Source organism: Carassius gibelio, chromosome B12, assembly GCF_023724105.1.
Source record: "Carassius gibelio isolate Cgi1373 ecotype wild population from Czech Republic chromosome B12, carGib1.2-hapl.c, whole genome shotgun sequence".
NCBI classification, from domain to species: Eukaryota; Metazoa; Chordata; class Actinopteri; order Cypriniformes; family Cyprinidae; genus Carassius; species Carassius gibelio.
In genome coordinates this window covers 22853827-22998005 of record NC_068407.1, presented here as the reverse complement: position 1 = coordinate 22998005, position 144179 = coordinate 22853827, and the positions used below count along the sequence as shown (strand labels likewise).

Genomic DNA, 144179 nt, shown 5'->3' with positions numbered 1-144179 from the left:
TCTTATAACAACCATTCCCTGGGACTACCTGCAGTGTTTCGGCGCTGTGCCCCCTAGTGGTCAGGAGATATGAAAATGCATGTTTTTGCTCATAACTTCTGAACGGTTTTGCCAAAAATCACAAAAGTGGTGTCTTTAGATTCAGTGCATCATTCCGAGTCGAATGATACCAAATTTTCCCAATTCGGCCATTTTGGGCGTCGGCCATTTTGGATTTAGTTGTAAATTGCTGTATCTTAAGAATGAAGTTCCCTATCGTTTCGCAAATAATTACAAAAATGTCCGGCTCCATGCCCTGAATGTACACAAAAAAATTGGGGGCAGCGCCACCTTGTGGTCAATAGTTATAACGATTTTTTCGAAAAATGCTAATAACTTTTGCATACATTAGCCTATTGTAACAAAGCTGATGTTGATAGATTCCTTGGGTCGTGCCGAGAACACCGATACCCCATTTGTCAATTTTGGCAAAATTTCCTGTCCGCCATTTTGATTCATGTTGAAAACCTACTTTTTCGAACTCCTCCTAGACCGTTGCTCAGATTTTCACCAAATTTGATTTGGATCATCTTCAGACCATGCTGGCAAAAAGTTATGGAATTTGTGTCGATACACGTAACTGTTTTCAATTAGCGTACCAACGAATTTGCTGGAAAGATGCCAAACTGCATCTGAGGCTGTATCTCTGCAAAGGTTGGAGATATTTACACAAAACTTAATATGTGACATTGTCACATCACATTGACCACGCCACATCATTTTGGTCACAGCGCCACCTATTGGTCAAGAGTAATAAACCAATCAATAACCGCTAATTATTACATTTCCAATAATGCTAATAACTTTTGATTGCATTAGCCTATTATCATGAAACATGTCTCAAAATGTTCCTTGGGACATGCCGACAACATACATACCAATTATGTCATATTAAGCAAAACTTCCTGTCCGCCATTTTGATTCATGTTGAAAACCTTTTTTTTTAAACTCATCCTCAACCGTCTGTCTGATTTACACCAAAATTGAATCAGATCATCTTCAGACCGTGCTGACAAAAAGTTATGGATTTCGTGTCAATAGACGAAACCGTTTTTGTACAGCGCTGCTTCAGATGTCAGGCATCTTCACAAAATGAGTCTGAGGCTATATCTCTGCAAAGCCCATTAGTGGTCTTCCAGTGACATCTAGTGGTCGTAAATGCAATTTATCATACAACACTGTCTCTTTAACCTTTATAACTGTTATATGTTGTCTTAATTACATTCCAAAGAAGCATACGCAATTTATGTATAATTTCACAGTCTAGATAATAGTACTGCACTGATTTTAAATAACCTAGATATGGCTGACAGTAAAAGAAGAGAACAGAATTACAGACACACACAAACATGAAATGTTTAAACTACTATATTAATACTCAATAAGCATGCTTAAACCCACACACAGATGCACACGTTTTGTTATAGATAATTAAAATAAATGATGGGTGATAAAACCTATTGCAAGTCTTCTGTTTTTATGGGCTTCTATGTCATTTTTCAGGTTTCATTGCAATCATAATCTGGCATAATTATAAACATTAGATATATCTGTATGAATAAATTGGTAAACTTTGACTCAATGTGATCTGAAATGCTTGAACAGTAATATTAAATAATAGTAATATAAATTTTTTCTAGATGAATCCCTCAACAAGCCCATAAACTGTAATGTTTTAGTCTTTAGTGAGCTCATTAGTGGTCTTCCGGTGACATCTAGTGGTTATAATTGCAATTTTTTATTCAACACTGGGTTTTGAAGCTTTATAAATATTACAGTGTTCTTTTTTACCTAATATCTGTTAAATTTTGCATGATTGTTTAGAAAAAATACAGATCAAATGCATGTGTGATTATATTACCCCTTTTTTTTTTTGCACTTTAATGCCATTCACAACAGAAATCTTTAGTTTTTTAGGCCATTTTAACTGTTATAGCACCAGCTATTTTCTGATCTTAATGAAACTTTGCATGCTTGGTGGGTCATCTTTCACATGTTATAACCAAGTTTCATAAAGTTTTGAGTTTTTGTTTCAGTTTTATAGGCTTTAGGTTACATGTGGCCACGGCCCTTTCCTAAATGACCTCTTATAGCTAACCAAAGGACAAAATGCAACATATTTTTGAAAATTATTGATCTAGAGAGTCCAGAGAATATTATTGCAGTGGTTTGATCAAGACTGAACAAAAAACCAGGTGACCCAAAACATTCAAATTCGTGGACCAATTTTACGAAAAAGGCTATAACTCGGGAACAAAATGAGATTTCTTCACCAAACTCAGAACTCATATGCATGAACAAAAACTTTAGTCAAATTATTTTTTTTTCCATATCTGCCACTTGGTGGCGCTACAGGATGAAAAAAAATCAAATGGCTATAACTAAGCAACCGTTGATCCAATCAACTTGAAAATTGATATGGCCCAATGTGGCACAAGTGCTCTATGAGGAATTTCACTTATCTTAAAAAACATGGCCGCCATTGGCCAAACAACTTTAAGCACCTATTTGACAAGGTTAATGGAAGTCGATCGGAACGAAACTCGGTGGGCATGTTCGACTCATTGCCCTAAAGGTCTGTAAGTACTTTGAAAGAAATTGCCCACAACATTGTCACCTCCCACAGAACACAACAAAGCGATTTGATTACAGCGCCACCTATTTTCCAAAAAATGATAATGCATCATTTTACTGGAGTTTTACTGGCTGTTTCAATTACACTCTTCCAATAATTGCTTTTCTTACTCGTTGCATTTGGTATGATGCTCCATGCCATGCTTAGCTCCTCGCTGTGGAACTTTTATTAACGATTTTCAGCCATTTCAAGTACAATCATGCAATTATTAATTTCATTATTCATTGTTGCATTTGGTCTGATGCTACATATGCTTAGCTCCTGATGTTGCCGCTGGAATGCTTGGCCCCGTGATTGCTGCTTGCAGCTATATTTATTCTTCCTCTTCTTCCACCCCAAGTCTATGGTAGCCCATAGAACCGATTGCGGGAAAGTTGTATAATTTGGCACACTAATAGAGGACTGTCTGAACATTAACCGTAGCAAATTTGAAGTCTCTAACTCAAACTCTCTAGCGCCACCAATTGTCTAAACTTTCAAAAACTTGATGCTAATAACTCTTGAACCGTAAGCCACAAAATGAAAATTCTTTTTTCCTGTGATTCCTTGGCTCATGCCGAGTCGAATGGACACCGAAATTCAAAAATCGCAAGGCTTAGTTTTTTCGCTATCGTCAATTGTTCGTAAAACCTACTTTTTCGAACTCGTCCTAGGCCGTTGCACCGATTGTCACGAAAATTGAATCAGATAATCTTCAGACCATGCTGGCAAAAAGTTATGGAATTCAAGTTGATTTCTCAAACCGTTTCCGAATAGCTCATGAACGAATTCTTCGAAAAGCACGCAAACGTGAACGTGAGGCTATATCTCCGCAACGGTTTGGCCTATTGAGACCAATCTTGGTGGGTCTTATAACAACCATTCCCTGGGACGACCTGCAGTGTTTCGGCGCTGTGCCCCCTAGTGGTCAGGAGATATGAAAAATGCATGTTTTTGCTCATAACTTCTGAACGGTTTTGCCAAAAATCACAAAAGTGGTGTCTTTAGATTCAGTGCATCATTCCGAGTCGAATGATACCGAATTTTCCCAATTCGGCCATTTTGGGCGTCGGCCATTTTGGATTTAGTTGTAAATTGCTGTATCTTAAGAATGAAGTTCCGTATCGTTTCGCAAATAATTACAAAAATGTCCGGCTCCATGCCCTGAATGTACACAAAAAAATTGGGGGCAGCGCCACCTTGTGGTCAATAGTTATAACGATTTTTTCGAAAAATGCTAATAACTTTTGCATACATTAGCCTATTGTAACAAAGCTGATGTTGATAGATTCCTTGGGTCATGCCGAGAACACCGATACCCCATTTGTCAATTTTGGCAAAATTTCCTGTCCGCCATTTTGATTCATGTTGAAAACCTACTTTTTCGAACTCCTCCTAGACCGTTGCTCAGATTTTCGCCAAATTTGATTTGGATCATCTTCAGACCATGCTGGCAAAAAGTTATGGAATTTGTGTCGATACACGTAACCGTTTTCAATTAGCGTACCAACGAATTTGCTGGAAAGATGCCAAACTGCATCTGAGGCTGTATCTCTGCAAAGGTTGGAGATATTTACACAAAACTTAATATGTGACATTGTCACATCACATTGACCACGCCACATCATTTTGGTCACAGCGCCACCTATTGGTCAAGAGTAATAAACCAATCAATAACCGCTAATTATTACATTTCCAATAATGCTAATAACTTTTGATTGCATTAGGCTATTATCATGAAACATGTCTCAAAATGTTCCTTGGGACATGCCGACAACATGCATACCAATTATGTCATATTAAGCAAAACTTCCTGTCCGCCATTTTGATTCATGTTGAAAACCTTTTTTTTTAAACTCATCCTCAACCGTTTGTCCGATTTTCACCAAAATTGAATCAGATCATCTTCAGACCGTGCTGACAAAAGTTATGGATTTCGTGTCAATAGACGAAACCGTTTTTGTACAGCGCTGCTTCAGATGTCAGGCATCTTCACAAAATGAGTCTGAGGCTATATCTCTGCAAAGCTTTGTTGTAATTAAGCCAAACTTGTGTGTGCCATTGTCTAACATGGAGAATAGGCTCACAGACACTCACACACAGAAATAAAATGGTTCAACTATTATATGAATAATCAATAAGCATGATTACACACACACACACACACACACACACACACACAGAGAGAGAAGTACATGCCCACACATTTTGTTGTATGTAGATATTTGAAATAAATTATAGGTGACAAACAACTCACAGAAAGACTTCTTTTCTTACATTTCTATGTCAGGTTTCATTGCATTCATATTCTGACATAATAGTAAACATTTGATATACATGTATGAATAAATTGTTGAACTTTCACTCAATGTGATCTTAAATGCTTGAATAGTAATATTAAATAATAGTAATATATATTTTTCTAGATGAATCAATCATCGAGACAATGAACTGTAATGTTTTAGTCTTTAGTGAGCCCATTAGTGGTCTTCCAGTGACATCTAGTGGTCGTAAATGCAATTTATCATACAACACTGTCTCTTTAATCTTTATAACTGTTATATGTTGTCTTAATTTCATTCCAAAGAAGCATACGCAATTTATGTATAATTTCACAGTCTAGATAATAGTACTGCACTGATTTTAAATAACCTAGATATGGCTGACAGTAAAAGAATAGAACAGAATTACAGACACACACAAACATGAAATGTTTAAACTACTATATTAATACTCAATAAGCATGCTTAAACCCACACACAGATGCACACATTTTGTTATATATATATAGATAATTAAAATAAATGATGGGTGATAAAACCTATTGCAAGTCTTCTGTTTTTATGGGCTTCTATGTCATTTTTCAGGTTTCATTGCAATCATAATCTGGCATAATTATAAACATTAGATATATCTGTATGAATAAATTGATAAACTTTGACTCAATGTGATCTGAAATGCTTGAACAGTAATATTAAATAATAGTAAAATACATTTTTTCTAGATGAATCCCTCAACAAGCCCATAAACTGTAATGTTTTAGTCTTTAGTGAGCTCATTAGTGGTCTTCCGTTGACATCTAGTGGTTATAATTGCAATTTTTTATTCAACACTGGGTTTTGAAGCTTTATAAATATTACAGTGTTCTTTTTTACCTAATCTCTGTTAAATTTTGCATGATTGTTTAGAAAAAATACAGATCTAATGCATGTGTGATTATATTACCCCTTTTTTTTGCAGTTTAATGCCATTCACAACAGAAATCTTTTGTTTTTTTAGGCCATTTTAACTGTTATAGCACCAGCTATTTTCTGATCTTAATGAAACTTCGCATGCTTGGTGGGTCATCTTTCACATGTTATAACCAAGTTTCATAAAGTTTTGAGTTTTTGTTTCAGTTTTATAGGCTTTAGGTTACATGTGGCCACGGCCCTTTCCTAAATGACCTCTTATAGCTAACCAAAGGACAAAATGCAACATATTTCTGAAAATTATTGATCTAGAGAGTCCAGAGAATATTATTGCAGTGGTTTGATCAAGACTGAACAAAAAACCAGGTGACCCAAAACATTCAAATTCGTGGACCAATTTTACGAAAAAGGCTATAACTCGGGAACAAAATGAGATATCTTCACCAAACTCAGAACTCATATGCATGAACAAAAACTTTAGTGAAATTATAATTTTTTTTTTCCATATCTGCCACTTGGTGGCGCTACAGGATGAAAAAAATATCAAATGGCTATAACTAAGCAACCGTTGATCCAATCAACTTGAAAATTGATATGGCCCAATGTGGCACAAGTGCTCTATGAGGAATTTCACTTATCTTAAAAAACATGGCCGCCATTGGCCAAACAACTTTAAGCACCTATTTGACAAGGTTAATGGAAGTCGATCGGAACGAAACTCGGTGGGCATGTTCGACTCATTGCCCTAAAGGTCTGTAAGTATTTTGAAAGAAATTGCCCACAACATTGTCACCTCCCACAGAACACAACAAAGCGATTTGATTACAGCGCCACCTATTTTCCAAAAATGATAATGCATCATTTTACTGGAGTTTTACTGGCTGTTTCAATTACACTCTTCCAATAATTGCTTTTCTTACTCGTTGCATTTGGTCTGATGCTCCATGCCATGCTTAGCTCCTCGCTGTGGAACTTTTATTAACGATTTTCAGCCATTTCAATTACAATCATGCAATTATTAATTTCATTATTCATTGTTGCATTTGGTCTGATGCTACATATGCTTAGCTCCTGATGTTGCCGCTGGAATGCTTGGCCCCGTGATTGCTGCTTGCAGCTATATTTATTCTTCCTCTTCTTCCACCCCAAGTCTATGGTAGCCCATAGAACCGATTGCGGGAAAGTTGAATAATTTGGCACACTAATAGAGGACTGTCTGAACATTAACCGTAGCAAATTTGAAGTCTCTAACTCAAACTCTCTAGCGCCACCAATTGTCTAAACTTTCAAAAACTTGATGCTAATAACTCTTGAACCGTAAGCCACAAAATGAAAATTCTTTTTTCCTGTGATTCCTTGGCTCATGCCGAGTCGAATGGACACCAAAATTCAAAAATCGCAAGGCTTAGTTTTTTCGCTATCGTCAATTGTTCGTAAAACCTACTTTTTCGAACTCGTCCTAGGCCGTTGCGTTGCACCGATTGTCACGAAAATTGAATCAGATAATCTTCAGACCATGCTGGCAAAAAGTTATGGAATTCAAGTTGATTTCTCAAACCGTTTCCGAATAGCTCATGAACGAATTCTTCGAAAAGCACGCAAACGTGAACGTGAGGCTATATCTCCGCAACGGTTTGGCCTACTGAGACCAATCTTGGTGGGTCTTATAAGAACCATTCCCTGGGACTACCTGCAGTGTTTAGGCACTGTGCCCCCTAGTGGTCAGGAGATATGAAAAATGCATGTTTTTGCTCATAACTTCTGAACGGTTTTGCCAAAAATCAAAAAAGTGGTGTTTTTAGATTCAGTGCATCATTCCGAGTCGAATGATACCGAATTTTCCCAATTCGGCCATTTTGGGCGTCGGCCATTTTGAATTTAGTTGTAAATTGCTGTATCTTAAGAATGAAGTTCCGTATCGTTTCGCAAATAATTACAAAAATGTCCGGCTCCATGCCCTGAATGTACACAAAAAAATTGGGGGCAGCGCCACCTTGTGGTCAATAGTTATAACGATTTTTCGAAAAATGCTAATAACTTTTGCATACATTAGCCTATTGTAACAAAACTGATGTTGATAGATTCCTTGGGTCATGCCGAGAACACCGATACCCCATTTGTCAATTTTGGCAAAATTTCCTGTCCGCCATTTTGATTCATGTTGAAAACCTACTTTTTCGAACTCCTCCTAGACCGTTGCTCAGATTTTCACCAAATTTGATTTGGATCATCTTCAGACCATGCTGGCAAAAAGTTATGGAAATTGTGTCGATACACGTAACCGTTTTCAATTAGCGTACCAACGAATTTGCTGGAAAGATGCCAAACTGCATCTGAGGCTGTATCTCTGCAAAGGTTGGAGATATTTACACAAAACTTAATATGTGACATTGTCACATCACATTGACCACGCCACATCATTTTGGTCACAGCGCCACCTATTGGTCAAGAGTAATAAACCAATCAATAACCGCTAATTATTACATTTCCAATAATGCTAATAACTTTTGATTGCATTAGCCTATTATCATGAAACATGTCTCAAAATGTTCCTTGGGACATGCCGACAACATACATACCAATTATGTCATATTAAGCAAAACTTCCTGTCCGCCATTTTGATTCATGTTGAAAACCTTTTTTTTTAAACTCATCCTCAACCGTTTGTCTGATTTTCACCAAAATTGAATCAGATCATCTTCAGACCGTGCTGACAAAAAGTTATGGATTTCGTGTCAATAGACGAAACCGTTTTTGTACAGCGCTGCTTCAGATGTCAGGCATCTTCACAAAATGAGTCTGAGGCTATATCTCTGCAAACCTTTGTTGTAATTAAGCCAAACTTGTGTGTGCCATTGTCTAACATGGAGAATAGGCTCACAGACACTCACACACAGAAATGAAATGGTTCAACTATTATATGAATAATCAATAAGCATGATTACACACACACACACACACGCACACACACACACACACACACACAGAGAAGTACATGCCCACACATTTTGTTGTATGTAGATATTTGAAATAAATTATAGGTGACACACAACTCACAGAAAGACTTCTTTTCTTACATTTCTATGTCAGGTTTCATTACATTCATATTCTGACATAATAGTAAACATTTGATATACATGTATGAATAAATTGTTGAACTTTCACTCAATGTGATCTTAAATGCTTGAACAGTAATATTAAATAATAGTAATATATATTTTTCTAGATGAATCAATCATCGAGACAATGAACTGTAATGTTTTAGTCTTTAGTGAGCCCATTAGTGGTCTTCCAGTGACATCTAGTGGTCGTAAATGCAATTTACCATACAACACTGTCTCTTTAACCTTTATAACTGTTATATGTTGTCTTAATTTCATTCCAAAGAAGCATACGCAATTTATGTATAATTTCACAGTCTAGATAATAGTACTGCACTGATTTTAAATAACCTAGATATGGCTGACGGTAAAAGAATAGAACAGAATTACAGACACACACAAACATGAAATGTTTAAACTAGTATATTAATACTCAATAAGCATGCTTAAACCCACACACAGATGCACACATTTTGCTATATATATAGATAATTAAAATAAATGATGGGTGATAAAACCTATTGCAAGTCTTCTGTTTTTATGGGCTTCTATGTCATTTTTCAGGTTTCATTGCAATCATAATCTGGCATAATTATAAACATTAGATATATCTGTATGAATAAATTGGTAAACTTTGACTCAATGTGATCTGAAATGCTTGAACAGTAATATTAAATAATAGTAATATACATTTTTTCTAGATGAATCCCTCAACAAGCCCATAAACTGTAATGTTTTAGTCTTTAGTGAGCTCATTAGTGGTCTTCCGGTGACATCTAGTGGTTATAATTGCAATTTTTTATTCAACACTGGGTTTTGAAGCTTTATAAATATTACAGTGTTCTTTTTTACCTAATCTCTGTTAAATTTTGCATGATTGTTTAGAAAAAATACAGATCTAATGCATGTGTGATTATATTACCCCTTTTTTTTTTGCAGTTTAATGCCATTCACAACAGAAATCTTTTGTTTTTTAGGCCTGTTTAACTGTTATAGCACCAGCTATTTTCTGATCTTAATGAAACTTTGCATGCTTGGTGGGTCATCTTTCACATGTTATAACCAAGTTTCATAAAGTTTTGAGTTTTTGTTTCAGTTTTATAGGCTTTAGGTTACATGTGGCCACGGCCCTTTCCTAAATGACCTCTTATAGCTAACCAAAGGACAAAATGCAACATATTTTTGAAAATTATTGATCTAGAGAGTCCAGAGAATATTATTGCAGTGGTTTGATCAAGACTGAACAAAAAACCAGGTGACCCAAAACATTCAAATTCGTGGACCAATTTTACGAAAAAGGCTATAACTCGGGAACAAAATGAGATATCTTCACCAAACTCAGAACTCATATGCATGAACAAAAACTTTAGTCAAATTATTTTTTTTTTCCATATCTGCCACTTGGTGGCGCTACAGGATGAAAAAAAATCAAATGGCTATAACTAAGCAACCGTTGATCCAATCAACTTGAAAATTGATATGGCCCAATGTGGCACAAGTGCTCTATGAGGAATTTCACTTATCTTAAAAAACATGGCCGCCATTGGCCAAACAACTTTAAGCACCTATTTGACAAGGTTAATGGAAGTCGATCGGAACGAAACTCGGTGGGCATGTTCGACTCATTGCCCTAAAGGTCTGTAAGTATTTTGAAAGAAATTGCCCACAACATTGTCACCTCCCACAGAACACAACAAAGCGATTTGATTACAGCGCCACCTATTTTCCAAAAATGATAATGCATCATTTTACTGGAGTTTTACTGGCTGTTTCAATTACACTCTTCCAATAATTGCTTTTCTTACTCGTTGCATTTGGTCTGATGCTCCATGCCATGCTTAGCTCCTCGCTGTGGAACTTTTATTAACGATTTTCAGCCATTTCAATTACAATCATGCAATTATTAATTTCATTATTCATTGTTGCATTTGGTCTGCTTAGCTCCTGATGTTGCCGCTGGAATGCTTGGCCCCGTGATTGCTGCTTGCAGCTATATTTCTTCTTCTTCTTCTTCTTCTTCTTCTTCTTCTTCCGCCGCAAGTCTATGGCAGCCCATAGAACCGATTGCGGGAAAGTTGTATAATTTGGCACACTGATAGAGGGCAGTCCCAACATTAACTATAGCAAATTTGAAGTCTCTATCTCCTACTCTCTAGCGCCACCACTTGTCCAAACTTTCAATGTTTGTATGCTAATAACTTTTGAACCGTAAGCCAGAAAATGGAAATTCTTTTTTCCTCTGAATCCTTGGCTCATGCCAAGTCGAATGAACCCCAAAATTCAAAAATCGCAAGGTTATGGAAGTTATGGAATTCAAGTTGATTCGTCCAACTGTTGTCGAATGACACGTAAACAAATTTGACGAAAAGCACGCAAACATGCACGTGAGGCTATATCCGGGCAACGGTTTGTCATATTGAGACCAAACTTGGCGTGTGTTATAACAAGCATGAACTGAGACTACCTGCAGTGTTTCGACACAGCGCCACCTAGTGGTCAGGAGATATGAAAAATGCATATTTTGGCTTATAACTACTGAATGGTTTGGCCAAAAATCACACAACTGGTCTCTTTAGATTCAGTGAGTCATGTCGAGTCAAATGATATCCAATTTTCCTGTGTCGGCCATTTTAGGCGTCGGCCATTTTGAATTATGGTTTAAAATGCTGTATTTTTTGAACGCAGCATCGTATCGTTTCGCAAATAATTACAAAAATATTCGGCTCCATGCCCTGAAGGTACTCAAAAAGTTTGGTGGCAGCGCCACCTTGTGGCCAATAGTTATAATGAAATATCACATAAATGCTAATAACTTTTGAATAAATTAGTCTATTAAAATTAAAATGGTCTCGCTATATTCTGTGGGTCATGCCGAGAGTATTGATACCAATAATGTGAAAATTGGCCTTACTTCCTGTCCGCCATTTTGCTTAATGTTGAAAACCTACTTTTTCGAACTCCTCCTAGACCGTTAGCCCAATTTTCACCAAATTTGACGTGAATCATCTTCAGACCATGCTGGCAAAAAGTTATGGATTTTGTGTCGATATACGAAACGGTTCTCATTTAGCGCATCAACGAATTTGCTGGAAGGGTGCCAAAATGCATTTGAGGCTGTATCTCTGCAACACTTTGACATATTTGCACCAAACTTTGTATGTGTCATCGCCACCTCACACTGACCATGCCACATAAATTTGGTAACAGCGCCACCTATTGGTCAAGAGTAATAAACCATTCATTAACCATGAGTAATTACACTTTTTAAAATGCTAATAACTTTTTAATGCATTAGCCTATTTGAAGGAAACTGGGCTCAAAATATTCCCTGGCTTATGCCGATAACATAGATACCAAATATGCCAGTGTTTACTGAAGTTCCGGTCCACCATTTTGATTTATGTGGAAAACCTACTTTTTCGAACTCCTCATGAACCGTAGGTCCAATTTTCACCAAATTCGAATCAGATGATCTTCAGACTATGTTGACACAAAGTTATGGATTTTGTGTCGATAGACAAAACCGTTTTCGCATACCAAAGTGACGAAGTTGAAACACAATGACAAAATGACACTTGAGGCTGCATCTCTGGAATGCTGTGGCATATTAACACCAAACTTTGTGTGTGTCATTGAAAAGTCAAACAGAGTACACCAAATTGATTTCATAACAGTGCCACCTATTGGTCAAACTTTATAAGCCAAGTAATCATGCTACTAGAGGTGGTATTATGATTTTTTTTTTTTACCATTTCAATTACAATAATTCCAAAATTACTGTTATTGCTCATTAATGTATTTGGTGTGATGCTTCATGCCATGCTTAGCTCCTACATTTGCCGTTGGAGTGCTTGGCCCCGTGATTGCTTTTTAACCACAAGGCCAATCAACAAAATTATTTTTTCCTCTGATTTCTGAGCTCATGCCAATTCGATTGCACCCTATGACGTCATTTTCCATCACAGAAATATGGCCGCCATTTTGAATTTTTTGATAAACCTACTTTTTCGAACTCGTCCTAGACGGTTTGTCCAATTCACACGAAAATTGAACCAGATCATCTTCAGGCAGTGCTGACCAAAAGTTATGCAAATCAATATGATCCGTCAAACCGTTTTCGATAAACGCTCAAACAAATTTCATGTAACGCTTCCAAAAACAGTCGTAAGGCTGTATCTCTGCAACGACTTATCCTATTCAGACCAAACTTGGTACATGTCATAACAAGCATAACCTGAGGCTACTTTGCTGTGTTTCGGTGCAGCGCCACCTACTGGTCCGGAGATATGAAAAATTGCTATTTTTGCTTATAACTTCTAAACAGTTTGTCCAAAAATCATAAGGGTAAGGGGTAGTAATATTCAGTCAAAGTCAAGAGTCAGTCGTTTTTTACTTGCTTTTTCATATAAATGTCTATAACTCTGAAGTGAATTGAGATATTTTCACCAAAATTGACACACATATGTATGGGCTCACTCTGAGCACACATAAAAAAAATGTTGGGACTGAGCCTCTTGGTGGCGCTATAATAGAACGAAACATGAAATTCTCATTGACTTCAATACAGTTTTGTGAAATAAAATGCTATACTAAACAAATGCATTGGTGTAATATTACGAAACTCAGAATGTGCCAACAACACCATCCCCTGAAGGTACTCAAAATATTTTGAAAGTTATAAATCAATTTACATAAAGGCTAATAACTTTTCAATAAATCTGGCTATTGACATCATGCTGGTCTTTTTAGATTCCTTGGGTCAAGTCGAGAACATAGATACAAAGTTTTCCTTATTTAGCTGAACTTCCTTTCCGCCATTTTGATTAATGTTGAAAACCTACTTTTTTGAACTCCTCCTAGACCGTTAGTCAGATTTCACCAAATTTGACGTGGATCATCTTCAGACCATGCTGGCAAAATGTTATGGATTTCGTGTTGATATACGAAACGGTTCTCATTTAGGGCATCAACGAAACTGCTGGAAGGGTGCCAAAATGCATTTGAGGCTGTATCTCTGCAAAGCTTTGACATATTTGCACCAAACTTTGTATGTGTCATCGTCACCTCACACTGACCATTCCAAACTAATTTGGTAACAGCACCATCTATTGGTTACACGTGATAAGCTAATAAATCCTATTACTAGTTGTTGTGTTTATTGTTTTCAAGCCATTTTGCCTAAAATAATCTTAAAACTGTCTTAATTACTCATTCCTGCCGTTTGTCTGAAGCTTGCTTCTGTAGTGCTTGGCCCCGTTATTGCTGCTTGCAGCTATATTATATTCTTATAATTGTTTTGTGCCGTTTCGCTGCAGTGTTTTAATGTGACAGGCTGTAAATTATCTTCAAGTGTTCAGAGAAATACATCGCGAGCTCGCGGGCAGTTGCGCTGCCGCGAATATATCATTTTATTACTTTAAACAGTTCAGAAACATCTGAATTTAGCTCTTGGTGTGTTCTAACGTGTGGATTGCGTGCAATCGCCATTTTAAAAGGTCTTAAATAAGAATGAATTCGCTCGTTGTGAGCTCCGTGGAGACAGCCTGAGCTGATCAGCAGTGATTCTTCTCTCATCTTTCTTACTGCTCTCTGCAGAGAAATCAATTATTAATGAGCCCTGACCCCTGTAATAATCAGATATGTTGGTTTAGCTTGTCAGTTTGAGGGAAATTGTATTATTTACTTGGCATTTTTAACCGGTTTAAAAGTGAAACGAAACCCGACTCCTCCCTTTAATCTCGGGTATTGCAACTAGGGGCGCAATTTTTCTCAAATAATGTAAGTCTATGGGTAATGTATTTTGACATTTAAAAATTAATAAAAAAAAAAAACTTTAAGTCTGATCAGTCTGAAAAGATATAGCACACACCACCGCTCTATCCCGCAGGTTTCTGCCAAGTTTGGGGCTTGTGGCTTTAAAGCCCTAGGAGGAGTAGCGTTCAGAATTTCTGTCAGAAAAATAACTAGAATTTAAAGTTAGTGAACTAACTTTGATGTTGGCTTGGCCATCTTGGCCATGGAGCAAAAGAGCCAAAGTACTTGTGTGCCCAACATTGAGTTGCCCCGCTGCAAAATTAATACACATAATAATGCCATAAAAAAATACACCTGCAACAGTCTTTTTCCATGCTCCCTTGCTGTTTTCTTTTTTTTAATAAAAAGCCTGGGCTATGATAACAGCTATGACAGGGTTGTCTAGCTGGATGTGAAATAAGTCATGCCTATTTTTCTCATGTATGTATTTCACAGTCCTGCCACCGTTGCGTTGTGGGCAACGACACACAAGATTACTGAAACAATGCATTTTAAATCAAGGAGATCATAAGGGGTCCAAGCACAATGGTTTGTATAGATGATGCAGTTACACACTGTTTAAAATTGTTTAATTTGTACTGTATGTTCATTCTATTTATTTATTTGTGCTATTTACATAATGTTTACTTTTTTTAAGTTTGTTTTTGTTAATGTAAAATAGCACTGCATAGTCTTCACTGTAAGATAAAATACACAATCAAACCAAAATGTATTCAGACACCTTCAACATTTCTCACATAATCACAGTTTATTTGCTGTAGTTTAGAAACTGGTAATAATATATGACAATAACTCAGAACAAATTCATCTTGATAATTTCGGATAACTTTGATAAAAAGATATGTAATGGAATCAACCAAAACTTCAGACTGTCAGTATGACAATATTTACACAACTATCAATACTTTGTTGAACAGTTACCAAGCAAGAAATGCTTAATTTGGTTCAGTCTGTGGTGTGAAAAGGTTGCATTAACAATTAAAGAAAGAAACACTTAAGCAAAACATGGGCAGGTCCTTAATTATTATTTTTTTAAATCAATTTCACTGGTAGCCTACTGTATGAAGAATTAGTGGGTATAATATTTCACAGATCACTATTTTGCCATACTCACTTACATAAATGAACTAGTGGCCTGCACCCACTAGTAAAACAATTCTATCTTATTTTTGGATTGACTTTGGATAAATTCTTGTACTACAAGGTAATTCAGTCAAGAGCAGTGAGTGATTTACTTTCATTTTCATACATTAAAGACTCTGACAGCAGAGCTAGTAAATTAGGCGCGGTCCCTTTAAGAGACAAACGCATCCATTATGATGATACACATCCGATTTTTTTTTTGCAAATCTTTACTTTCACTTAAGACATAACCACATACTTATTCGAACACACTTTCCAACACGGGTATTTCGACATATTTTGTATGTATTTGTTGTCGGTACAAAAGCAAGAAGACTTTGAGACGCGTCTCTGCTTGCTCCCTGAACAACACAGCGCTGCTGAATTGAGCTCTTTTGCTTTTCGCTCTTTTTTCTGTTTATTTAAACTGCGATTTGAATTTGTTCGTTCAGGTCCAGGAGGAAGTGAACGTCCTGAACGACAGCTCTGTTCAGTGTTGCTGTCCCTGTCCGCGATACGCGCGGCTCTCTCTCGTGCACACGCGCCATCAGCTGCTCAGTTCAGTTTCCCGCAGCGCGGGGCTGAAGCCAACTTGATGTGTTGAATGCTCGGAGCACGTTATAAAACGTATTCTTAAAATACACATTTCTGTTTTAATAAATGGTCATATTAAATCATAGCATAACACATAAGTAGGTACAAAAATAATCAGTGATGCATGCGACCCTTTTGGTCTCAGTGTAGCTCCCTGCTTTACCATGTTATGCAACGCTGAGCAATTGCTGCGACGTTAAGCCTGACAGAGAAATCTCACAAGCACATATAAACACTCATTTTCATATGTGTAATATATTCTTCTAATTGTTTTGTGCCGTTTCGCTGCAGTGTTTTAATGTGAAAGGCTGTAAATGTGTACTTCAAGTGTTCAGTCGCGAGCTCATCTGTGACGTTCAGCATGATGATTCAGTTAGAAACCAGCTAAGACCAGCGTGACAGTGGCCAAAACTACTTTAAAACCATATAATATATTATTCTAATTGTTTTGTGCCGTTTCGCTGCAGTGTTTTAATGTGAAAGGCTGTAAATGTGTACTTCAAGTGTTCAGTCGCGAGCTCATCTGTGACGTTCAGCATGATGATTCAGTTAGAAACCAGCTAAGACCAGCGTGACAGTGGCCAAAACTACTTTAAAACCATATAATATATTATTCTAATTGTTTTGTGCCGTTTCGCTGCAGTGTTTTAATGCGAAAGGCTGTAAATTCTCTGTGGACTTCAAGTGTTCAGAGAAATACATCGCCAGCTCGCGGACATTTGGCTGCCGCGAATATATCATGTTATTACTTTAAACAGTTCAGAAACATCTGAATTTAGCTCTTGGTGTGTTCTAACGTGTGGATTGCGTGCAATCGCCGTTTTAAAAGGTCTTAAATTAGAATGAATTCGCTCGTTGTGAGCTCCGTGGAGACAGACTGAGCTGAGCAGCAGTGATTCTTCTCTCATCTTTCTGACTGCTCTCTGCCCAGAAATAAATTATTAATGAGCCCTGACCCCTGTAATAATCAGATATGTTGGTTTAGCTTGTCAGTTTGAGGGAAATTGTATTATTTACTTGGTATTTTTAACCGGTTTAAAAGTGAAACGAAACCCGACTCCTCCCTTTAATCTCGGTTATTGCAACTAGGGGCGCAATTTTTCTCAGATAATGTAAGTCTATGGGTAATGTATTTTGACATTTAAAAATTAATAAAAAAAAAACTTTAAGTCTGATCAGTCTGAAAAGATATAGCACACACCACCGCTCTATCCCGCAGGTTTCTGCCGAGTTTGGGGCTTGTGGCTTTAAAGCCCTAGGAGGAGATGCGTTCAGAATTTCTGTCAGAAAAATAATAAGAAGAAAAAGAAGAAGTTTAAATAGCATAACAGTATGTTGGCTTGTTGCCAAGCCAACATAATAAAAATAAAAATAAGTTTAAATAGCATAACAGTATGTTGGCTTGTTGCCAAGCCAACATAATAATAAGAAAAAGAAGAAGTTTAAATAGCATAACAGTATGTTGGCTTGTTGCCAAGCCAACATAATAACAGGAAAAAAAGGAAAAACTTTTCAGATTCATCAGATTCTGTTCCATCCTCTTTGGCTCAGACAGTGTAGCTACATACACTGCAGAACTGCAGAAACAATCAGAAGCTGAAGAATTTCATGTTCTTGTATACACTGATAAATCTTATATTGTTTTCTAAAACTATTGCTTTAAATTTTTAACAGATGGGCTAAAAAGGTACAGAAGAATAAAATATTACCTGAAAATATTTGAAACAAGATATTTTACAGTTGATGAGTTTTTTTTTTTATATATATACTCACTCTAGCAGGTGTCCTTAAGTATGTGTATTTTTTGTGTACATCCTCTTCAGACATTCCTTCTATGCTTTCTCAGCGTCTCCAGGAGAATGTTCCTGTCGTGTGGTCTTAGACAGTCTATGTGTCTGGATGTGTTTTCTGATACTCACTTTATAACACATTCACATGATTCTCAACAGACATTGAATCCTCCCCAACACAAGCTTCCTTCATCAGAACAACAGAAACAGATCATGCTTAGACCGTGACAGATATGAAAAACATCTAAATACTTATTGAACAAAGTGCTTTAGATATAAAAAATAATAAAAACATTGAACTGCATAAACATTAAGATGATGGTCAGGCAGTGAAGAAGTGGAGTACATACAAAAATGATTTAAATATCTGTAGTACAGTATCTTCCTTACATTAACCTGCACTAAGTGAAAATGTAAAATTGATTAACAGTGAAAAAATAAATTATGCATATGGCAGTGTGCTTACATATTCTACAATAACCTGCAAGTGCAGCACGTTCTGCTTTACATTTCAGGTTTAGGAATGTGTCAGATGTGCTTAAAAACACAAACTTGACTGATTGTCATTTTCCAGCAAATAAAGATTACAACACATTGTTACTACAATATTGTGTTATTATGTTGATAGAGATAAATCAATGGTTTAAAAACAATTTAACTTACACAGTCATTTCTTTCTATATTTCTCTGGAAAGGGTTCTTCACAACCAGTGTGTTGGCAGCTTGAATATACTCTGCATTAGTTGGACACCTGGCAGAAAGGTAGAAACAAACTCTAAATTAGAGGGTTTTTATTTTGTCTAATCGTCTTCAGATTGTGAATTGATCATAGTACAGTTGCAATAGAGGTGGTAATAATTTTTATACTTACATGATGTATTCTGTACTCTATTGTACAAAAAGGACGCAGATATAAACAATAATCTCTGAAGGATTCGCCGTCGATGCGGTCATCGTTTTGTCTCACTGTATGTCTGTCAACAACAATATACTAATTACTAAAGCTGCAAGATATAACGCAAAGGAAAAATTATGATCGTATTGTAACAAACTTATCTTAATATACATATTTGTGGTATATAAAGTATAGATAAACGTATGAATGATGAATAATTACCTCACGTCTTATCGCCGCCACCTTGTCTAAGGAAATTACGTAAATGTATATTTACTGCTGATTGGCCAGCACAGTAAACTCCTTTCACCAATGAGAAACCTTTTGACATGCCCCTACCTTTTGGCACGCCCCTACCTTTCAGCGTGCCCATTGCTCCAGGCTGCAGCTACCCGTCTCAGAACAGATGGCTTTTATGACCCTTATATATATGACCCTATATATACACACACATTATATATATATATATATATATATATATATATATATATATATATATATATATATATATATATATATATATATATATACACACACATGTAATGACTGTTTTGAATTTTGTGTCTAGAGTTTTGAAAAATGACATCAAGGTTCTGAAATTGGTGACAAAATGATGTAATGTAACTGTAATGTTCCCTGTGCGCATGCAGAAGAAATAATGTGCTGCACACACACACACACACAATTATTTGGGACAGCCATCTTGTTTCAATTCTAGTAAAAGCAAAAGAATTGAAATGCTCGGGCAAACTAATATAGAGTTCACATCACTATAGAGAACCGATGTGTGCCACTGCGCCAAATCAATTGGTTGTGGCTAGAAGGGATAATGTTATAGCTACTGAAATAAGTATATATTGAAAGTATTAGAGACTTATTTATTTTATTTTATATAGACGTAACCTACGCACACTTTCACCCTCCCTGCTATCTGCAATGGTTTCATCTTCACTTCCTTACCCTAAACTGTTAGCATCTTTGGATGCTAACAGTGCTACTGATACTTTCTGCTCCAGTCTTACATCTTGTTTAGACACTGTTTGCCCCTTATCTTCCAGGCCAGCCCGTAACACCCCTTCTGCCCCTTGGTTATCTGATGTTCTACGAGAACACCGTTCTAGGCTTAGAGCTGCTGAAAGGGTGTGGCGCAAATCCAAAAATACTACTCACCTTAATGTGTATCAGCCACTCCTATCTTCCTTCTCTGCTAATGTTTCCACTGTTAAAATGACATACTACCATAACAAAATTAATAATTCGTCTAACTCTCGCATGCTTTTTAACATATTTTCCTCACTTCTTTGTCCTCCTCCTCCCCCTCCTGTTTCATCTCTAATAGATGACGACTTTGCCAAATTTTTCATTATTAAAATTAAACACATCAGTCCACAATTTTACACACCACAATCAGTTAAGCTCATATCACCAGCAGACATACACTAATTTACATCTTTCTCTTCACTCTTTGAGGCAGAAGGCTCAAAACTCATTCTTTCTAATCACCCCACTAATTGCCCGCTTGATCCTATTCCATCTCATCTCCTTCAAGCCATTTCTCATGCAGTTGTACCTGCACTCACTCACATTATAAACACATCCCTCGACACTGGTGTTTTTCCCTTATCATTTAGACAGGCTGGTATAACTCCACTACTTAAGAAACCCAAAAACTTTACCCATCTCTTTTAGAGAACTACAGACCAGATTCCCTTCTTCCTTTCATTGCAAAAACACTTGAACAAGCTGTGTTCAACCAAGTCTCTACATTTCTCACACACAACAACCTCCTTGACAGCAACCAATCTGGTTTCAGAAGTGGACATTCAACTGAGACTGCCTTGCTCTGTTGTTGAAGCTCTAGGACTGGCAAGAGCGGAATCCAAATCTTCAGTACAATTTCACCATCAAGTTAGGCACATCAACCATAACTCCTTTCAAAACAGCTAGAAGCCTTGTATGATTGATGATCAGCTGACTTTCTCAGACCACATTGCTAAAACTGTCCGATCCTGCAGATTTGTTTTATTCAACATCAAGAAGATCAAGCCCTTTCTTTCGGAACATGCTGCATAACTCCTTGTTCAAGCGCTTGTTCTGTCCAGGCTGGACTATTGCAATGCCCTCTTGGCAGGTCTTCCAGCCAGTTCTATCAAACCTTTACAATTAATCCAGAACGTGGCAGCAAAATTAATTTTTAATGAGCCAAAAAGAACACGTCACACCTCTGTTTATCAATTTGCACTGTCTTCCAATAACTTTTTTCTTTGATTCTTTGATTAATAAAAAGTTGATAAGTAATAAAAATAAGAGCATTTATTAAAAATATAAATCTTTTAACAATATGTCTTTACTATCACTGTTTGAATAAACACTGTTCTTTTTAACTTTTTATTTATCTGAAAGTCCAGAAAACATATCTTAGGTCCCAAATATAGCAGCACAACTATTTACAACACTGATTATAAATTAGCATATTAGAATGATTTCTGAAGGGTCATGTGACAGGAGACAGGAGTAATAATGCTTTACAGGAATAAATTGTTTTTGAAAGTATATTCCAACTGAAAAATTGTATCGCAGTAATATTTCACAATATTATTTTGTGAAATAATATTCAGTATTTTTTTTATCAAATAGATACAGCTTAGATGAGCATAAGAAAATAAAAAAAACTTTACTGATTTTTGAACTTTGAACGGCAATGCATTATATACTGTATACTGTAAAAATGTTTTCTTAGTAACCTAAAATGTACACCATTTAGTTACATCAAGGGTCAAATGACATAAAAATAGCACATTCAATTTAAAAGTTACACACTTGTTTTTGCTGAATGTTTTTGCTCAGTTGGACGAAATATCCGCCCAATAGAGAAGGTTTTGCTCAGCAAGAAAGAAAACAATTGACGGATCATTGCTTGATATGTCATCTTACTTAGTATTACCCTCTCTCCCACTTTGCAAATATGTCTCAGATGGAAGAACATGTCTCAGATACATTTCTTGGGACACAAGGAAAGAAATATTTTGTATTTGATATTGCATTCTATTTTCTGACAGTTCACAAATAAATTCTATAACTTAAACATAACAAGATTTATCACAGATTGTTTTTTTTTTTTTTTTTTGATTTGTTTTTTTAATCACATTTTTTTATTACAGTCAAGCTTTTCTCGTAAATGTTTGTGAAATGAGCTCTACCACAATCACCAATGTGACCTCATTACCTTTAGAACCATGTGGCAAACAAAATAATCTGTTCTATAACATTGGTTACTTTCACTTTCATTTTAGCGTGATTTCTGGGTGGAGTGTGTCAATTAACGGCCGAAGGGAATTGTATTTAAAGGGAGCGTGTCATACCTGAATCAGAAGCGTCATCCGTCATGCCTTCAATACCTGCAAACGTGGTCAGTACCTTTGCGCCTCCATTTCACACACTGCAACACACGCACGCACCCACCCATTCACATAGCTTTCATATTCGCACATTCTGTGTGCTTAGTGTTTTGTTTATAATTATTGTGGCCCGATAAAATTATTGACGCTGTTGATTTAATGTGTGTGATTTAATGAAACTGAATGAGATGTTCATCCAGTGTTTTCTTTGTTCTCTCTTTTTCTCTATTTTTTTTTTTATGGACATTTTTGTGAATGAATGTGGACACGAATCTGCAAACGTGGATTAGCGTGACGCGGTCGGTTTCTGGCACGGGCACGGATTCCGGAGAGAGACCGCTAGCGGGAACGTGTGGTCATTTCTTATTTTGTTTTATTATTTTTTTTGTCCATTTTGTTTTTCTGTGTTATGATTTTGAACATATGAAAGAAATAAATATCCTGATGACCTTTAGTCTGGGATTATTATTATTTGTTGTGTAACAGGTGGTTATTTTTCTGCTATCCTGGGTAAAGATAATTTTTGACAGGTTTAATCCTGTCTGGCACCCGAAGGTTTTTTTTTTCCCCCCTTTAAAATGGTTATTTTACTTTGGGGGCGGCGACCACCGTTATAGAGTGGCGCCCAAACAGGGACTTGAATTGAAACCTACTTGAAACTTGAGCTTTTGATTTTGACAATCCCTGTGAACTATTGAACACTTTTGAGGAAAAAAAAAAAAATGCACACCTCTGAAACATTGTGATTTGAAAACTTGATATATATATATATTTTTTTTTTTTTTTGGAAAATTAGTGAAACAATGAAATTGTCTGAATTAATCTTGAAAATTGTTTTTTTTTTGTGTATACTGTGAACGCTAAATGAACAATTAGAGGTGTTCTCTCTAAGGTGTCACAGTAATTGATAATTGTTTGAATAGTGGAAAATAGTGAAAGCGACTTACTTTGAATACTTATTGTTTTTGATTTACTTGGTGTTTGTGAGATAATACTGATTGAACAGTTGTGAAATGTTGTATTTTGTTGTTTAGTATAAATATTTCAGGGACAAACAAACTGAAACACATCTCATTTACTGATATTTATTGGTTTTCACAGTCAACATTCTTGCACTCAATCACCGCAATCATGGCACATACCCCTCCCTCCCAATCTACTTTTGTGGAAATTGAGCCTCCACCAGACAACTCAACTCCAGTATGGCCGCCTGCACTGCGACCGGGGATGCCTCTGGAACCACCTCCATGTGCTCCGGTGTTCTACCATACCCCCACTCCACTCAGCCCTGTTCATCCTGGAACCCATGTGCACATGTCCTCTCCTGCTCTGGCTGGGAGCACTCCAGTACAAACTCTCACCTGGGCAACACAAGGGGATAACATGCAACTTTGCACCTCTTCTGAAGGTGGAACTCATTCATCAGTGGCACAACATGAACTGCCCAACATTCTACCAACTCCTGGAAGGCAAATACAAGAAGTCACTGCTCGGGTACAAGGGAACTGGGATACCTTGTTTGACTTAATGGCAAGACAAGAAACAAGAGTGAATGAACTTACCCAGGAAGTGAAAGATACCTCTTCTCAGCACCAGAGCCAGATTGCTGATCTTGCTGCAAAAGTGGAGGATAACAAAAATCAAGTTTTAACCCTGTTTACTACCACTAAGCAACATGAGGAGACTGAAGCAGATAACCTGACTAAAGCGATGAAGTTAATGATCACGGAAGAACTCCAGAAGGTGGAATCTACCTTGGTTTCTGAACTACGATTCATGGTTGATCAACTCCAAGCAGAGGTTCAGCAGGACATCAAAGCTGTTCAAAACACTTTCCAAACAAGCCATAATAAGATAACTTCACAACTCCAACAATGTGTTACTCAAACTGATCAATGTCTCACCGGTTTCAAAGGGTTGAAAAGTGAAGTGGAGAAAGGATTTCAAAGTGTTAAAAAAAGTGCCGATCAACAAAAGTTAAGCGTCTTGACGCCACCAGGTCCCAGCACTATCAGTATTTCATCCCAGACATCTCCTTCTGCTCCAGTGACTCCTTCAACTTCTTCAACCCCTCCGTTAACATCTGTGGTTAAAAGTGACCATATTAAATTAACCTTCCCCACATTTGGAAGGCCTTCAGATGATGCAGACCCCCTATTGTACCTAACCAAATGTCAGGATTTTTTGGCTATACATCCCCTGACAAATGCAGACATCCTGGCTACCTTCCGTACTGTCTTGTACGGAACAGCACGAGACTGGTGGGAAGTCAGACGGTCCACCATAACCACCTGGAATGAGTTTGAGACTGCATTTTTATCTGCTTTCCTTTCTGAGGATTATGAGGATGAACTGGCTGAACGTGTCCGTACTAGGATTCAAAGAGACACAGAATCCATTAGAGACTTCGCGTTTTCTTACAGAGCTCTCTGTAAAAGATGGAAGGCAGATTTTACAGAGGGTGAGATTGTGAAGATGATACTTAAGAATATTAAGCCATACCTTGCCAGTCAATTGCGTAGCAGAGTAAATACTGTGGAAGAGCTGGTAAAATTAGGACATCAACTGGAAAGAGATTATGAGCAACAGCTTCGTTATGATTGTGGTCGAATGGGCCCTAAGCATCAAGCCACATCACAAAGACCCTACTCAAACCAACCTACTGAGAAAATCCCAGTTCAGTGCTGGAGATGTAGAGGACAGCATCCACCAGGAAAATGTCCACATTATACCTCTCCCCAGTCACCTCAGACGTCTGGTCCACAGTATTCCACCAGCGGCAAACAACCTTATCACCCCAAGTCAGGTGGTCATCCGTCCAACAACTCTGTTGCTGCAACAAGAAGTCATAAGTCACAATCAGCAACCAAGAAAACCTCCTCCTCACTTACAAGCTCTAATGAACGTGTAGCGGTACCTCAACAACTAGTTGTTCCCCTTTGTATCGATGCCTGGTCAGGTAAAGCCATTGTGGACACTGGTGCAAGCTACACACTCATCCATGAGAATCTCATGAGGCAGCTTACATCCCCCGACCAGCTGCAACCGTGGTGCCATGGTCCTCTTCATCTGGCGAATGGAAAAGCAGAGATTCCGTTAGGATGGCTGAATACCACCATTAATTTACATGGCCAAGCATTTACCTTACCTACTGCTGTACTTTCATCCCAAGCTCTAGCCTATGCTGTAGTCTTGGGGTTGGACTTTATTTTCTTCAGTGGGCTGCAACTCAATGTCATTGATAAAAAATATTCCTTCAAGTTGGATCCTTCAAAAGAGTACCCCTTTCAACCAGGAAATCCAAGTGTGTCAAATGTAAGTCCCCAAAAAGATATATGTCAATTTAAGGAAGCCACACAAAACCTTTCCTTATTAACTTCTGTGCCCCCTCCATCATCACCATTGCAAATTCAACACCCGGACGGTATTGATGAAAAGACATTGATAAAAAATGCTGTGGACGCTGCTCATTTACCCTTTGATGAAAAGCTACAGTTACTCCAAATCCTGAACGAAAGCCCTCAGGTGTGTACTCTCCGTACTGGACGTACTGTGGTTCTCCAACACAGCATCTATTCCACCAGCCAAGTCCCCATTAAACAACGGCCATACCGTTTGTCCCCCCTCAATCAAATTGCCCTGGAGGAGCAACTTGATGAGATGTTGATGCAAGGAATAGTTGAACCATCCCACTCTGCTTGGGCATCACCGGTGGTCTTAGTACCCAAAAAAGACGGCAAATTTAGATTCTGTGTGGATTACAGAAAGGTTAATTCTGTAACAGAAAGTGACGCTTACCCTCTTCCCAACATCACAGAAATTCTGGAATCCCTCTCTGGGACAGCCATCTTCTCTACAATCGATCTAAACAGTGGATATTGGCAGGTGACCATGGACCCCAACAGCAAAACCAAGACAGCCTTTATCACTCCTGCAGGTCTCTATCAATTTAATGTTATGCCGTTTGGTCTCAAAAATGCGCCCGCAACTTTTCAGAGGCTCATGGAGACAGTTCTGGGAGAACTTAGGAGAAAAATATGCTTTGTGTACATCGATGACATCATTGTGTACTCACCTTCAATAACTCAGCATTTCCACGACCTCCAGACTGTCCTCCATAGACTAGGAACTGCTGGTCTCACCATAAACTTAAAGAAAAGTAAATTCTGTCTTCAAGAACTCTCCTTCCTAAGACATGTTGTAAGTGTCAAAGGCATTTCAGCAGACCCGTGTAAGACTGAAGCCATTCATACCTATCCTGTGCCTACGAACTTGAAGGAAGTTCAGTGGTTCCTCGGGTTAGCAGGGTGGTATCACCGTTTCGTTCCAAATTTTTCAAAAATTACTGAACCCCTCAACGCACTGAAAAAGAAGGGACATAGTTTTCAATGGTCAATTCAGTGTCAGCAAGCTTTTGAACAGCTAAAGTCTTGTCTCACCTCACCTCCCATTCTGGGCCATCCCGATCTTCAGCGGCCATTCATTGTTTACACCGATGCCAGTGACATCGGCCTGGGTGCCATATTAGCACAACGGAGGGATGTAGGCAGAGAGGAGGTTATAGCCTATGCAAGTCGAACATTAACTGGGGCCGAACTCAATTATACTGCAACGGAGAAGGAATGCCTTGCAGTCATTTGGGCCCTGGAAAAGTGGCAACATTACTTGGAGCACAAGCTTTTTACAGTTGTTACCGACCATGCTGCACTGCAATGGGTCATGAACTCCACGAAAACCACCAGCCGCCTCATTCGTTGGGTCCTGCGATTGCAGAAATTCGATTTTGTTATTGAGTACCGAAAAGGGAAGCTAAATGTAGCTCCGGATGCTCTATCCAGATCTTCGGTTACCCCAGGATGTAACTTGTACACCAGCAGAAAAGACCTAGCCCTGCCTGTATCAGATGTTGTCCTGTGGGTCGAACAGCACAAAGACCCCGAAGTTACAAAATTATTGCAAGCGGTTGCAGATAATTGTGCCAGTCTGAATGACCAGTACGAAATAATTGAGGACAAATTGTATCACAAAGCATACCTGACAAATAACCAACTGCATTACAGAATCTACATTCCCAGCAGTCTCCGATCCACCCTTCTCCAGTAATATCACTCCACTCCCATCTGTGGCCATGGAGGAATCTACAAGACCTATAAGCGACTTCAGGAAGTAGCATTTTGGCCAGGCATGTGGTCAGCGGTGAAACAGCATGTGAGGACCTGTGTTAAATGTCAAACTCTGAAAAGTGATAACAGGAAGCCTGCTGGAAAACTACAGCAAATCACAACAAGCCGCCCAAACCAAATGCTAGGAGTCGACCTCATGGGTCCGTTGCCACGTAGCACAACTCAAAATGAATACCTGCTGGTCTTTGTTGATTATTATTCTCGATGGGTGGAGTTTTTCCCTATTCGGAGTTCCACAGCAAAGAATGTTGCCTCCATCTTCAGAAAAGACATCCTGACACGTTGGGGCTTACCAGACTACGTTCTCTCAGACAAAGGCACTCAGTTTGTTTCATCTGTTTTCAGAGAATTATGTGAGAACTGGAGTGTTATTCCCAAATTAACTACCGCCTATCATCCCCAAACCAACATGACAGAAAGAGTTAATCGAAATCTCAAGAGCATGATGGCAGCCTATGTGGACGACAACCATCAGAGGTGGGACCAGTTCTTACCAGAATTCAGATTCGCCCTTAATTCAGCCATTCAAGAGACCACTGGACTAACCCCAGCCGAACTCCAGCTGGGTAGGAAACTCCAAAGTCCAATGGACAAAATACTCTCTGGCCCTAATCTAACCCCAGATGCTGCCTCTTATGATGTAGTTCATCATCTTCATCATCTGCAAACTCAAGCGAAAGAAAACAGCAAGAGAGCAAAAATGAGACAATTGAGGAACTATAACAAAAATAGGAGAGATGTAACATTCAAAAGCAAGGATCGAGTATGGTTGCGTAACTTTCCCCAGTCTAATGCACAGCGTAAATTTAGCGCAAAACTAGCCCAAAAATGGAGAGGTCCTTACCGCATTATCAAGCAGCTGGGTCCGTTGAACTATCAAATAGCCCTGGAAGACACTGGAGAAGACGTACGTACAGCACATGTTTGCAACATAAAAATGTGTTATCCAACAGCGGCAGAACTGGAGATACAAGAAAAGAAAAAACTCCTGGATATATTTCAAGAATCCTCAGATGACGAAGATTTTCTAGGATTTTCTCTCTCCTAAACAACCATAGGTTGTTTTCTACTAGGGTGGGAGAGTGTGGCAAACAAAATAATCTGTTCTATAACATTGGTTACTTTCACTTTCATTTTAGCGTGATTTCTGGGTGGAGTGTGTCAATTAACGGCCGAAGGGAATTGTATTTAAAGGGAGCGTGTCATACCTGAATCAGAAGCGTCATCCGTTTGTTTGCACATGAGGGTAGCCCGTATGAGTGATAGTTTACAGTGGAAAGACGGCTGTGTGTCAATCAGCTGTTTCATGGGTATGATGTCTGGTGCGTGACTGAAGCATTGCACTTCCAGACCAACTTCCATGGGCAGTGCTGAAGACAAGAAAAAAACTGCTTATCCACCTATCTTGGTGTCTGGTGACCCGCGATACTCATTGGTGCCTTCAATACCTGCAAACGTGGTCAGTACCTTTGCGCCGCCATTTCACACACTGCAACACACGCACGCACCCATTCACATAGCTTTCATATTCACACATTCTGTGTGCTTAGTGTTTTGTTTATAATTATTGTGGCCCGATAAAATTATTGACGCTGTTGATTTAATGTGTGTGATTTAATGAAACTGAATGAGATGTTCATCCAGTGTTTTCTTTGTTCTCTCTTTTTCTCTATTTTTTTTTTTTATGGACATTTTTGTGAATGAATGTGGACACGAATCTGCAAACGTGGATTAGCGTGACGCGGTCGGTTTCTGGCACGGGCACGGATTCCGGAGAGAGACCGCTAGCGGGAACGTGTGGTCATTTCTTATTTTGTTTTATTTTTTTTTTGTCCATTTTGTTTTTCTGTGTTATGATTTTGAACATATGAAAGAAATAAATATCCTGATGACCTTTAGTCTGGGATTATTATTATTTGTTGTGTAACAGGTGGTTATTTTTCTGCTATCCTGGGTAAAGATAATTTTTGACAGGTTTAAACCTGTCTGGCGCCCGAAGGTTTCTTTTTTCCCCCCTTTAAAATGGTTATTTTACTTTGGGGGCGGCGACCACCGTTATAACCACAAAACCATTTATCTCCCAAAGAGAAAAGAATCACATTCAACTATGTAAAGAAATTCGTACAGATATAATTTGAGTTAATATTATCTTTAGCCATCTTATCTTTTATTTTGCTCTGCACAAGATAACATACAAATTATATAGTCAAAAAGAAAATATCTGGTAAAACATCTCTGCAATATATTCATAACACAGTATGGTGGGAAAATTAAATTTGGTCCAAATTTGTGTGCTGAAAAATTGGTCCAAAATAATTTTAAATATACATATTTTAATACACTATAGGCCTAGCCATATTACAATAACAGTAGAGAAACAAAATGTAACAAACCAAAAGTATTATTATAAAGACACATTTTTTAAACAATTATGAAAAATTTGTGAATCCCAAAAATGTGCACCCCAAAAGTCGTCAAGTCAAGTCACCTTTATTTGTAAAGTGCTTTTAACAATACAGATTGTGTCAAAGCACTTTACAGTATTAAATAGGAAAATAGTGTGTCAATAATGCATAATGACAATAGTAAACAATACATTTTCAGTCAAAGGCAGTTCATCTTTGAATTCAGTGATGTCATCATCTAGCTCAGTTCAGTTTAAAGAATATCTGTGCATTCAAGTCGACGATGTCGCTGGATATTAAATGTCATAAATGACTGACATAAATGAGATGTTTCATAATCAGTTTCAAGAAAGAAAGAAAGAAAGAAAGAAAAAGAGCCTGACACTGAACATAAAATGCTTTCACTAATTCTGAAACATTTCATTTATGTCAGTCAATACACTCTATTTGTCATGATTCTGCCCTCGTGTCCTTGATTTTTCCTAGTCTTGAGGCAGGATCATGGCAGACCCGTGTTTTGTGTTCAAGCACATGGCCTTGTCTTTGGGCCATGTGCTTGTGTTGTCTCGTTCCCTTGCCCCGCCCCCCTTGTTATCCTAGTCTTTTTGTGATTGTCCTATCTGTGTCACCTGTCGTGTCTTAATTGTTCCCCCTATTTAGATCTCCTAGTGTGCTCTGTCTTGCGTCGGTTCATTGTGACTGTTCAACTTATGTGTTCCTACCTGTCAGCCTCCTGAGAGATCTTGTCCTTGAAACCCCTCTTAAGAAGTCTTTTGTCTTGCAGTGAGTGTTTGTTAGTAGTTAGTGTTCAGAGTCTTTGTTTACCTTGTTTATTGTGTTTTGTAGAACTATTTAGTGTCTACCCTAGCCCTTGTTTTCCCCCTCGTGGGTTTTGTTTTTCCCCTTTTTGTATATAATAAATCCTCTGTGTAACCCGATACCTGCCTGCACTTGAGTTCCTCCCTTGCCAACCCTAACAGAATGAACCGACCAAATAGGAACTCAGCAGACAGGATGTCCTCCACTCCTCAATCCCAGTTGGAGTTTCGTCGTCAATGTTGGATGTCATCCCCCACCGACAGGAAGGGGGTCACCCTCCCATACTCGCCCGAGGGGGAATGGATCCTCCACAATTATGCCCGGCTGTGGGAGAAGTTCTCCCAGGAGGAGCCACAGGCCTCCCCCCAGAGGTCCCCACCATAGACCCAGCTGCCAGTGATCCCAGAGGGTCATCTCCTGGCAGTTACTACACTGGGGGAACAGGCAGATCCCTCCCAGAGTCCTGAGGCGCCTTCCACAGCCATCAGTCTCCCCAGGAAGCGTGGGAGACGATTGTCGTGGGAGTCAGCTTCAGAGTCTTCGGTGACCGAGTCTGCCCTGCCCGAGACCAAACTCCCCCAACCCGCCTCCGACCCAGCTGTGGCCTCTGCACCGCGGCCAAGGAGGAAGAGGAAGAAGAAGGGGCCTGCCGGTCCTGTGACCCTGTCTCCTCCTGAGTCGGCGAGGTCTCCTGAGCCAGCAGCGGAGAGCGCTGGCGTGCCCGTGCCAGCAGCGGAGAGCGCTGGCGTGCCCGAGCCAGCAGCGGAGAGCGCTGGCGTGCCCGAGCCAGCAGCGGAGAGCGCTGGCGTGCCCGAGCCAGCAGCGGAGAGCGCTGGCGTGCCTGAGCCAGTGAATAAGAGAACAGTTTAAGTCTGCTGTCGTGAGGGCGGAGGAGAGAGCCGCGGCCGACTCTGCAGCAGAAACTTTGATACAGTCCGTCTCATCTCGTAAGGAGATGCCGGTTATTATAGCCGCCAAAGCCTTGTCTGATTATTTGTCCCGTCTTGTCCAGATCCTGGAAATCCCCACCAGTCCTGTCTTGTCCCCAGAAATCCCGAGTGTCCAGCCGTCGTCTCCCCGTGTCCCGTGAGTGTTGCCCCGTGTCCTGTTGATGTAGCCCTGTGTCCAGTGAATGTTGCCCCGTGTCCTGTTGTCTCCCCGTGTCCAGTAGATGTTGTTCCCCCGTGTCCAGTAGATGTTGTTCCCCCGTGTCCAGCTGTCGTCTCCCCGTGTCCCGTAAGTGTTGCCCCGCGTCCCGTGTCTGCTCCTGTCATGTCCTCTGTCAGTTGTCCCGAGACCCCTCCCCACCCCTCACCACCCAGACCTGCCCGTACCCCCCGTCGTCAGCCTTCGTCCTGTCCTCCTAAGATCCCTACCCCTCCCACCCACCCTGGTCTGTACCCCATGAACTTTGTGCTCCCGCCTCCTCCCCTTCCCTGTTTGTTTTTTTTGATTTGCCACCCTAACCCTGCCATTGTGTATTCATGTTTGCCGTTGTTATTATTTGTCATGTCTTGTTGGTTTGTGTCTGTGTCCCAGTCTGTCATGTCAGTCATGTCCCGTGTTTGATGTTCCCTTGAGGAGCGTCTGGAAGCCGCTCCTTAAGGGAGGGGTTCTGACATGATTCTGCCCTCGTGTCCTTGATTTTTCCTAGTCTTGAGGCAGGATCATGGCATACCCGTGTTTTGTGTTCAAGCACATGGCCTTGTCTTTGGGCCATGTGCTTGTGTTGTCTCGTTCCCTTGCCCCGACCCCCTTGTTATCCTAGTCTTTTTGTGATTGTCCTATCTGTGTCACCTGTCGTGTCTTAATTGTTCCCCCTATTTAGATCTCCTAGTGTGCTCTGTCTTGCGTCGGTTCATTGTGACTGTTCAACTTATGTGTTCCTACCTGTCAGCCTCCTGAGATATCTTGTCCTTGAAACCCCTCTTAAGAAGTCTTTTGTCTTGCAGTGAGTGTTTGTTAGTAGTTAGTGTTCAGAGTCTTTGTTTACCTTGTTTATTGTGTTTTGTAGAACTATTTAGTGTCTACCCTAGCCCTTGTTTTCCCCCTCGTGGGTTTTGTTTTTCCCCTTTTTGTATATAATAAATCCTCTGTGTAACGCGATACCTGCCTGCACTTGAGTTCCTCCCTTGCCAACCCTGACACTATTGGCTATTTTTCTAAAGGAGTTGCAAAATCTTACCAATAAACATAAAAAAGGCTTGTCCTCCTGTTATACAAATCATTACATTAAAGGTTTTTGCTGATGCTGACAAGTTTAACTGGAAAAAAGTTAATATTAGATTAAAGTCATACAGAGTCAGGGTCATAAAGGGCTGTAACTTTGTCTGTTTCATCCAGTCCCTGCTTATTGTAAGAGAGGAGCCCATCAAATACATTTTTGGTCTGGAGACAAACTCACCATGGATGGATACTGAGACAGTTATGGAACTAGAAGAATAGAGTCGTTCTCATTCTGTAGCCTACTATCTTCAACTTTGCAAACTTTTTGACAAATAAAACCATAATGGACAGATCAGGCCTTTTTGTTTTAGCACTGTTATGTCTAATCCATGGACCCTGCATCGTGCAAGGTATGTTTTAATAAAATAATGAAATGATCAATTATTTTAATATTTGCATTATTAATATATAGTACAATATTCACACTTGAAAATATGATTGCATTTAGATTTTTTTTCTTCTTTTTTTTTAAAGTATGGTTTTGATGATTATTAAACAAACAATACACTCAGAAATAAAGGTTCAAAAGCTGTAACTGGGGCAGTACACTCTTGAAAATAAAGGTGCTTCAAAAGGTTCTTCACAGGGATACCATAAAACAGTGGTTCTCAATCCTGGTTCTGTAGAACCCGCCACACTGCACATTTTAGATGTGTCCCTATTCAAACACACCTGACTGAACTCATCACCTCATAAGTGAAGACTCCAAGACCTCAAATGTGTGCATCAGATTAGAGAGACACCAAAAATGTGCAGGATTGTGAACCACTGCCATAGAGGAACCATTTCTGATTCCACAAAGAACCATTCAGTCAAATGTTCTTTAAAGAACCACCTCTTTCCTACCTTTTTGTAATCTGAAAAACCTTTAGCCACAAATAACATTTGTGAAACAGAAAGGTTCTTCAAGATGTTAAAGGTTCTTTATGGAACCATTCTATGGCATCAAGAAGCACCTTTATTTTTAAGAGTGTATCTTTTTAAAATGTAAATTAGTCTCTAAAAGATACAAAAGTGTACCTTTTGAAAATGTATAGCCTTAATGACAGCTTTTGACTAAATGAACCTTGTCACTTGTATACTGTTGTTGTTCTCTCGTTGGTCTGATTGCTTCTATTGTTCTCATTTTGTAACTTGCTTTCGGCAGAAGCATCTGCTAAATCAGTGTGCTATTCTGCAACGTTGCTGACCCCAACCAGACTAAAATAGTCTGAATATAAACACTTATTATAGGTGTACCGTAGTGATTCGGATAAGACAAAAACACGGTTTGGAAAATGGATTCATGATGTATTCGCTCATTATATATATTTTTTACAATTTCAAAACAAAAACAACACTGTGGCACAGCCCTGCGCTGACTGGACCAGCAGAGCCGTGAGCGGTGGATTTTTATAAAACAAATAACAGAGGTGGAGGTAGAAGTGCGCTGAGCCATAACGATCTTTTATTTTGATATTTTATTGTTATTTATGTTATGTTGTTGGCACGATGTTACGACAAAGCTGCTAATAAAGTTTTATACGAATACACAGTGGATTCATGTTTGTTATTATATTTACAATATACCAAAGTTTTTATGCCAGTCGTATCATTTTATTTTGTATTTATCCATCACACCTTAAAGCCCGGTCCGTGAAAATTTTGTCTGACATTAAACCGGTGCTTGGTGCTATATATATATATATATATATATATATATATATATATATATATATTTGTATTTATTTTTTTTCTATCCAATGATGCATTTAGAAATCAAAGTTATTTGCTGACACAAAACAATGAAGCAATGAAAAAAAAAAAAATGCAACTTCAGTTACCTCTGCAAAAGTGAGTTCAATATTGCTGATTTCATGAGGTATCACATGAAGTAGAGTTTAAGGTATTCTACACAGTAGCTCCTAAACCCATAAACAGAGTTACTCATTGCCAAGTTATTCCTTGCAAAACCGTGATTTTTTTCCTCCTAAATTATCTAATAAACCTAAGTCCTCAGAACCATTAAGATTTACTTTTACATCAGCCTTCAGGTTCTGACACTTTTCTAGATTATTTTCCTTTGTTAACATCTAATGAACTGGTGAAGCCTACATTTTCAGAAAAAAAAAAAAAAACATTATTTTCTGAGCAGGTCAGTGTACCAGTGGTCAGTTCCAGTGTAGTAATGGTCAGTGCATAAATCAAGACTGGAGGTGTGATGGAACAAAGGATTGCACAGATGACTCTGATGAGCAGAACTGTCGTAAGTATCTCTAGCTGAACAATGGCTTGTTGGATTGACCCCTTATCAAGGGTCATGGATTTTCTCATTCTCTGTATTGTATTTTCAGCTTTACCAACCTGTAGCTCTCAGCAGTTCAAGTGCTTGACAGGAGAGGAGTGTATCCCTTTAGCGTTTGTTTGTGATGGTGAATCAGACTGCACCGATGGTTCTGATGAGCAAAGAGTCTGTGGTATGATTATGTGCCTTAAATGACAGAAAGAATACAGTTATTCAGTATTGTTTCAATATTGTTTGTTTTCTAAGGTGTGCAGACATGTAGCTCAGACCACTTCACCTGTCGAGAAGGGCAGTGCATTCCCAAACAATATAGATGTGACCATGTATCAGACTGTGTGGATAACTCTGATGAGAACAACTGCAGTGAGAATGTCTCTTTCTTCCATACACTAAAAAGAAATGGGGCACTTACTAGCAACAACACAAACTCCTATTTATCAGTATGCATTACTTAAAACAAAACAAAATAAACATAATGATATATTGTCAGTAATATTTTAATTACAATTAATTATTTATTTATTTTATTTCATTTTGTATATAATTAATTCCTACTATTTTAACCTTGAATTGAATAAAAATATCTGTTACTCATTTGTTTGTGACAATTTAGTATCTCTGTCAAAGAGTACAAAGAGTACCTCAGTGCAAAAGTACAGCCTAGGCCTGTAAAACACTGAAATAAATATAGTCACAGTACTACCAGTACAGTTTTCTTTATTGGTCAATATAGTAATAAAAAATAAATAATTGTCAGACATTCAGAAAATTCTAAATATAATTTGAATAAAGAATTATATTATTTGTTAACAGATGTAACACATCTAACACAAGTACACACACATTATTTGTAGTTGTTACACATTATTTGTAGTTGTTGATATTCTTCGAACCTGAATTTAAACTTCAAAAACTAAAATGAATTGCAAACAGGCCTATAATGAATGTCACAAAGGTCCTTTGCAATGTTATCTTTATGAGACAAAAAGCATATGACTCTTTTAAAGCATCCAATACACATAAAAATCTCAAGATGAATCAGTTACCAAAGAATTGTCAGATTTTGTTTCCATCATCAGGTTTTAAAATTCCAATAACATGCAACAAATTTCCTAATTACTGAATCCAGATTACCCAACCTGCACAGAGAAGACATGTGCTAACGATGCTTGCTACAACAATACTCAGCACTGCGATGGGATACTAGACTGTCGAGATGGATCAGATGAATCCAACTGCAGTGAGTGAAAGTGTAGTGACCAATCAGATCAGTCAGTGAAGCTTGTTGAGATGAATATTCAACATTTGACCATGTATATCACGGTCATTTCTTTTCATATTCTTTGTTTTTCATTTCTCAAACAGCAAGGCATTGTCAGTCACATCAGTTTGAATGTACCAGTGGATACTGCATCCCAATGCCCTTTGTCTGTGATCACTGGGATGACTGTGGAGACAACAGTGATGAGCAAAACTGTGGTGGGTTCCACAATACATGTCGATCATTCTACCAAAGATGCATGGGTTACAAAAGATAACCTTCTATGAAGTAAATGTGGGTGGTCAAAGTATACATCAGGTCACCGATAAAAGTACCGTGTACTTCTGAGTACCATGCAAATACAATAGTGGATAGTTTACTTGTAGTTGTTTCTGATATTATAAAGCACTACTATGTTTTCTTCTTCCAGAGTATAGAACCTGTAGTGGGTCAGAGTTCACCTGCAGTAACGGACGCTGTATGCCTCAGCAGTGGGTGTGTGATGGCATCAATGACTGTGGGGATTTTAGTGATGAGAATGGATGTGGTGAGATTCAAACCTACCTCCTTTCTCCTATGGATATGCAACACATTAAATTAGTATATCATATGGTAAATTAGTTAACCCTAAATGCTCATACTTTCAGACCCAGGTATCAGAGACTGTTACCCTGGCAAATGGCCCTGTCCAGGCTCTTCAGTGTGTGTTCCCATAAACAAAGTGTGCGATGAACATCCTGACTGCCCTGGTGGAACAGATGAGAGCAATAGTACAGCACATCTGACCTGTGGTAAATTAAATTAAATCTTAAAAATTTTGTGTTGATCAGCATGTTACTAACAGTACTCATAAACTTTTATGTAATGATGATGTGTTGTCAAACATTTAACAATAGCATGTCCCCTAACAAGCCTAACAGCCTATCACAAAGTAATTACTAGATGCCAGTGCATTTCTAATGAATATGCATAACATCAGCGAAACCCTCAGTATAACTGGACAATAATGGGTCAAGAATTAACATTAACAATTTCCCTAACAAGCCTAACAGCCTATCACAAAGTAATTACTAGATGTCAGTGCATTTCTAATGAATATGCATAAACTCAACGAAACCCTCAGTATTAAAGCACAATTTAAAGTAGTGTATTTTGTTGAATTATCTCAAATGCCCAAGATACTTAGAGTAACTACCTACAAAAACTGTATCTCTTGTAGATTTGCACCAGTGTTCTTCTCTGAGCTGTGAGTACCGCTGTCATCCTAGCCCGCAGGGTGGAGCATGCTACTGCCCCGATGGCTTCACTGTGGCCAATGACAGTCGCACTTGTGTGGGTAAGTGCCACGAGACCCCTTTATTATCTGATTACAGATCAGGGCCCGTATTCACAAAACATTTTACCTTACCACTAAGAGTTCTCCTAAATAGCAGTAAAGGTTTTTAACAACAGTTTTCCCTTAAAACCTATTTACAAATCAGCAGAGACAAACATTTACTAAGGAATCTTCTGAGACGGACAATACACACACAGTGCATTAACATTCAGACATTTGTCTGCACATGAGGGAAAATGTGGGAAAAACACCTCTCTCACCTGTGCGTTAGTTCCTTTTCATCCCCTTCTTTCCCTTTTCCCTTCCACGCACCCATCCTTCCCTTCACCCAGCTCACTCAAAATTGTCAACAGCATAATATAATGTTCTACATGAATGCAAACGATATTTACAGTGATGTGTGGTGTCCATTGAATGGTCCCAGGGCGGCTGGTACAATGGTCTCGATTTTACAAGAAGTAGACTGAAAGGTGACAAAGATCCAAAGAGTTAAGAGAAATTTTGCTCACTGTAGAGAGTGTGCCATTTCCCAATGTCTTTCATGCAAAATGCCTTTTGTCTCAAGAGGTGATAACTCTACATGATCAATGCTAATTCCAGTTGTTATTTCCTATCTCTCGGGGGATGTTTGTTTTGGTATGAGGTACTTTAGGAAATGTTGCAAGAGGATCAGGGCCTTCTGTAGCCAGAATGATCCTATGGCATGAAGTGTCTTCATACACTTCATACTATGAATTTTACTAAAAGTCAGCACCGGCGGCGCCAGGGGGGGTCTTGGGGGGTCTCAAGACCCTGCAAAAAATGCTCTGACCCCCCATTTGACCCCCCATCCTCTTCCTGATTAAAAAATATATAGCCTATCTGGGACAAAGATTCAATTTTTTTTCTCTTCAAACTACGCAGAACAATAATAAATAATTATTATTTAGACATTTATTCGTACACTGAACGAAGAACCGTTTCTGTCAGACGTGTCTGATTCGAGAACCGAGGAGCTGATGATACTGCGCATGTGTGATTCAGTGTGAAGCAGACCGACACACAGCTCGTCTGAACCGAACTGATTCTTTTGGTGATGATTCTGAACTGATTCTGTGCTTAGGTTATAAGCGCGGGTAAACTGATGGCTTGAATGAAGGCAAAGTCCTTTTCAAAGTCCTTTTTTTATAAACTGTCTCTGATGAAGGGCAGTCATCACTAATGACATTACATCGAGCGCAAAGAACCGGTGAACCAGTTTTTTTTCCAACTGGTTTATTTGATCGAATTGTCCGAAAGAACCGGTTCACTTGAGCACCTGCTCCTTTGCCCCATAAGTGCCCTTTTGTCAAAGCAAAATTTCCTATAATTTTTTTTTTGCAATAACATACCCTTTTGTGAATGCCTGCCCACGCCCAATCATAATATTAGTAAAATGTATTAATAATAATTTAGCCGTAAATAAAATGACCAACATGATGACCTTTCAACTGACCGGAACAATTCCTCACGCCGCACGCGCATTTTTTAACTGCTAAAGGATGTTTTCAACACCGTGGCAGCTGGTAAGTGGTGTTTCATTCTCAGCGAAGTGATTTTGATGTTTATTTACTTATTATTATTTTACAAGAACAATGTGATGTGAGAACATGCAGATATGTTGCTGTGTGTAGCCTGTAGTGTAGAAGTAACACTAGTGTGCTGTTTGAGGGAGAAAAGTTTCACAGGCATCGAGGGGTCTGGTCTTTTTATGTTATTTGACTAAACTTTTATTATATTACAGTACTTATTTATTTTTTAACACGTTGAGTGCCTTAAAAGTAATTATCACAACACTGGTAAGGCTTATTCAGATTTTCTCATTCTCTGAATTATCATTATAAAAATAAAGACAATTCAGAAATTAATTATATAATTATATTTTAAATGTGACGCAATTTTTTTTTTTCCTACAATAGCAACATTGTTTACAACAGCAAAACCACTTTAGCCTGTAAACTCAATAATATCTCTCTGGAAATAAATGTACAAATATCAATGTCAAAAAAACAAAAAATGCATAATATACCTGACATCAAAGTGCAGTGTGAAGGATATGAATAACAAATGTAGCTTGTCATTTGTTTGCATTGCAAAGGTGTTCAATTTTAGACAATAACAACTACAGCAGTAATAATAATAATATTAATCACTAAATTCCAGTGTATAAGTTTTTTAATGTTTTGTATCAATATTTAAGGTGGACTTATTGATTAGGTGCAAGAGTAGTAGTGATGGTTAAAATAATAGATTAATGCTGAAATAGTAAATTGAGCCTTGTTCCTAGATGAACAGAGAGTATAAAGTAATAGATCAAATGAGGAGATGGAGATAGAGGAAGAAAAAGAGGGAAATGCAGAGGCACAAGTGACAGAAAGAGAGCAGGGAACAGCAAGCCAGGAGACAGAGGCTGGTGAGAAAGAGGAAAATGTAGAGGCACAAGTGTTTTCTATAGTTTTTACTATAACCGCTGTTCTTAATTATTCTGTAGAACAGAGAAGAAAAAGTCATCAGTTTGGGACAATTTAAGACATTTCAGTTTCTAATCCCAGAGCTATTATTTTAAACTTAAAATTGTCTTCTCTATTGTTTCTTTTTCAAAACTGCATCAAAGCATTTGCTGCTGTATCAATACATAACCATCCATATCGATACGTGAATCAGCAAGGAATTTATCACAATATATTGCTTTACTGATATTTTGAACAGCGCCATTTAAAGCCTTGATCCATGTGCCCCTTTTATACTTTGAGCACCTGCCCCTCCAAAGGTCTCTGTTACGAGGGATTGTAAGCCACGTTAAAAAAGTTAACCGCTTAAGTTATTTGTGGATTAATGCTTATTGGATATGCAAACAATTTCAAACAATTCAGTTCGATTTGGTGAACTGGTTCAAGAAGATCCAGTTACATCGAATGATTCGTTCGTGAACCGAATATCACTACACTTCAGTGTTTTGAAATCTCACACAACAGACACTGAAGAGAAGACAATGCTGAATAAAGTCATAGTTTTTGCTATTTTTGGACCAAAATGTATTTTCGATGCAGTAATATTCAGTTATTAGCCGTGCCCAATGTGTTTTTTTTTTGGTTTTCATGAGACCCCCCTTGAAATGACCAGGACCCCCCCATTGCTCCCCCAATCAAAATTGTATGGAGCCGCCACTGAAAGTCAGATATGCATCTTACTCTTAGATTCATCTTTGAAAAATTTATGTTTTGTATTGAGTTGATATATCTTAATTGGCTATGTAATTGGCATAATACAGTGGTTCCCAACCTTTTTAAACTTGCGGCCCACACAACCAAACACATATGTTTGCGCAGCCCACTGCAAAAAAATTAACTGACCCCACTACTGTTGGATTAATAAATTAGTACTCAGAAGCTAGATTGTTAACTGTATTTACTGAATGAACTATGGCTGTGCGATATGGACAAAAAAAAAAAAAACTAAAAAAAAAACAACTATCGCGATTTCTTTGATAAATTTTGAGATTTCGATTTTAATCACAATTTTGACACACGGATATGCTTTACAGTCATAAATGCATTCAGAATGATTTTTCATATAACATATTTCCAAAAGAAAACCAATTAGAGCTTTATCAAAAAGTTTTAACATCTGTGGAACAGACATAAGTCAAAATAATCACAGTAGTAAAGGTGTAACAAAATGTATAGACTTATGGCAAAAAAATATAAATAAATAAATCCAGATCCAGTGTCCAAGGACTTTTATTCTTTTTTGCCATGCATTGTTCATAGAGCTCATTAATTGCAGCGGTGCCTCAGGTGTTGAAATATATTTTTATTATACATTATACAGGTTCACACGTAGCCTACTCCGTTTGCAGTATGTGTCTGCGGTGCAGAAGCAGCAGCAAGAGCACGTTATTATAACGTGAAAGCACATTCAAATAATGCACGAGCGCGAATCTCTCTGTTCGCACGCAGATTTCCTTTGTGGCGCATATTAAAACATATAAAAATTATTTTGAACACTTGCTTTGTCATGTCCAACGAAGAAGGAATTTAGCTGTTGCTGTGTGGTTCAGTTAACTCCACATCTTAGCCGCTGTCATCGGAATCCTGCGTGTTGCCCAGGCCTGGCGCTAGCCATTTGGGTGCCCTAAGCACAAATGCTTGGCGGTGCCCCTCCCCCCTCCCCTCCCCAACCAACCACCCACCCACCAACCAACCAAAGAAATAACTACCATTCAGAATTTCTTAGTTAGGTTCTCTTTACTTCCAAAATAACTGCTGCAAATGAATAATTGGAACTGAACAATGTAAACACAAAGTTAAAAGTTAAAATTTAGTGCAAATAACTGTATAAGTGTATGAATTTTATGAAGTATGAATTTTAAAGTGCACATTTTAAACTGCAAATAACCTTGCATAACTGCACAGTAGAAGTTACTCAACAGAGGGACTACATCTCTATAAAGAGACCATTCTGCTATTCTATAGAACTATATGAAACATTTTCACTACCATCAGTTGTCAGAGGCACTACAGAGGCACACGCCTACATTTCCTAGCTGCAAATTCAGCTATCAGCAGTGTTGGGGACGTTACTTTAAAAAAGTAATTAGTTATAGTTACTCACTACTTGTTCCAAAAAGTAAGTTAGTAACTGAATTACTCTTTAATAAAAGTAACTCGTTACCAGGGAAAGTAACTATTTGCATTACTGTAAAAAGAAAAAAAGGAAAAAAAAGTAGCTACATGTCAGAGAGTTTTTTTTTTTTTTTTTTGCAGTTTTCACAAGTCAGTTGAAATGAGTAGAACAGACAGGTACATAACTTTCAATATTTATTGCACGTCAACAGACAGCAAGAGTTTTATTCTGCACTTCAGGTGTTTTTGGCCACTAGCTTTGTAGATTCGTGTCACACATTGCATGTACACATTACATGCACGTTCTTGCCTTTGACCACAATGAATTTGAAGTAGTGCTTATATCTTCACCTTGAAAATGCCAACTTTTCATCGGATTGCTCCTGACTCGACATCTCTGCTGCGAATCTCTGTGTAGCTGTTGCGTGTGTGTGTGTGTGTGTGTGCGTTTGGCGCCGCTGGCGAAGCCGCGTGTGCCGGCATGTCTGATTGGCTACCATGAAACACATGAATCTGCCTTAGGGTGTACTCACACTAGGCACGGTTGCCATGAACCGGACCCGAGTACGATTGTCCCCCCTCCCCACTCCCCCTCTGGCCTGCACTCACATATAGGGTTTCAGCATTCGTGCCGGAGCACGCTTACGTCATTATGGTGCGACGGTTTCGGGATAAACAGGAAGAGCGGCGCTCTCTGAACACAATGGAGTGCATCGCTCTGTTTTCTTTGTGGATAATTTTGTGTCGCTTGGTCCACAGCCCTCTCACAGCCTGTTGTTAAACAGATGTGTCGCCTTAGTGGCGCGAAAATTTTCACGGAATCGTGCTGCTCGTATGAGGATGTTTGCAAGGTACGAGCTGAAGTGCAGCAAGGACTTTGCAGTTTTTAGTTTTTATGCGTTTTGCACCTCTGCCGTAGACCAAAGCGACCCCTTCCCTGCCATGTTGGTTTTGGAGCATCGCAAAACCGTGACGCAACGCGTCCTTTTCCGTGCTCCAGCACGGTTAGCGCTCACACTGCATGCGAACCGCACCCAAGTTCAACTGAACCGTGCCCTGGCCCACCTCTTCCAAGTGGGCCAGGGCCGGCTAATTGAGCCGTGCCCGGGCACAGTTCGGAGCACTCACACTAGTCAAACGAACCGCACTTTGGTGGTCAAATGCACTCGGGCATGGTTCAAACTGGATAGTGTGAGTACACCCTTAGCCAATCACAACCGCTTATCTCGTCATTAACCCACCTGCTCACTCGCTGTGTGAGCCAGGGGTCCATTCGGATTGCATAGTTTATTAAATCAATGCATAGTAACGCACCGCATTTAACGTTCATTAACGTTAACGGCGTTGTAACGATGGGAAAAGTAATTAGTTAGATTACCGCGTTACTGAAAAAATAACGTTGTTACCTAACGCCGTTCTTTTAAAACTAACATTTTTATTTAAAACATTGTCTTACCTGCAAGCGACGCGCGAGCATCATCCCGCTGTCTCTTCTTTTTTCCACCCCTGACTCTTAGTGCCTTTTCGAGGCCATGTCTGAGGTCGGTGTCTGCCAAATTTGACATTGATTGAGGCATAATCGAACAGACCACTGGGAGGTGGGGAAGGGGGGGCACCAGAGGGAGACTGGCACAGAGATTCACCTTTTTCTCGACTAATGTGGTTTAGGCCTATATTACTTTTGTATTGCTTTTGTATATTAACATGCTTTTAGAAATATTTTATTTGTTATTTATAATAGTAGCCTATTGTGATGATTTTTTTTCACGACCCAGATTTTTTTAGAGTTGGGTCCGAGTCCACCTTTGTCGAGTACGAGTCAAGACCAAATCCACAAACATCGAGTTCAAGTCCGAGTCCGAGTCCAAAAGGGGCCGAGTTGGACTCAAGTCCGAGTTCTTAAAGGCAGAGTCCGAGTCGAGTCCGCCCGAGTCCAGAAAGTAATTAATTTAAAAAAGATTATGAATTGGAATTGTACATTTTTACATTATATTAATATTTTAACCTTTCAACCCATTAAACCAATGGCAATATAAAAATGTAATAAAAAAATACCACTGTTACATCTAGTCATTGCCATTGAACATTTTTATTTTATGTCAACAGAACTAATTTCCTATCAAAAAAGTTTTCAAAGGTTTTATTGTATTACAAGTGCATGGAAATACAAATGAACCTATTTTATTATTGTATCACACTATACTGTCCTCCAGTTAAAGATGACATTTCAGTTATTTAATGCCTCTCCCCCACATTTGACAGAGGTAAAGTGCAGCCAATGAGGAGATCCTTAATGATGACATTATGAATTTCTTGTTGTCTTGGAGAACTTGCATCATAAAGTTGCATTGCTTGTTTGGTCAGTTCTGGTCTTGCAAATCCTGCAATGCTGAGCTGTGCAGCATCCGTTGATTGCTGCTGCTGTCACCAGTAAACTGAACCGAAAACCGTTTCTTTCGGAGGCGTCCGATTTGAGAACCGATGAACTGATGATACTGCGCATGCGTGTAATTTTTCAAGTATTTTGTTAAACATCGGAAAGTGTGATAAACTATAAAAAAAAATATGTATATATATATATATATATATATATATATATATATATATATATATATATATGTTTTTTTTTTTTTTTTTAAGATAGGGGCTTCATGTTTCTAATCTGTATATTGTAGATTATGTATGGGCCAAAGGGGTTTTCAGGGAAGTTGGACAATAATTAAGACTCTAAAGACTCCATGTTTAATATGAATAAGGGATGATTTATGAAATATCTGTACTGTATTTATAGTTAATGATGACAGATTCACAAACTGTGAGTTTGTAGTAAACAGAACACGAGTAGAGCAGCTGATGATACTGAACTGCAGCATGTGCCGGTGTCCTGACATTTTATCCTACCCTGTCAGATTTTCCTACCCGGGTTTTGAGCGATTCTCGTTCTCGAGTCAAGAACCGGTTGTATCAGTTTTCAGATCATCAATAAACTGAACCGAAAACCGTTTCTTTCGGACGCGTCCGATTCGAGAACCGAGGAGCTGATGAAACTGCGCATGCGTGATTCAGCATGAAGCCGAATGACTCACAGCGCGTCTGAACCGAACTGATTCTTTTGGTGATTGATTCTGAACTGATTTTGTGCTAATGTAATGAGTGCGGGTAAACCGAGGGCTTGAATGAAGGGCAATCTGACGAAACGTAAGTTCATTTAATAACAAATACATCGCAATGGATTATGTATCCGGTGAACTGTTTTTTTTTTCAACCGGTTTATTGAATCAAACCGTCCGGAAAAGAATCGAACTTCCCATCACTAATCCACACTGATATCCAGTGAGTGGTGCGTGTGTTTCGTCTGCAAGCAGGAGACTTCTGCCTGCCGGTGTGGTGCAGTAAAATGACAGAAGGGGAGACATTCATTAATTTATCATTTCAATTTTATGCTGGTTTTATTGTTACACATGACGTGGACTCGACTGTACTCGGAATATTTTCCGAGTCCAAAATGTTCAAGTCCATGTCAAGTCCGAGTACAAATTCACCCGAGTGCGTGACAAGTCCGAGTTCATTCAAAATTGGACTCGAGTCCGGACTCGAGTCCGAGTCCAAGTTCGAGTACCCCAACTCTAGATTTTTTGGTGCCCCCCCAGGCACTTGGTGCCCCACGCGCAGTGCGTGATGTGCGTGTGCGGAGCGCCGGCCCTGGTGTTGCCAGATGTTGAAGGGGTTATTGCTGTCATGGACCGCAACAGTGCTCATTGGCTTTAAAGCAGGACACTCTCCTGCATTCTTAACACACCCTCAGGTGCACACGAACGCATTTAGAGTGTCTGTAATGAGTCGATTTTGTGTATGAGAAAAGAAGCCCTATGACTTCAACTACCATCATTTACATTTTCATTAAATTCTGAAATTATCGTACATTACGGGATTTTTTTTCATTATTGATCATAAAGAGGTACAAATTATTGTAATAATTATCGTACGTCTGACAACACTGGTGAACAGTCTGATCCGTTAACATGGGCTCGGAAAAAAGGTGCATACTGCGGGAGGTCAGGGCCGCGGAAAATCGTGCTATAAAGCCATTTAGAAATCGTGCACGCTCAAATCGTGATGATCGTTTACGATGATTTCTATTAATCGCACAGCCCTAGAATGAACAGGCAATGAACAGAAAATAACTCGGGCTGACACTGCTCAGCAAAATCAGATCCAGGCAGAGCTTGGCAGCGGGTAGACAGTCAGCGGAGCAAGCAGTCAGGAGGGAACATGTTGACAGCATTTATGCATGTTTGAATTTGTTGTTTTGTAGCATATGCAGCAAAAATATAAATTGGTGGTTTATTCCTAGTTACAGTTTAATATTTATTTTTTGTTATTTAATTACAATATATTTAAAATTGTGTTATTATGTTATGACACTTTTACATATATTAACAATATTATTATTTATTTTAATAGTAATTGGTGGCCCATCTGCAATACCACCGTGACCCGCTAGGGGCCGCAGACCACAGGTTGAAAACCACTGGCATAATACATATTTACCTGACTGATAATAAATTGTTACATTTGATTTATTCTGACTTATTCTTGAAATGCTCATGTAGATTAACTGAATGCGTATGTTTTGGCAAATCTGTGTCCAGGGTTAAGTGCATACTAGATCTCAGGTTAGATGGAGCATGGGTACATCAGTTGAGATTCTAAATTTCTGACTAACTACTTGACTTTAGTTAAGTTGTACTTAGTTGTGTTAACTTTGGGGGGCTAGTCATAGTACTGGGCATAACTGCTAGTTATTGTCTCATCTTTAATTAAGTTGTACGTAGTTATATTAACTATTGGAGGCTAGAAAAATAGTACTAGCATAACCACTGACTATTGTTTGAGCTTTATTCAAGTTGTATCTAGTTAATTTAACTATCGGGGGCTAGATAAAATTACAATCAAAATATATAATTAGCATAACTGCAGATTTTTGTCTTAACTTTAGTTAAGTTTTATGTACTTATATAACTGTTGGGGGCTAGACAAATAATTATAGCATAACCGCTGATTATTGTTTTGAGCTTTAACTAAGTTGCACATGGGTACCGTCTCAGTTATATATGCAACCCTTGTTCCCTGATGGGGAACGGCAGTGAAAATTGGCTAGTGGATTTAACATAGCTGAGCCACTCCCCGTCCCAACAGATATAAAGTGCGACAGGTGCATCCACTCAGTAGGTTTTAGCCTGAGGAGCCGAGAATGTGTCCCGGCAACAGCGAACGGTTCAAGGTTGTGGCATGGGGACATAACGTCTCCGTTCCCTCCATCAGGGAACGAGGGTTACATATGTAACCAATACATTCCCTTTCTGTCGGTCACTACGAGTTATGTCGAATGACATATGGGGTCCTATGGAAAACGCCACAACCTGAACACGTCACAACCCTGTGGCACTGAAATTGTCGGCAAGCTGTGGCATGCCCCAAAAGCTACACTTAAGGTCGTAACCTCCCCAAGGCCCAGCGCAAATTCACTGACCTTGGTACCAAGGGGCCAAAGGGTGAGTACATCGCTGCTCGAGAAGGCAACGCTGTTGTTCCGCCCACACAAAGTCAGTGGAAGGGATTTCAACCTTCGGTGAAAGATTGCTTCAAATCTTCCCTATTTGTTCTTTCAGCTTGGGAAGACAATAGGGAAGCGAGCCTAGGAACAGGCCGCTACGGAGACCACATCCTACCTGTAGGGAGGTGACATGTGGAGATACTGATATGGACTGACCAGGGGGCAGTACTACATATGGAAAGGGTCTCTGAGGAAGGTCCTACCTTAGAGTAGGGATGGAACAGCTGCCAGAAGAGACTGACAGAACAGGTCTGTCAAGGGAAGACACGCGTTTGCCAAGAGGGAAACCTTACCGTGAAAGAAGACACATATGGGATTACCTGTAGGGAATCAAGCCATATGGACACCTAGCCCAGTACAGAACCTGACCGGAGCTCTGGGCATGCTAACACCAGTACTGGGCCTGGCGACAAACTGCTCCGGCAAGTTTGACCGCCGTGCTGGAGGATGCTCAACCAGGATACCCCAACTGGGGAACTCTACTGGGAGAAGTTAGGGGTAATGGCGCAGCAAGCGTGACACCCAGCCAGCCCTTCCTGCCAATTACCTGTTACCCAACACACGGGAAGAAACTGGCTCTACAGAAAGGTTGTAGAACTTCGCGAAGGTGTTCAGTGTTGCCCAGCCGCGACAAATGTCTGCCAGAGAGGCACCATGAGCCAGTGCATAGGAGGAGGCCACACTCCATACGGTTGACTTGGGAACGGTACTCCAAGGTGATGGCATCCACTATCCATTGGGCCAACCTCTTCTTGGAGACAGCCTTCCCCTTCTGCTGACCTGCAAAGCAGACCAGGAGCTGCTCAGAGCTTCTGAAGCTCTGGGTGGGTTCCAAGTATATGCAAAGCGCTCTTACGGGACACAGCAATGCCAATGCTGGACCTGCTTCCTCTGTGGGCCAGCGCTTGCAGGTGCACCACCTTGTCTCAGAAGGGAGTGGTGGGAACCTTGGGCATGTATCCAGGCCGGGGTCTCAGGACAACGTGAGAGTAGGCCAGCCTGAACACAAGGCACTCTTCACTTACGGAAAATGCTTGGAGGTCCCCGACCCTCTGATGGAAGTGAGCGCGACCAGGAGTGCTGTCTTGAGAGACAGGAATTTAAGCTCGACTGAATCCAGTGGCTCAAAGGAACCCCTCTGAAGTCCCGCCAGAACAATAGAGAGGTCCCAGGAGGGAACCAGGGATGTACTAGGAGGATTTAACCTTCTGGCACCCCTCAGGAACCTAACAATCAGATCATGCCTCCCCAGGGACCGTCACATACACTACCAGGGTGGAGGGTGACAGCCTACACTCCAACCTTTCTTGCAGGAAGAAGCACAACTCTGACCGAGCATTTCTGGGGGTCTTCTCGGTGTGAAGAACACCAATTTGTGAACAGACTCCACTTCAGAGCATAGGCCTGCCTCGTAGAGGAGGCTCTAGCCTGATTGATAGTGTCTACCACCGCCGGTGGCAGATAACTTAGGTCTGCCACGTCCCTTACAGAAGCCACACGTGGAGGATCCAAAGATCTGGACGCGGGTGCCAAATGGTGCCCAACCCCTAAGAGAGGAGATGCTTAGTCATCTTTCTAGAGAACTTTGCATTCAGAAGTGACATGGGGGGCGCCGCTCTCTTGCGTGGGGCGTGACGTGCCGGCCTTGAAGAACTCTAAGCATGGGACGGAGCTGGTGTGGAGGATGCAGGGGGGCACCCACGGCGACAAGCAGGCTGAGACACTGCCCACGATGGAATGGTGGCAACCGGAGGATCACATCGTGGCAAGATGTGCTGTATTGCCTCAGTCTGATGTTGTTCTGTCAGGAACTGCTGGGCACAGCCCCTGACAGCGTCACCACACAGGACAGCCTGGGAGAAGGGAGTGTCGAAAAGTGCACTTTGTCAACGTCTCTCATACCGACCAGGCTGAACCAGAAACGGCACTACTGGACTCCAGAGTGGACATCGCCTTCCCGAGGGACTGCGTCGTGAATTCTGTCACCCAGAAGGGTGAGGTCAGTCGCTGTGCGCAGCTCCTGCATCAATCTCGTGTTGGTTCTACCCTCATGCATTTGTTAAAGCCTTGGCTTGGTGAGTTTGCAGGATAGCCATCACATGCAGGGCAGAGGCAGCTTGGCCCGCAACACTGTAAGCCTTGGCGGCGAGAGTGGACAACAACTTACAGGCCTTGGGGGAGAGACACAGACTATTCCTCCCAGTGGCGGCGTTTTGCGGACACAAGTGCACCGCAATCACACTCTCCTGCTGGGGAATGTTGACGCACCCCTAGCTTCCCTGTCATAGAGGGAAGTGAGGACGGAGGAACGCAACGAGCTGCTTCTGGCAGTAAAAACGGGCTATCCATGACTACATCTCTTCCCCATGCACATCCGAGAAGAAAGGAACCAGAGCAAAACGCGGTTGTGAGCTGCGCTCTACACAGAGAACCAATCAAACAGCCATGAGCACTCAGGGCTGGGCGGTGCATTCACCTCCATCCTGATGCTCACAGCACCCGAGGGGGGCATCCCCACCGAATCTTCATCCACAGAGGTCATTAGCCCATCCCGATGCTGCAGTCGACATCTGATCCCCGGCGGCAAACTGAATGACCCGTTGGGACTGCCATAACACAGCCAAGCAAAATCACCCAGCAGCTGCACAGGACAAACAATGCGGAAGGGGTAAGAGGTCCGTAGGGCGTGGCCCGGCGGAGAAGCTCTCACTGTCACCTTCAAATCTCCCAGAGCACTAGCCGGCAGTCCTCTGCCTGTGGCAGAGAAACCGTAACGGGTAGTGACAGAGGGGTCTGCTCCTTTCCCTTTAAGAAAGGAGAGACGCGATTGCATCGTTGCCATGGTCACACACACCATGCATTTATGACCTTAAGGTTAGATTACTGTAATGCTTTATTGGGTGGTTGTTCTGCACGCTTAGTAAACAAACTACAGCTAGTCCAAAATGCAGCAGCAAGGGTTCTTACTAGAACCAGGAATTATGACCATAATAGCCTGGTCCTGTCAACACTGCACTGGCTCCCTATCAAACATCGTATAGATTTTAAAATATTGCTTATTACTTATAAAGCCCTGAATGGTTTAGCACCTCAGTATTTGAATGAGCTCCTTTTACATTATAATCCTCTACGTACGCTACGTTCTCAAAACTCAGGCAATTTTATAATACCTAGAATATCAAAATCAACTGCGGGCGGCAGATCCTTTTCCTATTTGGCACCTAAACTCTGGAATAACCTACTTAACATTGTTCAGGAGGCAGACACACTCTTGCAGTTTAAATCTAGATTAAAGACCCTTCTCCTTAACCTGGCTGTCATGGTTCTGCCTTCATGTCCTGACTTTTCTCTAGTCTTGAGGCAGGATCATGACAGACCCGTGTTTTGTGTACAAGCACATGGCCTTGTCTTTGGGCCATGTGCTTGTGTTGTCTCGTTCCCCTGTCCCGCCCCCCTTGTTATCCTAGTCTTGTCGTGATTGCCGTATCTGTGCCACCTGTTGTTTCTTAAAAACCTCTTAAGCACAAATGCTATTTTGGGGATTTCCGTTTTTCATTTTCCTACCTAATTTTGAATGCCTGCTTATACTAATGCTACAGTGTAAGCTCAGAAAGTTTGGTATAATTTCAAAGGAAACCCTTTGAAATTACATAAAACACTGTTGAAATTGATAAAAATGACAATATATGCTGTCTGTGTTATAATAAATAGGGAAAAAAACAAGGCGCTTTTTTATTTTATTTGTGTAAACTGAAGTTTGAAATGGTATAACTCAGGCATTGAAGGGGCTGGCAACATCAGACCAATGTCTTGTGCTTGTTCCACTTGTCAGCTATTAGAGGAAAACAGAAATTTCTTTCTATCCTAATCTATGCAAAAGTTATTCCATTCCAACTGAAGGAAGGAATAATACTATTTTTGTATACAATTTTAGTCTAAATAAGTATGAAGTCATCTTTTGCACACTTGCAGTATGGAATAATGTGATATCTGTATATTATTTTACAGAAAACACTCAGAAGTTACATAAAAAGCTGCTGTTTGTGACAAATAGTATTATTTATGTTGTTTCACATATGATGAACCATCTCAATACAATGTGCTTTTTTTGTGTGTGGGTTTTCTGAACAGTCTTTGAAAGAGAATAAGTCAAATTACACAATAGCAACATGCATAAAATTATAAAAAATATCTGGTCTATCACAATCTAAAATAGAATCCACAATCTCCAGCTTCATATCATTTCATTTATGTCTATTCTGCATCGTGTAAAGATTGGGAGACCTCGCCTGTCTCATTCATATATAATATTTTGATGTTTTATCAGCGTGTCTGTTTGTTTTGGTTCTGATTCAGCGTAAACACGCTCCCCGAAGCTTCTACGCGAACTTTGGAGCGTCAACAAACTAATTTATGTTTATTCCCCCAGTACTGTACTGTTTACTGTACATTCACTGAGATGCGGTCGAACACTGCACAGTTATGAAAATAAACATATTAGCTTATTGCTAGTGGAGCTTCCAGGCCTCAGAATAAAGAATCAAATGTATGAAAGCGAGTAGCACGCGTATACGCTTACCAGATGCGCGTCCTGACCTCTCCACGGTGACGCTGGTAATCCATAACTTGTATTATGAATATTATTCATTTTTAATCCGGCGAATCCCTGCGTGTAGTTTTTCCTCGCGTGCTCTTTGTTCAGAAGCAGCCAAAAACTCCTTTTCCCAGAGACCAGCGCTTCGTTTCATCATTCCGGCGGAAAGGACTGGGCAGTTTAATTAATTTGCAATAATTTACATCGCGATTCTGTTGAAGATCATTCGATCTGTGATTGTCACACAATAAAATGATCTACATCATCAGATTCCTGAGAATGAGAGCTTTCTTGTGATATATGACTTGACTGTTTTGTGAAAAATATTTTAAATACACATTCTTACGAAAACGTATTCGCAATCGTTAGATGGAAATTTATGAGGGGGGGAAATATATTTCTTAGCTTAATTTGACTACTTTATGTATCATAAAACCCCAATTAATGGTATTCTTTGTAAAGAAAACACTCTAAGCTTTCAAATGAACCCATTTATGGGCATATACCATATAAGGAAGGATATGCAAATGATACACAAACATCTGGCATGCTATTTTCGGACCCGGTACCGGGTCTGCAGAGTTTAAGAGTTAATTAGTTCTCCTATTTAGATCCCCTAGTGTGCTCTGTCTTTTGTCGGTTCATTGTGTTCCACACTGTGATTGTGACTGTTCCATTGAGATTGTGATTGTTCCTACATGTGAGTGTTTACCATATCGTGAGTGCCTCTATATGTTTCTGAATCCCTGAAGAAGTTTTTGTATTACCGTGAGTGTTTGTTTATAGTTAGTGTTTAGAGTCCTTGTTTATCTTGTCAGCCGTCCTGTTTGATCATTTTGTATCTACCCTAGTCAGTGTTTTCCCCCTCGTGGGTTTTGTTTTCCCCTTGTGTTAATAAACCCTCTGTGTAACCTGATTCCTGTCTGCACTTGAGTTCCTCTCTTGCCAAACCCTGACACTGGCTTACACATTACATACTAATATGCTTTTAATATCCAAATCCGTTTAAGGATTTTTAGGCTGCATTAATTATCTAAACCGGAACCGGGAACACTTCCCATAACACCCGATGTACTTGCTACATTATTAGAAGAATGGCATCTACACTAATATTTGTCTGATTCTCTCTTATTTCGAGGTCACCGTAGCCACCAGATCCAGTCTGTATCCAGATCAAAGGGTCACTGCAGTCACCCGGATCCAGTACGCATCCAGACCAGATGGTGGATCAGCACCTAGAAAGGACCTCTACTGCCCTTAAAGACAGCAGAGACCAGGACAACTAGAGCCCCAGATAAAGATCCCCTGTAAAGACCTTGTCTCAGAGGAGCACCAGGACAAGGCCACAGGAAACCGATCGATGATTCTTCTGCACAATCTGACTGGAATTGAACTACTGGTTTCGTCTGGTCAGAGGAGAACTGGCCCCCCAACTGAGCCTGGTTTCTCCCAAGGTTTTTTTCTCCATTCTGTCACCGATGGAGTTTTGGTTCCTTGCCGCTGTCGCCTCTGGTTTGCTTAGTTGGGGTCACTTCATCTACAGCGATAACGTTGACTTGATTGCAAATAAATGCACAGACACTATTTAACTGAACAGAGATGACATCACTGAATTCAATGATGAACTGCCTTTAACTATCGTGTTTGCATTATTGACACACTGTTTTCCTAATGAATGTTGTTCAGTTGCTTTGACACAATGTATTTTGTTTAAAGCGCTATATAAATAAAGGTGACTTGACTTGACAATATAATAAGACGCTTAAGACGCAGTCGCAAAAGACACAGTAAAAGCACAGATTAATCCATGTTGTGATAACTGAGGGGAAACCATTATATCTTGCTCCTGCCCATATTCGCAGCGGCGTCCGAAATCATTTCGCACATTCAAAGGCTAGTGTGACCGCCCCTTGTGTCGTTCGACATAACTCGTAGTGACCGACAAATAGGGGGCTAACATTAAATAGATCTAATACTCAAATAATGGTAAGCATAGGTGACCTATTAAATAGTATTAGTCATAACCTCTGACTAATGTTCAGACTGGCAAGTTTGTAATCACGAGACACAGGTAAAACGGCCGATGTGAGGCACCTTGTGCAACATAGATTCTTAATAAATGAGTAAATATAAAGTAAAGAGTTAACTAGAATAATCAATTGTCAGAATCATAGTAATAATTAGAGACAGCAAACAAACAATTTGCCTTTCAACCTAAATTCGAGGTCATAATAAAATGAAGTCAGATTAGAATTGAATTTAAATTGAATAACTTTGCGAGCTGATAAGACTGAACATGCAAGAAACCCTCAGCCAGCACAGGATACCTTCCTTGGACAGAGTGCATGGACCTTATAAAGGTGATACCTTTTTAAAGGCACATTATTGTCAAATGTTTCTAAAACGTTTATGTCCGAGGCAGATTGCCAGCAACAGCCATTTTAGGATAGTTTGTGGATTGGTTTTAGTGACTTAGGAGTCCTCTTCATTACTCCTAACAAATCACAGATTTAGGAGCTAGTTTAGAGCTAAAAAGCTTTGTGAAATACTCTGAGCAAAAATTTTGGAGTTCTAGGAGAAGGACACCTGCATAATTTTTAAGATTTTCTCCTAAATTGGTAAATTATGAGCTACTTAAGCCTTAAAATGTTTTGTGAATATGTGCCCAGATTTCTGTCTACATCTGGATAATGTCACGCCATGCTAGAAAGAATACTGTGATATCATTGTGAGTTTGTTAGTTGCTTAAAGGTAATGATTTTTTATTATTATTTTATAATGTTTCCTGTGGAAGGCTACATTTATAGTCTTATATTCAAATATAATTCTTAGGATTTGTTAATACAAAATTATCATAATTTAGATATATATGTTAATTTTCCACCTTTAATTTTGATTTGAATGTGTAGTTAGAAGGGCCTTGTCTGCTACGTAAATGCACACTGTTCTCTCGTTTTTACTATAACAGCTGCCAAGATGAACTAATCATGAAAAGTGTTGTTTATAGCAGTGTTTCTTTTTTCTGCTGTGGCAAAATTTTTGATAAGTAAAAAAATCCCACGGCACACGCACAAAATTAAGCACTAAAATATAGCAAAAAAAAAAAAAAGATTGCAATGTTATGAAAAGGTGAAATCCTTTAAAATCTAGTTGCAAGTGCTCCATAAAGTATTACATTATGTCTCATGCATGTGAGTACACCTAATCATTATGGTTTTTCAAGTAATTTTTAAGGTGTTATAGTTTTCGTTTTCATTGGTTAAGACAGAACCGATTTACTGCTTATTTTATTATTAGATGATGACAAACTAAGACAAATATTTTCAAGAGTTGCAGCCATGTTCTTTTATTTTTTTTTATTTTTTTTGGTACAATCTATACATTTGCATAAGTGTGTTTTGGTTAGATCCGGACAACTGAAATGAGATGTGTTATTGACCCATGCATGTGTTTTATCCTCAGACTATGATGACTGTAAAATTTGGGGTATCTGTGATCATTTCTGTGAAGATCGCCCAGGCACCCATCGTTGCAGCTGTGCAGATGGATACTTCCTGGAGCAGGGTCATGTCTGCAAGGCCAATATTTCAGGTGAGTGGAAACTAAAACCAAAAAGTTTTACGTGCTAAATGTGTCATAAAACATAATGGATCATTATTGGTATGACCATATTAATTTATTTAAATATATTTAAGTGCCTCAAACTCTTTGAATTAAAGATTTTAGTACAAGTTAACATCATCCTTTACAACAGTACTACGAATTTCATTAAAAGCATTAGTTAATAATCATCTTCCTATACTGAAGGCACTACTGCAGACAATTTAGTAGAGTAGTTACTGGCTAATAAACAATAAAGACAAGTACTATGATGCAGATAAAAATAAAATTGTTTTTGTTGTGCACAGCATTTGTGCTAATATTATTGATAGTACATTGTAATGTCGCTTTCCTCTTTGTCCTTACAGGGGGTTTACCACAACTGATCTTCACAGATGGCCGTGATATCAAGATGGCAGATATTCATGGGCGGTTTGTTAGGCTTCTGGTCCAATCAGATGGTAAAGGTTATGCTGTGGGTGTCGGTTACAACTGGCACACTCAAAGGATATTCTGGACAGACACCAATTCTCAAAAGGTGTTTAATGGTTTATAGTGTGAAATTGAAATGTACATATACATATATAAATAAAAGTTATATATATATATATATATATATATATATATATATATATATATATATATATATATATATATATATATATATATATATATATATATATATGTGTGTATTTTTCAGGTTTACTCCATAAATTTTGATGGTAGTGAAAAGAAGGAGGTGCTGTCTGAAGCAGTGCACAATGCCCAGAATCTGGCTGTGGACTGGATCAACATTAAGTTGTACCTTGTTGAGGAACGTGTGGAGAGAATTGAAGCATGTGATTATGATGGAGGAAACCGTGTCACGCTGATTGCAGAAAATTTGGTGACCCCTCACGGGCTTGCACTGGACCCAACAGTGGGGTGAGTACAGTATAGGTCCTTTAAAAAAAATTGCATATTGTGATAAAGTTCATTATTTTCCATGATGTAATGATAAAAATGAAACTTTCATATATTTTAGATTCATTGCATACCAACTGAAATATTTCAGGTCTTTTATTGTTTTAATACTGATGATTTTGGCATACAGCTCATGAAAACCCAAAATTCCTATCTCAAAAAATGAGCATATCATGAAAAGGTTCTCTAAACAAGCTATTAACCTAATCATCTGAATCAACTAATTAACTCTAAACACCTGCAAAAGATTCCTGAGGCTTTTAAAAACTCCCAGCCTGGTTCATTACTCAAAACCACAATCATGGGTAAGACTGCTGACCAGAAGGCCATCATTGACACCCTCAAGCAAGAGGGTAAGACACAGAAAGAAATTTCTTAACGAATATGCTGCTCCCAGAGTGCTGTATCAAGGCACCTCAGTGGGAAGTGTGTGGGAAGGAAAAAGTGTGGCAAAAAACGCTGCACAATGAGAAGAGGTGTCCGGACCCTGAGGAAGATTGTGGAGAAGGACCGATTCCAGACCTTGGGGGACCTGCGGAAGCAGTGGACTGAGTCTGGAGTAGAAACATCCAGAGCCACCGTGCACAGGCGTCTGCAGGAAATGGGCTACATGTGCCACATTACCCAGGTCAAGCCACTTTTGAACCAGAAACAGCGGCATAAGTGCCTGACGGGGCTACAGAGAAGCAGCACTGGACTTTTGGACAAATTTTGCATGTCATTCGGAAATCAAGGTGCCAGAGTCTGGAGGAAGACTGGGGAGAAGGAAATGCCAAAATACCTGAAGTCCAGTGTCAAGTACCCACAGTCAGTGATGGTCTGTGGTGCCATGTCAGCTGCTGGTATTGGTCCACTGTGTTTTATCAAGGGCAGGGTCAATGCAGCTAGCTATCAGGAGATTTTGGAGCACTTCATGCTTCCATCTTCTGAAAAGCTTTATGGAGATGAAGATTTCATTTTTCAGCATGACCTGGCACCTGCTCACAGTGCCAAAACCACTGCACTGTAAAAAATCAAAAGTTGGGCCAACTTAAAAATTTTAAGGCAACAAACTTCAGCAGATTTTTGAGTTTGCTCAACTTAAAGGTCCGTTAGTTGTACAAACTTTTGTGCATGTCCAATCAACATAATATATTAAGTTAAGTGAACTTTTAGTTAAACTTTCAATTTTGTGTTTAGTTGACTTAAAATTTTAAGTTAGCCCAACTTATGAGTAAGTCAGCTAAACACAAAATTGAAAGTTTAACTAAAAGTTCACTTAACTTAATATATTATGTTGATTAAACATGCACAAAAGTTTGTACAACTAACAGACCTTTAAGTTGAGCAAACTCAAAAATCTGCTGAAGTTTGTTGCCTTAAAATTCTAAGTTGGCCCAACTTATGACTAAGTTAACTAAACACAAAATTGAAAGTTTAACTAAAAGTTCACTTAACTTAATATATTATGTTGATTAAACATGCACAAAAGTTTGTACAACTAACAGACCTTTAAGTTGAGCAAACTCAAAAATCTGCTGAAGTTTGTTGCCTTAAAGGGACAATAAGTAACTTTTTAGGTATTTTATTATCTAAAATCAATATTTTTATTCATAAATATGCCCTCAATGGTGTACAAATACCTATGCCAATGTTTAAACTAATCCTCGTAAATGAAGAATTTATTATCTTTATATACATGGGACGGGTAGGTCGATGGAGGCTTCCATGTAGTTCCGCCATCTTGCAAAACTATAATAGCAGAGAGGGACAAAAAGTACTAAGCCAACGCGTTTCCACAGCGCGTTTTCGGTCAGAGCCAGAAACGCAGGTGCAGAGCAGTGAGAGGCGCTTGAAACTGCACCGGCAAGTTTAAAAGTCTGGAATGCATTCTTATTATGGACCATACATATGCCGCGCCACAGGAGAAGAAAACATCGTCGCCAAAACAGTCAAAAATAGAACGTAAAAGGAAACGTGACCGTAGATTAAAGAAAACAAGAGTTAATGTCGGGGAAGCTTTTTCTAGGTGGAAAGAGCTAATGCTTGATAAAGATTTCAAAAGAGACGCTGAAGTGGCCAGTTTTCTTCTCGACAGGTAAGTCAGTGTTACAATCTATATTACAATATTTTTTTTTATATCTAACAATGCACATTATTCAGAAAATATAACGAATATAGAAGACATAACTACTAATTACAATATTTCATGTTTTCCACAGTCAGTAATTCATACTGTAACATTCGTTTGTTTATGGTCATGTTGCTGTTTGTTTGAAATAACACACCTGTTCACCTGAAGGAAAACTCGACGAAGTGCTATTAGAAGACATCCCGTCAAAGCTTTTTGGTACATATCGCCTACCGTAGATGCAACGGGCATTTGAAAAAGTGAGGCGCTGGAGAGCAAAATTAGTTTGAATGCAAAATACAATTTCACCACTAGATGGGAGTAATTCCTACTTAGTGTCCCTTTAAAATTTTAAGTTTGCTCAACTTATGATTGAGGCTACCAGCTTCAACAGATTTTTGAGTTTACTCAACTTAAAGGTCAATTAGTTGTTTACAAAACCTGATATTTGAAGTTGCTTTAAAAAAAAAAAAGTTGAAAAAACTTCAAAAAGGTTTTTGAGCTCTCAACTTTTTTTTTTTTGGTTTTTATATTGCAGCTTCAGAACTTTAGGTTTTACTCAAGTAACTTAACTAAGTTAAGAGCTTATTTGTCACATTTGTGTTGCAAAATTAAAAACTTCTACTCAGTTTTTATTTGATGCTTTCCCAATTAAATTAACTATCACAAAATTCAAGTCCAAAATAATGTGCAAAAATAACAACGTGTCCAGTCAAACATGTATTGGCTTCCATATCTGTCCTTCATATCTATCACAAGCAATATAAAATTAACTGCAATGGTGATAAAAGTGTGTGCATAACAACAGTTTGTGGCTCGCTGTCTTTTGGTTCTGCATTTCGAATAATGATATTTGCTTTAAAGTCTGTATTGGAAAAGCTGCAATGATTTTGACCACTGGATGATGAAATCAGATGTGTTTCAAAAACCACACTGGCTAAAAGGGCACCTTAAAGTTTCATGATTTTTTAAAAATGGCTCCTTATATGTTTGGAGTAATAGGGCATTTTACAAATTTCCTTAAAGTCACACAATTCACCATTCAATGTTAAGTGACTCTCACGTGAAGATAAGCACTTGTGTGATCTTAAAAGGTGAGACGTCAACCAGTGGTTTTAAAGGAGCAGATGCAATCTTTGTAGAGGCAGGGTAGGTGTCAGTATCTTCCCTGGTAGTGGCACAATTAATCATGTTTCAAAAGGACCTCCTGGGCAGGGTGTTCAAATCTGCATATCTTGCACTGCATCAACCTAATAAAAAAAAACAAAAAAAAAAACACACAAAATAACGTTAGAACTAATTCTTTTGGCAACAACATATGATTTTATTTTATTTTTACCACCAGGGATACATTAATTAATTGCTGGAGAACAATATAAAATAACAACTTAAAGGGATAGTTCACCCAAAAATCATAATTATGTTATTAATAACTCACCCTCATGTCGTTCCAAACCAGTAAGACCTCTATTTATCTTCAGAACACAGTTTAAGATATTTTAGATTTAGATTCCATGTGACATCAGAGGGTCAGTTAGAATTTTTTAAAGCATCAAGAATACATTTTGGTCCAAAGATAGCAAAAACTATGAGTTTATTCAGCATTGTCTTCTCTTCTGTGTCTGTTATGAGAGAATTCAAAACAAAGCAGTTTGTCATATCCGGTTTGCGAACGCATCATTCGATGTAACCAGATCTTTTTGAACCAGTTCACCAAATCGAACTGAATTATTTGAAACGGTTCGCGTCTCCAATAAGCATTAATCCACAAATGACTTAAGCTGTTAACTTTTTTATGTGGCTAACACTCCCTCTGAGTTAAAACAAACATATATCCCAGAGTAATTAATTTACTCAAACAGTACACTGACTGAACTGCTGTGAAGAGAGAACTGAAGATGAACACTGAACTGAGCCAGATAATGAACAATAGATGGACTCGTTCACGAGTCAAGAACAGTTTCTGTCAGACGCGTCCAATTCGAGAGCTGAGGAGCTGATGATACTGCGCATGTGTGATTCAGCGTGAAGCAGACCGACACACAGACCGTCTGAACCGAACTGATTCTTTTGGTGATTGATTCTGAACTGATTCTGTGCTAGTGTTATGAGCACAGGTAAACCGAAGGCTTGCAATCATCGCCAATTATGTCATTAGATTGAGCGCAAAAGAACCGGTGAACCGTTTTCTTCAACCGGTTTACTGAATCAAACTGTCCGAAATAACTACTGGTGATCTGAAATCTGACAAGTCAATGTTTTGTTCGTTATCTGGCTCGGCTCGGTGTTCATCTTCAGTTCTGTCTTTACAGCAGTTCAGTCAGTGTACTGTTTGAGTAAATGAATTACTCCGGGATATTGGTTTATTCTGACTCAGAGGGAGTGTCAGCCACATTAAAAAAAGTTATTGGAGACGCGAACCGTTTTAAACAATTCAGTTCGATTTGGTGAACTGTTTCAAAAAGATCCGGTTACATCGAATGATTCATTCGTGAACCGGATATCACAAACTGCTTTGTTTTTAACTCTCTCTCACAACAGACATGGAAGAGAAGACAATGCTGAATAAAGTCATAGTTTTTGCTATTTTGAACCAAAATGTATTTTCGATGCTTCAAAAAATTCTAACTGACCCTCTGATGTCACATGGACTACTTTTATGATGTTTTTCTTACCTTTCTGGACATGGACAGTAGACATACGCACAGCTTCAATGGAGGGACTGAGAGCTCTCGGAATAAATCTAAAATATCTTAAATGGAGGTCTCACGGGTTTGGAACGACATGAGAGTGAGTTATTAATGACATAATTATGATTTTTGGGTGAACTATCCCTTTAAAATACTATCTAAAAGCAAGCAAGTTGGTTAAACGAATATCAAAAAAAAAAAAAAAACTATGAATTTAAGCTTTAAAATAGCTCTTAAGTTATTTGTATTTTTAAAACATACAGATTTATAGCACGCCAAGCAAACATAAAAACATAAATTTAAAAGAAGTTAAAAGAAGAAAATACATCTTTGAGACGAAAACACACAAGCTTATCTTATACGGTTACATTTGTTTAAAAAAAATATTAATATACTTAAAACTTAACCTTATTCAAAACTCAAAGGCACCCACACAACTGCACAAAATGAACATATTATAAACAAATAAAGAAAACTCTATATCCTTAACAATAATTAAATCCCTTTACTTAATATGATATAAAACAGTGCTTACCTAAGTCATGATACTGTCTGGAAAAAAAAGCCACCGAATGACTAAAAGACTTCTCGAAGACGAAGCAGGAGAGGTTGAACTGACCAGTTTGGAGCCACCTAAGCAGCTGTACAGAAGCACATATTGTAAACAAATACATTCTGACCTTACTGTTAATTATTCTCATAGCCTACATAGAACATTACCTGCCAGAGCGATTGTACTGTCGAGAAAAAAAAAAAAAAACCTTGTGCTCATCTGACACTTCTCATGCAACTCGAAGACGAAACAGAAAACCTGAACTGATCGGTTTGGAGCCACCTAAGCAGCTGTACAGAAGCACATATTGTGAACAAATACCATTCAGACATTACTGTTAATTATTCTCATAGCCTGCATAGAACATTACCTGCCAGAGCGATTGCACTGTCGAGGAAAAGAAAACTTGCGTACGTCTGACCCTTCTCAGGCAACTCGAAGACAAAGCATGAAAACTGAAATGACTAACTTGCCGCCACCTACACCGTTGTAAAGATGAGCATATTGTGAACAAATTTCATTTAAATCATGGCTTAAATTGATACACAAAAGAACCACCGCTTACCGGAGCGATAACAATGACGGGCCAACGTTAACAGGGCGCCGCCTGAAGCAACTCTAAAGACACAGAAAACGCAAAGCAGCCACCACGCTTCTGGCACGCAGCAGAGACGCCACGCAGCCAGTCTGTCATCCGGCCTAAAACGGCATACAAAAGCACATATTTTGAACAAACACATTTCAACTCTTATGGTAAATATTATATAAAGAACAGCACCTACCGGAGAGATTAATTTAAACTGTCAGGCAGAAAAAATAGGCGACGTCTGACCTGAGGCAACAATAAGACCAGGTGGGAAAATTTAACTGACTAACTTGCTGCCACCTATGTTGTACAAAAGCGCATATTGTGAATAAACTTCATTTAAATCATATCGTGAATTGATACACATAGCTACACTTACCAGAGCGATCACAATGAGGGAATAAACAGAGGCCGCTTAAGGTGACTCGAAAATGAAACAGGAGAAAATAAAATGGCGTTGTTTAAAAAAGCATTGGAACTGCGCATGCTCATCAGCCTTTGTTGGCAATACTAATAACCAACTTAAAGTTGTTAGTTGTTCTAACTTGAAATATTAATTTGGTGTAACAAATTGATCTAAATTTCTATTCAACTTACATTTCTGTGTTATCTCAACTTTTTTAATGTTAAATTGTTGAATTAACTTTAAAAAATGAGTTCGCAAAACAAAATGTAAGTTGGATTTTTTACAGTGTGGTAAATGGTTTTCTGACCATGGTATTACTGTGCTCAATTGGCCTGCCAACTCTCCTGACCTGAACCCCATAGAGAATCTGTGGGATATTGCGAAGAGAAAGTTGAGAGACGCAAGACCCAACACTCTGGATGAGCTTAAGGCCGCTATCGAAGCATCCTGGGCCTCCATAACACCTCAGCAGTGCCACAGGCTGATTGCCTCCATGCCACGCCGCATTGAAGCAGTCATTTCTGCAAAAGGATTCCCGACCAAGTATTGAGTGCATAACTGAAGATAATTATTTGAAGGTTGAATTTTTTTGTATTAAAAACACTTTTCTTTTATTGGTCGGATGAAATATGCTAATTTTTTGAGACAGGCATTTTGGGTTTTCATGAGCTGTATGCCAAAATCATCACTTTTAAAATAATAAAAGACCTGAAATATTTCAGTTAATGTGCAATGAATCTAAAATATATGAAAGTTAAATTTTTATCATTACATTATGGAAAATAATGAACTTTATCACAATATGCAAATTTTTTGAGAAGGACCTGTATGTTTATGGATGTGATTCATTGTGTTGTAAAAGGAATATTGAACTCATCTACTTGTGGTCTAACCTGTCTTCTACAGATACATGTTCTTCACAGATTCTGGCTATGACACAGATGATGTTAAACTGGAACGGGCATTCATGGATGGCAGTAACCGGTTTGAGCTGGTTAAGACCAGACTGGGTTCCCCTACTGGAATCACCTTGGATTTGACCACCAAGAGGGTTTACTGGACAGATAGCCATTTTAACCTGGTTGAGACCGTTACATATAGTGGCTTGGACAGGTATCGTACTCCACAAATCACCAATTTAAACCCTTCTAGAACATGTAACTCAGTAATTCTCAACGGGGAGCCCACTAGAAGGCCTAGTTTGTTTAAACATTTTGGATATATTCATACAGTATATACCCATTTAGGATCATTATATGTATATCATCATATATTAGACCTCAGTATTCCTACTGTCCATAAAACCATGGATATATGAGGTCACAATTTTAAAAGGTGTCATTTCTAGACATTTAGTCAATGAAATTCTAGACATGTAAGTCAATGACATTTTTTAACTCGACTTCCATGTGTCAGGGTTTGGCAAGGGAGGACCCAGATGCAGGATTATCAGGGGGAAACAGTTTATTAACAAGCGTGAAACACAGATGATGTAGTAAGACAGTCCACAATAGGGCAGGGCACACGACAGGAGAACAGGGTGGTCAGAAGGACATGGCTCCAGACTCTGTGGGAAAAGGAGACCTGGTAGCAACTCAAGTAGGAAGGGCCTGACCCAGTTGAAGGAACCCCTTGTAGCACCACAAGGTCTGTCAGGTCAGACGAACCAGCGAGGATTCAGGAAGCAGGGCAGGAACCAACACAGACACAAACAAAAAGACAAAACAGGGGAGACAAGAATTTGACACATGAAAGGAAACTTGCAAACCAATGCCTAGGGAGAAACGAAAACTAAAAAAAAAAAAAAAAAAAAAAAAATAGAAATAACTGGAATTATCGGAAAATAAGAAGAACAATAGGAAAAAGCTAGGAAAAATGAACTAGAACTACAAACCAAAAATAAAGAAAACCGCAACCTTGCTGAAAACTAGAAAGAGAATAAAAAGGGTGGGAAAAACCCCAAAAGGTTCAAGAACAAAAACACTAAACTACAAAGACTAGAACTAGACTACACATGGCAACAAGTGAAAACAAGAGGGAACCAAATAAGTTGCAAAATACTGATTAAAGAGTTCTTACAAGACTAAATATCTAAGCAAGAGACTGTACACAAGGCATGCACAAAAACAAACCAGCAGAGACCAGAGGGAAATGAGCACAACATAAAGGGAGCAGAGCACACAAGGATCAGCTGAACAATTAGACAAACAAAAGGACTAAACAAGGGGGCGTGGTGATTAGAAACGAGGAGGCAGGACAAGGGGAGCACACGGCCAACATAAACAAAGACACAACCATGTGCTCAGGCACAAAATGAACAGAGACACATTAAACAAAGATAGGACAGACAAGACTGTCAGGGCAGGATCCGGACAGTACCCCCCCTCCAAAGGACGCCTCCTGGCGTCCATCCTGGGTGGAGTTAAATGGGTCACAGGGTTGGTAGGGAGCCAAAAGGGTACGAACTTGAGGGGTGGGTGGGAAGGGACCCATGGATGTCCATGCCTGTCAGGAAACACAGAGGGTGGGATGGGAAGGGCGGAAAATGTTCCAGGGCAATGGTTTAAGGCTGACCAGGGTGGTGCCATCTTAGGGAAACTTTGCAGACCGTGACCGACGGAGGGTGGGTTAAGGGTGGGGGCATAGTTAGTGGCACCTCTACCAGCACATTTCACAGGTGAAGGTCTCCTACTGGACTGAGTGTTACGGCCAAACTCCAGGATATTCTTGGTAGGCAAGACATGACTAACCAGGGATTCGGAGGTGGCATCAACGAGAAGTTTAGGGCTCTCTGGAAGGGCCTCCTTGGATAGAACATGTGGGCTTTACATGACTGACAAGACTTTCAGGGTTGGCCTCAAAGGATGCGACAAGACTGACAAGAACCTCTTCTGTAGCAGGGGGAGAGTCTGGAGTGGGCTCTGGGGATATAACAGGGATGCTCTTAGGGGCCTCTGGACCAAGTTCAAATACGGACACTGGACAGCTCTTGGGCCTTGTTGAAATGCCCTCCTGGGCTGCAGGAATAGGCTCAGGAACCAACTCTTGACTCCTGGTGGGGGATGACGAACTGCCCTCTGGGGCTATGAAGATTGACCAGGAAACTGGCTCTTGACGGCCCTCTGGGGCTGCTAAACTACTCTCCAAAGCTGGAACTGGCTCAAAGACAGTCTCAGGAACACCTCCTGTGGCTTCTAAACTGTCCTCTGGGGCCACAGCAACAGACTCTGGAGAGAGGGGGCTGCTCAGGAATGACGTCCGTTACCATAACAGGAAAAACATGCTGCTTAGAACCTGCCTCCATGGCCATAACTGAAGCATCAGGCAACTTGGGATCATCCAGGGCAAGTATATGAGGGGACTCTGAACAAAAGGTTCTAGCCATCCTTGCACAGGACCTCCTACCCTTACGCCCCCCAGGACCTTAATTCGTAATCTTGCCCACTTCTTGAGAGATTTGGACTGACAAACACACAATTATCAAGACTCGACATGACTGGCTTTGACTTAAGTGGGACAGACTTGACAGACACTGGAACAGAGGTTGACTGGGAAACTTCTCTTAAAGCTACCTTGATGGCTTCAGAAGGCTTCATTGATTTAGAAGCAGGAGCTGGCACTGAGCTACTCTCAGAGGCTGGAGCCAGCACAGGGGACTCCATGGCAGCTGCAGCAACTTGGGCCGCCCTCTTCCTTCGGGCCCTTCGTTTCTCAGTGGGAGTCAGATGATGATCGTGGACTTGACTCGAAGAGGGAAGGAGGGCAGGTTGCTGGTCACTGCTGATATCCTCCAGAAAGTTAAGGATTTGCCAGTCCTTGCGGTGATGCACATAATTAGAGAAGTCCCAGAAATTCAAAATACGCAGCTGCTCCATCTCCCATCGAGGTAAGGGGTCATCTAGAGTGAGGTTGAAGGCCTCCTTCAGGGTTAGATCATCATATTCAAGGCCCCTAGCCATGGTCAAAAATAATTGGGCATAGGACCGTGGTTCCTGGTCCTGCTGACGAAGCGATGCCAGTGCCTGCTGGAGCGCCAATCTCCCTTCCGCAGTGGCAGGTGGAACAATCTTAATACTCATTCTGCTGGGTCCTATAATGGCTGGTTCGTTCTGTCAGGGTTTGGCAAGGGAGGACCCAGATGCAGAATTATCAGGGGGGAAACAGTTTATTAACAAGCGTGAAACACGGATGATGTAGTAAGACAGTCCACATAGGGCAGGGCACACGACAGGAGAACAGGGTGGTCAGAAGGACATGGCTCTAGACTCTGTGGGGAAAAGGAGACCTGGTAGCAACTCAAGTAGGAAGGGCCTGACCCAGTTGAAGGAACCCCTTGTAGCACCACAAGGTCTGTCAGGTCAGACGAACCAGCGAGGATTCAGGAAGCAGGGCAGGAACCAACACAGACACAAACAAAAGACAAAACAGGGGAGACAAGAATTTGACAGATGAAAGTAAACTTGCAAACCAATGCCTAGGGAGAAACGAAAACTAAAAAAGGAAAAACAAAAAGGTAATACTAGAAATAACTGGAATTAATGGAAAATAAAAAGAATAACAATAAGAAAAAGCTAGGGAGAAACAAACTAGAACTACAAACCAAAAATAAAGAAAACCGCAACCTTGCTGAAAACTAGAAAGAGAATAAAAAGGGTGGGAAAACCCCAAAAGGTTCAAGAACAAAAACACTAAACTACAAAGACTAGAACTAGACTACACATGGCAACAAGTGAAAACTAGAAAACAAGAGGGAACCAAATAAGTTGCAAAATACTGATTAAAGAGTTCTCACAATACTAAATATCTAAGCAAGAGACTGTACACAAGGCAAGCACAAAAACAAACCAGCAAAGACCAGAGGGAAATGAGCACAATATAAAGGGAGCAGAGCACACAAGGATCAGCTGAACAATTAGACAAACAAAAGGACTAAACAAGGGGGCGTGGTGATTAGAAATGAGGAGGCAGGACAAGGGGAGCACACGGCCAACATAAACAAAGACACAACCATGTGCTCAGGCACAAAATGAACAGAGACACAATAAACAAAGATAGGACAGACAAGACTGTCAGGGCAGGATCCTGACACCATGGACATATTGATATGAGATTTTATGTTACATATTTATAGTCATGTTAATCTCTAAAATATTTTATCAGGTAAAAATAAATATTGGAACAGTAGTGCCTTTGAATATTGATATGGACAATCATGGGCCTTGGAGTTAAAAAGGTTGAAAATGGCTTTTTCTTTTTTTTTTTTTTTTTCTTGTGAATGCTGAATTTACATTCATATTTGTGTTTTCAAATATGCTTCTAGGAAAACAGTGTTGAATGGCGGTCATCAGGTCCCCCACCCATTCGGGATTTCAGTATTCGAGAACCATGCATTTTTCACAGACTGGGTCAAGATGGGTGTGATTCGGACCAACCGCTTTAATGGCAGTGACCCAACTTTTCTGTACCGGTCTACTAGCAGACCTGGACAAATTGTGGTTTCCCATCCAGCTCTTCAGCCCTTTGGTGATAACAACGTTTATTGTTATAAAGCAAAATGTAAAATATGAGCCAGGATGACACATTACAACATTAACTGTATAATACCTGGCCTTTTTTCTGACTGCAGTGATAAACCCATGTGGCAGACACAATGGTGGGTGTCAGCAAATCTGCCTTCTGAGTCACCGAACTGACAATGACGGACTGGGTTACCGCTGCAAGTGTCGTCTAGGATACGACCTACAGGATGATCACCACACATGCTTTAGTGAGGAAGAGAGCCCGCCTGCCAAATCATGAAATGATGTTGAATTAGATGGTCATATACTGAGATAGGAGAGTGTATTTTAACATTTTTGTTTTCAGTTTCAGCTGTACCAGATCCTCTGAAACAAACATGTTTTTTCTTTCAGAGATTAGAGACTATTTACTGGTGGCAAGTGCACAAGCAGTCAGGGGGATTCCTCTTAACGTTTCATCCCAGGAAGATGTCACCCTGCCCCTCGCTGGCATGGCCCAATCCTTCTCTGGTTCTGGAGTGGAGTACGATGCATCAGTGGAGACTGTGTTTTACAATGACCGAATGCGACAACTCATTTACAAATCATCCATCAATGGAACCAGTAAGTGGAAAACGCAACATTTACATTTACTTTGTTTAACTGGTTAAACTGGCCAAGTACCACCTTTGATTGAATCCAAACAGCAATCAAATTAAATTAATCAGAGATTACAAATACTGTAAAACCTGGAAAATATATATTTCATAAATGTAATATTAATTCATTTTTAGATTAATTCATTAATTCATTAATAGGGAAAATAAAAATGAAATAATTATAAGTATTTATAAAATTAAATAATAATATATTATGTTGTTTTCATTAACATTTAAATTAATTTTATATATATATATATATATATATATATCACATACCATCTGGGGCATTTCACATACTCCATATTCTTCTGCTTACCCTGTGTTAGCTCTGTGTTACAGAGATTAGTTACACTCAGTACTTCTCAGTGTCAGAGAAGTAGAGTTTATTTTCTTACAAAATACTGCCCTGTAAAATAAATAACTTTTTTTTTTCACTAAATGTGGTTCTGTTCTTATATCTCAGAAAGTGAGATCCTGACAGGTTACAGAGTGGGCTCTGTGGAGTCAATGGCATATGATTGGACCTCTCAGATCCTCTTCTGGACATCCAGCACTTATCGCACCGTTTCCGGTTTTAAAGTAACTGATGGATCAAGAAGGGACATTGTTCAGAACTTAAAATACCCCCGGGGTATTGCTGTGCACCCAAGTGCAGGGTATGAGACATCATGGACAAGAGTACATCACTCAGAATAAAGTTTTGTGCTAAATAAAACATCCATAGCATGTCCTGTAAATACAGAGGAACATAATGAAATAAAAGACCAAATTTACCATTAGCTGTTCTTTAGATTTGAATATTTGTGTGTGATTTTATTAGATGGATTTTTATGTAATTTTACTGGATAGCTCTATTTTGTTCCCTTAGATACCTCTTCTGGTCTGATTGGTACCGTCCCGCTGTGATCACCAGAGCATACACGGATGGAAGCAATGCTATTCCACTAATCAACTCAACACTTGGCTGGCCTAACGGACTTGCCTTGGACTACCTGTAAGGAGATTCTTTTACAATCAATAGTTTTCTGTACCTATACACTTTGAAGTGTTCTGTTTTTAAATGAGATAAGTTTATTCACATTTCATTGTGCTTTGATCCCGAAACAAGGATCAGTTTAAACTTAAAGAAGAAAATAAAAAGAAAAGCTTATTTTTGTGCTCAATAGGATGGATAGGCTATATTGGGTTGATGCGCAGCTAGACCGGATTGAGCATGTTAGCATTGATGGGCTAGATAGAAAAGCCTTCTCCAGTATTGGACAAATCACTCATCCTTTCTCGCTTACAGTACACACAGGTTGGCACTTCTGTATTTGTTCATTCTTCACATGGCCATTCTTCATATGATGCTGATGTTACGCCTATGTTGAACTAAATGAATTTAATAGATTTTTAATTTTTTTTTTACTGACTGATCTGCCTCCACAATATTTGTTAGATCATCTGTTTGTGTCAGACTGGAGGACAAATTCTGTATTCCGAATGAGGAAGAGGGATGGTGGGGAAAATATAATCCTACGAAAGGGCATCTCAGGCATAATGAACGTTAAGACTTACTCAGCTGATCTCCAGAACTGTGAGTGACACAGAAAAACTGCCTTTTTATCCAATTTACTGGAATTTTGTCAATTGTACTGCATTTTTAGACATGTTTTAACATGATGATGATGTCAGTTTTGGGTCACTGATAAATAAGAGCAAAAAAAAAAAAAAGAGGAATTAATCATAAAATACTTTTAATATGATCATTTGTTTTTATTTACATTTTTTTAATAATTAATTTAATTATTTTTTTCTTGATGCCAAGACAGTTGACATTTAGACTTTTAAATCAGAAATTTAACACATGCTTATCATAGAAGAGGTTTATTAATTTCACTGAATTAATAATTTCTTATTGTATTTTTAAATAAATTAATAGATAGAACATAAAATTGACCCTTGTACTTGTTAGATGCAAGTTGTTATTTATCCCAGTAAGGGTTAATCAGCTACTGTAATCTCATTGCTGTGTAGTGTTCAAAAGCAAATGCAATCTGATTCAAAACGGCCGCTGCAGCCACTTCTGTTTCCCTACGCCTGCATCCAACCGTGTGTGCGGATGTCCCTATGGAATGAAACTGCAGGAGAACCAGAGGGACTGTGTAAAGGATGATACTGAGCCCCCACCAGATGATAACTGTGGAGATTATTCCTTTCCCTGCGATGGGGGCCGCTGTGTGGCAAATTCTTTTCGTTGTGACGGTGTGAATGACTGTGTCGACAATACAGATGAAGCCAACTGCACAGATCCAGGTGTGTATGTACATGTGAGTGTGCTTGAGCACCACCCAAAGACCTATCAATGTCTATGAACATCTCCTTTGAACATTTTAATCAGGAACAACCTGCTCTCCATATGCCTTCACCTGTGGGAACAAGCACTGCATCCCTGTTAGTTGGCGCTGTGATGGACATGATGACTGTGGTGATGGAACCGATGAGGATAACTGCCCCACACGTGTTCCAACCACCTGCTTGTCCAGCCAATTTGCATGCGCTAATGGAAACTGCATCCCAAAAGCATGGGTGTGCGATGCCTTCAATGACTGTGGCGATGGATCTGATGAGAGACAGTGCAGTGAGTACTGAAGATTTTGAAGGAAATTCAGAAAATACATGAACAAGGTTCAGTGAATATGCAGAAATACATACTGGTAAAGACAATTTCATAAAAATAAAAAAAATCCCCAGAAGCCCTAGAACTGTCCATGTACACAAATATGACACAGTTAATTTAATTTAAATTTGCATATGCAGAAATGCTTATTGGTAAAGACAAGTTAATAAAAAATGCCAGAAGCCCTAAAACTGCCCATGTACACAAATATGACACAGTTAATTTAATTAAAATTTGCATATGCAGAAATGCTTATTGGTAAAGACAAGTTAATAAAAAAAATGCCAGAAGCCCTAAAACTGTTCATGTACACAAATATGACACAGTTAATTTTGACCAATCCCATTCTCCTCTGTCCTATCCCAGATTCCACTATCACCACCTGCCAGCCTGGCTTCTTCCTGTGTCCAGGTCACCGTTGTATATATAACTCCTATGTCTGTGATGGAGACCAGGACTGTTTAGATGGATCTGATGAAAAGGACTGTGGTAAGGCAGTGATTTAATTTGAATTTGAGATATTGGTATACACTTAAAAAAATCTGTTTTCTAAATACAGGTGCTGGTCATATAATTAGAATATTGAAAGTTGATTTATTTCACCAATCCATTCAAAAAGTGAAACTTGTATATTATATTCATTCATTACACACAGACTGATATATTTCAAATGTTTATTTCATTTAATTTTGATGATTACAACTGACAACTAAGGAAAATGCCAAATTCAGTATCTCAGAAAAATAGAATATAACTTAAGACCAATACAAAGAAAAGATTTTTAGAAATCTTGTCCAACTAAAAAATATGAAAATGAAAAGTATGATCATGCACAGCACTTAATACTTAGTTGAGACTCCTTTTGCCTGAATTACTGCAGCAATGCAGCGTGGCATGGAGTCGATCAGTCTGTGGCACTGCTCAGGTATTATGAGAGCCCAGGTTGCTCTGATAGTGGCCTTCAGCAGCTCTTCTGCATTCTTGGGTCTGGCATATCGCATTTTCCTCTTCCCAATACCCCATAGATTTTCTATGAGGTTAAGGTCAGGTGAGTTTGCTGGTCAATTAAGAACAGGGATACCATGGTCCTTAAACCAGGTACTGGAAGCTTTGGCACTGTGTGCAGGTGTCACGGTTGGTGAACCGTAGTCTCGGTTTTGCACTATGTGGGTGTAGTTTTTGTGTGTCTCTCATCAGCACTGATCGTTTCATGTGGTCGTCTCTGTTAATTGTTCATCAGCCACAGCTGCCACTTATTGCCCTGTCTTTCGTCTTGTGTTTGTCATAGTGTTGTTTGAAGTCTCCCGTTCGCATGCCTAGTTTCTCGTTCCTGTTCTTCTCGGTTTCATCTCTTCATTGGATCCTCACAACTCTGGGACCCCATCCACTCCTCACCATCACGGACCGCTCGTCTCAGTTCCTGTGTCACGCTCTCCTGATGTGTTTTCTCATCGCCACTTCCTGGATCACCGTCCGACATCGCCACACACACCTGTTGTTCCTGCCACTCTTCCCTGTTCATTGGACTCTCTCAATAAATTATTATTCAGTTACTTGCATTTGCTTCCTCACCATTATTTACAGTTACAGAACACTCTGACCAACATGGAAGCAGCAAGTTCCACATCACTATCCGAATTCATCCACCACAGCTACACCCGTATAGATCAGCAGCAGGAGATCATCATCAACACTGGACGTGCTGTCCAAGCGCTGGTGACACAGGTGTCCGAGCTCACCCAGCAGATCCAACAGCTGACCACTGCCGCAGCGCCACCCTCACCGTCTGTTCCCCGAGTTGTCCCTGAAATGAACTACCGGCCTACCTGTTCTTGAGATTTACTTCGGTAAATTTGGCCTTGTGGGGAACGCAGTGGGATATGTTCCTGCATGGGTTGGCCGACCGTGTTCAGAAGGAGATCTACCTACTCGAGTTGCCACCCAGCCTCAATGGGCTTATCGACTTGGCGCTCCGCGTGGATGCTCGCATCGGTCGACTGGGGGTGCACGCCTGTCCCACACGTCTCCCCGGCAACCCTGAGAGTGGCAACCCAAGCAGAGAGAACATGGCCGGTCCCATCCTTGATCACAAGCCCATGCAGGTGGGTAGAGCTCAACTGACACAGGAGAAGAGAGAGAGGGGGAGGTCCCAAGGACTTTGTATGTTTTGAGGTGGCTCTGGACATTTTCTACTCTCCTGCCCGGTAAAAGAGTCAGCCCGGTAATAAACTTGAGGCTACTTTCAGGTGGGATCTCCTGAAAGTACCGTGCTGCCTCAGACGACAAGACGCATCCTTGCGCGTTCTTTTTCCATCATGTATCTCCTGTCGAATGTAATTATGACATTGGTAACAGGGAATTATTGGCCGTCAAGTTAGCATTGGAGGAGTGGCGTCATTGGTTTGAGGGAGCGGGGGTGCCTTTCATCATCTGGACCGATCATAAAAATTTAGAATTTATTAAAACTTCCAAAAGACTCAACTCCAGGCAGGCTCAGTGGGGACTTTTTTTTTTTGGTCGTTTTGACTTTTCTCTATCGTATTTTTGATCCATCCAAATGCCCAGTGACTCCTGAGTGTATTTTACCTGAGAAAGTAGTTATCTCATTGTTACTAATGGAATGCATAGTCGATATAAAAAACTGGATGACGAGTAATTTCTTACTGCTAAATTCTTAAAAAACAGAGGTGTTAATTATAGGACCTAAAAACTCTGCTTGTAATAACCTAGAACACTGTCTAAGACTTGATGGCTGCTCTGTCAATTCTTCGTCATCAGTTAGGAACCTAGGTGTTCTATTTGACCGCAATCTTTCCTTAGAAAGCCACGTTTCTAGCATTTGTAAAACTGCATTTTTCCATCTCAAAAATATATCTAAATTATGGCCTATGCTCTCAATGTCAAATGCAGAAATGTTAATCCATGCATTTATGACCTCAAGGTTAGATTATTGTAATGCTTTATTGGGTGGATGTTTTGCACGCTTAGTAAACAAACTACAGCTAGTCCAAAATGCAGCAGCAAGAGTTCTTACTAGAACCAGGAAGTATGACCATATTAGCCCGGTCCTGTCAACACTGCACTGGCTCCCTACCAAACATCGTATAGATTTCAAAATATTGCTTATTACTTATAAAGCCCTGAATGGTTTTGCACCTCAGCATTTGAATGAGCTCCTTTTGCATTATAATCCTCTACAATCAGGGTATCTTCCGTCCATTCCAAATCCGTTTTCAATTAAAAAACTGAAAATGAAAGACTCAAGAGGATACAAGTGAGAGAACATTAATTAAATAATGAGAAATTGAAAAATGGCTCGTTTATTCGTTATTCCATCTAGGTTAAAAAAACGGAAAATGAGTTTTTGACTTGATTTCTCACTTTGTCGTTTGGGGTTTAAAAAACGGTTTATGGCTTCAATATTTCATTCGCACTTGTGGGCGAAGCTGAAACGCTCCTTTCATCTGATTGGTCGAATCGCTCTGCCTTCAGGCAGAATAAGAGTCTTATAGGAGCAATGTCTGAAACCACCGCTCACTGTTAATTAACATAATATTTGAGTCAGATGTTGCTGGACACATAATTCGTGCTGCTGTGACTTGCAAGTCACCCCTTTACATTATTTCTAGGTTATAGTATTGTATGAATATTGTCCAACTGATAAATACAGTGCAAATAGTTCTGTCTCCTTGGATAAAAGTGAAGTGGAAATAAAAATCAATAATAGACTGAACAGTTCTATGATAATATGTCTGTAACATTTACCACTCTTGTCTTTTAAGTCAAAAGGCACTAGGTGTGTGTGTGTGACATTAATAATTAATTGTGGAAATTAATATAGTTACATTTATTAAATAAATTCTGATTTTTTGTTTTATTACATACTAAATTGAATGATGTTTCTATTTTAGTCTTCTTTGTTGGCCACGAGAAAGCCAATATATATTTGAACATAATTATTATTATTTATTATGAGAGTAATGGAAATCGACTAAAACTTTTAATGTTTCACCAAATTCAGCTCAGATCTTCAGACTCGCCTGACTCGTTGATGTAATGTTCAGACTTTTTCCTTCTCAAAAAAATCCTAGTGACTTTCATTAAATGAGCAATGAAGGTCTTACACTTAATGTCCACTAGAAGGGGAGACAGGATTTCTTTTTAAGTAAGTTTAAATGACAAATCAATACATTGTACTACCATGAATATGCCATATCTGTGTAACACAGGTTCTTCAATGATAGATGGGGTGGGAGTGGGGTATACCTTAGCTCAATGATAACTGTATAATATAAAACAACATTAACTAATGCAGCTGGTGCCAAATAAAAATGATTATGTTTTGGAAAACTGCAAGTCAAATGTACTTGCACAAATGACTTGCTGTTACATAAAACCCCTTATGCGTTGTTGGGGACCTTTTCGTCCACTAGAAGTTGAGTCTTATTTTGTCCACAACTTTCTGTTTCAGCTAATGGAATGATTTTTGGTGGCAAATATTATTTTGACACATATTTTGGGAAAATGCTTGAAATGTTTCAAAAACTCAACAGTACACTGTGGGCAAATTCACTACCCTTTCGTTATGTTCGGGATGAAAACACCCCCTAAATTAAACTGCTGTAAAATTGTATCAGATATTTTTTTTTTTTTTTGCATAAATCTATTAATCAACCTCAGTCATGATCAAAACTACCAAATGTAAAAAAAAATATCCAAGATTTTAACTCTTTAATTAACAAGTTCATAAATGATGTCACTGATTTGAAAAAAAAAAAAAAAAAACACACACACACACACACAAAATGACATATTTTCAATATAAAAAGTGATTGTTGACTGGATATTTTTTTTAACTTTTATGACAGTCTTGGGCATGTCAAAGATTAGTAACAAGATTGGCTTTGATGTATTGTTAGTTTTTGTCCATGTAGTTCTGAGAGCATGAGGTGCATATTTGGATTTTTTCAGATACATCAAGGTAAGTGCACAAAGTTCTCTCTCACACACACTCTCTCTCTCTCTCTCTCTCTCTTACACACATACACAATATAGTATGCTGTTATACTCCATATAGCTTCATATACAAGTCAGAAATTAAGCTTTTTTTTAGAGGCCTATCTAAAGGGTCCCACCTAGTGATCAACTGTAAAAATAACACATTTTACCTCTTCCCAACAGGGAAAACCATATACAATCAAGAATGCATGATTATGTGTCATGGCTTTACAATCAAAAGTGTCATTATAATGGAAGTCAATGGGGCAAAAACAGCCACCAACAATAAATTAGGGGAAAAAATAAATAAATCTAATGCTGCACAAAAACTAAAAATGCATCAAAGCCAATCTTTTTACTAATCTTTGACATGCTCAAGACTGTGATAAAAAAAATCCAGCCACAATTACTTTTATATTGAAAATAAGTCATTTTGTTAGTTTTTCCCCCCAAATCAGTGACATCATTTATGAACTTGACAATTAAAGAGTTAAAATCTTGGCTTTTTTTTTTTTTTTTTTTTTTTTTACATTTGGTAGTTTTGATCAGGACTGATGTTGATTAATAGATTTTTGCAAAAAAAATATTGAAAAAAAAAAAAAAAAATATCTGATACATTTTATAGCAGTTTAATTGAGTGGATGTTTTCATCCCAAACATAACGAAATTGTATGTGAATGCACAAGGGACACATAATAACTTTTGTTTGGCACCAGCCGCAGTTAATGTTGACAGCTAGCAAGAGTGTGGTGGGGTGCAAGGTCTGTTTTGACCAATGGATGGAGACCTCAAGGCAGTGGCCTAAATGCTGATCTGAAGATTTTGTCTTTATAGATTACAGTTTACATTGTACTTACTGAAGTACACCTCTGCATGCAGACAACCCAACTGTACAAATTCATTTACAGATTTAAAACCCAGTCCTGAACCGGGAGAACCATGTTCTAGGGCTGGGTGATAAATCGATTTTATCGATTAACTCGAATTTGATATTAAGGGCGATTTGTTTTTAATGAAAATCGTTTTTCTCTTTAACTTCCACCACCGGCTCTCCCATTAGGCTTCCGTAGTTCAGAGTGGGCTCGCCCTCCCCCTGCTTTCCTTACAGCCGCACACAGACAACATGACAGTTAACAGCGCAGAGCTCGTTAAAAAGAAAGGCACCGTTTCATCCGTTGTTTGGAATTGGTTTGCCTTTTTTAGTGTCAGACACAGAACAAATAATGGCACATTGCAAAGTGTGTTTAAAAGCCGTTGCTACAAAAGGTAGCAGCACAACAAATTTATTCCAGCATCTTAAACAATAGGGATGGGTACCGAAACCCGGTATTAAACTGGCCCCGGGGCTAAAGACCGTATGAAAGACTGTAGTATCAGTAAGATCTGACGCTATCGGTTCTGCTTTCGGTACTGGAGGGAAAAAAAATTATGCACTATGTATTTTTCCTTAATAATGTTATCGTGCACATTTTATCTCACCAAACATTTCTAATGTGCGATCATATTGAGAAGGGTATTCCTGCACAACCGGAGGCTACAGTTACAGGACCGCAATTCTGTGACCGCAGCTTTAGGACCCTAGTATTTTTGTAACAGCGCCACCTACTGTACTGAATCAACACTAATTAAAGATGGACGACGTGGACAGCAACCAGACGGTGAGTATCGATATTTAATTACGTTTTATTTTATAACGTTTAAACGGTGCAAAGTTTACATAGTGAGAACTGCTACCTATGAATTAATAATTAATTCCCACCAAATTAAGAATTTGTGAGCTAGTTTTATTAATTACTACAACGTTAATTCGTGGCTATGATTTCATAAATTATAATTGTGTTTTAATGACGAAGTATTATAAGTGAATCTAGCCTGCACATTAATTAAACTTATCAGATGACAAGAGCATGGTTGATGTAAGGTTTGTTAGATTTACCTGCAGCTTAATGTATTAGAGTGAATACTGGCTTAATAGTCGTTGTTTTACCATATTTAGGTATAAAATATATTTCATAATTAAACTTCACTGACTGCCTAGTTGCAGTATGTGTTAGCCTGTTGTTTTGGCATTATTTTGCAATGATAAATTAGGCATTTGGCAATTTTAATAGTTTGTTACAATTTGGCCTAATCTGCAGGTCTATTCCACATACAGTTATACATTGCTATCATGTGTTAGTTTCTGTCATGTTCTGCATGGCCAATATGAAGTGATTTTATGGATTCGATTAGGCTCATTGTAGGACAGATGATTAAAAAAGGCACTAGGGATATTTTCATGATCTCAAAATATTCTAACAAGTACACTCTCACTTTTCCAAGATACATATAACAATCAAAAAGGGAAATCCCTGCCCGAATTGAAGAGATGCACCACATGCTGCAAGGACTTTCACTTTTCATATATATATATATATATATATATATATTCCAGTTGAATATGTTAAACAAATGTTTCTTATTTATCTCTCTCTGTCTCTCGCTCTCTCTTTCTCTAGAGTTGAAGCCTACAGCCATTCTATCCATGCAGCAACTGATGGAAAAGGGGTTCACTTTGGTGCTGTTGTGATGTTGTCACAAAAATGACATGTAAATTCTGTACAGACCAAGAGTTTGGACACACCTTCTCATTCAAAGAGTTTTCTTTATTTTCATGACTATGAAAATTGTAGATTCACACTGAAGGCATCAAAACTATGAATGAACACATGTGGAATTATATATGGAATTATATACATAACAAAAAAGTGTGAAACAACTGAAAATATGTCATATTCTAGGTTTTTCAAAGTAGCCACCTTTTGCTTTGATTACTGCTTTGCACACTCTTGGCATTCTCTTGATGAGCTTCATGAGGTAGTCACCTGAAATCGTCTTTCAACAGTCTTGAAGGAGTTCCCCGAGAGATGCTTAGCACTTGTTGGCCCTTTTGCCTTCTGTCTGCGGTCCAGCTCACCCCTAAACCATCTGGATTGGGTTCAGGTCCAGTGACTGTGGAGGCCAGGTCATCTGGCGCAGCACCCCATCACTCTCCTTCTTGATCCAATAGCCCTTGATGCCTTCAGTGTGACTCTATAATATGTATATAAATAAACATTCTTGAATCATTCTTGTGTCTTGTCTTGCTTCTCAACAACTTTTAAAATATTGGCAGTAATTTAGTGACTCCATATGCTGATTCCAACTTTAACTTACCTGATAATGAGCTAATTCACCTTAAGGAAGTGAATCAATATACTGTATAATTCAAGAGACATTTCAAGACTTTTAAGGTTCTTCATTTTTTAAAATTGTTTTAACATTGATATACATCAATTTTACAAAATTGATATTTCATTTATATTTTGTGTAAATTCATGTTTAAATTTAAAATTGTGACTCAAAGCACACTTAGTAATTTAACTCTGCTGCATTTTGAAGCTTACATTTAAAAACATGCTACTGAGATTAATATATTGATGCTATATACAAAGTAACGTGACTGCAGTTTCAGGAACGCAGTTTACAACAGGATACTAGAACTGCGTTCCTGAAACTGCAGCCATCGCTATATTGGCCAGTACGGTAGGTGGCGCTGTCAGGAAAAACTAGGGTCCTAGAACTGCGGCCCAGATCTGCGGTCCTGAATCTGCAGCCTCCGGTTGTGCAGGAATATACTATTGATCATATTAAGTCATCTGTGAGATTAGCGAAATCTGTCATGCGCGCTGCGGAGGCTGTCTGTCAGTCACACACACACACAACAAGAACGAGCGCGGCGCACACACACGAATAACAGAACGAAAACTCCCGCTAAATAATAAAGAGTGACGATGGCGAAAAGATTTGCTTAATAATGTTATCGTGCACATTTTATCTTACCAAACATTTCTAATTTGCGATATTAAGAAGTTTGTCTGTGAGATCTGCGACATCTCTCATTCGCGCCGCGGAGGCTGTCTGTCAGTCACAAACACACAACAAGAATGAGCGCGGCGCACACACACAAATAACAGAATGAAAACTCACGCTTAATAATAAAGAGTGACGATGGCGGAGAGAGCAAAATGTTCCAAAGTGTGGTTATACTTCACTAGCGTTAGGGTGACCAGATGAGATTATTCAAAGATCAACAGTCTGTCATTAGTCTTTAGTGTGCCACAAAAAACAACAACATTAAAATCATGAACTCAAATGTCAATGTAAAAAGAAAAAAAAAAAAGAAAAAAAACAATGACTGTTGTAACATTGCGTAGATCAGACCTTTCTGTAATGCTAATGAGTTTAAAGTTTTGTTAGCACTTTATGAATACCCCTGTGACAAGTATGTATTTTTGTAATAGATCTAATTTTGTCATTTTTGTTACATTTAACCAAAAGTGTTTTATCAAACAGGGACACACAATTTATTTTTATTTATATTTTAATTTATTTTGAAGGTGCATTGTGTCACTGTAAGTTATTAGAAAACTGATAAGCTACTGTACATTTTCACTGTTTACAATGGCAGTGCCTGCCATCTCGTTTACAAGCATGTTTTGAGGCTTGTTTCTGTCACGGTTTTACGCTGCCTGAAGGAATACGGAGTCGAGGATAAACAAAATAAGGTTTTATTTTCCAACATAGGAGTTATCCAAACATGGATCACAGAGGAAGGCACAGCTCGTGAGTATCAAGTAGTGAGCAAGTAACAAGTTGATGACAAGTAGACCCGACAAAACAGAACTGAAAGGACAAGGCTTATGTACAGAGGATAATGGGGAAACACAGGTGGATGGAATCATTAAATTAACAGGGACATGGAACACATGAGGAAGATAATAGACACACCTGGGAACTAATCAAACTAAACACGGAAGACAGAAACTGGGTCACTGGGGCAAAAACACTAAATGAGTCCAGGTGTGTGACAGTACTCCCCCCTCCCTGTAGGTGCGTCCTCGCACCGTAGAAAACAACCAAGGAAGGCGTGTGTGGTAACTTGGGAGGAGGTTCCGGTGGAGGACGGACTCCCAGGAGGGGGCCAGCAGACAGGGACCACGGAGGAAGGAGCCAGGGAGGAGACGACGGAGGGAGGAGCCAGGGAGGAGACAGGAGCAGGAGGAGCCAGATGGTCCACCAGAGACCAGCCAGGACGGAGTGGCAGTCCAGTGGCGAACCGTCCCGCCCCGATGGCGCGGACTGAGGGTGAGCTGCGGGACTGACTGGCACCAGCAGGGATGGCGAGGAACTGGCTGGTCTAGGAGGAGGACAGAGAGGAAGGATGGGAGGAAGGACAGGAAGATCAGGACTGGACGGAACCAGCGAAAGTGGAGTAGAGGGACCAGCAGGTTTGGGAGGAGGTGGGAGGGAATACAGGAGACACAGAAGGTTCAGGGCTGGGCAGAACCAGCGGAGACACAGAAGGTTCAGGGCTGGGCGGAACCAGCGGAGACACAGAAGGTTCAGGGCTGGGCGGAACCAGCGGAGACACAGAAGGTTCAGGGCTGGGCGGAAACCAGCAGAGACACAGAAGATTCAGGGCTGGGCGGAACCAGCGGAGACACAGAAGATTCAGGACTGGGCGGAACCAGCGGAGAAACAGAAAACTCAGGGCTGGGCGGAACCAGCGGAGAAACAGAAAACTTAGGGCTGGGCGGAACCAGCGGAGAGACAGAAGATACAGGGCTTTCCTCCATAGACCAGTCCATCAGATCCAGAACTTGCTCCATACGATCTTCAGAGACTGCATACAGCTCACCCTCAGTCGCAGGAGTGTGGGCAGGGCTTTCCTCCACGCCCTCGATCTCCACGAGGACTCCCACGATGCACGGTGTTGCCGGCTCACACACCTGGTCAGTCGCGCTCTCGAGATCCTGTTCCCTGTCAGTGGGTGGCTCGGGCTCTGCGGCTGCGGTGGGCTCTGGCTCCGTGCGGCGTGATGGTGGCTGGCTGGTCTCTGGGTCGGGAGTGGGACTGGCAAGATCCTCTATCGGGCAGACGGTGAAAGGTGAGCCATTTCTCGCCAGAGTCCACTCCACGAATGCGGCGAAATCCTCCCGAGGACCATCTTCGGACGACAACGCTCTGCCCTTGGGGTTCAGGCTGGCGTTGTAGAAGGCGCAGAGCGCGTCGTCCGGGTAGCTGGTGGCATTAGCTAACAGAAGGAACCGTCTGGTGTGGTCCTCGAGAGAGCGTCCCTCCTGCTCCAGCATGAGGAGGAGGAATCCGGGGCTAGAGAGGGGATCCATCAACACTATGAAACAAAAGGACTTTGAAAACACAAAAACAAAACGGAGGGAAAACACGCAGTTTTCTACTTTCTTTTAGGTCGGGTCTTCTGTCACGGTTTTACGCTGCCTGAAGGAATACGGAGCCGAGGATAAACGAAATAAGGTTTTATTTTCCAACATAGGAGTTATCCAAACATGGATCACAGAGGAAGGCACAGCTCGTGAGTATCAAGTAGTGAGCAAGTAACAGGTTGGTAACAAGTTGATGACAAGTAGACCCGACAAAACAGAACTGAAAGGACAAGGCTTATGTACAGAGGATAATGGGGAAACACAGGTGGATGGAATCATTAAATTAACAGGGACATGGAACACATGAGGAAGATAATAGACACACCTGGGAACTAATCAAACTAAACACGGAAGACAGAAACTGGGTCACTGGGGCAAAAACACTAAATGAGTCCAGGTGTGTGACAGTTTCCTGTTACACTTATGCACAAAGGGCAAATTCAGATTAAACTGCATAAGTGAAAACCAGAACAAAATAAAGAGTACATTTGTTTTGAGCAATTTCTTTGTCGGTTGTACTTTGTTTTTAAATAGAAAAAAATCGATTAAAATCGAAAATCGGGTTTGGTGTGAAAAAATCGGAGATTTTTTTTTTAAGCCATATCGCCCAGCCCTACCATGTTCTGCAGAGTACTGTTCCAACACACTTGCTTGGACATTGCTACTGATCCTGAAGACCTTGCTTAGCTTAGGTGTGTTTATTTGGGGTAGCTAAACTTTGCAGGACACTGGCCATCCAGGAGGAGGACTGAGAGTCCTGACATTAACACTTTACATTCAGTGCACGTGATTTATCAACACCGATTTATCACAACCTAAAATGTACAGCTCATGAAAAATAAAAGTTTCAGATGGACAAACATTAAATGCATAAACCAGTGTGAATAAAAAATATCTTAAAGGGGGGGTGAAATGCTCGTTTTCACTCAATATCCTGTTAATCTTGAGTACCTATAGAGTAGTACTTTATCCTTCATAACTCCAAAAAGTCTTTAGTTTTTTTATATTTATAAGAGAAAGATAGTCAGTACCGTTTTTCTCGGAAAAACACGAGCGCCAGGAGGCGTGACGTGGGCGAAGCTAAAGAATCACGAGCGCGAATAGGCTTTTGCGTTGACAGCGTCTGGAAGCTGTGACATTACCGTGTGGAAAAAAAACATCATCCAAAACAAACCATGGCTAACAGTCAGATTCAGCCGTATATTTATGATCCAGAATCAGATCCAGAGGCTGAAATTTAACAAGAGCAGCAGCAGCAACGACTACAGCAGGACGTCTCTATGTGATAAGGGTCACAATGACTTGCAAGTCGCAGCAGCACGGATTATGTGCGCAGCAGCATCTGATGCAAATATTCGAATGAAATATGAAATATTGAAGTCATAAACCTATTTGTAAACCCCAAATGACAAAATAAGAAATCAAGCCAAAAACTTGTTTTCAGTTTGTTAAACTTAATGGAATAACAAATAAACGAGCCATTTTCTATTTCTCGTTATTGAATTCATGTTCTCTCACTTGAATCCTCTTGAGTCTTTCCGTTTTCTGTTTTTAAATTGAAAACGGATTTGGAATGGACAGAAAATACCCTGATTCTGTACGTACGCTACGTTCTCAAAACTCAGGCAATTTGATAGTACCTAGAATAACAAAATCAACTGCGGGCGGCAGATCCTTTTCCTATTTGGCACCTAAACTCCTACCTAACATTGTTTGGGAGGCAGACACACTCTTGCAGTTTAAATTTAGATTAAAGACCCATCTCTTTAACCTGGCTTACACATAACATACTAATATGCTTTTAATATCCAAATCTGTTAAATTATTTTTAGGCTGCATTAATTAGGTAAACCGGAACTGGAAACACTTCCCATAACACTGTATGTACTTGCTACATCATTAGAAGAATGGCATCTACGCTAATATTTGTCTGTTTCTCTCTTATTCCGAGGTCACCGTAGCCTCCAGATCCAGTCTGTATCAGAGGGTCGCTGCAGTCGCCCTGATCCAGTACGTATCCAGACCAGATGGTGGATCAGCACCTAGAAAGGACCTCTACTGCCCTGAAAGTCAGCGGAGACCAGGACAACTAGAGCCCCAGATACAGATCCCCTGTAAAGACCTTGTCTCAGAGGACCACCAGGACAAGACCACAGGAAACAGATGATTCTTCTGCACAATCTGACTTTGCTGCAGCCTGGAATTTAACTACTGGTTTCGTCTGGTCCCCCAACTGAGCCTGGTTTCTCCCAAGGTTTTTTTCTCCATTCTGTCACCGATGGAGTTTCGGTTCCTTGCCGCTGTCGCCTCTGGCTTGCTTAGTTGGGGTCACTTCATCTACAGCGATATCGTTGTCTTGATTGCAAATAAATGCACAGACACTATTTAACTGAACAGAGACGACATCACTGAATTCAATGGTGAACTGCCTTTAACTATCATTTTGCATTATTGACACACTGTTTTCCTAATGAATGTTGTTCAGTTGCTTTGACACAATGTATTTTGTTTAAAGCGCTATATAAATAAAGGTGACTTGACTTGACCGCCCTCTAATGGCATGATGGTCATTTTGACTGTAGTGGACCGATTCTCGAAGGCGGCACATTTCATTCCCTTGCCCAAATTACCCTCACCCAAGGAGACAGCAGTACCTGTAATTGATCACGTCTTTTTGGTTACATGGCCTCCCGATGGACGTGATTTCTGACAGGGGATCCTAATTTGTGTCCAAATTTTCGAAGAAATTTTCTAAATTATTGGGAGCTACGGTTAGTCTGTTTTCGGGTTATCATCCGTAGAGCAGCGGTCAGTCCGAGCGGGCCAACCAAGATTTGGAGAGAACGTTGTGATGGTTGGTCTCCAGGAATCCTTCATCCTGGAGCCAACAATTCTCCATGGTTGAGTATGCTCATAACTCGCTACCAGTGTCATCCACAGGCCTCTCCCCATTTAAGTGCAACATAGGTTACCAGCCACCAGTTTTTCCTAGTCTAGAATCTGAAGTTGCGGTCGCCTCTGCCCACGCTTTTGTCCAGAGTCGCGCACCAAGGCTAAGGCCGATCGCCACTGGTCAAAGTGGAGGCGTTCCTAGAGGGAAGGGTACTGTCATGGTTGGTAAACCCTAGTCTCGTGTGGATGGGGTTTTTGTGTGTCGTTGGTTAGCACTGATCGTTTCATGTGGGCGTCTCCATTAATTGTTCATCAGCCACAGCTGCCACTCATTACCCGATCCCTACTTATTGCCCTGTCTTTCGTCTTGTGTTTGTCAGAGCGTTGTTTGACGTCTCCAGTTCGCATGCCTGGTTTCTTGTTCCTGTTCCTCTCTGTTTCATCTCTTCGTTGGATCCTCACACCTCTGGGATCCCATCCACTCCTCGCCACCACGGACTGCTCGTCTCAGTTCCTCTGTCACGCTCTCCTGCTGTCTTTTGTCATCGCCACTTCCTGGATCACCATCAGCCATCGCCACTTCCTGGATCATCGTCAGACATCGCCACACACACCTGTTGTTCCTGCCACTCTTCCCTGTTCATTGGACTCTCTCAATAAATTCTTATTCGATTAGTTGCACTTGCTTCCTCACCATTATTTACTGTTACAGCAGGTGCCGAGTCCTGTTGGAAAAATAAACTGCATCTCCATAAAGTTGGTCAGCAGCAGGAAGAATGAAGTGCTCTAAAACATCCTGGTATACGGCTGTGTTGACCTTGGACCTCAGAAAACACAGTGGAGCAACACCAGCAGATGACATGGCACCGCAAACCAACACTGACTGTGGAAACTTTACATTGGACCTCAAGCAACATGGATTGTGTGCCTCTCCTCTCTTCCTCAGACTCTGGGACCCTGATATCCAAAGGAAATGCAAAATTTACTTTAATCAGAGAACATAACTTTGGACCATTCAGCAGCAGTTGAGTCCTTTTTGAAGCAAGACACTTCTGATCCTGTCTGTTGTTCAAGAGTGGCTTTATACAAGGAATGCGACAGCTGAAACCCATGTCTTGCATACATCTGTGCGTTGTGGTTCTTAAATTACTGACTCTAGCTGCAGTCCACTCTTTGTGAATCTCCCCCACATTTTTGAATGGGTTTGGTTTCACAATCCTCTCCAGTATGCAGTTATCCATATTGCTTGTACACTTTTTTTTTTCTACCACATCTTTTCCTTCCCTTCACCTCTCTATTAATGTGCTTTGACACAGAGCTCTGTGAACAGCCAGCCTCTTTTGCAATGAACTTTTGTGTCTTGCCCTCCTTGTGCAAGTAGTGTCAATTGTCGTCTTTTGGACAACTGTCAAGTCAGCAGTCTTCCCCATGATTGTGTAGTCTACAGAACTAGACTGAGAGACCATTTTAAGGCTTTGCAGGTCTTTTGAGTTAATTAGCTGATTAGAGTGTGGCACCAGGTGTCTTCAATATTGAACCTTTTCACAATATTCTAATTTTCTGAGATACTGAATTTGGGATTTTCCTTAGTTGTCAGTTATAAACATCAAAATTTAAAGAAATAAACATTTGAAATATATCAGTATGTGTTTAATGAATGAATATAATATACAAGTTTCACTTTTTGAATGGAATTAGTGTAATAAATCAACTTTTTGATGATATTCTAATTATATGACCAGCACCTGTATATGTTGTAGATTTTATTGTGACTAATTCATGTGTGCATATGTTTCATTAAAAGAAAAGTTTCACCTTATTATCAGAATATCTGATTTATTGAAAATGTCTGTTTAATCAAATTATCTGACAGAATTATGTCTCTTGACGTACACAGGACTTCCCCAATTATTTAATCTGTTTAAACCCAGCCCTTGCTCATTTTCATCTGTGTTCACTTTTGAGAGCAATGCCTACATCTCAAAATCCAATCAACAGTCATTGCATAAAACCAAGTGCTGGTCCTATTTTTTATTTTTTATTTATTTTTTGTCAATAGTTTGTTACACTTGATTGTACATCACAACATGAATCCAAGATCCATTGCTAAACTTCTGTTTTATGATGACTTTATTTACTATGGATGACATGGTTGTGTGTTTATGGATAGATTACTCCTGTGCAATATATGAGTTTGCATGTGCCAGTGGAGATCAGTGTGTGAGTCTGAGTTACCGCTGTGATGGGGTTTATGACTGCAGGGACCACTCAGATGAGAGTGGCTGTCGTAAGTTATAAGAGTTTAGAAGTCCTCTTTCAGCTCTTTGCCTCTTTTCAGCTTTTAATTCAATTTTTTTTTTATTATTATTATTTATTTATTTTTGCAGTTAATTGTGACTTTTGGGGGAAATAACAGATTAGGATGATGTTTCAGGAAGTTAATTAGTCTTTATATATTTATTTTAATTGATAGAAGGCACTTTTAGTCAATAGCCATAAGTTTCATAATTTTTATATGGATAGAAGCTACTAACTGTGTGTCTAGTTTGTAATCTATTTTTGTATTATTAATTAACAATTAGTGTCATTAAAATAACACTAATGATTACTAATAACTGGTATTTTATATGCAGCCACACGTGGGCCAGGTCTGTGCCATGACAATGAGTTCCAGTGCCAGGTTGATGGATTCTGCATTCCGAAAGCATGGGAATGTGATGGTCATCCAGACTGTGAGGACGGCTCTGATGAGCACAATGGCTGCCCACCTCGAACCTGCAGTTCTTACCAGTTCCAGTGTGCTAATGGAAACTGTGTGCCTCAGAGCTGGGTTTGTGATGAGGATAATGATTGCAGGGATATGAGTGATGAAACCAACTGTCCCACTCCACCATTCAGCTGCCCATCAGGTCACTGGTTGTGTCCCACAGACCAGGTGTGCATCACAGAGGCTCAGGTGTGTGATGGCCAGAGAGACTGCCCCAATGGAGCTGACGAGTCTCCGCTCTGCAGTAAGTACTGCTGTTGAAAACTAGTAGTACTGATGTTGATGAACTAATCAAATTGTTTGTGTCTGTGTGTGTGTGTGTGTCTTTCTCACTGTTTGCCTTATTAGATGAAGATGACTGTGAGGTAAATAATGGAGGCTGCAGTCATGGTTGTATTCAGGGACCATTTGGAGCTCAGTGTACCTGTGAACCAGGATTTCATCTGCTAAATGACTCAAAAACTTGCGACGACATAAACGAGTGTTTGATCCCTGGATTCTGCAGTCAAACTTGCTACAATGAGCGTGGCTCCTTCCGATGCTACTGCCAAGATGGTTACCAGCTGGAGCCTGATGGACGTACATGCAGAGTCACATGTAAGCATCATCTGCATCATTTACACATCAAACATGACTGCCCAAGACTATGAAGTATAATATGTTGTTGCTGAATTGCATTTATAGTTAAATGGCCAATGGATTAATGCTTCCAACTAACACAAAATCCAATATTTAAAGTAATAAGTATTATAAGTATTACAATGATAGTAAAACCTGAAATCTGTGATGAAATGTGTAATCTGCTACAGCTCCAGTTGATGCTTTACTTCTGGTGGCCAGACGCAGCCAGATCAGCGCTAACCGCATCTTCTTCAGGCCACCACTTATTGTTCCTGTTGTCAGTGGCACAAGCATTGTCGCTGTAGACTTTGATAATATCAATAAACGAGTGTACTGGGGTGATTCATCTGAGAAAATGATCTATAGTTCTTTCCAGAATGGCACAGACAAAAAACAGGTAACTATTAAGAAGAAATTAAGGTCTAGTTGTCTTAAAGGGATAGTTCACCCAAAAATGAAAACTATGTCATTAATAACTCACCCTCATGTCCTTCCAAACCAGTAAGACCTCCATTTATCTTCGGAACACAGTTTAAGATATTTTAGATTTAGTCCGAGAGCTTACAGTCCCTCCATTGAAGCTGTGTGTACAGTATACTGTCCATGTCCAGAAAGGTAAGAAAAAAATCATCAAAGTAGTCCATGTGACATCAAAGGGTCAGTCCAAAAATAGCAAAAACTACAACTTTATTCAGCATTGTCTTCTCTTCAGTGTTGTAAGACAGTTCAAAACAAAGCAGTTTGTCATATCCAGTTCGCGAACTAATCATTCGATGTAACCAGATCTTTTTTAACCAGTTCACCAAATCTAACTGAATCGTTTTAAACGGTTTGCGTCTCCAATACGCATTAATCCACAAATGACTTAAGCTGTTAACTTGTTTAATGTGGCTGACACTCCCTCGGAGTTAAAACAAACCAATATCCCGGAGGAATTCATGTACTCAAACAGTACACTGACTGAACTGCTGTTCAAAATTCTAACTGACCCTCTGATGTCACATGCCATGGAATACTTTTATGATGTTTTTCTTACCTTTCTGGACATGGACAGTATACTGTACACACAGCTTCAATGGAGGGACTAAGAGCTCTCAGACTAAATCTAAAATATCTTAAACTGTGTTCCAAAAATGTCTTACTGGTTTGGAACAACATGGGGGTAAGTTATTAATGACATAATTTTGCAAATTGGGAGAACTAACCCTTTAAAATGGCTTATGCATTTCAAGTCATGCATATATTACTTATATTTTCATCATCTACAGTTTGGGATTAACTAATTTGATGATGCTGGTATGTTAGGTGTTCTCTTCAGGCCTGATGGTACCTGAAAGCATAGCAGTGGATTGGGTGGGTAGAAACATTTACTGGACCGACTACATCATGGAAAACATTGAAGTATCTACTCTGGACGGCCGATTCCGGAAGGTTTTGATTACCAAGAATGTTACCAGCCCTCGCGGACTGGCTCTAGACCCCCGCGACTAGTATGCATATTAACATATTTACTGGTTTGTTTCTGTTTTGAGAGAATGCAGTTGTAGGATTAGTTCACTCATCTCCCATTATTGTCATTATTTACCCTCATGTCATTTTAAATCCATAAGACTTTTGTTCATTCACTTTTGTTTAACAGAAATGGCATTTAATATGGTAAACATAAGCTCAATCAAACTCAACTGAATGATGCACAAGAACAAACCTTATCAGTTCTCGTGTAAGTCATTGGTTCTTGTGTGTCAAGCAAGTACATCTGCGCATCCGTTGATCATATTTTATACAATCTATGCATGTATGAGGATGTTTATGTAAGTAAATTAAATCTGTTCATTATATCAAGTGATCACATCTCTTCAGACTTGATTAAACCACTCAATTCATATGGATTACTTTTACAATCTCTTCGTGAACTTCTTACGTCAAAGTTTTCATTGTGGGGACTGAAATATTTCAGGTTTTAATCATTTATGTATGTATATATTCATGTTTTGTGTTAAGAAGATGAAGGAAAGTATTTTGGGTTTGGAATAACATGAGGATGAATAAAAAAAAATGATGTGGGTTAATTATTGATTACATTGATCAACTATGGGTTTTAAGGTCTTGTATCATACAATTATAATTCCTCCTGTTTTCTTCCCAGCACCAATGTAATGTTTTGGTCAGACTGGGGTCAGAACCCAAGAATAGAACAGGCTAGTATGGATGGATCTGCAAGAAGAGCAATTGTGACTAACAAGGTATACTGGCCCAACGGACTTACACTGGATTACACAACTAGAAGACTATACTTTGTTGACGCCTACCTGAAATATATTGACTACTGTGACTACGATGGCAAAAACAGGCATCAAGTCTTTGCAAGTGACATGGTAACTATTTAAAGTCCCTGGTTAAAATCCATCTATATTTTACATGAAATATATGTCACAGTATGGTTTATCTAATGTTGCAGTTTTTACTCATCACTTCCTACCGTCCGTGTCTGCAGGTTCTTCAGCAACCCCATGGCATAACCATCTTCGAAGACAACATATACTGGAGTGACCGCTACACAAGCCAAATCATGAAGACTAACAAATTTCATGGAGGAAACATCACCACCCTTCTGACCAGTGTGTACCAGTGCATGGGTATCACCATGGATCACCCTGTCAAGCAGCCTTTAGGTTAGGCTTTCACGCAGGTTATTAATGAAAGGAGTGTCTTTTTTTTTTTTAGCTGACTGACAGCTGTCTGTTGGATCACATACAGGACTTAACCCCTGTGAGAACCATACATGCAGTCAGCTGTGTCTGCTATCAACCTTAAGACCACGATACTACAGGTGTGACTGCCAGTCTGGCTGGACCCTTGCCAGCGATGGTCATACTTGTACTAAAGGTCAGAGTCTTGGCAAAATGAGCATGTGCCAATTGAGGTGTTGAGATCTAACTGGCCTTTCACTTGACTTGATGATGCTGTAATAGTTGTTTTTCCTAGATGATACACCATTCTTGATGGTCGCCAGAGATACTGTAATTATGGGAATTCCTCTCAACCCCAATGACACATCCAACAATGCCATGGCACCAATTTCAGGCATCACACAAGGCCGAGATATTGATTTTGATGATCAAGAGCAGTTTGTCTACTGGGTGCAAGGCACTGTAAGTTAATCAGACAATTTCTTAGAGCACTGTTTTAAAATTAACCTATGAAATTACTCATAATTTGACAGTATTTTTTACTATTACACAATATTTTGAAATAGCTTGCCAATAAAGCTCATTCTGATTCTGATTCAAATCAGCAAAGCAAAATAATACTGAAAGATTGTGAAAATGAACATTTCAAAAAAGAAATCTTTATAAAAGTAAAAAAAAAAAAATTATATATATATATATATATATATATATATATATATAAAACACAAAGATTGAACCAAATAGCACTGTTTATAATAATAATAAATATAATAATATTAATAATAATAATAACAATTCCTTACATTTATATAGCAGTTTGCTAGGCACTCAAAGCACTTTACATTGTCAGGGGTTATCTCCTCATCCACCACCAGTGTGCAGCATCCACCTGGAGTGCCCACCACACACCAACTTACTGGTGTAGAGGAGACAGAGCCAATCAGAAATCATGAAAATGTTGATTTTAATTTTTTTTATTTTTTCACCAGGGCTCAATTTATAGAAGTAAGACAGATGGGGCCAATCGAACTCAGTTTGCACCAGCTGCTGTCATTGGTTTTCCCTCAGGTCTTGCTTTTGATTGGATAACACGAATCATGTACTACACTAATCCCACTGTTAAGGCCATTGAGGTGAACAATATTTTTTCACACATTAACACACTTTATCATATATGATATACAGTATCATCATATATATTATCAAATTAAGTTATTTCTAATTATTTATTTATTGTTGTTTTTTTATTGTTGTTGTTATTTTTTTATTTTCGCTCGTCTTCCCCCAAAAGGTCATTAGGGTTGAGGGATCTCAACATTACAGGAATACAATCATCACAAACACAGGGAAACCAGAGGGAGCTGGAGAGCCAATAGGAATAGCTCTTGATCCAGCCAGAGGGTAAACACATTTTGTGACTAGTTTACTGTATATTTGCCCTGCACTAATTTGTTATTAAGTATAAGTTATTAAGTTATTAATGTACTGTCTTCATGCACTCACCATACAGGACACTATTCTGGACCGATAGAGGTTCAGATAGTGGAGTTCCACCAAAGGTGGCAAGTGCAGACATGGATGGTGGAAACCTCAGAAACCTCTACACTGGCAACCTGGGCAGTGTTGAGTTTATTGCTGCAGACATAGAGGCCAGGAAAATCTACTGGGGTGTCCCTCAATCTGGGATGGTGAGAAGCATACACTTGTTCATAAACCTACATGTGGAAACAAGTAATTATGCACTTGTTCTATTTTCCTGGCTTTTAACTTCTCTGTGATTGGCAGATTGAATCTGGAACGATGGATGGTGTGAGCAGGGTGACCATCGTGAGTGGCCTGTCTCACCCCTGGGGCATCACTGTGTACCAAAACTACCTTTACTACACTGATCTTGACTATGAGGTTATTGAAAGAGTGGACAAGAACACAGGTGCAGACATGGTGGTGATGAGGAGTAGCATGGCAGGGGTGCGGGCACTGAAAATGAATACCAGAGACAGTAAGTGAAGCATTACAATTTGAAATTTACTTTAAATAAATGATAATTTTACAGGAGTTGCAAGATGTCACCTATGAACACTGCTAACTTGAAAAGTGGAATGAATCAAGATAGTAGCACTGGTATGTTGCCAGTGGCTAAATATTCAGTTTAGCGGTCATTACAAAATACTGACCATTCTGAAATATTAGTAAGTAATCTTAATAATACATTTCATCAGGCACAATTTAAGACTGAAAGTGTAATCCTCTGGATTTTAACTTTTGTTAAATGTTACTTATGTTCTGTTTACAATCATTTATTTAAATCCAGACTCTGCTGGCACTACCAATGCTTGCAGTATGGACAATGGAGGCTGTCCCCACCTGTGTCTGCCAAAACCTGATGGACAAAAGACATGTGCCTGCACCACAGGTTTTATCCCATCTCAGGATGGGTCTCACTGTGAACAGTATGACTCTTACGCAATAGTGTCATCTTTCAAATTTATTAGAGGATTCCACATTAACAGCTCTGACCACTCTGAGGCCATGGTTCCTGTGGGAGCAAGTAAGTAGTGATTACAGTATGCTAAACAGTTTGATCTCTGTTAGAGAGGTAGTGAATTCATTTAATTTAATATTTTTCAAATGATTACATTTTTTAAAGAAAAATCTATTTTATTATATGATGTAACATTTTATACAAAAAACAATCTGCTTGTATTCTGTAGATACTTACTCAGTTCTCAGCAAGCTGGACATGCACATTGCCTCTGGATTCCTGTACTGGACTGATAACAGCACCTACTCATCCTACAGAGGCATTTACAGGACAAAAACAGATGGCTCACGCTATTCTACTGTCATCAGTCAGTTAGGCACTGGAAGGATTCAGGGCTTGGCAGTAGATTGGATCGCAGGTAAATTAATGTGAAAGTGACACCATGTATACTGTGAAAGTTGGTCGTATGTGTTTATATATCAGACTGATTATTTTCTTTTTTATGTCAGGAAACTTGTACTTCACTAATGCATATACCTCTCAAACATACCTTGAGGTGTTACGTCTGAACACAAGCATTCAACTTATCCTGCTGAAGAGTTCAGTGGATCGTCCCCTAGATCTTGCTGTCAGCCCTAAATTGCGTCTCCTCTTCTGGACTGATGCTGGCCAGACACCCAAGATTGAGAGTGCTCTTTTGGATGGGACCAATCGGACAGTTCTTGCCTCTGAGAGCCTGTCATCCCCCCGAGGGTTAACAGTTGATTACACCAATGACCTCTTGTACTGGGTTGATGACACACTGGATATGATTTCCCGGATGGCATCCGATGGTTCACAGCGGCAGATTGTACGCTACGGTAGTCGATACCCCGCGCCATACAGTGTCGCTATTTTTGGCGAGTACATGCTGTGGGTGGATCGCAAACTGGGCAAACTGTTCCAAGCCAGTAAGAGTCCTGGGAATACAGACATGCCAGAGGTGATCCGAGACGGTATAGAGGATCTGACAGACATTGGAGTGTTTGACTCCCATGTTCAGCCCACTTCTGCCAACCTGGTCGGTTTTAACCCATGCCAAGAGGACAATGGGCGCTGTCAACAGTTTTGTTTTGCAATGCCTGAGCAGCAACAGCCAAAATGTGCCTGTGCCCATGGTTCTCTGCTCAGCAATGGAGTCTCATGTGGCTTTGGCCTGGATGAGTTCCTGATCTTCACCACTGATTACACCATGAACAGCATGAGGCTAGACCCAGAAGACCACAGCACTCCATTTCCCACCTTTACCCTGGGCTATGGCGTTTTAGCCACTGAGTTTGACTTCAAGGACAAGAGAGTGTTTTTTACCCAGTATGTGGGTTTAGGCAGGAGTAAAATAGGATACATTCTAACCACCAGCAGCACTAGCCCACCGATCACCATAGCCAGCGGTAGAGCTAAAGCTTTAATATTATCAGAATGAGTAAGCTGAAACCATCCAGTAACAATGTTAAAGTGTTCTCTGCTTTCATTTCATCTGTTAGATCTGGATGATCCTGAAGGTCTGGCCTATGACTGGATCCACAAGCGTCTTTATTTCACAGATTATTACAATAGAAGTGTGCAGTCTATGGCAATAGATGGCCAAAACCGTTCCTTCATTGCACATGCTGACCGCCCCAGAGCCATTGTAGTGGATCCCTGCTATGGGTAAGAAAAGTTCATACTTAAAATTCTCAACTAAACCCTGGGTAAACCAAATATGGGTTATCTGTTGGGTTTTTTCATATTTAACTCTGTCCATTAGGGATGCAGTGTTAACTGAAGATAAATTGAAATCACAATATGGCTTTCTGTGATTATCCAATTGCAAATTTAGTGATGATTTGTTTTTCTGACTGAACCATCCAGTTTTTCCTGAATTAACTTTTAGGACCATAACAGTAAAAATAAAAGAATAACTCTTTTTCATCTTGGTGCATTTTCTGTCACTGTTTGACATTTAGTTTTTACCTCTAACACTGACATGAATCATATAAATTGCATACAACGTGAAATGTTCTGTGATGTTCAGGTTTTTTTTTTAGCTGTTTGTTGCTAAACAGCTGGGTGTTACATTCAAACACTGCATCTCTCCACACAATAATTTAATTTAAAGGGCTTTAGAATTACATGGGTTAAAAGTGTTAAAATTTGGTTAATATATTTACAAGAGTTACTCTCCGAAAACTGATTTTGTTTGCTCAGATACCTGTACTGGACTGACTGGGGATCCCCTGCTAAAATTGAAAGAGCCACCTTTGGTGGAAACTTCCGGATCCCTATTGTAAACACAAGCCTCTCTCAGCCTAACGCTCTATCTTTGGATTATGATGAACGATTGCTGTATTGGGCTGATGCAACACTGTGGGTTCATACTGACCTCATTTTTACATCAGTTTTGTTTGATGAATATTTGTTGTTTGCAGTAAAATATAATGTTTCACTCTCTTTGTCACAGGGATAAGATTGAGCGTGCCTCTTTGACTGGAGAGAACAGGGAGATCATTCTTAGTCAGACACAGTACCCATTTTCTGTGACAGTGTTCCAGCAGGATATCTACTGGACTGACTGGAACACACGGATTGTGTACCGCGCCAACAAGGGCGACGGTTCTAGTCTGACTATTATGGCCACCGACCTTCAATACAGACCTAATGACATTAACGTCTTCTCTGCCAGCAGGCAGGAGAGCTGCTCGAGTCCCTGTCAGCTGTTCAATGGAGGCTGCAGCCACGTTTGTGTCCCGGGTTGGTCTAAATGGCACTTTAAAGAAAAAGTTGAATATACATGCAGTGGGCGCCAAAAGTCTGAGACTAAAACATTTTAAACAAATAAATAATGTAACAGATTCTGCACTACATCACTTATCAATTAAATACTTTATATTTTGACTATTCGTACATACAGTCAGATCTTTTTCCAATAAAGCACTTTTGACCATTCTCAAGTAATGCTGGAGAACATGAACTCCTGGGTGGTTTTACATATGGAGTACATGCAGATTAAGTGTTACTTTAATTAAAGCAAGAGAAAATATTAAGAATTTTTATATTTTTAAATTAAGTTCTTTAGTCAAATTTCAATGCTGATCATAAAATGAATGATATAAATATATACTTTGTTTAAAAGAAATGGAAAATGGAAAAACATTTCTTGCTCTAGAACTTTTGGACCCCACTGTATGCAAATTCCAAGTTAGTTTTTACAGTTTTTTTTTCTCTCTCTCTCTTTTTGGGAAGATTACATCTTTCATGTCTTTCATGTGTCACTTTATCTCAGGTCCAACTGGCCCAGAGTGTCAGTGTCCCAGCACTGGTAACTGGTATCTGGCCAACAATGGGAAAGACTGCATCCCTGACAATGGGCATCGTTGCCATGCAGATCAATTCACCTGTCTGGATGGAAGCTGTTTGGCCCAGCACTGGAAATGTGATGGCTACAAGGACTGCATAGATGGCTTAGATGAGCTCGAGAGAGTGTGTGGTAAGTAACCTTCCCAGTTGTTACATTTAAAATGTTTCAAAAAAAAATTTTATTTAGTTTTGTGCCATTTTCTTATACCTACATTTAAAAAAAATGCAAACCTTAATGTGCCTTCTACAGCTTTCCACACCTGCTCACCCACGGAATTCACCTGTGATAATGGAGGTTGTGTGCCTCTGTACTATGTGTGTGACTACACAAACGACTGTGGAGATAACAGCGATGAGCATGGCTGTCCCTTCCCAACCTGTAACCCTACCATAGAGTTCACCTGTGCTAATGGACGCTGCATCAGTGCAGCTTTTGTGTGTGATGGAATCAATGACTGCCGAGACAATGGCACCACGGATGAAGTTAACTGTCGTGAGTGCAGTATTTTATTTAAATACTATTACATTATTTCTTAATATTTTTAATTAGGTTTTCAGATTTAATTTGTAGTTGTAGTAACTGTATGTGATTTTGTCTTACCAAATTATTTCAGCTTGATTTTAATTAATCGGTGGTTTTAGGTTCAGTTATCAATAACACTGTGTGATTGACATCAACATCCAACAACAAAATTGAATTTTCTCCCTTTGTTCTCATTTGATCTAAAACAAGCTCTGGACAAGATTCTCTTTGGTTGGGGTGATAAAGATGAAATGTATAATTTCTTGTAACAGAGAAAAAAAAACATATTTATTTGATTTAATAGCAGACAGAACCTGTGCACCAGGCTTAGTAAAATGTGACACCACCAACATCTGCATTTCTTCAAGTAACCTGTGTGATGGCTTTAACAACTGTGGGGACAACAGTGATGAAAATCCACTCTTCTGTGGTAAGTTTCAAGGTCTCAGCTTTCATCGTTTTCTGCAGATGTCCTTCATGACGATAGACATTTCAGTTTTGAGTGAATATATGAAAAAAAAAAAAATACTTGTGCATGTCCTTAAAGTCATTCCTATACTGCTTTTTGTTAACAGCTGTCCGGACTTGCTCAGCAGATGAGTTCCGCTGTGATAATGGGAAGTGTATTCCTCAGTCATGGGTGTGTGATCGCATCGCAGATTGTTTGGACAGCACAGATGAGCCACCCACCTGTGGTACATGTCAAATCCCTCATCTGTGTATGAAGTAGATCCTGGAATCACTATCTAATACTCTCTTTGTTTCTTTCCACAGAGGATCAGGTTCGTACTTGTAACCCTCAGCAGTTTAGCTGTGCGAATGGACACTGCATTTTGGCAGCGTGGGTATGTGACGGCAGCAACGACTGTGGAGACAACAGTGATGAGGCCCAGGAACTGCAGTGCGGTGAGGCCTGTCATTAATTTTCAAGATGGTAGAAACCAGCAAATCAATGGATATTAGACCTAGTCTGACTATTATTTTGTATTTCAGGATCAAGGACTTGTAACCCCAGCGATTTCACATGCCCCACTTGGTACCCAGGCTCTCCACGCTGTATTCCATGGAGTTATGTGTGTGATGGTGAGAAGGACTGCACAGATGCCGCAGATGAGCTGCACAACTGCCCCAACCGTACCTGCCACATGAATGAGTTTGCTTGTGCCAATGGCCGCTGCATTCTGGTGCCCTTCCAGTGAGTTGTTCCTCTCCAGCCGCATCTCACGCAAACAATAAATAAAATAAAATGTTTCTCAAAATCTTTATACAATCTGTATTGTGCATCTAAATCTCCTTCACAGCTGTGACCGTGTGAATGACTGTGGGGATGGCAGTGATGAGATTGGCTGCATATATCGCACCTGCTCCAGTCAAGAGTTCACCTGCCAGAATGGAGTGTGTATTCCATCAGTGTATCTATGTGATGGTTATATAGACTGTCAGGATGGCACTGATGAACTCGAGGGCTTGTGCAGGAGTCCAGAACCCACCTGTACACCTGGAAAATTCATGTGCAATTCTGGGGAGTGCATTGACATCCACAAGGTCTGCAACCATCAAAGGGACTGCTCTGACAACAGTGATGAGAAGGGCTGTGGTAAGACACCATCAGTATTTAGAAAAAGGCTCACTTTAGGAATGTGCCCAAAATAACAAATACAATGTTTGGCAAGGCAAGAATAAGGTATTCAAGATTAATGATTAATTCTATTTATTATGTAAAATTGTGTGTTGACTGATTATCCAACAATTATCATTATCATTCATCATTTAACATTTTAATTGACATGGGTATAAAACACTTTTTAAAACGATTATACCTACACATTAGAAATCTGTACTGCCTTCCAGAAGGCAACAATATGACTCTGTATGTAGAGCATTTATTTGATTAAAACTACAGTAAAGTGAAATTATTACATTTTAAAATAGCTATAAATGTTTGTATATATTTAACATTGTGATTTATTCCTGTGATGGAAAAGCTGAATTTTTAGCAGTCATCAATTGAGTCTCAAGAACAGCATTTAAAATAGAAGAAAGTAAAAATAGAAAATAGAACAATAAATTGACCAATTCCAAGAGATTACATAAATTATTTTTGCTAAAATTAGTAATTAATTTATTAATTGTACAAAACATATTTGTGGTTTGGAAATTGACTAAAAATAGACTTTTTAGCTTTGACACACTGATGAATTAGGCTCCACCCACACATAGTTCCATCTGCATGTATTTTCAGTTCGGTTCATACTGTCATTATAGCAGACACGTGTACAATTATATGAATAAAATATTACAATTCTTTTATTAAAAGCACATTAATAATTACAATAGAACTAATGAACTGGGAATTATGTGCCTTTCTGTCCCTCCACAGGCATAAATGAGTGCAATAATCCAGCCATCCACCAGTGTGCTCAGAACTGCATAGACACCCAGACGGGTTACTACTGCTCCTGCAGGGATGGCTACAAACTCATGCCAGACGACAAGGCCTGTGAGGATATAGACGAATGCAAAGAGGACCCGGGAGTGTGCAGTCAGGTGTGCGAGAATGCTGTGGGCTCCTTCTATTGCAAATGTGCACCGGGATACCTACGAGAGCCTGATGGACGCAGCTGCCGGCAGAACAGTGGGATTGCACCATACCTCCTCTACAGCAACCGTTACTACATCCGTAACCTGACCGTTGATGGATCATCCTCATCGGTGGTGCTGCAAGGCCTATCGAATGTTGTTGCTCTGGACTTTGATACTACTGAGAAGCGTTTATACTGGATGGATATTGGCACACAGTGCATTGAGAGGATGTATTTAGAAGGGACAGGACGGGAGGTCATATTGAAGAGTGACCTGGACGGGGCAGAAGGCCTGGCTGTGGACTGGGTGGGCCGGTAGGTTAATAAGGGACTTCATTCACTTATTTACTTAGAGGATGTTGTAAAAAGAAATGGGCAGGGTTAATCTATGGTTGGATTTTTCCTTGTAGAAAGCTATACTGGGCAGATGTGACTATGGAAGCCATTCATGTATCTGAGCTTGATGGACGTTATCGGAAAAAACTTTTGAAAGGTTGTGTTGACGCCAACTCTACATACTGCTTCACCAATCCGCGGGCTGTTGCTGTTAACCCTAAATATGGGTGAGCTAAAGATAACACATTTATTTTATTTGTTCAGTTGAACCATGTGTGCAAACTTTCCCTTTCCCCATTTCTGGTCAGATGGCTATACTGGACAGACTGGGGACGGATGGCTTTCATTGGCAGGGCTGGAATGGATGGAACCAGCTCATCAGCTATCATCACTACCAAGCTAGTGTGGCCTCATGCCCTGACCATCGACTTCACCAACAACAAGATATTTTTTGCTGATGCTCACCTCAATTTCCTTGAGTAAGTTGTGTTGTGTACTGTATCCAAACCAAATCTGATCTTCAGACAGTAACAGACAGCCCTGCTTTATATAACACATATAGTATAATGAATATTATGAATCAGCATGGGAGTCATTTCATTTGTATCAATCTGATGTCAGCATTTCCCATAGTGATCATCAATGTTAGAGGAGCAAACTCATTTTTGATTTTATAAATAGTACTGTTGTAGTAAAAAAATATAAGCACAGCTGTGATTTTACACATTTGTACACATTTGATTCACCATATACCTATAGAATCTATACTTATAATGTCTATTTTCCAACAGTTATGCTGATATGGATGGACAAAACAGACATAGGGCTATAACAGGCTCCATGCCCCATGCTTTCGCTCTGACCCTGTTTGAGGATTTGGTGTACTGGACTGACTGGAACACCCACACCATAGAGAGAGCCCACAAATACACTGGTGCTAACCGTATTTTAATGGGAAACAACACACACCGCCCTAATGACATCCACGTTTACCACCCTTACAGACAGCCACGCAGTAAGTCAAGTCACATTTATTTATATAGTGCTTTTAACTACAGGTCCTTCTCAAAACATTAGCATATTGTGAAAAAGTTCATTATTTTCCATAATGTAATGATAAAAATTAAGCTTTCATATATTTTAGATTCATTGCACACCAACTGAAATATTTCAGGTCTTTTATTGTTTTAATACTGATGATTTTGGCATACAGCTCATGAAAACCCAAAATTCCTTTCTCAAAAAATTAGCATATCATGAAAAGGTTCTCTAAACGAGCTATTAACCTAATCATCTGAATCAACTAATTAACTCTAAACACCTGCAAAAGATTCCTGAGGCTTTTAAAAACTCCAAGCCTGGTTCATTACTCAAAACCGCAATCATAGGTAAGACTGCCGACCTGACTGCTGTCCAGAAGGCCATCATTGACACCCTCAAGCGAGAGGGTAAGACACAGAAAGAAATTTCTGAACGAATAGGCTGTTCCCAGAGTGCTGTATCAAGGCACCTCAGTGGGAAGTCTGTGGGAAGGAACAATTGTGGAAAAAAACGCTGCACAATGAGAAGAGGTGACCAGACTCTGAGGAAGATTGTGGAGAAGGACCGATTCCAGACCTTGGGGGACCTGCGAAGCAGTGGACTGAGTCTGGAGTAGAAACATCCAGAGCCACCGTGCACAGGCGTGTGCAGGAAATGGGCTACAAAGAAGCAGCACTGGACTGTTGCTCAGTGGTCCAAAGTACTTTTTTCGGATGAAAGCAAATTTTGCATGTCATTCGGAAATCAAGGTGCCAGAGTCTGGAGGAAGACTGGGGAGAAGGAATTGCCAAAATGCCTGAGGTCCAGTGTCAAGTACCCACAGTCAGTGATGGTCTGGGGTGCCATGTCAGCTGCTGGTGTTGGTCCACTGTGTTTTATCAAGGGCAGGGTCAATGCAGCTAGTTATCAGGAGATTTTGGAGCACTTCATGCTTCCATCTGCTGAAAAGCTTTATGGAGATGAAGATTTAATTTTTCAGCACGAGCCTGGCACCTGCTCACAGTGCCAAAACCACTGGTAAAATGGTTTACTGACCATGGAATTACTGTGCTCAATTGGCCTGCCAACTCTCCTGACCTGAACCCCATAGAGAATCTGTGGGATATTGTGAAGAGAAAGTTGAGAGACGCAAGACACAACACTCTGGATGAGCTTAAGGCGGCTATCGAAGCATCCTGGGCCTCCATTTTCTCCATGCCACGCCGCATTGAAGCAGTCATTTCTGCAAAAGGATTCCCGACCAAGTATTGAGTGCATAACTGAAGATAATTATTTGAAGGTTGAATTTTTTTGTATTAAAAACACTTTTCTTTTATTGGCCGGATGAAATATGCTAATTTTTTTAGATAGGTATTTTGGGTTTTCATGAGCTGTATGCCAAAATCATCAGTATTAAAACAATAAAAGACCTGAAATATTTCAGTTGGTGTGCAATGAATCTAAAATATATGAAAGTTTAATTTTTATCATTACATTATGGAAAATAATGAACTTTTTAACAATATGCTAATTTTTTGAAAAGGACCTGTATACAGATTGTGTCAAAGCAACTCAACAGCATTAAATAGGAAAATAGTGTGCCAATAATGCAAAAAGGCATTTTGTCATTGAATTCAGTGATGTCATCATCCAGCTTAGTTCAGTTTAAATAGTATCTGTGCAATCAAGTCGATGATACCACTGGAAATTAAGTGTCCCTAACTAAGCAAGTCAGAGGCGACGGCAAGACGAAACCAGCAGTTCAATTCCAGGCTGCAGCAAAGTCACATTGTGCAGAATCATCTGTTTCCTGGTGACCATCTAGGTGAAAAGATCTTTACTCTGGATCTGTCTCTGGGGCTCATCTAGTTGTCCTGGTCTCCGCTGACATTCAGGGCTGTAGAGGTCCTCTCTAGGTGCTGATCCACCATCTGGGCTGGATACGTACTGAATCCGGGAGACTGCAGTGACTATCTGATCTGGATACAGACCGGATCTGGTGGCTACGGTGTCCTCAGAATAAGAGAGAATCAGACTTATGTTAGCGTAGATTTCATTCTTCTAGTGTGTGTTATGGGAAGTGTTCCCTGTTCTGGTTTTCCTAATTGATGCAGCCTAAAAATCCTTGGTAACACTTTCTATGAAGCCCGTATTTATAATACATTATAAGGGTATTCTTAAGGCATTATAATGAATGCATAATGCATTATAAAAAACCTTATAATATGTTGTATCAACTCATGAATAATCATAACAGCAATTATAATACATCATAATGCTTACGTATTTGTGGTTATAAGTTTAAAAGTATGATTATTTATAACACACAATGAACACCATATTAAATCTACTTAATGTACAGTATAATGGACTGTATCATATCTTGACATTGTTTAAGATCTGCACAGTATCTTACTACAGCTTGTGAGTGGTTAGATGATGAGTGTTATTTGAGTTTTTCTGCGGAGCTAATGTTAATTAATTGATGTGAGCTGAATCCTCCAACTGAAAAAAACAATTTTTTTATCTGGTTACATTTTATTTTGATTGTCCCCTTAATCAATCAACTGTAAGCGACTTTGCAACTACATGCCAAATAACTCTCATTAGAGTATCAGTATGCTCAATAAAGGTAGAATCTAGTATGGTAGAATAAACCGATTTACTAACAGTATAGTCAGTTTACCTGTTCTTTGACGATCAAAATAAAGTGTCAGCATATATTTACAGTAGCAGATATACTAATATTCTAATGACCGCTAGTTGACATGTAGTTGCAGAGTTACTTATCAACAGCTCTCTAAAGGGTACCATCAAAATAATCAAACTGACATTACAATTAAAATAGTTTAAAGCAAATGTGTCATATTACACATTCATCTGATCTGATATCTGATCTTATGGCTGTTTGAGAGAAAACTTTTTTTATTTTATTTTTATAATTAATATTATTATTACTACTTATAAGTGGACTTTGACCGCTTTAAGTAAAGTAGCATCAGAAAAATGTCAAGATATGGGACTTATAATACATTATAACTATGAAAAGTATCATCCATTGTAAGTTGATGCAGCATGTTCATTGTGTTATAAACCATCATACTCTTAAAAGCTATAACAACAAATAAGTACACATTATAATATATTAAAACTGTTTTTATGAATATTCATGAGATGATACAACATATTATAAGTTTATTTTTATTTTTATAATGCATTATGCATTCATTATAATGCCTTAAGAAAACCTTCATAATGTATTATAAATACAGGCTTCATAGAAAGTGTTACCAAATCCTTTAATGGATTTGAATATTAGAAATGTGTTAGTGTGCTATGTGTAAGCCAGGTTAAAGAGATGGGTCTTTAATCTAGATTTAAACTGACCGAGTGTGTCTGCCTCCCAAACAACTGTGGTAGTTTGTTCCAGAGTTTGGGCGCTAAATAGTAAAAGGATATGCTGCCCGCAGTTGATTTTGATGTTTTAGGATGTGGAGGACTATAGTGCAATAAAAGCTTGTTCAAATACTGAGGTGCTAAACCATTCAAATACAAATCTACACAATGTTTAATAAGGAGCCAGTGTGGTGTTGACAGAACTGAGCCAGAGAGCTGCACGGGTCCGATTTTGTAAATCCGCACCCGCCCGTACCCACAGTGCTTAAAACCGCATCTGACCCGTTTTCCGACAGCAGCACTAATTAAAATACGCACCCGACCCGACCCGCTTAAAATAGAACCGACACCCGACCCACACCCGAAATCAAATCAGTTAAGCCAATCACATTAGACCCACTTTTTTATTGCCAGGTCATACAGAAGTTATTTATGGAAAACTCTTTTTAAAAGATATTCGTTTTTTATACATTTTATCTTAATTTTGATCAATGTTTTATCAATCAATTGCTCATATTTAATAAATAAGAAGCAAATATTTTTTCCAAATATTTTGCTACCTAAAAGTTAAATATTTTTTGTGTCACGCATGCATGCATGGCTATTTCCCTCATATTAAATATAAAACCAAGTGGACTGATATTTTTCCAATGTTTGGACTCCTTTATTAATGGAGTATATAAACAGACGTTTCAATATATTGGTATTAAATGCATTTTCTGAGAATTTATATTTCACGTTTTTACTGCAAATGTCAAAATACGTGCTCTTTGGTCCATCATCACTGATCACATTAGAATAAAATATCTCATAATAAAATACAAAATTGACTGATTTATGAATGTTTATGCATAGTTCTCATCAGTCGGAAATACAGATAAACGCTTTCATTTGTTGTATTTTTGATACTGAAAGAAAACAGAAGAACAAAAGAGCGAATCATACCACCGTCTGAGGTTGTGCTTCAAGTCGAACGCACCCATTTTTAAATCATCCACAGCTGAGCATCGCGAGAGGCGGATCTGCGCCAGAGCGCACATGTGAATGAGCTGCACAAAGTCATTTTCATATGCAATTAAAAAAACAAAAACAACCCTGGATAGATTAGGCCCATATTCACAAATGTGTTAGCTATGGAATGAAATATCTGATATTCCAATTGTCAAATACATGCAAGTGGAAGTGTATTGTTGTTTAAACACCTTTATAACGATCGCGTTAGTTGAGCTGTATGCGCAATATAATTTTATGACACAAATTTTGAAATAGACTTAAATCAAACACATTTTAATCCAGATTCTGTATATATGTATATATATATATATATATATATACAGGGTTCTAAAATAACTTTTTTGATCACCAGCCAATCAGAATTTCCACTAGCCATTTTTTTCCCCGGTAAAAATAACAAATTATGAGTGCCACTAAATGCATTTGATCATTTTATTAACATTGTTGGCATGAAAAACATCAGTTTATAAACCGTACTCACGAATTCATAAACTGTTAACTTGGTTTAACAAATTATGCCCACGAATTTCCAATCCGTGCGCTCAGTTTTTGTAAACCGTACCCTCGGTTTTTGAATCCGTACCCACAAATTCATAATCCGTGCGCACACTTTCGCAATACGTTCCCACGGATCTGTAAACCGTACTCACGGATTCATGCAGAAAGCTCCTGTTAACATACAGTTTTATTGACTATTATTATGTGGAATAGGTTTAATAATAATAAAGGAATAATCTTATAATAGCAACTGATTATTATTGTACAATAAACCTGGCATTGTGACTAACTCTGGAGTAAATTTTTCCGGTTCCTGTTGTAAATTGTTTTGGATAAAAGATTCTTATGCATAACAATATATAATAATGATAAAAATAAAAATAAAGTTATTTTTATCATTTTAATTTGTAGGCTAAATAAATGATTACAAGAAAATAATTCATGAATTGCTTTATTTTTAAATAAACTTTGACAGTTTTGTAAATGCTTGTCTACAATTCTTTCTTAACATGCATGAAGACTTATTTTTCTGATTTTATTATACTAAGCTCCATCCACCCCACCTGCCGGAGTTAGATGCATGTTTCACTGTTAATGTTTTTAATAAATAATGAGGCCGAAAATAACATTGCATTCAGTTAGAGAGAAAAGGAATGAAAACATAACCGGCATATTATTTGTTTTGTATTGCTTTTTACCCTTATTTTCTTTTTCTTTTTAGCGTTTTTTTTTTTTTTTTTTTGGTCATAAAACACAGGCGGCTGTGTCTTATCCTATTGGTGATTAATATAATAATCACTATTAAAATAAACGCTAAAAAGAAGACTATTTGTGTGAATGCTGATCGTGGACTCATTGGATACTATGAAAAATAATGTTTAATAAACAGAAATGAATCTGCCGGTGGGGGCGGAGCTACAAATGCGTGTCAGTTTACAAATACAAATCCGAGGGAACGGATTGTGAAAGTGTGCGCACGGATTATGAATTTGTGGGTACAGATTAAAAAAAACCGAGGGTACGGTTTACAAAATCTGAGCGCACGGATTGGGAATTCGTGGGCACGGTTTGTTAATCCGTGGGTACAATTTGTTAAACCGAGGGAACAGTTTATGAATTTGTGAGTACGGTTTATAAACTGAGGGGACGGATTGCAAAACCGTCGTCACGGATTGATTTTTTTTCTCCTACAGGTGACGTGCGGGGCTCTCCGTAATATCCTCATCCCCTGCCTCGTTCCTCTTTTCGCCCCCAGAAATCTGTCCCAACCACCGCCACATTTAGTTTAATCTTAATTTTTTTTTCTTTAATAGCTAACTCCCTCCTCTTTCAGTCTATGCTCCCTGCTCTGGCTCCATTCATTCTTCTTCCTTGTGTTTTCTGATGGACGCTATTCATTTCCATGTTTTTTCGCGCTGGTTTCACTGCAAACTGCGTGCAGCCAATGAGCATATGAAACGTCATCACGTAGCATTACAGCACAGTGTTCGTGGGAAATGTAGGAAGTGCTGCCAGGGGAATAAATGACCGAGAACAGAACCTCATGTCATGCATCACCAGCCAAACTGGCTAGTAAGTTTTAATTAACACCCGCCAAAATGAATTTTAACCCGCATTTGGCGGGTTGGCGGGTGTTAATTTAGAACCCTGTATATATATATATATATATATATATATATATATATATATTTTTTTTTTTTTTACAGAAAACATAAACAACGGAAAAAAACAACAGCTGGCTGATCTTTTACGTCTGTTAACTAATGACTCATGCAGCCGTTCACGCGGTTGTGATTATTCTTTTTTAAGTCGAACGTAGGCCTATTTTTACGTTTGCACGTGACTGTTTTGAACCCGTGTTTAGACCATAGACAGTAAAAGAAATGGACACAGCGACCCCATTGGAACTCAATTGAGCTAAATGAAGCCCAGTTTTAGCGTTTTTTAGCACTTCCGTTTCTGACGCACAGACTCAAACGAAGCTTGACGACGTCAGCAACCTGTCTGCCAGATGTAAATCTTCTAAGTGGCTGTGCGTGAAAACTGCCATCGTTAATCTTGCAGAGACGTCGAGCTTAAGCGGGGAGTTCTTTGTCGTGAGTGAGCAGGAGTAAGTATTCTGATGAATTATTTTGTATAGTATTTTAAAATGTAACGCCAGTACGCCATATTTAGTTAATTGCCTGCGAGCTTCTCCACCTGTCTGTACGGTAATGCGACAGAGAGCCGAGTGGTTATGACGCAATCGTTAGCCTATTTTTTACAAAAACTGTTTATACGGGGCCATAATGTAACATAGAAGGTAATGGAGCACTTTATACATTGTCGTGTATCTTTAGAAATAAATAATGGACAAACAGAGTCTTTAAACGCCTCAGATGTAAAGTTATTCGCTGTCAAAGTGACGCCAAAATGAATGGGAGTCAATGGGAATGCTAACGCAAGTGAAGTTCTGCTAAAAGATGGCAGCCCCCACCCGACTTCAACTTCCGGTCGAGTTCCTTGCCCCTTGGTTTAGACCCGTGTTTCCCCTATGTTCGACCCGACCCGCACCCGTATGACATTTTTCACCCGTTTCAGCCAAATTTGCGGGTCACTCGTCGGGTACCCGAACCCGTGCAGGACTCTAAACTGAGCAAATATGGTCATACTTCCTGGTTCTAGTAAGAACTCTAGCTGCTGCATTTTGGACTAGCTGGAGTTTGTTAATTGAGCATGCAGAACAACCACCCAATAAAGCATTACAATAATCTAACCTTGAGGTCATGAACGCTTGAATAGGTGAGAGCATAGGTCATAATTTGGATATATTTTTTAGATGGAAAAATGCAGTTTTATACATGTGGCTATGGAGCGAATTTTGTGCCAATATTCATCAAATAAAATCCAGCATTTTGTAAATAAACACAATCTGCTTTGCAAAGAAAAACTTGTCTTTCAAACAAACGCAAAGTGATCTGCAAATACAAAACTCTATTTGAGAGAAAATGCAGAGGTATGAATTTATTTTCTCACAAATGCATAAAAGTCATTTCTCACATGGATCAAAGCAGATTTTCTCACAAATGCAATTGAGCAACTATCTTTACCAAAAACAGCAGATAGCACTATTGGTCAATTTACGCTAGTCTCCCGAGACCCAAAACACCTGTTTACCTTTTCAGGGAATACAGCACACCAACATGAGTGGGGAACAGGTGAGTTTCTGTCTCACTATATAATTAGCCATTTAAATGTTTTCACAAAGCGACCCTACTACAGTGTCACTAAAATTCACAGTAAGTGCTGTAAAGCTGTTAACATGATTGATTAGTTCAAAAATCAGTAGTGACATGGTAAACATTTAACTATGCAGTCTTTCCCTATAAAAACTGATCCATTCTCCATACCTCTTATCCCCTGTTGGATAATAGGATATAGAGTATATACATATGTTGATAAAATAGTTCAATTTATAGCGTCAATATTGTGTACCAAAAATTTAAGCTTAGACAGTTTAATTTAGTATCAGATATAATAATATCACCCAAGAGGTCATTAATTATTAATAACTAAGACTGAGACTAAGACTAAATAAAAAATGCCTGCCAAAATTAACACTGTTAGCCGATAAGTTTTTCTTAAAGGCTGTGCCTGAACATACACAGCTAACATTCTCCCTATAGTTCGCTGTCATTGTTAACAGTTCTGTCATATGGTTACAAGTCTGTCTAATCATCAGATAGAAGGGTTAATCAAAGGAATTAATCTGTATAAAAAGTATTATAACGATTGCTTTCTTATTATTAGTAATAGAAAGGCAAACATTGCCATCCGTATTAAGCAGATAATTATTTATATAATTTAAACAAATCTTTGATTGGTTAATGAACATTTAATTTCACAAACTTGCAAACTTAGTCGAATCCAGCTGTGAGATCTTGGGAAGTGTACATTTTTATCCAGCTTGATCGTGTGTTCTCTGTGTGGCGGTCGGTCCGTGTGAATTAAATACATTACATTTTAAACTCGTGATTTCAAATTATGCTGTGCTTTATGCATTTGCCCAGCATCATTTTCATGTCATTTTCACTGTGTGCTGTATGTAAAAGAAGTGTAACGCTGGCTTTATTTGAAAAACATGATTCCCAATGCACACACACTTCCCAGAATACCGAGTGCTTAGTTGGTTATAGTTTTTACTTCCTTTTTAATTATATTTCTATTAAATATTTATTTATCTGTGAAAAATACTTTCATCTTTTCATCTAAAGTATAAGTATGTTTATTTTAAAAAATTTGAAATTCATTGTCAAATAATTTCACATTTTTTTAAATATTATTAAAAAACATATATATGAACATATGATAGATAAAAATTGATAGCATGAATGCACTGTAAGTCACTTTGGATAAAAGCATCTGTTCAATGTATAAATTTAATATATATATATATATATATATATATATATATATATATAATATATTTAACTATATTGGCTTTATATTGGCTATCAGCTCCCCTGCTTTCCAAGATACCGGCTGTCAAAAAATCAATATTGGTCAATCCAATATTTACCAGTATTTTAGAAGGATTATGTAATGATTAGAAACTGTAGTAGGGTCGCTTTGTGAAAACCTCTAAATGGTTAATTATATAGTAAGACAGAAACTCACCTGTTCCCCACTCTTGTGGGCCTGCTGTAGTCCCTGAAAAGGTTTACAGGTGTTTTCGGGTTTCAGGAGACTATCGTAAATTGACCAATAGCACCATCTGCTGTTTTTGGAAAAGACAGTTGCTCAATTACATTTGTGAGAAAATCTGCTTTGATCCATGTGAGAATATATGCCTGTGTGCAATATGCATTTGTGAGAAAATCAATTCCCCACAAATGAGTCTCACAATTGAAACACACACTACATATATTTGCCCATAACTCTGCGTTTTCTTTCAAATAGAGTTTTGTATTTACAAATCACTTTGCGTTTCTTTCAAAGTCAAGTTTTTCTTTGCAAAGCAGATTGTGTTTTTTTACAAAATGCTGGATTTGTTTAATGAATATTGGCACAAAATTTGCTCCATATGTGGCTTTTAAAGGAAAGATTTATTACAAGTAGCACACGTAGGTTCCTGAGTAATGACGGAGAATTGACAGAGCAGCCATCAAGTCTTAGACAGTGTTCTATGTTATTACATGCAGAGGTTTTAGGTCCGATAATTATCACCTCTATGGATAATTTTTTTTTTCAAATTGGTATGTTGCCCTGGGCCGCAAATAAATATAGAGCTGAGTATCATCAGCATAACAGTGAAAGCTAACACAATGCTTCCTGATGATATCTACCAAGGGTAACATGTAAAGCTTGAAAATGAATGGCCCTAGTACTGAGCCTTGAGGTACTCCATCCTGCACTTGTGATCGATATGATGCCTCTTCATTTGATGCAATGAATTGATGGCAGTCACCAGGGAACTACACTGCACCTGAAATGGTCGCATATTCGCCCTTTGAAATGACATAGCGACCCAAACTTTTTTCAGGTCGCAAATGTGTCACTGATTATTTTTTATTCATAGCATATGTTTTAGGCCAGTGGTTTTCAACCTGTGATCTGCGGCTACGACATATTGCATATTGGTGTGTATCACAATCACAAAATTTATAAAAAAATTGCTATAGTTTTTTTTTTTTTTTTTTTGTCCACATCGCACAGCCCTAGTTCATTCAATAAATTAAGTTAACAATCTAGCTTCTGAGTACTAAGTTATTAACCCAACAATAGCGGGGTCAGTTAATTTTTTTTTTTAAGTGGGCCCCACAAACATATGTGTGTGGTTGTGTGGGCCGCGAGTTGAAAAAGGTTGGGAACCACTGTTTTAGGCAATATGCTATGATTAACTATGAACATTTTTTAAAATCAGAAATGTGTATTTTAAAAATACGTTTTATAACGTGCTCTGAGCATATGCATATGATGCAAATACATACTAAATATTTTAAAATTGAAAAGTCTTGGAAAGTGTGTTCGAATAGTCTGTGGTTATGTCTTAAGTGAAAGTAAAGAGTTGGAAAGAAATCGGATGAGTATCACTATTGTGGCGATGTAAAGACAATCCGCCCCTTCCGTGCCCATATCGGGATGTGGAACAATTAAGACAAAATTATAAAAAGGAAAAATCGCTTGGGAAAAAGGGGGAAATGGTAAACGCGAACGCCAAGTGGCAGGTGAGCAAATCAAACAATGGACGCGAGTCATAACTGAGGAGTGGATCGGCGGGAGTGAGACGCACGCTGTAGGTCAGGGTGAGTGCGGAAATAAAGATTCACCAGGCTGCAGAGAGAGAGTGTAACGAACTGCTGAAGGAACTCACAAGATCGTCATTCCGTTGGGTTTTGCGAATCCGGAGAAAACACTGCCTCCCAAGGATCTTTTCCCTGCTAGAAATGGTCAGCGATATTGCACACACACACTCACACACTAACGCACTTCATCGCACGCACTTCATCCACACATTCGCGAGTCGCTTTGAGTGACCGATTTATATTACTGACTTTCATTTAATTTCCCTTTCAGTATATCTATGACTTTGGTTGCTCAAGAGAAAAAATATATACTAATCCTGTGTTTTTTTTGTTTGTTTTTTTTTTCTCTCTGGACCGCTGATGAGTGTCTTTGTTTGGAGGAGAAAGCCTCTGATCTGCTGACCTTGTTTACTTTGTCTAAGTTCATTTAATTATGCCTGTATGAAAACCTTGTCGTTTACAATTGTTGTTTTTATTATTATTATTATTATTATTATTATTATTATTATTATTATTATTATTGTTGTTCGTTTTGTTTTTGTTCCTTTCCTCCTGATTATATGGGGTATTTGTGTCCAGAATTGTGTATGAAGAAGGGAAAAATCTATATCAATGAATTCTTTCGAACTGCAAGTTGTTGTTTTGTCTTCTATTAAGTAAACGTATAAGCAATTCATCTAATTTTGTGTAACTGCGGGTTTTAAAATCTCCCTGGGTTATCATGGCATTTTGGAATTTATTTGGTGACAGGCCAAAGTCCTGTCTGGCGCCCGAACTACCAAATAGATACTGTTTCCAAAAGGTCACTAGGGCGTGCCACCGTTACACTATAATGGATGCATTTTCTCTTAAAGTGACCACGCCTAATTTACTAGCTCTGCTGTCAGTGTCTTTAATGCATGAAAATGAAAGTAAATCACTCACTGCTCTTGACTGAATTACTTTGTAGTTTTAACAAGAATTTATCCACAATCAAATTAATTTATTATATATTTTTTTTTTTTTTTTTTTTTTTTTTTTTTTTTTTTTTTTATTCATTTAGCTGACGCTTTTATCCAAAGCGACTTACAATTGCTAAGTATGTCAGAGGTCGCACGCCTCTGGAGCAACTATGGGGTTAAGTGTATTGCTCAAGGACACATTGGTGTCTCACAGTGGATTCGAACCCAGGTCTCCCACACCACAGACGTGGGTCTTATCCACTGCGCTAACACCACCCCAAATATATATATTTTTTTTTTACTAGTGAGGGCAGGACACTAGTTAATTTATGTAAGTGAGTATAGCAAAATACAGCGAACTGTGAAATAATATTCCCAAAAATTCTTCATACTGTAGAATACCAGTGAAATTGATAAAAATATAAAAAAATAATAAATTAGGGACCTGACCATTTTTTGCTTAAGTGTTTCTTTCTTTAGATTAGATCAACCTTTATTTGTCTCACAGGAGAGAAATTTCAACATTTACAGCAGAAAGTGGATAGCATGAAATAATCAATAAATGAGTCGCATTCAATAAATAATACAATACAAAAAATAAAAAATGTACCAAATATAAAAACAGTGCAAGTGAATATGCATAGATGGCATTCTTTCCATCTCTGAGTTGTGGTTTCTGTTTAGTACTTAACCGTGCTGATTATAAAGTCTCACGGCCGCAGGAAGAAAGGATCTCCTTAATCTCTCCTTCGCACAGCGTGGGTGTATCAGTCTGTCACTGAAGGAGCTGCTCAGTGATGTTAGTGTCCCATGAAGTGGGTGGGACGAGTTCTTCAGCATGGATGAGAGCTTAGCTCTCACCCTCCTTTCTCCCACCACCTCCACTGGCTCAAGTGAGCAACCCAGGACAGAACCAGCCCTTCTAATCAGCCTGTTTAGCCTCTTCCTGTCTGCCGCTGTAATGCTGCTACTCCAGCATACCACACCAAAAAAGATGGCTGACGCCACCACTGATTCATAAAAGGTCCTTAGGAGTGAACCCTGTATTCCAAAGGACCTAAGTCTCTTGAGCAGGAACAGTCTCTTCTGGCCCTTCTTATAAAGGGCACTAACCGTGTCTGTACAGTCCAATTTATTGTTTACCTGGAACCCAAGATACCTATTGGAGTCCACAATATCTCAATATTTAATTGCTAATTCAACCTTTTCACACCACAGACTGAACAAAATTAAGCATTCCTTGCTTGGTAATTGTTCAACAAAGTATGCATAGTTGTGTAAATATTGTCATACTGACAGTTGTCTGAAGTTTTGGTTGATTCCATTCCATTCCATTTGATCGATAACTTTCTATCAAAGTTATCTGACATTATCAAGAGGAATTTGTTTAACTCTTGAGTTCTTGTCATATTTTATTACCAATTTCTAAACTATAGCAAATAAACTGTGATAATGTGAGAAATGTTGAAGGTGTCTGCATACATTTTGGTTTGACTGTGTATTTTATTTTACATTGAAGACTATGCAGTAATATTTTAAATTAGTTTCTGGACACCTACAAAAAAAAAAAAAAGTAAACATTTGTGTAAATAGCACAAATAAATAAATAGAACGAACATACAGTAAATATTAGACAATTTCCCATTGTACAACCTGCACTAGGGCCCCTCTAACCCCAGCTACGGCCCTGGGTTAAGGTACCAAGACAGAGCAATGCACTGTATGTACTGTAAGAAATAAAACCGAAGAAAGGAATGTGGTTTAAAAGATGGCAAGTAAAATAAAAAGCACATCTGTATGCAATACAGTTTCATTATTATCCAGAGCGGCTTACTATAAAAAAGTAGTGTGACCAAATCATGTTTTGCGCCAGTAACTGAAAAAGTTAGTCGTGCAAGTTCCACCAGTGGAAAAGGTTAGTGTAGTTCCCTGGTCAGATAAGTACAATTTGAACCATGCTAATGCACTTCCATTAATGCCAGCAAAGTTGTCTAGTCTATTCAAGAGAATTTTGTGATCAATAGTGTCAAACACATCATTAAGATCACGTAGCACTAATAGAAAGATACCACCACAATCAGATGATAAGAGCAGGTCATTTACATTTTCATTTAATCATTTAGCAGATGTTTTTATCCAAAGCAACTTACAAATGAGAAAAATAGAAGCAGTCAGGTCAACAAGAGAACAACAACAATATACAAGTGCCATGACGAGTCTCAGTTAGTCTAGTACAGAATGCATAGCCAGGTTGTTTTTTTTTTTTTTTTTGTTTTTTTTTTTATAACTTTTTTGGGATGGCACCACAAGGCGTCATTTACTTGCTGAGCGTTAACTTCTGGAGGGCACATGAGATTTAACCAGTGAGTTTAGGTATGTTGGTGCCATGCCAATGGTTGTCTTGTAGGCCTTAGTACCTTGAATTTGATGCGATCGGCTACTGGTAGCCAGTGTAACCTGATGAGGAGAGGAGTAATGTGAGCTTTTTTTGTCTCATTGAAGGCAACCCTCACTGCTGCATTCTGGATCAATTGCAGAGGCTTGATAGTACATGCAGGAAGGCCCAGCAGGAGAGCATTACAATAGTCCAGTCTGGAGAGGACAAGAGCTTGGACAAGAAGTTGGGTGGCTTGTTCTGATAGGAAGGGTCTAATCTTCCTGATTTTGTATAGGGCAAATCTGCAGGACTGGGTCATTGTAGCAATGTGGTTGGGCAGATGAGGTGGTGCGTGCTGGTCTAGACGACAGTGGGCAAAAGTTGTCCAAGCAAGAGTTTAAAGTGGAGCAAAGAGTGTCCTTAGCACTTGTGTCCAGAGCTGAAAAGTGAGAGTGCAGGAAGTGAGGATGAAACCACAGAAGATAAGTGAGATGGAGAGAATGAGCGTAGGTTCAGTCGAAAGGTGACCTGCATTGGAGTGTGTGCTGCTTCAGGAGTAAGTGCTAGGTTAGCAGTAATGAGGAAGTGGTCTGAGGTGTGCAGTGGGGCAACTGAAGAGTTGTCCACAGAGCAACAGCGCGTGTAAATAAGGTAATTCTAAGGTAATTTGTAATTCTAAGGAGAGCAGTCTCAGTATCATGATACGGTCTAAATCCTGATCGGAAATCTTCACAGATACCATTTTTCTCTGAGAAGGAATATAATTGTGAGGATTGCACATTTTCTAGTAACTTGGACAGAAAAGGAAGATTCGAGATCAGTCTGTAATTAATTGGTACATTTGGAGTCTAGTTTGATGAGAGGCTTAGGCCAGTTTGAAGGTTTTGGGGACATATCCTAATGACAATGACAAATTAATATTAGTCAGAAGAGGATCTGTGACTTCAGGAAGACTTACTAGAGCTTAGATGGAATAGGGTCTAACATACATGTTGTTGGTTTAGATGATTTAACAAGTTTATACAATTATTTGTGTCCTAAAGAGAATGAGTGGATCTGTTCCTCAGGGGATCTATAGCTCGCTATCTGATGTGATACTGTAGCTGACGTCTGTGATTTTATCTCTAATAGTATCGAACTTGGAAGTAAAGTAGTTCATAAAGTCATTACAGCTGTGATGTTGGGAAATGTTAACACCTGTTGATGCTTTATTTTTCATTAATTTAACCACTGTATTGAATAAATACCTGGGGTAATGTTTGTTTTCTTCTAAAGAGAAGAGAAGATATCAGATCTAGCAGTTTTTAACGCTTTTCTGTAGGATAGGGTACTTACGAAATACCTTTAGTGTTGTTTTCCTCCAGCTGCACTCCATTTTCTGGGCTGCTCTCTTTAGGGTACGAGTGTGCTCATTATACCACGGTGTATACGATGGTTCTACCATGCTTGTAACAAGGAGTAGAATTGACAGTTTTAGCTATATGAAGTTTACACAAGAATAGATAATGATCTGTGATATCATCGCTTGGCTGCATAATTTAAGTATATATTTAACTGTTCCTGTTGCTCGAGTGGCTCTCCTGTGTAGTGCAAGATTGTGGGTTCGATTCCCAGGGAACACGCTAGGTAAAAAATGTTAGCCTGAATGCGCTGTCAGTAGCTTTGTATAAAAGTCTCTGCTAAATGCATAAAAAACTATATATTAAGACTATACATCATTCATTTCCCCATTAACTTGTACTTTTAACTTGTATGATCTTTGTTTGAATGTTTTATTAACATTTTCCTAGGTAACAATCCCTGCAATGACCATTACCTGACCTGTAGTCACCTGTGTCTGATTGGCCCGGGTGGGACGACAGCCAGATGTGAGTGTCCAGATCACTTCATTGGTCTGGCAATTGGCTTTAAGATACAGTGTGTGGCCGACTGCTCCAGCACTCAGTTCCGCTGTGGAGATAATGAGAAGTAAGTGAATCCATTTTATAATTATATTTTAATGAGCTTCCACTCTTACTTTTCTTCTGTTGTCTTTTCATATTTACTATTCTTTAAAAAAAAACTAAAAACCTTTAACCTTTAATACATTTGCAGTCTTTTTGTATTCTATTTTCACTAGCTTGCTCTATTCTTTTTCTATTATATCTGTTTTTTGTTTCTTTATTACAGTATTTAAAAGCCCTTGCTACGTGTACTGCGTTTAAGCTAACTGATACTTGTTATAGCTCTTATATATCATTGCTCTCTTGTTGTTTTTGATTGCTTCCATTGTCCTCATTTGTAAGTCACTTTGGATAAAATCATTTGCTAAATGACTAAATGTAAATTTAATATAAATGTCTCCAGGTGCATTCCCATATGGTGGAAGTGTGATGGTCAGTCAGACTGTGGGGATGGCTCCGATGAGCCTCAGACATGTTCTCCACGTTACTGCCCAATAGGACGCTTCCAGTGCCAGGATGGGAACTGCACCTACCCGTTTTTCCTGTGTGATGGCCATAATGATTGTCCAGATGGATCTGATGAAGATGCTGCACTCTGCAGTATGCAACACTTTTATGCATTGTTATAATGACAGTAACAAGAACATTTTAAAAAGTTGCTATCAACTGTTAGTTACTTAATCCGGTAACTACACTGCATAGATTGGGTCCTGATGCTAAATTTTTAAATTAATAGTTACATGGCATTCGTACCCAGGTGACCATCGTTGCTCTGAGAACCAATTCCAGTGTAAAAATAAGCACTGTATCCCAATATCTTGGCACTGCGATGGCGTGCAGGATTGTGCAGATGGCAGCGATGAGGAAGCTGACAGCTGTGCTGAGAAAACCTGCAAACCTGGACAGTTTCAATGCAAAAACGGACTCTGCATACCACCAAGCTATGTGTGTGATGCGCAGAACGACTGCGGAGACCAATCAGATGAGCCATATGATGAGTGCAGTGAGTGTCATGTCCCTTTGGGAAAGTGTTCCATTCATTAACAGCTTGGAGTTAACTGACCTTTGATATTTGTCTTTTTACGTAGTGGGTCCTGATCATAAGTGTGATGCAGACACTGAGTTCTCCTGCTATACAAACTATCGTTGTATACCTCTGTGGGCTGTGTGTGATGGCACCAATGACTGTCTAGACAACAGTGATGAGCAGAGCTGCCGTAAGTCCCATATAATGATTTAAAATATTCAAAGGTTGACTCACAACATAAACAAAAAAGCTTCAAGCTTCAAAACAGTTCTCCAGTAACAGAACAAAGGCAGCATAATGGCAAATATAGACTATAATGACAATCAGTACACGTTTGGATGCACCTGCTCATTCTATATTATTACTACTGTATATATTCTATATTATTACTACATATTGTAGCATCTTCAACGTCACTATTCTTTGTCTCGATTCCAGCTCTGCACACTAAACAACATGAGGTGCATATTGGGATGATTTTAAACAGTATTTAATGAGTTCTCTTCATGTAGGACACTCTTTGCCAGCTTTTTACTATCTTCACTAACTCATCTATTTAAAAAAATAAAATACAATTTTTGTTTTGTAAGCATTTTGTTTGCATAAGATCATAAATAGCTGAGTAAAAATTTAACAAGCAAGCTAATATGTGAGCCTCCTTTGTCAAGATTCAACAAAAAACACATAATCCTTTTTATATAATCAATCAAAAGGGATAATTTAATTTACTTTGAACATTTATAAAATAAATAAAGAATCTACCTCCCCATTTTGCTGCATGCAGATGAGTTGACCTGTGATCCTCTGGGAGATTTCCGCTGTGATAATCACCGATGTGTACCCATTCGCTGGCGCTGTGATGGGAACAATGACTGTGTAGATGGATCAGATGAGAGAAACTGTGGTGAGTAATGCGTTGAGCCATACATTACCTCTTACGCATGTACTGTATGGAGCTCAAGAGTTTTCATGTATGTGCTCGCAGAACCAAGACCTTGCTCTGAGAGTGAGTATCGCTGTGACAACCAGCAGTGCATTCAAGGATCTTGGGTTTGTGACCATGACAATGATTGTGGGGACAATTCTGATGAGCGAGACTGTGGTAAGTTGAATTCAATATAAAACCCATTCACTCACCCATTCTTTCCTTCTTTCCCTAAACATCTTCTGGTCACTGAATAAGCAATGCATTTCTACTGTTCTCTTAGCTTTCTCACTAATCTAGATATCTAATAAACCTGATATTGTGTATTACAAATATTGTTGAATCTTTGAATTTCTTTCTCTTCTTTTGTAATTCACTCTAAAATAAAGGGTCCATTAAATGCATGCACATATTAATAGACGTCAAGTCACTCCTGACATTTGTATTTATTTATTTATTGGAATATAGTGTTTTACTCAGAAATACATGACATATGGCAACACATACTATATGCTACTGTTTACTACAGTATACTTACATGTATACAGATGAAGCAATAAAAATGCAAAAATAGAGTACAAGGATTCCCCCTTTTTTAGATAATTTTTGGACTGACCAAGTATTTTATTTTGTGTGCAGAGCTGCGGACCTGTCGTCCTGGAACATTCCAGTGTACATCTGGACACTGCATCCCAGAAGTTCTTAAATGTGATGGTTTTGCTGACTGCCTGGACTACTCTGATGAGTCCACCTGCCGTGAGTGTGAAATATATGGATGTTTAAAATCTTCTTATTGCATATATTGAAAATCTTGATATTATTTTGAACCTTTTATTTTCCCAACAGCAACTCGCTATCCTGGAGGACACTGGTGTCCATCAAACCAGTACCAGTGTAACAACAAGCTGTGTGTGAACCAGCAGTGGGTATGTGATGGCTTCAACGACTGTGGAGACCGCTCAGATGAGCAACTCAGCCTCTGCTGTAAGACATTATGAGAAAATTATTTTTGTAGATAATTTTAACCATTACAATTATAATACATGCCTCTGTTAGGTGAGTTATTAATTCTAAATCTAAATCTGGAAATTCAAATTCCAAGTTGGTCTTTTCAGCAGGAAATTGTTAACAGTGTAAAAATTGTTCTGTGATCAGGGAACATTACATGTGAAATGCCAGCCAAATTCCGCTGTGACAATGGCTACTGCATTTATAGTGGTCTCATGTGTAACCAAAAAGATGACTGTGGGGATGGCAGTGACGAAAAGAAGGACAACTGTAAGAGATTCACACAAATCTTTTCACAACAATTAAAATGAAACTCTGAATTTACTATAATATACTACTTCAAAAGCTTTTGGTTGGCAAGAATTTTTTAAGTGTCATATGCTCTCCAAGGTGTAAAATACTAAAAGAGTATATTATTTATTTTAGACGCAATCCTTATTTAATGTTATATAAAAGTATATTCGAAAATTTAATAATATATTTGAGGAAAAAAAAAAATCAACTTTATATAAACAAGAGTTGCATTCTAAGATGAAAAGTATTGAAGGATTTCCCTTGATGCTGAATACTTGTTGGCTGCTTAGCACTAATAAAGTAACATTTTTGAAGTGTATTTTTTTTTTTTTTTTTTTTTTTTTCATAATTTCTTTGGTCAAACAAACACACAAATGTTATAAAGAACAGATTTGATTTGAAATAGATTTTGTAACTTTATAAATGTCCTTTACTGGCACTTTTTATTATTATTTATTTATTTATTTATTTATTTATTTATCTTACGACCCCAAACTTTTGAACCTCGATAAAGTTTGTAAGATTAGTGTTTAAAACACAAAAATAAAAGTAAATTTGGCAATAAGGTAAGATGTTAAGTAGATGTAATTTATGTTTAAGTAAATATTTATTTTACTTAAAAAAAAAAAAAAACTTAAGGCTACTAATTAATTTGCAGTGTGGTTGTATACTGTATTATGTATATAGTGTAATATATACTGTTGTTATAGTTAATGAAGACCAAATTAATTGTGTTTTTTTTAAATCAGGTCAGGAAACCACTCTCGCCCCCTGTACACCCAATGAGTTTAAATGCACTAATGGCCACTGTGTGGCACTGTCTTATGTGTGTGACCACAACGACAACTGTGGAGACCTTACAGATGAGCTGGGCTGCAGTAAGTTAACCAATATTACCAAATATGATATATTTAGTTATCCTTGTACTAGGTTATAATTGATTATTGTGAGAGCTGCCTTAGATTTTGCCTGTGAGGTACTTGATGAGTGACTCTTTTCAGATTTTGGCCACGACCGCAACTGTGATGAGAAATTATGTCAGCACGAGTGTACAAACCTGAACGGCACTGGCTTCATCTGCTCTTGTAAACCCGGCTATGCTGTGGATCCAGATAACACGTTCCGCTGCAATGGTAGACACAAACAGACATATAAAGTACCTTTCTCTTTCTCTTCAGAGTGGAAAAAGCTTTTGCTGCTAGCCTAATTTATTATTAGGGGCCAAGCACCAAAGGTGCGTAGGCACCTATTGTATTTGTTCCCGTTCTTCTTCTTATTATTCTTCCTTCTTCCGACAAGGAGTCTATGGCAGCCCATAGAACCGATTGCGGGAAAGTTGTAATGGTTTGACATTCTGACAGAGAGGACAGTGCCAACATTAAGTACACCAATTTTGGTGTGTCTAAGTCAGTCCCTGAAGCACCACCAACTGTCCAAAATTTCACTTATATTTTGTTAATAACTTTTTAACCGTAAGGCAAATCAACAAAATTATTTTTTTCCTCTGATTCCTCAGCTCATGGCGATTCGATTGCACCCTATGAAGTCATTTTCCGTCATATCAATCAATCAATCACCTTTATTTATATAGTGCTTTAAACAAAATACATTGCGTCAAAGCACTGAACAACATTCATTTGGAAAACAGTGTCTCAATAATGCAAAATGATAGTTAAAGGCAGTTCATCATTGAATTCAGTTATGTCATCTCTGTTCAGTTTAAATAGTGTCTGTTTTTATTTGCAATCAAGTCAATGATATCGCTGTAGATGAAGTGACCCCAACTAAGCAAGCCAGAGGCGACAGCGGCAAGGAACCGAAACTCCATCGGTGACAGAATGGAGAAAAAAACCTTGGGAGAAACCAGGCTCAGTTGGGGGGCCAGTTCTCCTCTGACCAGACGAAACCAGCCCATAGAAACCAGTCATAGAAATATGGCCGCCATTTTGAATTTTTTGAAAAACATACTTTTTCGAACTCGTCCTAGACAGTTTGTACGATTTACATGAAAATTGAACGAGATCATCTTCAGGCAGTGCTGACCAAAAGTTATGGAATTAAAAATGATTCGTCAAACCGTTTTCAATAAACACTCGAACAAATTTTAAGTAGAGCTTGCAAAAACAGTCGTAAGGCTGTATCTCTGCAACGATTTATCGTATTCAGACCAAACTTGGTACATGTCATAACAAGCATGAACCAAGGCTACATGCTGTGTTTCAGCGCAGCGCCACCTACTGGTCCGGAGATGTAAAAAATTGCTATTTTTGCTTATAACTTCTGAACTGTTTGTCCAAAAATCATAATATTGGTCTAGTTAGATTCAGGGCAACATGCCGAGACTAATATCCAATTTTACCATTTCAGTAATTTTGACTGTCAGCCATTTTGAATTTTGTATTAAAATGCTGTATTTAAAGAACGCATCAACGGATTGTTACGAAAAATGGTATGAGTCATCAGCACAATGTCCTGAAGTAGCGTGAGAAGTTTCAAAACAGCACCACCTAGTGGTGAATTTCTTTTTTAAAATGCTTATAACTTTGGATGTGGTCAACTTATTTTCACGAGACTCATCGAATTAGCCTCCTGAAACCTTACTGAGTCCTACGATACCAAACATGCTAGGTTTTGCCTTATGGTTTGTGTAGCGTTGGGATTTAGCGCTTAAAAACCATTTGGCTATATCTTCGAAACAGCTTGTCCGATCGAGACGAAACCACCGTCAGAAGTTCGAAAACATAGGTCGATAGCAATCTGTTAATGCTCAAATGCGAAAATATTGATAGTAAGTGGTAGTAACATCCAATCAAAGTCATGTGTCAGTCATTTTTTACGTGTTTTTTTCATATAAATGTCTATAACTCTGAAGTGAATTGAGATATTTTCACCCAAATTGTCACACATATGTATGGGCTCACTCTGAGGACACTCTGAGGACAAAAATGTGGGACTGAGCCTCTTGGTGGCGCTATAATAGAACAAAACATGAAATTCCCATTGACTTCAATGAAGTTTTGTGAAATAAAATGCTATACTAAACAAATACATTGGTGTAATATTACGAAACTCAGAATGTGCGAACAACACCATCCCCTGAAGGTACTCAAAATATTTCGAAACAGCATCACCTACTGGTCAAAAGTTATAACAAAATTTCCAAAAAGGCTAATAACTTTTGAATAAATCTGGCTATTGAAATGCAGCTGGTCTTAATAGATTCCTTGGATCAAGCCGAGAACATAGATACCAAGTTTTCCTTTCCGCTTCTGTCCGCCATCTTGATTTTCAGTCAAAACCTACTTTTTCCAACTCCTCCTAGACCGTTTGTCCTTTTTTCATCAAAATCAAATCACATCATCTTTAGACTGAGCCAACTAAAATTTTTGGATTTTGTGTCGATATATGAAATGGTTTTCATTTAGCTCATCAACGAATTTGCTGGAAGGATGCCAAAATGCTTTTGAGGCTGTATCTTAGCAAAGCTTTGACTTTTTGCACCAAACATTGTATGTGTCATCGTCACCTTACACTGACCATGCCACATCAATTTTGTAACAACGCCACCTATTGGTCAAGAGTAATAAACCAATCATTAATTTGTCAAAATGACTCTAAGGCTATATATCTTCAAAGCTTTGACATACTGACGCCAAACTTTTTATGTGCAATGGTCACCTCACACTGACCATTTCACACTAATTTGGTAACAGCACCACCTATTGGTCACACGTGATAAGCCAATAAATCCTATTACTAGCTGTTGTGTTTATTGTTTTCAAGCCATTTTGCCTAAAATAATCTTAAAACGGTTTTAATTACTCATTCCTGCTGTTCGTCTGAAGCTTGTTTCTGTAGTGCTTGGCCCCGTTATTGCTGCTTGCAGCTATATTTATTAGTATTATTATTTTTCAAAATCAACTAATTATTAAACAGAAAGTTTCACCTGTTTATTTCGGTACATCTGCCTTATCCCACGCTGTTTTTTTATGCCTGTCTCTTTCACCCTGCAGACATAGATGAGTGTTTCGAGTATGGCACATGCCCGCAGGCCTGCAAGAACACCAAAGGAAGCTATGACTGTGATTGTGCACTAGGCTACAGGAAAGTGGGCACAGGCAATCAGTGTGAGGCTGAAGGTATGATAGAAATTGTAAGGAACCACAGAAAATAATTTCTGAGCATTTGTAGCATCCTAAAGCTCTTCTTTCTTAGGTCCTGGACCACTGCTCCTGCTGCCAGAGAACATTCGCATCCGACGCTACAATCTCCAGACAGAGGAGTATCATGACTTTTTAGAGGAAGAGGAGCGCATTGTGGCACTGGACTATGATTGGGACCACAACAACACTGGACTTAGTATGTACTCAATTCTAGGGCCTCAGCCCCTCAAAAATGTAATTACTTCTTTACTCTGTATTATGGAAGCCCATTTCCAAATAAGGAAAAAAACATCCTTTGGTAAATCCTAATTATGAGACAAACAGTTAAACTTTTGATGAAATAATAGATTTTTTTATGTCTTAATTATGACATTATATATAATAATTATTGATTAATGTAATATGTTTAATAATTTTTGTAATATGTTTAATAATTTAATAATTTCAACTTTTTTTTTTTTGTCCTGAATTACCTAAAAACAATTTCTTCCCTTTGTGGCTGGAATGGAAACGTTTTTTTTTTTTTTTTACGTTTTAATTCATAATTTTATATATATATATATATATATATATATATATATATATATATAAATATATATATATATATATATATATATATATATATATATATATATATATACTAAACAAGATGCACATAACATTTGATCCAAATGAAATTTGAGTTATTTGAATTACAGTATTGCATTATTTGTGTTTAATGTGTTTGGTGTGATTTGTCACCTCTCTTTTCCATTTCAGGTATGGTGTATTTTACAATAGAAGGACATGGTGCATTGCCTGGTGCTATTAAAAGAGCTTATCTGCCAGCTGTGGATGATCATAATAATAACATTGCTGTTGCTGTCAAGCTGGATATTAAGTACATCACCAAGCCTTATGGGATTGCAGTGGACTGGATTGGCAGGTAAAAAAATATATTCAATATTTAAACCCTGCACTGAAGCTGAATGATTTATTATTATTAATAATAATAATAATAATAATAATAATAATAATAATAACAGTTTTGGCAAAAGCAGATAATTAACCAGCCTGTAACAGCTCATGAGCCTTTAATATACTATGCAGGAATTTGTACTGGACTGATGCACAGCTCAAACGTCTGGAGGTGGCCTTTTTGGATGGGCGTTACAGGAAACATCTGATTAAGACTGACCTGCAAGAACCTAATTCTGTTGCTGTAAACCCTCATTTAGGGTGAGATTTATATCCTATTTGGCTGTGGTGTATTTAAAGGGATAGTTTACACCAAAATAAAACTATTTTGGTAACATTTCTGTATCCTCATGTCAATACAAATCTACATTCTGTTATTTTATTTCTGGAGCACATAAGGGAAAATAAAGAAAATTGGAAAAAAGCACTAAGAAAGCTTCTCCTTCAAACTCACCTACATTTAAATGTCAATGTTTGAATCTTGTTTGTCATGTTGTGATGCAGCATGCTCTACTGGATAGACAATGGCCACACGCCACGTATTGAATGTTCCTGGTTGGATGGTCAGGAGAGAAGGGTTCTGGTGGACAGTGCTTTGGGTTGGCCTACAGGCCTGTTCATCGACTTCACAAACAGCGACCGGGTCTATTGGTCAGATGCAAAGGAGAGTCGCATTGAGTCCATACTGCCAGATGGACAGAGCAGACAAATATCAGTTTTCATAGGTAAAAGTTCAACTGACTCAATTTAAAGTTTTACATGAAATTACAGTTAAAACTGTTTTTTTTTTTATAATCTTGTCGTGCTTTAGAGAAAAGCACTTATCGTGATATATTGCCTAATATACTAAAGCATGTGTGAAGTACTTTTTTTAAGTATGTTTATAATTTTAACTGTAGTGTTATTCAGTATTACAATTAAACATATATTTAAAATGTATTCAGTCCTATACTTCGAACCACATAAAGGCAACAGAAGTAATTTTGAAAGTACATGTAATGATACTTAAGTTGTACTTGAGCAAGTAAAAAAAAAAACAATCAAAATTCAGCTATTCACATTTAATATCAATTTAAACTATAACTCATTTTAATTGTAATTAACATGCAAAAAAAAAGTATATTCTTTTAAAATAAAACTAAACATTAATATCTTTTACCACATTTTTTCCCTGTCAGATGTAAGAAACCCTTTCAGTGTGAATGTATTTGAGGACCATGTGTATTGGAGCACGCAGGAGAAGGGTGAAGTGTTCAGGCAGGACAAGTTTGGGAAAGGCACCAAAACCAGACTCCTAATAGCAGGACCTTGGCTTACCCAGATCAATGTCTATCAGCAGCAGAAATACACCTCTATAGCCTGTGAGTAACCACAATAAAAGCGAGATTAGCATGAGGACCTATAAATCCAGTCTGTGTTTAAACTTAAGCTAACTTTTATTATTGTGCTGATATTTAAAAAAAATGTTGTGATGGTAGTTAGGGTTTTGTTGGTAGACACTTAAAGTGATATAAAATGTAATGATGGTAGTTAGGATTTTGTTGGTAGTCATATAAAGTTATTTTGTAGATATATAGTGGGTTGAGCTGTCTCTGCCCCACAGTAAAGAACCCTTGTAAAGGCACATGCACTCACCTGTGTCTGCTGAGGCCAGGAGGCTACACCTGCGCCTGCCCAGAGGGCACCAGCTTCTTCCCTGGCAGCAGTACTGAATGTGACACAGGTGCCTTTTATACTCCTTATCTGTCTTTATAGTCATCTTAACGATATGACCATAAACCAATTAATTTTAGCTTTTGCAACCAAAACTGTTGACATCAATCTCCGGTAGGGATGGGTATCTTTTATTTTTTTTATCGAAACCGATACTATTTGGTGCAAAAATATATATTTTTTTAAATTTCAAGTTAATTTATAACTGCTGAACTTTAGCAACTGTATTAATGTTCTTCAGTCAAGAACAGTGAGTTTTGTGTGTGTGTTTTATTTTATTAACATTAAAGGAATAGTTCAACCAAAATGAAAATTGTGTCATCAATTACTCACTCTCAAGTTATTTTAAACCTGAATGCGTTTCTTCTTCTGTTGAATATAAGTTATTTTGAAGAATGTGGGAAACTAAACATTTCCTGGTCCCCAATGACTGTTCGCTTCCCTACATTCTTCAAAAAATATTATTTTGTGTTCAGCATATGAATAAATACAAATTACTACATGTTTGGTACAATATGACTGAGTAAATAATGACAGAATTACATTTTTAGGGTAAACTATCCCTTTAATAACAAGCTGCAGTATGTTTAGTACTGTCCCTTTAAGAGATGCACACACCCATTTCTCTATTACCTGTTTACTTTCACGTCATACATAATTAACTGTGTTTATATGTACACCTCGTGTTTTTGACAGTATTAGCACAATCAGACAATAACTAATATAACTAAATAATCAGGTGCTGCTAGCCTGGCATTTTAGTGTATGGACGTTTCGGGTGGACGTGCTCTGTATAAGCATGTGTTTGTCGTTAACATTGAAGTATACAGAGATAAAAAAATGCAAGTATTAATAATAGTTTTATTTGTCCTGAAGCTTATCTGTACTCCTGTCCAGTATCGACCCAATTACGTACCGGTCCAAAAAAATACTGGTTCTCGGTACCCATCCCTAATCTCCGGGTTCCAGTAATAATAAAATATATAAGTACTTATACTAAGACTGTGTGGCACATTTTACTGTTCAGCTCTAAATACAGCAGCTGCTCCCATCCAATTGTTTTTGTGATGTTTGTTTTGATAGGGTTTGAGCCTGAACCCACTATGCCACCTCCATGCCAGTGCAGGAACGGTGGAACCTGTTATTTTGATGACAATAAGGCACTTTGCATGTAAGCTTGTGGTCTGATATTGACATGCATGTTACATCAGAAAAAAAAATGTTTAAAAAGCGAGGATGGATAAGCTTATGGATGTAGTAATGCTAACTGTTCATCCCCACCTTGTAGTTGCCCCCCCGAATGGAACGGAGATTTCTGCGAGACCAGTGTTTATGGTGTAGTCACAACCTCAGGTAAAATTTATGTCAGTATATGATATCAGCAAATAAGATATCATGTAGCAACTTTTTAAGCTGTTGTCTAAAAAACAAGATGACATGACCCATATCCTGTTTTTCTTTCTGTCCATTCATAGTTGCTATTGCCCTTGGAGTTACAACGTTTGTGGCTCTTTTCCTGGTTTGCCTTATATATTCTGCAAAAAAGAAGGAGAAAATTATGAACACTCTGCATAGCATTAATCTGCCTATTAGTGTATCTAACTTCAGTAGGCCCAGCTTCTGGTGAGAATGAAAAAGTGTATAATAAATATTGGTGAATATTAGAAAAAAAGTGAATATAATGAATGTAGATATTGTGCAGATATTATATACAGTTACAGTATATAACAAAATAAACCTTTGGTTTGGTTTTACTTCAATAATTAGGGGTGGTAACTCTGAATGTTTTAACATCCCATCTGAATCGGCGAATGACAGCAGCAACATTCCCAAAGAGGTTTGTTCTCACCATGTATTTTAAAACCAATAATAATAATAATAATATTCAGGTAGAATGCATTCAGTTGATCAAAAGTGACATTAAAGACGTTTATAATGTAAAAAAAATAAATAAAAATAATCTATTAAAAAAAATCTATCATTTTGAAATTCCTATTCATCAAAGAATGCTAAAAAAGAATCAGTTTCCACAACAATATTTACCAAGAGAAAACACTAATAACACACACACACACACACACACACACACACACACATATATATATATAAAATAAAGTTAAAGGGATAGTTCACCCAAAAATGAAAATTATGTCATTAATTACTCACCCTCATGTCTTTCCAATCCCGCAAAACCTCCGTTCATCTTCGGAACACAGTTTAAGATATTTTAGATTTATTCCGAGAGCTTTCTGTCCCTCCTATGAAAGTGTGTGTACGGTATACTGTCCATGGTTAGAAATCTTCAATCTTCAAAGTAGTCCATGTGACATCAGACAGTTAGAATTTTTTTAAGCATCAAAGTAGTGCTGCTGAGTGCAGGCAAGTTTCAACTCAGTAACATGAAAACACATCATTCTTTAAAGGGATAGTTCACCCAAAAATTAAAATTATGTCATTAATGACTCACCCTCATGTCCTTCCAAACCAGTAAGACTTCCATTTATCTTCGGAACACAGTTTAAGATATTTTAGATTTAGTCCGAGAGCTTACAGTCCCTCCATTGAAGCTGTGTGTACAGTATACTGTCCATGTCCAGAAAGGTAAGAAAAACATCATCAAAGTAGTCCATGTGACATCAGAGGGTCAGTTAGAATTTTTTGAAGAATCGAAAATACATTTTGGTCCAAAAATAGCAAAAACTACAACTTTATTCAGCATTGTCTTCTCTTCAGTGTCTGTTGTAAGACCGTTCAAAACAAAGCAGTTTGTCATATCCGGTTCGCGAACTTATCATTCGATGTAACCGGATCTTTTTTAACCAGTTCACCAAATCGAACTGAATCATTTTAAACGGTTCGCGTCTCCAATACGCATTAATCCGCAAATGACTTAAGCTGTTAACTTGTTTAATGTGGCTGAACACTCCCTCTGATTAAAAAAAACAATAACCTGGAGTAATTCATGTACTCAAACAGTACACTGATTGAACTGCTGTGAAGAGCCGAGCCGAGCCAGATAACAAATAAAAGATTGACTCATTCTCGAGTCATGAACCGGTTGCATCGGTTTTCAGATCACCAGAAGTGATGAGAAGTTTGGTTCTTTTCCGCGAACCGGTTCTTCGGGACAGTTCGATTCAATAAACTGGTTGAAGAAAACTGTTCACCAGTTCTTTTGCGCTCAAAGTATTGACGTCATTGGCAATGATTGCCCTTGATTCAAGCCTTCGGTTTACCCGCGCTCATAACATTAGCAAACAATCAGTTCAGAATCAATCACCAAAAGAATCAGTTCGGTTCAGACGCGCTGTGTGTCAGTGTGCTTCACACTGAATCACACATGCGCAGTTATCATCAGCTCCTCGGTTCTCGAATCAGACTCGTCTGACAGAAATGGTTCTTTGACTCGAGAATGAGTCAATCTTTTGTTCATTATCTGGCTCGGCACCATGTTCATCTTCAGTTCTCTCTTCACAGCAGTTCAGTCAGTGTACTGTTTGAGTACATGAATTACTCCAAGATATTGGTTCGTTTTAATTCAGAGGGAGTGTCAGCCACATTAAAAAAGTTAACAGCTTAAGTAATTTGTGGATTAATGATTATTGGAGACGCGAACCGTTTCAAACAATTCAGTTCGGTTTGGTGAACTGGTTCAAGATCCGCTTACATTGAGTGATTCGTTCGCAAACCGGATATCACTAAACTGCAGTGTTTTGAACTTAAAAAAAATTCTAACTGACCCTCTGATGTCACATGGACTACTTTGAAGATGTTTTTATTACATTTCTTACCATGGACAGTATACCATACACACTGTTTCAAATGTAGGGACAGAAAGCTCTCAGACTAAATCTAAAATATCTTAAGCTGTGTTCCGAAGATGAATGGATGTCTTACGGGTTTGGAACGACATGAGGGTCATTAATGACATAATTTTCATTTTTGGGTGAACGATCCCTTTAATGTCAGTTAGAGGTTTGTTTGCCATGTTAATATCTATTACCATTTGGTCAATATCAGGAATCCAGCACATCAGAAGAAGTGGAGGGAAAAGGAGGGAGTTTCGAGAACCCAGCATACAGTGAGGATTCCCAGGGATCTTCTGCTGCACCTACTGCTGTAGCCACTGTCATGAATGGGCCTGCCAATGTATGACCTCTACTGGCAGAAACACTTTACTGCATGTTGTTTGAATTAAAGGGGGGGTGAAATGCTCGTTTTCACTCAATATCCAGTTAATCTTGAGTACCTATAGAGTAGTACTGCATCCTTCATAACTCCAAAAAGTCTTTAGTTTTATTATATTTATAAGAGAAAGATAGTCTGTACCGATTTTTCCCAGAAAAACATGAGCGCCTGGAGGAGTGATGTGTGGGCGGAGCTAAAGAATCAGGAGCGCGAGTAGGCTTTTGCGTTGAGAGCGTCTGGAAGCTGTGACATTACCGTGAGGAAAAAAACATCATCCAAAACAAACAATGGCTAACAGTCAGATTCAGCTTATAATTATTATCCAGAATCAGATCCAGAGGCTGAAATTTAACAAGAGCAGCATCAGCAACAACGTCTGGTATGTGGTATGTATTGAAACTGTATATATTTGCTTAGCAGTTTTGGAAAATGACTAAGTTCCACTTTATGTATTTATACTTGCACAACTCCGTTGATGCTCTGTAAAAATAAACTCCATCCACTGGTCCCTTAATGCTGTTTTTTTTTTTTTTTTTGGTAATCTGTGCAGGGTTGTCATGCCCTGGCAACAGGGGCGTAGCAAGCTTTTCAAAAGTGTGGGGGATGGATGTGGTTTGTTTATAAACAATAAAAACGATGAATACAGTGACAGAGGGGTACAAAATACAGGGCTTAAAGTTCTCCGGCACTGTGCCGGATTTCCGGCTTGCAGCGTTTGGCTGGGAAAAAAATTATCATACATTTAAAAAACAAAACAAAAAAATCAGAAAAGGGGAGAAAAAAAGAGAAACGGAGCAGCGACTTTAGTAAGGCATTTGTGCAAAATTGTGGAAAAACTGCAGAAAACGTGCGGGTGTTGAACCCTCTCACCGTGAAAAGTGTGGGTGTTAAAACACCCACATCCTCCACGGGTGCGACGCCCCTGCCTGGCAACCAAAAACACTTCTTTTGTGACAATTCGGTCTCTCGCTTTGATCAGTGAATGTCTCTGTTCTCAGTGCTCTGCTATACGGGAGCGCGCGCTCTTCCGGGAGAAGTGCCCTTAGGACCCATATAAGGAAATTCCGCTCCATCTAACGTCACACAGACCCATACTCGAAAAAAACTTTTATGAATCTTGTGACAAACCGGAAGAGGTATTTTTGGAACAAAAATACTCCTTCAAACGTACAACTTAATTTTTGAAACTTCGTCCATGTTTAGCATGGGAATCCAACTCTTTAACAGTGTAAAAAACTCAGTATGCATGAAATAGCATTTCACCCCGCCTTTAATGTCAAATATTTGTCCATTTTTGTTGCTAGACTGGATATTTTTGGTGAACAATTCTCTTTTCACACAGACTTTTGGCTGAAGTGCCCCTTAAATATTGAATGAAATCTCATTGTTTTATTCTCTCTCTCTCTCTCGCTCTCTCTCTCTCTCTCTCTTACTTTCTCTTTCAGGAGAGTGTTGAAAACCCAATGTATGCTGCTGAGTTGAGCTTTCTGACCCAGCCAAATGATGGTCCAACCCCTGTCAATGCAGATGCCACACCATTGAACACTGAGCCTGACAAGGTTAGCCAAAGGGACAGTAACCACATGATGCAGCTTTATTTGTCCTGGAAATTATCTTGCTTTGATTGGCTGTGTAACTGGGTCAGACTTTGAGAATCCAGCAACCATTCAGTAAAAGATGGACGGCAAGCAATAATTAACCATTAGCTCATTCCTTTAGATATAGTATACCCTACCACACCAGCCAATGCGCATTTTTTTTAGTATTAAAAGGTGATATTGAAAACACTACAATGAACTTTTACCCTCTGTAACACACTCTTAGTGAACTGCTATTTGTGGTGCTGTTTTAATGGTGAAAGAGATTTTAAAATCTTCCACTTTAGTCCAGGTAACAACATTTTGAAGATCCAACCGATTTATGCTTATATTTACATTTAAAGGAGCTATGGGGAGATTTTTACTTAAAAAAAAAAAATCTTTAAGATAGAGTTTTCATTTGTACATGTATAACCATGATGTAAAAAAAAGAATGACACCTCGACTATCCACCACGGTTGCCTCTGTCAGCCTGTAGGCTCAATTGTGTGTGGAGGAGTCAGCCCCGAATGGGGCGAAAATTCACAAAATGTGACGTCATGTGCGTTCTCGTCTACTTGGGCTTACAACCATACGGCACGCCAGCCATTATAGTAAGCAGCGGCAATAGTGTTTTCAGATTGACTCTGTGGATGGAAGGAAGCGATAATAGTAAAATAGTAACATAATTACGCTATAATAAAAGTAACTCGTTACCAGGGAAAGTAACTATTTTTGTTACTGTAAAAAAAATAAAAATTGCTGTATGTCAAATATTTTTTTTTTAATTTTATTTATTTTAGCAGTTTTCACAAATCAGTTGAAATGAGTAGAACAGATAGGTGTTCGTAAATAATTTTCGATATTTATTGCACGTCAACAGACAGCAAGAGTTATATCCTGCACTTCAAGTATCATCTTTGTAAGAAAAGTGTTTTTGGCCACTAGCTTTGTATATGCGTGTGTCACACATTACATGTAGGCTACACATTACATGCACGTTCTTGCCTTTGACCACAATGAATTTGAAGTAGTGCTTATATCTCCACCTTGAAAATGCCAACTTTTCACCGGATTGCTCCTCACTCGCCATCTCTGCTGCTGCTGTGAATCTCTGTTTAGCTGTTGCGCGCGCGTGTGTGTGTGTGTTTGGCGCCGCGGGTACGTGTGCCGGCGTGTGTGTAAAAACACTGGCTCTGATTGGCTACCATGAAACACATGACTCTGCCTTAGCCAATCATAATCGCTTATCTTGTTATCAATTAACCCACCTCCTCACTAGCTGTGTGAGCCAGGGGTGCGTTCGGATTAAATAGTTTATTAAATCAATGCATAGTAACGCACCGCATATAACGTCCAGTAATGTTGACGGCGTTGTAACAACGGGAAAAGTAATTAGTTAATTACCCTACTTTGTTACCTAATGCCGTTCTTTTAAACGGTGTTATTCCAAACACTGGTTCTGAGCGTGTAATTTGGTTGTGTCTTAATTTATTTTTACTTTTTTTACACAGGCTGATACTTCACAGCTACAGAACGGGGTGGATATGCATGCTATGTTCGACAATCCCTTATATATGGTGAGAAAAAGGGACTGTGTATGGGTTTGGGCAAATACCATGAATTGGTTTGATTTTGAAGTACAAGGGAAGAATGTTTCCGAATAATAATATAGTTCTGGCTCACTGATGTAAGCACATAGTTAGTCTTTTTGACATCCCCTCTCTCCTTATTCTGCTGAAAGGAGTAAGATGAATGCTGTAATACAATGAAAGCTATAACAGTGTGCCGTAAAGGAGGGGCTCATTTAACAGCTCATGAAGGCATGTCAAGGCCTCTGGGGAATTTCCCTCTCTGCTGAAGAAGGCAAATAAAAGAAATGCAAGACCTTGAAAGTCTCCTTGAAAGTGATTTCATAGAGGCATCCTTTATTTAGACATAAATGAAACTGATGTTTGCAGAGAAGAGCATGATTATAGACAAAAGGGACATATCTGATGATCTGAAATTATTTCAATTATAATTTACAAGTATACACTAAGGGTGAATATTTTTTTTTTTATTTTTTTTTTATAAAAGTCTCCAAGGCTGTAGTTAAAACAGATACACTGTTTTGCACATTGGTAACAGCAATTGGTAAAACTAATAATAATTGATCATAACTGATCACCAAATTATTATATTAATGGAACTGAAGATAGAATTAATGGCTGCTGAAAATTCAGCTTTGCCTTCACAGGAATAATACAAATATATATATATATGTATAAAATGTGACAGAATTTTATTTATATATAAAATTATAATATAGTATTCTATATTTTGTATATGGTATAAAAAGCAAATCCATAATTTATGAATTTCTTAATTACTACAAACATTAATTAATTTATTATTGTCATTTGCTATGGTTATGTACTATGAATATGATGCTTTTGGATTCTATGTTTTAACAGCTATCAAAGCATTCTCATGGTATTCTGTGTTATTTAAAAGTCAATATATCACACTTTTTAGCATGTGAGGCATTAACTGTAATGGAGTATCTCAAAATTAAATGAAAATACTTCATTTGAAATAGACTAATGAATGGTTAGGCCCCCTTGAAATATGGCTGTGACCACAGATCAGTGGCAGTGACATAGATCCTCTGCTACCTCTGTGTTACCTCTTCTTAATTTGAGATGGTGTCCAAAATTGTCTAAAATTGAGGAGAGAGACTTGATATACATTTTTTTGTGTCTTGGCAGGATGCACCACAATCACACAGCAAGGGAGAATCTACAATCTAAAGAGAATTTGAGAGCATTTTACATAATCGGCTCTCAATCACTTCAGCAGCTAAGATGTATGGCTGGTAAATTATGGCTGCAGTATACCATCCATCTACTCGCATGTGATTTAGGTTTCTATTTACTGGGAATTACTACACAGTTTTGGGCAATACGCATGCCATTATTTGTGAATAATTTTGTTGATTGTTCTTTTTATTAAAATTTTATGGGTAGAAATTTGCACTAAAATGACTATATATGATTATATATGGTATATTTTAATTTACATATTCACTCTTTGAATGTTTTTGTTTATTTTTTAGTGTGTGTATGATTAACCCCAATTGGTCTCATTTGATATCATAATAATAAAGTACAATAATGTTTTGAAAAAAATGTTTTTGGTGAATTCTGTGAGGATTTTTTATTTCATCAATTTACACAATCATTTAAAAGTTGGTAAGATGTATATAAATGCATATCAGGGTACATTAAAAATACAGCAAAAAAACGTATGCAATTTAAAACGTCATTTGGCAAAACATTACTACAGTTTAAAGTGTCAATGATCCTTTAGAAATTATTCTAATATGCTGATTTGGAGCTCAAGAAACATTTCTCATTATTATCAATGTTGAAAAAATCTGTGGTGCTCTTTTTTTGTATAAAAGTCACTTTTGGTCAACTTAAATTTAACTTTGGGGCAAGACAGTTATGACCAAGATTCACATGAGTATAATATTACAACCTTCGATCTCAAATGACCCTATTGACTCGCTTGTCAGAAATAACATGCCAGTGTCCAATTTTGTTGCTGTCCTAGTTTTATACCCAGGTGTACTACAAACATATTTTATTATGTGGATGGTGATAGAGAGCGATAGACTGAAGAAGGGTGGACTGAAGATTGTACGTGAGAGAGAACGAGGGGGGCCAGTGTAGAAGGCATCGCCACAGAGATATAGAGGTTCTTTCCATGAAACCGGAAACAACCTCACAGCTCACGCAAGCACGGGCGGTGAAAGGTAAGACATACGGGGGCGTTCTTCCTTTTGCATGCTGGGTGTATAATCTGCTCTGCAGAGTGAACAGCAGTGGGGAGGATTCAGCACTTAAAAGGATATCAGCATCCAGTGATGCATTTTTCACTGGCCACATTCCCTGACGGACAGTTTCAGGGAAACTCTGGGAAGCACGTCTGCTGGAATGAGGTAGAAGGATGCTGGGTGTACCTTAGTATCTCTCAGATTCCCTTTATTTTGTCACAGTAAATGCATTCAAAGAGCATTGCTGAATTAGGTGAACAAAAAAATAAATAAATAGTGATTTAAATGTTGTACTTTGTGTGTATCCTGTTTTGTTCCTCCCTAGCTTCTGCTTTGAGACTGTTTTGAGCCCTTTCAAAGTATTCCCTTGCACCTATTTTGTGTTTTGTCATGACTGTGTGTGTGTGTGTGGTCAAGTTTACCTATTATTCAATTCAATTCAAGTTTATTAGTATAGCGCTTTTTACAAAACAAATCGTTACAAAGCAACTTTACAGAAAATTATGTTTCTACAATATTTAGTAGTAGCTAGTAGTTTGTGCACATTTGACAGGATTTTAGAAAAAATAAAAATAATAATAATAATACAAGACGTAGTCAGCTAGACGATGAACTATCAATATTATTAATTAAGTTATTATATGATTCAGTCACACATTTAGCAATAATTGTTAGTTCTGTTTGTTGATTCAGGGTTAGCATCATCTGAGGTCCTCTGAGGGTCAGCATCATCTCTTCTCAGGTGTTCTGGATCCAGACTGGAGCTTGTGTAAATCCTAGTTACATCCCGTGGCGAAACATAGAAACAAAATACAGACATCATTAGCATAGCTGCTGATCCAACAAAGTAAAATTAGTTTGACCCAAGCTAATGAATAAAAATGCACCTTTGATCAGATGCAACTACACTCACAATTAAAAAGATACATTATTCGAATGCTTGGCGAAAGAGATGTGTTTTTAATCTAGATTTAAACAGAGAGAGAGTGTCTGAACCCCGAACATTATCAGGAAGGCTATTGCAGACTTTGGGAGCCAAATGTGAGAAAGCTCTACCTCCTTTAGTGGACTTTGCTATCCTAGGAACGACCAAAAGTCCAGCGTTTTGTGACCTTAGGGTGCGTGATGGGTTGTAACGTGGTAGAAGGCTAGTTAGGTACGCAGGAGCTAAACCATTTAGGGCCTTATAGGTAAGTAATGATAATTTGTAACTGATACGGAACTTAATAGGTAGCCAGTGCAGAGACTGTAAAATTGGGGTAATATGATCATATTTTCTTGACCTGGTAAGGACTCTAGCTGCTGCATTTTGGACTACCTGTAGCTTGTTTATTGACGAAGCAGGACAACCACCTAGAAGTGCATTTACAATAGTCCAGTCTAGAGGTCATGAATGCATGAACTAGCTTTTCTGCATCAGAAACAGATAACATGTTTCGTAGCTTGGCAATGTTTCTAAGATGGAAGAATGCAGTTTTTGTAACATTGGAAATATGATTTTCAAAAGACAAATTGCTGTCTAATATGACACCCAGATTTCTGACTGTAGAAGTAACAGTACATCTGTCTAGTTGCAGATTGTAATCTACAAGTTTTTTGGTCCAATAATTAATATCTCTGTCTTATCTGAATTTAATTGGAGAAAATTATTTGTCTTCCAATCTTTTACATTTTTAACCACACTCTGTTAGCTTAGATAATTGAAAAGTTCAATCTGGTCTCGTTGAGATATATAGCTGAGTATCATCAGCATAACAGTGGAAGCTAATTCCGTATTTTCTAATAATATTATCAAGGGGCAACATGTATATTGAAAATAGAAGGGGACATAGGACGGATCCTTGTGGTACTCCATATTTTACTGATGATAAATGAGATAACCCCATTTAAGTAAACAAAATGGTAGCGATCGGACAGGTAGGATCTAAACCATCTTAGAGCCTGCCCTTGAATACCTGTATAGTTTTGTAATCTATCTATGAGTATCTATGGTGTCGAACGCAGCACTAAGATCAAGTAAGACTAGAAATGAGATGCAGCCTTGATCTGACGCAAGGAGCAGGTCATTTGTAATTTTAACAAGTGCAGTTTCTGTGCTATGGTGGGGCCTGAAACCTGACATTCTTCATACAGATCATTTTTGTGCAGGAAGGTGCTCAATTGAGTAGACACAACTTTTTAAAAATTTTTTGACATAAATGGAAGATTTGAAATAGGCCTATAATTTGCCAGTACACTAGGATCTAGTTTTGGTTTCTTAATAAGAGGCTTGATAACCGCCAGCTTGAATGGTTTTGGGACGTGACCTAAAGATAACGACGAGTTAATGATATTGAGAAGCGGTTCTTCGGCTACAGGTAACAACTCTTTCAGTAATTTAGTGGGTACAGGATCTAATAAACATGTTGTTGGTTTAGAGACAGTGATAAGTTTATTTAGCTCTTCCTGTCCTATGGTTGTAAAGCACTGCAGTTTATCTTTGGGTGCGATGGATGAAACTGAAGTGTTAGACGCTGTAGAATCTACATTCGCTATTGTATTTCTAATGTTATCTATTTTATCAGTGAAGAAATTCATAAAGTCATTACTATTTAACGTTGGTGGAATATTTGAATCAGGTGGCGTCTGGTAATTTGTTAATTTAGCCACTGTGCTATAAGAAAAACCTTGGATTGTTTTGGTTATTTTCTATGAGTTTGTGTACATGCTCTGCCCTAGCAGTTTTTAGAGCCTGTCTATAGCTGGACATACTGTTTTTCCATGCAATTCTAAAAACTTCCAAGATAATTTTTCTCCATTTGCATCCAAGACTACGAGTTTCTTTCTTGAGAGAGTGAGTATTACTGTTATACCATGGCACGTTTTTCTCTAACCTTTTTCAATTTGATGGGGGCAACAGTTTCTAATGTATTAGAGAAAATAGTGCCCATGTTGTCAGTCATTTCGTCTAATTCATGTGTATTTTTGGGTACAAATAGCAGTTGAGATAGATCAGGCAGGTTATTTGCGAACCTTTCTTTGGTGGCTGGAACAATAGTTCTGCCCAGACGTAAACGCTGAGCCATATAGTTAATATCAGTTATACGCAGCATGCACAATACAAGGAAATGGTCTGTAATATCATCACTTTGAGATACAATATCTATAGCAGTAAGATCGATTCCATGAGATAGAATTAATTCTAGTATATGATTAAAACGATGAGTGGGCCCGGTGACATTTTGCTTGACTCCAAAAGAGTTTATTAGGTCAGTAAATGCAAGTCCTAATATATCATTTGTATTATCAACGTTAATATTAAAATCTCCCATGATTAGCGCAACTAGAACTAGAAGGTCTGAGAGGAAATCTGCAAATTCTTTTAGGAATTCTGCATATGGCCCTGGTGGTCTACACAAAGTAGCCAGAGCAAGAGATACATTAGATTTCTGTTGCATGTCTGACAGTGTAACATTTAGCAGAAGTATTTCAAAAGAGTTAAACCTGTAACCTGTTTTCTGGGTGACATTGAGAATATCACTATATATTGTTGCAACACCTCCACCACAATCAGTCTGACGGGGCTCATGCTCATAACAGTAGTTTGGTGGAGTAGACTCATTTAGACCAAAATAATCATTTGGTTTTAGCCAGGATTCAGTCAAGCAGTGTACATCAAAAATTTTATCTGTGATCATTTCATTTACAATAACTGCTTTGGGTGTGAGTGATCTAATATTTATGAGCCCAAACTTTAAATACTTTAAATGGTTTAATAACGATAAGATTTTTTCTAGATCCTACATTAAATTTATATTTTGACCTCACTATTCGGGGTACAGATACAGTCTTAATAGTTTTTACAGTGCAAGTACTTTTATCATTTAAGCGGGTGGAACAAAACTCATCATAATATTTATTTGAGAATTGTCTTGCAATCCATCAACGCGAAACAGCCTAGGACGCTCCCAGAAAAGATTCCAGTTATTAACAAATAGCAGTTTCTGTTCTTTACACCATGACAACAACCATTCATTTAAAGCAAAAAGTCTACTGAACCTTTCGTGTCCTCGCCGATACGTGGGCAGTGCTCTTGACACGATGATCATCGCCACGGGCGTCATGCTGCGAACCGTCTCGATCAGGCTCCTGAAGTCCCTCTTCAGCGTCTCTGTCTGCCGCAGCGTGGTGTCGTTAACCCCGGCGTGAAGCACGACCGCTCTGGGACTCTCGTCGGCCTTCAGGATCACGGGTATCTTTGCAGAAACATCGAGAACACGAGCACCAGGCAAACAATGAGTGTGCATGTTACCTTCGGCTAACGTAGCACGGACGCAGAGAAACACACGGAGTAGACGTGGTTGGACTGTTAACAGCACGCTGTATACTTACCCCGGACCAGGCGTCAGCCTGGGATGATTCCAGCGCGGCTCTCCGCTCTCTCAGCTAGGCCTGCGTCTCCTCCAGGTCGCGAATCTGCTTCCCCACGGCCTCGAGCGTGTCCCCACCTGCAATTAAAGGTAGACATTCATCCGCTATTAAAGCAAGTAACAGTGAGTACAGCAGTGGTAATGTGTGTGAATAGAGTATTAGCAATATAAGCGCAGTTAGCAGCAACCACGCTTGCTGATGCTAACGGCTATAAGCTAATAGCGGACCCGGGAGATCAAAATAAAACTAGTGATAGCGAGGCGCTCTGATTGTTTTTGCTGTAGAATACAATAGAGGATATATTCACACGTTATATAAACGGAAACGATGGTGTATAAAATTGATTTTTAAGTTAAAAATAGTTGATGAAAAGAATATAGTGACGGAGCTCAAACGCAGTACAGACGCCAACAACAAACAGGAAGTGACGTCTTGATCAGGT

At 38.8% G+C, this 144179-nt stretch overlaps 1 protein-coding gene across 2 annotated transcripts; it reads left to right on the top strand.

The window, feature by feature from the left end:
- Positions 1-33304: 33304 nt before the first annotated feature.
- Positions 33305-138677, top strand: lrp2b (low density lipoprotein receptor-related protein 2b). Of its 2 annotated transcripts, none has more exons than XM_052570463.1 (79): positions 33305-33541; positions 35326-35436; positions 35525-35647; positions 35722-35838; positions 36605-36715; positions 36841-36954; positions 37167-37283; positions 37384-37527; positions 37956-38072; positions 56389-56517; positions 56895-57064; positions 57227-57450; positions 64741-64947; positions 69155-69357; positions 69461-69601; positions 69747-69956; positions 70458-70650; positions 70863-70988; positions 71161-71291; positions 71433-71570; positions 72011-72289; positions 72375-72614; positions 73020-73142; positions 88977-89093; positions 89440-89817; positions 89922-90170; positions 90383-90591; positions 91500-91684; positions 92341-92569; positions 92689-92866; positions 92952-93080; positions 93180-93346; positions 93874-94017; positions 94176-94285; positions 94395-94572; positions 94670-94883; positions 95196-95432; positions 95596-95784; positions 95876-96796; positions 96890-97055; positions 97593-97751; positions 97846-98135; positions 98668-98871; positions 98992-99234; positions 99572-99694; positions 99840-99959; positions 100039-100170; positions 100258-100459; positions 100566-100861; positions 101645-102161; positions 102257-102409; positions 102491-102661; positions 102974-103197; positions 119503-119680; positions 120059-120255; positions 120413-120658; positions 120744-120872; positions 121467-121586; positions 121668-121784; positions 122247-122363; positions 122454-122591; positions 122763-122885; positions 123659-123787; positions 123911-124042; positions 126923-127048; positions 127125-127268; positions 127832-127997; positions 128162-128290; positions 128534-128754; positions 129208-129390; positions 129633-129752; positions 130826-130913; positions 131031-131095; positions 131218-131365; positions 131510-131579; positions 133763-133891; positions 135376-135489; positions 137022-137087; positions 138258-138677. In XM_052570463.1, exons 1-79 carry the CDS (start codon positions 33475-33477, stop codon positions 138297-138299), a joined length of 13806 nt encoding a protein of 4601 aa, XP_052426423.1. In that variant the 5' UTR covers positions 33305-33474; the 3' UTR covers positions 138300-138677. The 2 variants fall into 2 exon arrangements, with proteins under 2 accessions (XP_052426423.1, XP_052426422.1); XM_052570462.1 differs by having other exon boundaries at positions 99569-99694.
- The last annotated feature ends 5502 nt before the right edge of the window (positions 138678-144179 follow it).

Bases quoted from the DNA above. Each gene is read 5' to 3' on its own strand.
- lrp2b (XM_052570462.1), top strand. From the start codon at position 33,475: ATGGACAGATCAGGCCTTTTTGTTTTAGCACTGTTATGTCTAATCCAT. The intron at 94,018-94,175 runs GTGAACAATATT...TTCCCCCAAAAG, and splicing joins CCACTGTTAAGGCCATTGAG to GTCATTAGGGTTGAGGGATC. The intron at 98,136-98,667 runs GTTGGTCTAAAT...ACTTTATCTCAG, and splicing joins CAGCCACGTTTGTGTCCCGG to GTCCAACTGGCCCAGAGTGT.